Source organism: Muntiacus reevesi, chromosome 17, assembly GCF_963930625.1.
Source record: "Muntiacus reevesi chromosome 17, mMunRee1.1, whole genome shotgun sequence".
Lineage (NCBI taxonomy): Eukaryota > Metazoa > Chordata > Mammalia > Artiodactyla > Cervidae > Muntiacus > Muntiacus reevesi.
In genome coordinates, this window is record NC_089265.1 from 7,264,016 (window position 1) to 7,369,131 (window position 105,116).

At 47.9% G+C, this 105,116-nt stretch overlaps 1 protein-coding gene across 2 annotated transcripts; it reads right to left on the bottom strand.

Annotated features, from left to right (window-relative positions):
* Window positions 1-38,292: 38,292 nt before the first annotated feature.
* BLK (BLK proto-oncogene, Src family tyrosine kinase) lies at window positions 38,293-89,550 on the bottom strand. 2 transcript variants are annotated; one of them, XM_065907977.1, is made up of 13 exons: window positions 89,416-89,550; window positions 56,994-57,102; window positions 54,532-54,586; window positions 53,026-53,119; window positions 52,091-52,189; window positions 51,057-51,160; window positions 46,981-47,127; window positions 46,365-46,517; window positions 44,922-45,101; window positions 43,728-43,804; window positions 41,194-41,344; window positions 39,526-39,657; window positions 38,293-38,855 (listed from the first exon to the last, which is right to left on the bottom strand). In XM_065907977.1, the coding sequence occupies exons 2-13, from the start codon at window positions 57,099-57,101 to the stop codon at window positions 38,650-38,652; spliced, it is 1,506 nt and encodes a 501-aa protein (XP_065764049.1). In that variant the 5' UTR covers window position 57,102; window positions 89,416-89,550; the 3' UTR covers window positions 38,293-38,649. The 2 variants fall into 2 exon arrangements, with proteins under 2 accessions (XP_065764049.1, XP_065764050.1); XM_065907978.1 differs by lacking the exon at window positions 89,416-89,550 and adding an exon at window positions 75,916-75,956.
* Window positions 89,551-105,116: the final 15,566 nt, after the last annotated feature.

A 105,116-nucleotide genomic window follows, 5' to 3' on the forward strand; every position in this document is an offset into this window, starting at 1 on the left:
TAGTTACTTTCAAAGCCCTTGGGTCCTTCAAAAGCCTGAGCCCCTTCTCTTGTGTTTATTGATGTTCAAATTTTTCCTTTTTTCCTTGTGGCAAAATACCCCGTGGCTCAGTGATAGAGAATTTGCCTGTAATGCAGGAGACCTGGGTTTGATCCCTGGGTCGGGAAAATCACCTGGAGGAGGCCATGGCAGCCCGCTCCAGTATTTTCGTTTGGAAAATCCAGTGAACAGAGGAGCCTCACGGGCTACAGTCTGTGGGGTCACAAAGCGTCAGACACGACGGAAGCGACAGAGCACACGAGCAGGCACGCATACATCACATAAAATTGACCACTTTAACCATTTTAAGTGTACAGTTCAGTGGCATTTTGTACATTTGCATTGCTGCAACACCATCGCCACCTTCCATCTCCAGAACTTTCTCATCATCACAAACTGCAACTGTGTCCCCATAAATAATGACTCTCCTGCCTCCGGCCCCCAGCCCCTGGCACTCTCCTCTTTGTCTCTATGAATTTGACAGCTTTAGGTGCCTCATTTAAGTGGGATCGTGTAGTATTTATCCTTTATGTCTAACTTATTTCACTCAGCATAAAGTTCTCAAGGTTGTCATATGTATCAGGATTCACTTCCTTTAAAAAAATTTTTTAAAATTTTTATTTATTTGGCTGCACTGGATCTTCTTGTGGTAGTTCCCCAACCAGGGATCGCACCCAGGCTCCCTGGGTTTGAGAGCCTGGAATCTTAGCCACTGGACTACCAAAGAAGCCCCTTCCTTCCATTTTAAGATTGAATACTATTCCACTTAGGAACTTCCCTGTGGTTCATACAGGCAAGCAGATAAAGAATCTGCTTGCAATGCAGGAGACCCAGGTTTGATCCCTGGGTTGGAAAGATCCTCTGGAGAAGGGAATGGCAACCCACTCCAGTATTCTTGCTTGGAGAATCCCATGGACAGAGGAGCCTGGTGGGTTACAGTCCACAGGCTCGCAAAGAGTCAGACACGACTGAGCAACTAAGCCCACACTATCCCACTGTATGGATAGGACACATTCTTGTTTTTCCGTGCATCTCTTGATGGACACTTAGGTTGCTTACACCTTTTGGCATCTGTGATTAATGCTGCTATGAACATGGTGTAAAATATCTGTTACTAGATCAAATGCTAATTTTATGTTTAATTTTTTGAGGAACCATCATACTGGTTTCCACCATTTCACACTCCACCAGCAATGCATAGGGGTCTTTTTTTAAAAATTAATTTATTTTTTAATTGAAGGTTTAATAATTGGTTTACAGAATTTTGTTGTTTTCTGTCAAACCTCAACATGAATCAGCCATAGGTATACATATATCCCCTCCCTTTTGAACCTCCCATCTCCCTCCCCGTCCCACCCTTCTAGGTTGATGCAGAGCCCCTTTTTGAGTTTCCTGAGACATACAGCAAATTCCCATTGGCTATCTATTTTGTGTATAGTAATATAAATTTCCATCTCACCTTCTCTTCCGCTCTCCCCGTGTCTATAACTCTATTCTCTATGTCTGTTTCTCCATTACTGCCCTGCAGATAAATTCTTGATTTCTCCATAACCCTCACCAGCCACCTCAGGACACAGTTTACTCTTTACAGGTGGGAGTGTACATCTGATTGTTGGGAAATTCTTTTTGTCCCAAATTTGAATCCTCTAGTACCCTTTTTGCTGGCCTGGTGACTCAGTGGTAAATAATTCGCCTGCCAATGCAGAAAACGAGGGTTCAATCCCTGGGTCAGGAAGATCCCTTGGAGGAGGAAATGGCAATCCACTTCAGTGTTCTTGTCTGGGAAATCCTATGAAGAGAGGAGCCTGGCAGGCTACAGTCCATAAGGTTATACAGAGCTGAGCAGGACTTAGAGGGTAAATAGCAATAAGAACCCTTTACACCTGTCCTGGGCTGGCCTTGGTTCTCGGCCAGTCTGACTGCTCCTTCCACCCCTGGGCATCCCTTCGGCAGCCTGGGGCAGCCCCCGCCCAGCGGTCAGTGCACTGACCCGCCCCGTGCCTGCTGGCTCCCGGCCCACCCTGCCAGATGCTGACACGGGGTTCCCGTGCTGACTGCTCCTGGGCCCCGCCTGCCCCTGAGTGGGCACAGACGCCGACAGGACCGGGGGACGCCACTCCTTTTCTAAAGGAGGGTGAGTTATTGGAGGGAACGCTGGCTCCCTGAGGAGTTAAATCATCCCTTGACTCAGACAACAGCCCTTTGCCCCCCTGGAGAGCATCACTCATCCCGGCACCCGCGGGACCAGGCTCTGTGTCAGAGGAAAGTGCCGCTCCCTTTCCCCTCGCCCAGAAGCTCATCCATCATCCCTATTAGAATTTCGGCTCCTCAGATTAGACATGGAACAGCTGGCCGAGCTGGGGCTCCCCAGGGCTCCGGGAGTTTGCTCTGGGAAGCTGGAGTGGATGCCTCAGAGGACAGGGGACCCCGGATGCCAGGACTCATCCCTCCAGGCCAGCAACTCTGCCACGGCTGGACCCTGTGAGACAGGAGGACTTCAGGCTTGGTGTCTCCGAGGACTTGAATGGCCATGGGGAGGGGACCTGGGGAGCCTGAGAGTGGGCTGTGGCCACCATGGTCTGTGTGTGATGGGGCCACCCTGCCCCTGGGCCTGCATTGGTTATGCCCAGGTTCAGTAGCTCTTGGATAAATGTTGTTGCAAAACTCTTCCCTGGCAGGAACTGTAGAAATGTTTTCTCACTTACTTTTCACCAGCTCTTTGATGGAGGTGTTAGTTGCCCATTTCACAGATAAGAAAGCCAAGGATTGTGAGGTTATATGACTTGCTCAAGGCCTCAGAGTCTGTGAGAGCCAGACAGAGGATTTGAATCCAGAGCTGGATGATCCAGCCCTGGCTTCTCTTTCTTGTCACAAATAACCCCACCAGTATTTTTATGTTCCTCAGAAGTAGTGCAATGGTCTAATTCTGGGGGCAGAAAAGTCTCCCCAGGCTGTGCTGACATCGAGTTCGTCTTCAGCCATTCTCCAGGCTGTGCTGTCCAAATATGTTACATTTTATTAGTGTGTGAAGCTATTCCTAAGCTTCTAAGTTCTTCTGCTGACTTTAGAAAATCCTCCTCCCCATCTCCTGGCTGGCTGTTTCTACCATGTCTTCGATCCTGCCGGGGGACTCCCCTGGTGGTACCGTGGTTAAGAATCCACCTTGCAATGCAGGGGACGCTGGTTTGATCCCTGGTCAGGGGAACTCAGATCCCACGTGCCACAGGTGAGCTGAATTTTTGTGCCACACTGCTGAAACCCACGTGCCATGACTGCCGGAGCCTGCGCAGCACCAACAGAGACCCTGCATGCTGCCAGTGAGGTTTACTGAGGTCAAACGGATACATACTTAAAACAAAAGATCCTGCCTGGACTCAAGCTTCAAACTTGAGTGGGATGTGGCAGGGGATTAAAAACTCTGGGAAGACAGACAATGCCACTTCTGAGGGGTGTGTCCTAGAAGTGACCTTAAGGAGGACAAGGAGAGATCTCAATTCTAATAACAGTGATAACTCATCGAACCCCCACTGCATGCTGAGTGCTTTGTGTAGCTTGACCAGTCCTTACAATCATTCTGAAAGATATTTGTGTCCCCACTTTACAGGTGACAAAGTAGAGGCTCAAAGAAACTAACTTGTTGAGCTGTTAAATGCCTCCGAAGTGCACACTTGTTCTGACACATCATGGGTGTTCTTACATGGCCTGGGGATGCCTACATGGATGAAGATTGCCCCTGGCCAAAAGACCCTGATGCTGGGAAAGATTGAAGGCAGGAGAAGAAGGGGACGACAGAGGATGAGATGGTTGGATGGCATCACCGACTCAATGACATGAGTTTGGGTAAACTCTGGGAGTTGGTGATGGACAGGGAGGGCTGGCATGTTGCAGTCCATGGGCTCGCAAAGAGTCAGACACAATTGATCGACTGAACTGAACTGCGTAGCAAGGCTGAATTGCTACACCAGCTGGAGCAGGCAAGTCAGATCAGGGGTGGAGTTTACACTGGGGCTGGAAGATCTTGAACACGGCTATGGCTCCTCCTTGACCACTGATCTCTCGTGCTTCCTTGTGGCTTTGACAACCATCAATCATGTCAACACAACACCTTACATGTTCTGGAAAAGCCACTACTTCGGGAAAATGTGCTCAGAGTGTAGAATCCCTTTTGTTCTTCACAACCAAGAGGGTCAGAGCCACTGTGATTACAGGGGGTCCCTTAAATCTCAGAGTTTCGTTGGAGAGGTGGATCCAGCTGTTCACCCTTGGGACTTGGAGCGGGAAAGACCCTGCTCAGTCCCCTCGCAGAGCTTCCCGTGGAGCTATCCAAGGTCCTGCAAGTGCTTTGCCCCGTGCTGCCTGTGATCAGTTGACCTCCGATCTTTCTGTCTGGGTCCTTGGCCTCTGACCTTACCTGACTTTGGAACCCACCAAACTTTACAGCACCTCGCCCTTTCACTCACTTTCTAGGTCTTGCTGATCTGAGCTCACTGGACCCGGTCCACCATGGCCTTGAGGCCCAGCCTCGAAGCCAGCCCAGGTCTCCCTCTTCACTGCCGCTGTCCTTGCTGATAATCGGCTGAGCCCACTGCCCGGCGCTGTGTGTCACTCTGTCCCTGACCCCCTCCCAGGGCACTCGCTTGCTTGTGTGGTTGTTTGTTGGAATCTGGTCGATTTTCAAGATGCTCAATTTATTACTCAATTTCAGTACTCAGTTTATTGATTTTGTCCTTTCTACTTCCTTGGCCACATAAGCAGACATTTATGAAAAGTATCCTGGCTTTAGAGCAGTGGGGATATTCTTATTTAAGAATAAGAATATTTAATATTCTTAATATTTAAGAATATTTAATATTCTTAATATTTAAGAATATTTAAGCCCATGACTTGAGGAGGCCTGTGTCTCAGTCCTGTAATGTGATTACATCTACTCTATGTATCTCGATATAAGAAATTGATTCTTCAAAGATAATTGACTAGAAAATGAGTTTCCATTGAAAAGCTGCTTTGCTTTCTCATGAGCATCGGAGCTCTGGTGTTCTGGTCTCGGCATTGCTCCTAACCAGGGGTGTGACCTTGGGCAAGTCATTTAAGCCATACATCCCTTCATATCTCCTGTCATTCACTCACTTTCTTGTAAAATACTCATCGTGCATCATGCACTTGGCGAGGTGCTGCAGATGCCGCAAGGAGAAAGATACAGTTTCTATCTTCAGGGAGTTTGCAGTATAATCCAGGAGACCAATATGCACTTGGCTAAAATATAAATAGTGTCAAAAATTATTACAACAATAGAAGCAAAGTGCAGAGGGTACATGGAGGCCAGATCCACCCTTGCTGTCCCATCTGCTAGGAAGGCTTTCACCCAGACGCTCGTGTGACTCACGTCCTCACTTCTGCAGCTCTTGGTCAAGGTCTTATCATCGGAGAGGCTGTCTCTGACCACCCTATTTGAAGCAGGAACCCTGCCCCTGGCCTGGCACCTCCCTGGTCTCTCTTCTGCTATTTTCCCCATAGCACTTATCATCCCTGACAAGGAAGAATCCATCCATCTGTGAAGTGGGGGCTTGCACTCATGATCCCAGTAGTGAGTTGAATGGTGGCCCTAAAACATATGTTATATCTTAACCCCAGAAGTTGTGGATGTGACCTTATTTGGAAAAAGTGTCTTTACAGATGTAATTAAGGATCTTGAGGTCATTCTGGATTTACCTGGGTAGAGTCTAAATTTAATAACAAGTGTCCTTATAAGAGACAGAAAAGAAGACTCAGACAGATGACAAGGCCACTTGAAGACAGGGGCAGAGACTGCAGTGACGTGGACACCAGTAAGGAAGCCAAAGAGGTTGGGAAGGATGCTCCCCTGGAAGCTTTGGAGGGAGCATGGCCCTGCCGACAGCTTGACTTCAGACTTCCGGCCTCCACGACCATGGGAGAATCTAAGTTTCTGCTGCTTTAAGCCACCAGGTTTGTGATCATCTGTTATGGCAGCCACAGAACACAATACCACCTCTGTATTGTCCCTATGGTCATCTTCATGGCAAATAGTCTGATAGTCTGAAACCTAAAGAAGAGTCAGGACTGAGAACATCATTCAACAATGCCAACGTTTTCAGGTTCACCAGCTATCTTCGTGGAAATAGACACAACTTGGGAAGGGGTGCATGAGTCACCCCTTATGCACCATGCCGGGGAAACGTGCAGAGCAAGAGGCTTTCTTTCTCTTGCTGTTCCCAGGGTGAAGAGAGAGACTCATGGTTATCTGGCCCCACTGGAGATATGGTCATCCACCAGTTTCGCCTACAAAATAAAAGAGGGGTCACATTTTAATTACAGCATGGTTTGTAACAGAAAACAATGAGAAGGGGTCCAAACTTCTGTCAGTAAATCATCGTATGAACCTTCCTACATCCTTACTGTAGAAAGTGAAAGTGTTAGTCGCTCAGTCGTGTCTGACTCTTTGCGACCCCGAGGACTGTTGCCCGCCAGGCTCTTCTCCAGGGAAGAATACTGGAGTGGGTTGCCATTCCTTTCTCCAGGGGAATCTTCCCAATCCAGGGATTGAACCCAGGTCTCCTGCATTGTAGGTGGATTCTTTACTGTCTGAGCCATAAGGAAATTCCTTATTGCAGAAACACCCATGTAAAGTCTGTATTCTATCTCTAGTCTATGAGGATGGTATGCGGGCCTATCTAGTATTAGTGTAGTATATTAGAACCTGTGCTGTACCTATTTATTGTTTTTTAACATCTGAAAATGACTTATTGGTTACTAAATTACTGATCAAATGACAGTGTACATTTGATGAATTGGACCTATAGATGGCAGAATGGGACCATTCAGTTCACATTCTTTAAGGAAAAGACTTAGAGGAATTGTCTCTTTCAGCTACTCAAGAACATTCCCTGTTTCCAAATGTACTCACTGTTGTTTAGTTGATAAACAAAGAATCCATGGGATTCTCCAGGCAAGAATACTGGAGTGGGTTGCCATTTCCACCTCCAGGGGATCTTCCCAACCCAGGGATTGAATCCATGTGTCCCAAATTGGCAGGCAGATTCTTTACCACTGAGCCGCCTTGGAAGCGCTAGAGGCCTGTGAAGCCACTGAAAAGGCCTCTGAGGACACAAGCTCATCTGCTGGCCTTGGGGAGGGCCCTGGACTGAGCAGTGTTTCCAGGGGATTTTCATTTCATCTGCTTGTTTCATTCTTTTTACAATGACTTGAGCCATTTTTAAAAGTTCTGTTATTTAAATAGAAAAGAGTAAGAGGGAAGGTGCTCAGCTGAGGGTGTGACTTTGGGGTCACTTGGCCCTGTAGCGGCAGGGGACGGGGAGCGGGTGGGAGGTGGGGGCTGTGGTTCTCTGCCACTCCAGGCTCACAAATGCAGCTTTGACTGCTGCTGCTGCTTTCCGGTTCCCCGTCATCCTGACGGGGCCTGGATGTGAGATCCGTGAACAGACGCAGTCCTAGAACCTAGTGTTCCAGACGGAGAGTGCTGTGCAGGCAGACTCCTGGGACGTGTCCTTTCATGAGGAGCAGCCGGTAACAGACCACCCGGCCCGGACCGTCCCAGCCCACCTCTGAGGCCACCCAGGTTCAGCGTGGAAGCATCCCCAACCAATTGTGGAGTGGCGGGAGTAGACCCAGTGGCCACGGCAGGTGTCTTGGGAGAGAAGGATGCCTCTAGGCTTGTACCACCCTGTTCCCCTTCCCCACCCCCCATCCCCAGGGTCAGGAAAGGAGGCAGCCTTTCACCTCTCAGAGAGGCAGGGGTTAATTCCAAAAGCACAGGACACCTGGGACCAGAAAAGTTCTCCAGGGAAGGAAGAAAGAACCCAGACTGTCATATGGAGGAGAACCCTATAATGGTATGTAAATTAGTTATTATTTTTCAGTGCAAAGGATAAAATAAACTGAGAGGATAACCAGCACAGACATTTTAGGGCTGCTTCAGGGAACAGATGAGTCTCATTTGTAACCAATGCTGTTAAGCCAAATGATACAATGCTGAAAAAAAATACATTCGCCTCCCTGCCTACTTCTGTGCGTTAGTACTTTTCCTGGTAAATGCTGCACCTTCAGAATTAAAAAAGCAATCAGGCCAGCACTGTCACAGTCAGGAAACTTGATGAATAAACATAACATGGCATCTTCGATGGGATCCTGGCACAGAAAAAGGACATTAGGTGAAAACTAAGAAAATCTGAATAACTGTGGGCTTCAGTGAATAATAATAACAACGCACGACTATTAGTTCTTTAATTGTACCAAGTGTATCATATCATGTAAGATGTTAACAAAAGGGGAGATGAGGGAGTATGTGGGAACTGTCTGTACTGTCTTAGCAACCTGTTTGCACATCATTTAGATTCTAAATTTAAATTCTAATTTTAGATATCCTAAAATTTTAATTTTTGTTGTTGTTAAAAATAAATCAGGCCTGACCTGGTTTAATTGGTGTTCATGCCAAATGAAGTTTGCAAGTGATAGTAAGGGTGAGTGGAATTCAAAGTTTAGGGGAGTTATGTAGATTTGTTGAAACTCATCAAGCCATACATTTTAAATTCATCAGTTTTGCTGCATTTTAATTACATTTTAATAAACTGATTTTTTAAAGGGGAAAAAGCCACGAAGTTTAAGGGGTTTACAATGAGTTTATTTGAAGTAAGAGCTGTGAGTGATTTGCCATAGAATTTCTTCCCCACTGTCGCAGTTGACCCTTAATTCAACTGTATGAGATACTGTTATTCCCATTTCACAGAGGGGCAAACCGCGCTCAGAGAGGTTATATGGCTTTTCGACATCACCCCTCCCCACTCCAGCTGGTGCTTTATTTACTCCTGTAATCTGGACAATTTCCCAAACTTGCCTTGTCTCTTCGTGTGTCAGTGTCTTTGCCAGGCGCTCACTCCCTCTTCTTTTCTGCCCGCCAAATTGTCCAGTCTCTTCCATCCTCTGAGAATGTACTCAGACTTCACCTCCTTTGAGAAGCCTTCCTGGATGTTCCCATGCAATTAATCACTCCATACTCAGTGCTCTCTCTGACCTCCCCCCAAATGAATTCTGTCCTCGACTTATCTGACCTCTCATTGGACCGGGAGCAACTTGATGGCTGGGACGGTGCTTTTTTCTCTTTGAATCTACCGTCTGCCCAGGGCCTGGCCAGCCCCGGCTGGGGAATCACTTGCATTAAACTGAAGCTAATATGAAACAGCGTTGATCTGTTCAGACTGCCGTAGCAGCAGAAACGTTTCCTCTCACACTTCTGGAGACAGGGAGTCCAGGAGCAAGCTGTGGGCAGGGTCGGTTCCTCCTAAGGCCTCTCTCCTTGGCGTGCAGATGGCCGTCTTCTCTGTGCATCTGCACGCGGTCCCTCTGTGCATTTGCGGCCTAATCTCCTCTCCTTATAAGGACACTGGTCATAGTGGATTAGGGCCCACCCTAATGACCTCACTTAATTACATTGTTAAAGGCCCCATATCCAAATCCAGTCATATCCTGGGGTTCTGGAGTCAGTACTTCACGATAGGAACTTGGAGGGGACACAGCTCCATCTACAAGGAAACCAGGGCATGTTGTGGGGTTGGAGGTTGGTGGGGAAGCCACCACTACAGTCCACCATTTAAAAGATGCACTTCAGGGACTTCCCTGGGGATCCTGTGGTTAAGAATCCCCTTCCGGTGCAGGGGATGTGGGTTTGATTCCTGGTTAAGGAACTAAGAGCCCACATGCCTTGGGGCCACTAAGACAAGATGCAACTAAATAAATATTTTTTTGAATTAAAAAAAATTTTTTTGGCCATGCCTCTTGGCATGTGGGATCTTGGTTATGGGACCAGGGATCGAACCCGTGCTTCCTACATTGGGGAGCCCAGAGCCTTAACCACTGGACTGCCAGGGAAGGCCCCCCAAAATTAAAAAAAGATGCAGGTGACATGTGGGCAAAGGCCTGAACATTTATAGGTTAGAGTTACTAGGGCATTGCTGATATTACAGGGCAAAGGATGCGGGAAAGACTTGTATTTGGAAAATGACATGAGGTCTTGAGATGAAGAGGCTGTGAAGTCGCTTTATTTTATGTATCTCCACTAATGACTGCTTCAGCCGGAAGAGGATCCCACAAGCCTTTGGTCTGCGCTGTGTTTTCGGGCCTTGACCCCGCTATCACTGTGCTCACAGTCTCCCTCTCACTCCTCTTTCTCTCCCCGTTACTTGTGCCTGTCCAGCCCACACAGCACGTAACATCTTCAAGGCCTTGCGCTCGGGGCAGGGGGAGGACCAGAATGGAATTTCAGACTAAACTTGAACTGGCCAACTACCTTCTCAAGGGCATGGTGACGTCTCAGGCAGCAGCTGCAGCTGTCGAGGACAGCCAGGAAGCCCCAGTGGCTTCTTTCGAAAAGAAGGGGGAGGTCTTGACAGACTGCCCACTCCAGCGAGGGCTCTGTGAGCCCCATCCCAAGGGCCCAGTCATCTAAGACCCTAGGAATGCACAAAGAGAGAGGAAGCTGGCAACATTTCATAACTGCTGGTTTGTGCCATCAACACTGCTACTTTGGGAGTCAGGGTTTGTTTTGTTAGCATCAGTCCTTACAGTGAATATTCAGGGGCTTGATTGCCTTTGGGATTGACTGTTTTGATCTCCTTGCTGTCCAAGGGACTCTCAAGAGTCTTCTCCATCACCATAGTTTGAAAGCATCAGTTCTTCGATGATCAGCCTTCTTTACGGTACAGCTCTCATATCCTTGGTGGCTCTTTACTATTTGGCACGGTACTTGCTGGTCCACAGAGTGGCTTCGCACAGACTCCCGCATTTGATCCACACACATCCAACCGTCCCCATCTTGCAAGAGAGGAAACTGAAGCTCTGCAAAGTGGCGTGACTCACCCAGGGTTGCCCAGCTGGTATGGGGTGGCGCTCACATCAAGGCACAAGCCCCCTGGCTTCTGGGACTGGGCTCTGTGCCTGTGTGAGCTCATTTGAGCCCCTCACCAGCCTCCACTGGAGGGCCAGGGCTCCTCATTTCCCAGGTGGAGATGAGTCCCTGAGGTTACATGAGTCCCGGAGGTCATGGAGCCAGTACCAACTCTGATGACTTCTGATCTCGGGTGCTTTCTTCTCCACCACGCCACCATACCTGGACAGGTGGGACCCAGTAGCTTTGAGGCTGAGTCCTGTCTTCCATGCCGTCTGGCTGCTTAAGACAAATGGTGGCTGGAAGCATGGGGGTGAGAGTGGCAGTGTACCCACTGGCGAGGGGACCCGGTCGTGCCTCCCTGAGTTGGGTGCCACATCTCCCAGTAAGCCACGGACCGTGCTGGCTGCAGCTCTGGCCTGCAAACATAGAGCATCTTGCCTTCCACCAGCACCTCTGGGGGCAAGGCTTGGTGTCATGGAAAAAGAGAGCGTGGACTCAGGAGACAGACCACCCGAGTTCAAATGCTCATGCTGCCATAGCCTTGCATGCATTAATTAATTTCCCTGAGCCTCAGTTATCCCACCTGTATGATGAAGGCTTCCTTGGTGGCTCAGATGGTGAAGAATCCGCCTGCCAATGCAGGAGACCTGGGTTCGATCCCTGGGTAGGGAAGATCCCCTAGAGAAGGAAATGGTAACCCACTCCAGTATTCTTGCCTGGGAAATCCCATGGACAGAGGAGCCTGGAAATCCCATGGGCAGAGCAGCCTGGCAGGCTACAGTCCATGGGGTTGCAAAAGTGTTGGACACGACTTAGCGACTACACAACAGCAAAATGATGAAGGCAGTGATGCCTACTTTGTAAGACTGCTTTGGAGGTGAAAACGAGATAATGTGTGCCCACCGTCCAGCACCGTCCCCGAAGTGTGGCAGACGCTTAGCAAGGGCAGCGAATGTGATGATGACTACCACATGGGGCCCAGCACCCCATGTGCAGTCCTGAGGGCTGTGTAGGTGCTTGGGGCCCAGAACAAACTCTCGGGATGATGTGTGTGTGTGTTTGCACACCTGGCTTCCCTGCTTGCAGCCCATGGGCCCAGGCTGGCAAGCATGAGGGTCACCAGCTGTGAAACCTCAGACAAGCTACTTCAGCTAAGTCTCCTCTGCTTGTCTGCAAGATAGGAATAATAATAGAAGCACTTTCCCAGAAGGGTTGTGAGCATCAAATGAGGCCATGCATATAGAGATTCAACACAAACAAGCTTTGTATATACAGGTATTTGAATATATATATACAGATACATGGGCTTCCCTGGGGGCTTAGCGGTAAAGAATATGCCTGTAATGCCGGAGACCTGGGTTCAAGCCCTGTTCGGGAAGATTCCGTGGAGGAGGGCATGGCACCCACTCCAGTACTCTTGCCTAGAGAATCTCAGGGACGGAGAAGCCTGGCAGGCTGCAGTCCACAGGGTCGCACAGAGTCAGACACAACTGAATCGAATAAGCAGCAGCAGCAGCAGCATACAGATATCCATGTGAAAGATCATTATCATCTTCATTGTTTTGTGTGTCAGCTTAGCCATCTCTGCCTGGACGTCCATGTTGGAAGGACTAGGGGCCTTGTCTCAGTTAGAGGAGAAGGAAAGGGCCATTACTGATCAGTGACCTGTGCTGAAAGTGGATGAGGAGCATAAAATCCACGAGTTTCCTCTCCGGAAGTGGACGATCTCCAAGGTCCTGTTGGAGAAAAGCATGACTCTTTCCTACTTGGAGTGTTGGTTGTCTTCTCCATCCATGAGGGACTTGGGCTGGCTGATCTTGGAATTCCTTATTAGCACCACTGCTCTAGGACCCCAGTGACCCCGGACGTCATCCACAGTGCTCCTCCCCAGAGAGTTGGCTGTAGTGGGGAACAGGAAAGAAGTCAGCTCCTGCTGGTCCCTGACTCTGGGGGTGGGGCGGTGGGGAGGGTTTCAGGGGCAGCTCCACAACTCAGCGGGCGGTGCCTGGTCAATAGCCGGGCTTCCCCCAGCCTGCACGCGCAGCCTTCCTCCCTGGTTCCAGCCTGGTGGGGACGGGCTGGTCCAAGCTCTCTGCTGTGCTCTCTGGCTCGGAGCAGTGCGTCTGGGGAACTCTGTCTACGCCAGGTGGCTGTTGAGTCTGCTGGTGTGGCCATGAAACGCGGCACTCAGAACTGCTCAGACCTAAGGAGCAGATGGACCTTGACCGCCAAAGGGGCCTGCAAACAGCCTTCATCAGCTTCCCAGTGGAAAGAGACGTTGAAAATGAAGCTGGAGGAGAGAACGAACATCTGCCGAGCTTCCTACTCTGTTGGCGCCATGCAGTTTCTCAGGATACAAAGAAGACAACAAGGTGTCCCTTATATAGGAAATAAGACAAGATTAGACAAATTGCTTATTTTTTAGAATTGTTTAAAAAATGTCTGTTTCTTCTAACTTGACTATAAGCTGCAAGACAGTGAGGATATCCTTCATGCTGTTAACCAAAGTATCCCAGCATCTGGAAGTGTCCCTCACCTGTGGCAGACTCTCAGTAAATACTCATTAACTTAGTGGAACAATTGCAATATTGCTGAGTAAGAATGGAAGTGTGAGCAAGGTGCTGGGAGAATGCAGAGAAGGTCAAAGCCAGACGTGACAATTAGACTAGGTTTTGAAGAATGAATAGGAGCTCATCAGGGGGAGACAGATTTTTTTTTTTCTTCAGTCGGATTTCAGGATAAACTTTCTGTTGGTGATACTTATGAGACCCTTAAATAAGCTGTGATAGGAGGTAAAGGTGTGAGCCATAGAGAAAGGATAAATGTCTTGAGGTTTCCACAATGGGGAAGAGAATTGATGGATATTAATGACTTGCCTTGTATGTGCCCAATGCTGTGCCAGGCACTTACTGCATGATATCTTATTCCTTCTAACCCTCCTATGAGATAGGCATTTGATAAATGGAGGTGCAGGCTTAGAGGCTTCCGTAACTTGCTCTGGGTCTGGGAGCTTGAAGGTTGGACTAGACCTAGTGTTTTCCACACCCAAAACTCCTGTTCTTTCATGGGCAGGCTGGCCTTCCTTCATGGCAGGGGACCTGGTCACCTTAACCATAAACTGAATGAATTAAACACCCCTCTAGAAATAGAGCCTTCTGCTAAAGCTCCAGGCTCCAAGGCCAGAGTTTGAAAATAAGCTCTAAGTCTTTCTCTTCCAAAAGAGGAAAAAAACAAAAATCATCTGCGCCTGTAGTTTTTCTGCTTTACTTTCTCCCAGTTCACTCCTGTGCCCTGACTGTCCATCCTCTGGCTTGAGGACACTCAGAAGCTCCAGGAGGAGGCCTGAGCTGTTTCATCCATCAAGACCTTGAAAGGATCAGGGCAGGTTTGGGGAGCAGGACTGTGGGGGAGCCTGGTTGCTCCAGAAGGGAATCACGGCCTGGAGGTCTCTAGCTCCATTCCCTAGAGGGGAGGAGGTGGTGGGGGTGGGAAGGGATGGAGGGGCAGAGGAGAAGGGAAGATAAGCCAGTGGTCATTTGTCTTTTTAATTGGCTCAGATGCTCGGAGGAGAGAGGCGTGATTATCCTGGCTCTGAGCCTGGACAGGGTCCAAGCTCCAGGCTTGGAGCAGGGGGTCCAGGCCACGCAGTATGGGGCTGCAGAGGGGGCCTGTGCTCTGCCCTTCACCCGGGAGGGGCCGCTGGGGAGGGAGGGGGGCTCTGGAGATGGGCCGGGAGGCGGCAAAACATGGTCAGAGGCGGCTTTTGCTCTCCGGCATTTAAGAAATTTTAAAACAGTAATTCAGTGACTGAAATAGACATATTTTAAAGCATCCGTGGCATCTGAAGGCCCCTCCTCATTCATTCCTGTGCTTGTGGATGGAGCCTGGCAACCAACTAGACCCAGAGGTGTCTGTAGGGAGGGAGAGTGGGGGAGGTGTTGGTGTGGAACTTGAACTTCCCTTTAATAAGGACAGAACAGACAGTGCTCAAGCACCAAGGATCGTAAGGCATGCCCTCCTATTTGCTAGCCCATTTATAGTCAGCAGTGAATGAATGTTAGTAGCTCAGTCGTGTCTGACTCTTTGTGACCCCATGGACTGTAGCCTGACAGGCTCCTCTGTCCATGGGATTGCCCAGGCATGAATACTGGAGTGGGTTGCCATTTCCTTCTCCAGGGGATCTTCTTGACGCAGAGATTGAACCTGAATCTCCTACATTGCCTCAGACTTCTTCAGCTGGTGAGCGGCAGCGCCTGGCCCCTGGGAGCCCCATGCCTCACCCTCTAGCCCTGCAGCCCTGCTGGCCTGTCCTCACCTGAGCCCTCCCTCTTCTGGAGTCCTTGGAGTCCTTCCTCCAAGCTCAGCTTGGATAGTGTCTCCTGGGTCATGGCTCACCTGTGGAAACTCTTCCTGACTTCAGTTCCCTTACCCATCAGCTGGTTTCTGCACCCCCCCCCCCACCAAGACCCCAGGCTGCAGGAAGGGGAGGCAGATGCCAGCGCAGGGGAATGTGACCCAGTGGAGAGTCCTGGTGGCACAGAGAGGAAGCAAACGCTGCCACATCCAGGCTCTGGGAGATTGAAGGAGGGGCAGGGGCAGGTGGAAGGACACTGCCCAGTGTCCCTCCCCACCGCGAAGTCTGCTTGCTGCCGTCTCCCCACCCTGAGGCAGCTCCTGGAGGGACTGGCAAGCTGGGAGGGTGCAGGGGACCAGGGGGGCCTCCTGCAGGCCTTGTTCTGCCACCCTGGGTGCTGTGGGAGGGACTCTCCATTTCCTCCCCCCGACCCCAGTCCCACTCTACACCCATTCTACTTTCTGTCTCTGAATTTGATCCTTAGGTATCTCCTGTAAGTGGGATCATACAGAATTTGTCCTCCTGTGACTGGCTTCTTACACTTAGAGGAGAGTGTCCTCAAGGTTCCTGCACTGTGGCCTGTGTCAGCGCTCCCTTCCCTGTGAAGGCCGAACAGTACCCCACGGTGTGGACACGCCACATTTTGTTTCCCTGTCATCAGTCGCTGGACACTTCTGCTGTTTCCACCTTTACAAATCTCTCCACCTGTTGCGACTCAGCTCGGGCGTTACCTTCTCCGCAAACCCAGACTGCACACAGTTGCTGAACGCGTCCAGGGCTGGAGAGTTGTCTGGGGACTTGCACGGTGGAGGCGGCCCTTCCCCCACCTGGTGCCTTGAGCAGGAGGGACAGCAAAGGCTGCTTGCTGCCTACATTGTGTTCCTGACACCAAAAGTCACTTGTTGAAGATGACTGAAGACATCAGACTCACAGGGTGGCCTCTTCTCCCAAGAGGGAGGTGTCTCTCAAGTCCAGGTCAGATAACTCTGCTGGTTGGAAGCTCCTGGAGGATGGGGCAGGGCCTCTTGCCCCGAGGTGGGCCCCAGCTCAGCCCTCAGACCTGAAGGGACTTAGGGTGGTTGAGCTTGAGCTCTGAGAGCTGCTGGGGCTCTAGGTGGGAGGTGTGTAAAACTGCTTTATTCTTTAATGGGAGTCCATAGTTTACTACCACAGACCCTCTTCATCTATTCCTGAACCAGTTAGCCGGGATGAGGGTCCTGGGAGTGACACATCAATGCAGGAGAGAAAGTGAAAGAAGTGTCAAGGAAAGGAAGAGAGTCAAGAACAGAGGCTGAAAGCCTCTGGGAGTGTGAGATGCTTTCTGAAATTTTAGAGAGGGACTGCTCTAGATGGATAAGAATTTTTGCTTGTTCTTTAGTAAAACACTAAATTTACTAAAATTCTAAAAAAAATCACTTTGGATTTAGGACTTCCCTGGTGGTGTAGTGATTAAGACTCTGCCCATTCACTGCAGGGGGAATGAGTGAGAACCCTGGTTGGGAAACTAAGATCCCACAGATCTTGCTGCACGGCCAAAAAAAAAATCAGTATTGATTTATGTTGCACATCACAGACTCCTTCCACATTTGAAGGAAAAGAGAACCACCACGGGGGTGGCGGGGTGCGGAGTTGGGGGGCGGGGGAGGGCACACCGGGGGCAGGGGGCAGGAAGTGATGCACTGCAGCGATTTGCCAGCAGGTGGCGATAATGTGTCTCAGGGAAAGACGCGTTTGTTTCATTTGCCAAAGGTCCTGGATGAGTTAGTGGGTGGCCTAGGGCTAGGTGAGGGGTGTGACTTAGAACCTAATTTTCTTTGCCTTTGGTCAGATGTGAAGTATGATCTACCAGTGGGTTAGACACTACTCCACCCAAGATCTATGGAGTTACACTCATTCTACTCTGCCCCAGAGACAAGGAGTAAGAGCCAGGGTGAGCTTTACAATAATAAAAGATGTCAAAGATTTCTGGTAGTGAGGTCCTCGTCACCAGAGGTATTCAAGCTCAGGCAGGTGATTCTTCCTTAGTAATACTGTCAAAGATCCTCAAACATTAGATGAGTTTGGGTTAGGCAGCCTTTCCACCCCCAGAGAGCCTTTCCTGTTATTTTCCTAAGAGGAAAATGATGAATAAGTTCTTGGCTCATGGAAGGAAGCAGTGTGCCTTATCTACCAGTGACTCGCCTGTCCCTAGGACATATAGGCTCATGTAATAAACATGTCAGTAGGTACAGCAGCCTTATTAGCTAATTAGGGATCAGCGCTGTTGTTAGCTCACTGGAGCAACTTACAGGACCCCCTCAGTGGCTGATGGTTAACAAAAACCCTTCCCACTTCCATGATGGCATCTGCCACCCTACCCACCCCCACCCCTCCCATCTCTGGGCTGGTTGCCAAGTCTGTGCTGCCATTTTGAAACTTCAGGTTAGCTTTCAAGGAACTCCACCTCCAAACACCAGCCCTTAGCATTCATTGGACATAAGATGGTGAGGACGATGTGCATGCATGCTAAGTCGCATCAGTTGCGTCTGACTCTTTGTGACCCAATGGACTGTAGCCCGCCAGGCTCCTCTGTCCATGGGATTCTCTAGGCAACAATACTAGAGTGGCTTGCCATGCCCTCCTCCAGGGGATCTTCTGACCCAGGGATCGAACCCACGTCCCCTGCATTGGCGGGCAGGTTCTTTACCTCTGGCACCACCTGGGAAGCCCCTAATGAGGGCAATAATTACTTCTATTTCTTCTCTGTCTCTCTCAGGAGGTGGAGCCAGGCAGGAGTGACACTGCTGCTCCGTAACCATCTGGAGAGCTGGCCTAAATCCAGTTGAGAACTCCAAGTGTCCTAAAAATACCAGTCCCCACCCCAGTGTCCGATCCCAGCCCCCACATCCAGAAATCCCTGACAGTAACCATATGCCACCAACGAGTCAGTCCAGGCCGCCTTGGCAAATGTCAGCCACAGTTGCTTGTAATCTTTAAGGAGGAAGGGCGGTGCCAGAAGCGACCGGTTTCTTTATCCACATCACCCAGATATAAACAATATCGGGGAGCTGTGACAGGGAGCGCCTCCTCAACCAGTCCCCCTGATCCATCTCTCCTGAGCTGAGTTACCCTCAAGCTCAAGGCCCTAATGGTTCCCGGGATTTCGGCTTATGACTCTTATCTGCTGGAGGCAAAAGCACCTCAGTGAAAGACATTTTTGGTGCCCTGTTCTGGATGGCTCAGTAATCCTCTCATTTATGTACGCAGACAAGGAGATCAAAGCCCCCGGGGATGCATAAAACATGTCAGGGCTGGGAGTCATACATCCATTAAAGCTGACAAATGCTTTGTCCAGCTGACGGGTGGCCAGATAGCCACTCTGGGGGACTAGAGAGCTGCGAGGAGCCAAGCAGAGGAGGGTAGACCTGCGCTGGGCTGAAGGCTGGAGAGGCAGGGCTGAGCACGGAGCCAGAGAGGGTCATGCAGGGTGGCCATGGCACCCAGGCCCCAGCCTCCAGCAGCACCCAGTCTTCCATGAGGACAGTCGATGTTTTCTCAGGACAGTGCAGAAAAGAAGGTTTAAGATGCTCTCCTCATTTGCCGTCATATCCTCCAGTTCTCTGGCTCAGGTAGGCGTGTGCTCTCCAGGATTCACAGAGAAAGTCCTTCTGAGAGTTCCTGCTCGAGTGACATCATCAGTTTCCCTCCACTTTCAGGGGAGTCACTCTGCAGACGGAGCAAAGTGTCCCGGAGGGGACCTGATGCTCTCCTGGCCTGTGGGAGAACATAGGCTGCTGTTTTTCCCCAAATAAGGAGAGGTCTTAGGTCAGAATGTGCTTGGATCTCTGTGTGTGTGTATGAGAGAGACAGGAGGTGGAGAGAGAGCGAGACAGAGGCGCTGAGACCTGGACCAGGACCTCTGGCTGCTGCAGGAAACCACAGTTGGAGGTGCTGAACTACTCTGGTCGCTGCAAACATCATACAAGTCAGTGTGCTTCCAGGGGAGCCTCGTGATAACCGCACAGCCTGGGCTGGCTTCACAGAGGAAGTCTCCCTTTAACGGTGCAGCTGGTGGGGGCTGCCCAGGAACTGCCAGGGAAGCCTTGTCTCTGGTTTTGAGAGATGCTGCGCTCGGAGTGTGAAGACAGCATGGTTGCTAGGGGACGAGCTGGTCCTCACAGCTGCTCTGGCTTTGCTCCTCTGGGTATCTTTGTCCAGTGCTAGGCTCATGGAAGCAGATCGAGAATAAGACGTGCAGTCGGTGAACCTCTCCTTCCTCATGCCAGGATCTGCGATCCCCATTACACCTCCACCTGTCCCCGCAGACCTTGTCTCAACCTCAAGGCTAAGGAAGCGATCCTCCGGGCAGCCTCTACTTACAAATGGCCTCTTTCGGAAATAGTAACACAGGTTCCTATGGAGACAATGCAATAGTTCCAATCCTCCAGGCAAAGCAACAGATTTGATAAAGCAATCATTTTCCTCTCCTAAATGCTAGTTCTTGAGGAGACATAGATTTGGTTTTTAATGTTGGTAATTCTTATCAGTCTTTTATTTATTTATTTTTTCAATTATTTGGCCTCAAAGCACGTGGGATCTTGGTTCCCCAACCAGGGTTCAAGCTCTTGCTCCCTGTACTCACAGCACGGAGTCCTAACCACTGGGCCACCATGGAAGTCTCGGGAGACATAGATTTTTTAAATCAGAGGAAGGTGGAGAAATAGATGGCGATTTATCCACCTGAGGGGACTCCTGAGTACCTATGAGTGCTGTTTTGTAGAGATTGAGGACATTGCTCTTCTTTTTTTAAGTAGAAGATGACAAGTCTTTTAAAAGATATTTATTTATTTATTCTGCTTCATCAGGTCTTTGTTGCTACATGCAGGATCTTTGCTGTGATGCACATAATTCTACTTTAAAAATTGTACTTACTTCAGATCTAATATGTGTTCCTTCCACTCATACCGACCCTTTGCTATCCTTCATTAATTGTGACTGGGATCATTTAAGGTAACTTCTTCAAGCGAAATTCAAGAAAAAGCAAGATGGGATAGGAGAGAAGTTTCCCCTGAGAAAACTGGGTATGAGCTAAGGCAGAGATGCAGGAGTTAAGAGGGGATGTGTGTATATGTGAGCAAGTGTCTGATCTGAAGGGAGCTAAATTTTGGACGGAGTACTACTGCACGTTCTAAAGAGGTGAGGGCGGAGGATATGTGATTCCTTCAAAGAGAAATGGGAGTTGGCCCACCTGCAGATGTCGCTTGGTTTTATTTCCAGCCACTAGAGGGCAGCACTAGCCCAGAACAGTTTGGTTGCTTTGGGCGGAGAGGCTGGTGGGTGAGACCCACCCAGGCAGCTCTCCAGCCAGGACCTGCCTGGTTCTCAGCTTTCCTGAAGCTCCCCCACCTCACAGCTCAGGCCACTCAATTCCCACCCTCATTCCAAGTTCTGACAAAGTCTGACAAGAATCTTGACAAACGTGGTTTTCATCACTAAAGATTTGGCTTTTGTCCTTGGCCCCAAGTTTTCACTTGTACCCCAATTCTCACCATCCCCTTTTACCTCCTAACTGCTACTTATTCTTTAAAAAAAAAAAAAAAAAAAAACAACCTTCCCTGGATCTCTGTACCTCAATCTCCTCTCTTCCTTGCGTCCCCCTGCCTCATACCCAAGAGACAGAATTTCCTAACTACGCAGAGACTGGCATCCGCTGCTGACATCTCTGATAAAGATTCTGCCTTTGCCCACAGTGGTAGGTCCTGCCTGAAGTCTGTCCTGTCCCATGTGCCGGGGCTGTCTCTTCAGCTCTGCCCTTCCTGAACGTCCCCCAGACTTCTGCATTTAAGCCTCTTGACATGCAGTATCAGGAGGAAAGACAGCCACACGTATAGACCCTCCGTGGTGCCGCATGGTTTAGGATGAAGCCCAGCCTTAAGGTGAGAGATGCCTGGCTCTTCTCCTGTCTTCGTCTCCAGCCTCCCCTCTCCCCGTCTCTTTAGGCATACCCTTTGCCCTAGTCATCCCCTTGCTTGCCTGTGCGCTCAGTCTGACTCTTTCTGACCCCAGGGTCTGTGGCCTGCCAGGCTCCTTTGTCCATGGCATTCTTCAGGCAAGAATACTGGACTGGGTTGCCATTTCCTTCTCCAGGGGATCTTCCTGACCCAGGGGTCGAACCTGCTCTCCTGCATTGGCAGACTGATCCTTTACTGCCGAGTCACTGAGGAAGCCTCAGTCATTCCTACGTGGGTTCTTTTTGTTTATGTTTGGAAGTCCCTCATAAGCTTTTCCTTCTTTCTAGAACAACCTTCTACATGAGCCTGGCTAACTCCTCTGCTTGATTTAAGGCTCAGCTCAAGCTGTGTGTCCAAGGGGAAGCCCTCCCTGATGCCTGACTTGGGGTGGGAGTCCTCCCCTGGGCATCTCCATATCCTGTTCTGCCCGCTGTTGTGACTCTGATTCAGTGTTTTGCTGAATGACACAGCCCCTGCAAAGCTGCCTGACGCTGGAGCTCCCCCACAGTGTGTGTCTGGTGGACAGGGGCTGTGACTCACGCTTTCTGTGTTCCTAGTGCCTGGACAACGCAGCCTGTCTTTGTGCATGAACACTGACTGTTCAATGAATCATGAGTCAAGGGTATCTGAATGATATACTTAAGCATTTTCCTAAGTACATTCCAAGAAATACTATTTCCACTGAATGATAGATGTTAGTAGACTAAGGTTTTCGTAGAAAATCAATTTGGAGAAATGCTAGATTAAACAAAGTGAAATAGATGTCTTTTTTGAAGTATTTTCCACAGTTTCAAGTATGTAGTATGTATTACTGTCTTGAGAAGCCTGTGATTTTGTAGGGCTGTCTGGCACATCCTTTGGGAAACTCTGTTACAATTCCCATATCCACTCTCACATGAAGCACAGGAAGAGAGAAGTGTGATTGCTTCTGTGGGAATAAGGCCACCGTGGCCATTCCTTGGCCACACACCGTGACACACACTTTGTTTGTGTGTTTACGTGTCCACTACCTTTGTCATTGTTGTTGTTTAGCCACTACGTTGGGTTCAACACTTTTGCAACCCCGTGGACTGTAGCCTGCCAGCCTCCTCTGTCTATGGGAGTTCCCAGGCAGTAATACTGGAGTGGGTCGCCATTTCTTTCTCCAGGGGATTTTCCCAATCCAGGGATCGAACTCATGTGCGCTGTATTGGCAGGTGGATTCTTTACCACTGAGCCACCAGGGAAGCCCATCCATCACGTTTACTGTCTTCTTACACCAGTAATACTAGTGTTTCATAATCCTTAAGATCTATGGAAAACTGACTGGACTTCACCATTTCATCCCAGGGATACCGGGAAGTAAGGCCATTTCATCATTTCTTAACAACCCAGACATTCTTTTAGTCAGGGACCTTCTTCCTTCTCCTTACCAGATGGAATTCACTTGCCTAATCTGTGGGTTTTGACACAATTTGTGCCCTCTTGCTGCACAATTACTTCCCGGGGTTTCCACGGGGCCGGCAACCGTGAGGCCACTGTTGGCCTCTTAGAAACCCACTCGTCGGGAGAGGTTCAAAGATGGCGGCCCCTCAGCCTGGGCTCCTGAGCGCCGCCTGCCCTTGGCGTCACAGACTCTGAGAATTCCGAGACGGTAAAGGGACCCCCTTGGGGCATATTCTCCATCTCCAGCTCCAGGAAAGGCCTCATTCATCCTCATAACGTTTTGTCTGGGCGAATAGTATTTCAGAGGGGGCCGAGTCTTATTCTTACCCGCGCGCCCGCTCCTTCAGTCCTGCGAGGCACCCTCCCACCTGTCTTCAGGGCCCCCTCACACTTCTCAGGGGAAAAGAATTGGGTGGGTGGGTGTGGGAGGTATAAATCAGGGCAGAAAAGACAGAATAATGTCCCATCAATCACAGAGCATTAAATACATGACCCAGGTGGGATTAGCAGGACCCCTTCCATAGCGGCCTTTAAGAACTTAGACATCGGGACTTCCCTGGCGGTTCCAGTGGTTAAGACTTCACCTACCCATGCAGGGCTTGCAGGTTCAATCCCTGGTGGTGGAGCTAAGATACCACCTGCCTTGAGACCAAAAAAAACTAAAACGCGGTAAAGACTTAAAAACGGTCCACAACAACAACCAAAGAACTTAGACATCGATTGCCTGGAACAGTGATCCCTGGGGTAAAAAGCTTGAAGGAAATGACTCTCAAAGGTCCCTACCACAGAGGGCATCAGAACCAAATCAGTTGACCACTCTCTCTGATGAGGATGGAGAAGGGAAGATCATGGGTGGAGTGGGAGGTAAAAAGGGCAAGAAGGATTTCCACTGTGGCCTTCTCAGTTCATGCCATAATCAGCCCAAAGGACACAGCAGTGAACAGTGGGGCTGACACTCTCCAAGTATCTGCAGAACTGTCCCAAACTCTGAAACAAAGACTTGTTCAACAAACAATTTTTAAGTCTACTCTGTGCCAAGTCAGCTGCCAACTTTATGTTTCCTTTCATTTTCCTATTGTGGCAAAATATCCATAACATTAAATCTTAACCATTGTTGACTATACAGACTTTGACTATACAGACCTTCGTTAGCAAAGTAATGTCTCTGCTTTTCTAGACAACATATTAAAAAGCAGAAACATTACTTTGCCAACAAAGGTCCATACAGTTAAAGCTATGGTTTTTCCAGTAGTCATGTATGGATGTGAGAGTTGGACCATCAAGAAGGCTGAGTGTCAAAGAGCTAATGCTTTTGTGTGGTGCTGGAAAAGACTCTTGAGAGTCCTTTGAACAGCAAGGAGATCAAACCAGCCAATCCTAAAAGAAGTCAACCCTGACTATTCATTGGAAGGGCTGATACTGAAGCTGAAGCTCCAATATTTTGGCCACTTGATGTGAAGAGCTGACTCATTAGAATAGACCCTGATGTTGGGAAAGATTGAAGGCAGGAGGAGAAGGGGACGACAGAGAATGAGATGGTTGGATGGCATCACTAACTCAATGAATATGAATTTGAACAAACTCCAGGAGATGGTGAAGGACAGGGAAGCCTGGCGGGCTGCAGTCCATGGGACGCAAAAAGTTGGACACGACTGAGCAACTAAACAACAACAAACCATTGTTGAGCATGCAGTTCCACCAGTGGCATCAGGTGCCTTCACGGTGGTGTGCAACCACCACCACCACCATCCATCTCCAGAACTTATCTTCCTAAACTCAGACCCTGTACCCATTAAACACTGATTCCAGTGCCTGGAAGCCATCATCCTACTTACTGTCTCTGTGAGCTTGACTACTCTGGTGGAATCGTACAGTGTCTGTTCTTATGTGATTGGCCGGTTTCACTTAGCAGAATGTCCTCATTTCATCCACGTGTCACAATTTCCTTCTTTTTTAACGCTGAATAATATCCTAGTATAAACACCGCATTTTGTTTATCTGTTCATCTGTTGATGAACATCTGGGTGATTTCTACCTTTTGGCTATTGTGAATAACACTGCTATGAACTTGGATGGGGGGCTTCCCTGGTGATTGAGTGGTAAAGCATCCGCCTGCCAATGCAGGAGACTTGGGTTCAATCCCTGGGTGGGGAAGATCCCCTGGAGAAAGAAATGGCAACCCACTTCAGGATTCTTGCCTGGGAAATCCCATGGACAGAGGAGCCCAGCGGGCTGAAGTCCTAGGGGTGGCAAAAGTGACAAACATGATGTAGTGACAAAACAAAACAATGAGAACTTGGACGGGCAGCCAGCTTTCATTTTACTTTAATGGTGTAGGCAAGCATTATTCCTGAGAAGAGAAAGGGGAAGTGGGGACATCCCTTAATTGCATCACTTGAGTTCAGATGTCATGAATCTAAGGTGCTCAACTACAGAAGTGTTTTGTGGCTGTAACCTCGTTCCAACAGGTCCAAGAGGCAGGAAATAGAAGGTTAAGTGTCTAAGGCAGATTTGAACTCATCTGGGGTGGATCTTGCAAGTTCAAGAGGAAGAATTGAGATGGCCTTGGGGCTCTCTGCCTCCTCTCAAGGAGGATTCCTCTTGATTCTTCACAGAATCAAGAACATGAGCTAGTGGGAAGGTGCCAGACTTCCTAAAGAGACCACGCTGTGAGTGGACAGACAGTTGATGAATCGGAAATGTGGGGGTCTCACTGGCTCCAGAATTCTTACACCGAGCAGTTCCCACCCACCCTCTAGCCTGCCTAAGGCAGGTGCTGGAAATTCAGTCCTGATTTTTAGCTGGAAATTTTCCAGTCTCCTTGTTTTCCCCTCCTGGCATGTCTTGCCACCTCTTATTTGCAATTTACTTAAAAAAGCACATACACAGTGAAAGTGAGTTGATTTGAGAATATGCAGAGGAATTGCAGTTTGGAAGCATGAACTATGGAGGCCCATGGGCAAATCTAGAGAATAAGGAAGGGAAACTTAATTTTACAGGGTAAAGGGGAGGGTAGGGAGGGGCTGCAGAAACCACAGAATCTGCAGGAGGAAGCTGATCTAAAGTAGTTTTCTGTTTACTTTAAGGCATGTATGGAGAAAAAGTGAAAAGTAAGTGTAGGTCTTTAAACAGATGCTTATGAACAGTCCTGACCAAGGAGAGGAGATCAAAATTAAAGTGATCAAAATGTTTTCAGATTAGCGAACGAATTTATGGTTGTTAGGGGGAAGGATTGGGGGAAGGGATAGTTAGGGAGTTTGAGATTGACTTGTACACACTGCTGCATTTTAAGTGGATAACCAACAAGGACCTACCATACCGGGAACTCTGCCCAGTGTCTTGTGGCAGCCTGGATGGGAGGGGACTTTGAGGGAGGATGGATACCTGTATATGTGTGGCTGAGTCTCTCCACTGTCCCACCTGAGACTATCACAACACTGTTAATAGGCTATACTCCAGTATAAAATTCTAAGAAATCAAAGTTTTAAGTATCTGAAGATGCCAATGTATTGATCACTCACTAGGCAATTACTTCCTGACTCTCCAACCCTCTCAGGCAGGTGGAGGCTGGGGCAATGGGGCCAAGATCCTGAGTGTGGGGGTGGTGGGGAGAACGAGGCTGTGTGAGAGACCTTGGGAAGCCAGATGGGGTGATGGGGAGGGAAGAGGAGCCAGAGGGACAAGAGCAAACAGAAAGAAGGACAATAATTTAAGATGCTGAGCACTAACTGTATGCCAAGCCCTGTTCTAGGCCAGGGACATAGCAGAAAACAAACTGACTGCTCTCAGGGAGCTTACACTCATTCTTGTGGTTTACAGATGCTCCAGACACCTCCTGGCAATTTCTACCAGTCAAGATGGGTTCCCTCAGGCCTAATGGGTCAGGATCTTCCTCTTCCTTCCTCCCTCCCTCTCCTTCTTTTCTTTCATGTATTAATTAATCAATCAACTGTTTAATTATGGGATTGCTAACTGGTTAGGTCAGGGCAATGCTGTAGACATGGATTCCCCACTTGGTGTCATGGATTTCGAGTGGGAATTGGAGGGAGAGGCCAGAAATGGAAGAGGTACAGCCCTTAGGGGAAGGACGCTTACCAGAGGGCTGCAAGTTGACCCTCTGTGTCACCATTGTGACTCAGATCTGGGTCACCTGGGGCCTGGCTGACACCTGAGTCAGAAGCTGGCAGGACTGTTCAGAGGGAAATCGAGGCCGCCATACCCTGGAGAACTGTTCAGCATTGGTGGTGAAAAGCTTACATGTAGGAGACAAGGCAGTATTTTACAGGGACCAAATGGACCAGCTCCAGTTTTTAGAGTTACAAGAGGTTGGAAGGTGTGCTTGGAGTAGGGATTTAATCCACAAGACTAATGGGGAGGATATTTAGGAAGAATGGTAAGAACAAGAGCAAAAATTTTGGTGTCAGAAGCACCCATGTTGTGATCCAGCCTCAGCTGGTGATTTGTCCTCAGTTTTCTCATCCATAAAATGGACACAAGAATAGGACCCACTTCATAAGGACAGACTTAAGGAATAGAATCAAATTCCAAAGGTGTAGTAAGTACTTGGACATAGGAAGCACTTAATAGACAATAGTCTCCATTACTTTGAGGTTTTGACTATAATTTAGTCATATTCCCCTGATAGGCAGGGGCCGTGACTGACTGTGTGTATCCCTTGAGCTTGGATTGTGCCTGGCGCATGCTGCCCATGGGAAGACTGAAAAGGTAAGTTGGGGCCTCTATACCCTGGGCCTCTATACTCTGGGGACGAATGCGGAGGGCATGGCCCACAGCAGGCAGATCCCACTCAACAGCTACTGCTAAGTCACTTCAGTCGTATCCGACTCTTCGAGACCCCATGGACCGCAGCCTACCAGGCTCCTCCGTCCATGGGATCTCCCAGGCAAGAGTACTGGAGTGGGGTGCCATCGCCTTCTCCGCACTCAACAGCTACTAGTATTGAATTAGGACTTGCAATGCTGGAGCCTGGCTTCAGCCCTGGGTTGCTAGGTCTAGACCCCGAACTGGCTGCCTCCCTGGACCAGAGAAGGGAGGATGTGTGGGGGTCAGGCTAGGTGAGTCTGGCCCCCAGCTAACTTGGGGAAACACTCAGCTACTTGAGCTTCTGAAAGCAGTGCAAATAATTAGAAATTTTCTCCTACCTCACCTGTTTTTTTTTTTTTAAAAAAGAAGACATTTTTAAAGAGATCTTTTTAAATGTCTTTATTGAATTTGTCACATTGTTTCAGCTTTATGTTTTGGTTTTTTGACCCTGAGGCATATAGGATCTTAGCTATCTGATCAGGGCTTGAACCCGCACTCCCTGCTTTAGGAGGCAAAGTCTTAACCACTGGACTGCCAGGGAAGTCCCTTGTATCTTACCTTATGAATGTGGGGTCAGGGGAGCAGATGTCCTTATCACCTGCACATTAAGACCTGGATGCTGTGGTTCAGGAGGTTGAGAGCCTGCTCTAAGCGCGCACACTTGGTGAATGGGGGTCCCACCTGACCCTGCTGACCACAAGCCCTGCAGTCTTTTTAAGGGAATTGTGACTGGGCTTGCTCAGATCGGCAGAGGCCTTTTGGCTTCAGAGCTCTGTAATTCTGTCTTCATTGTTCCTTCACTGACAGATGTCATAGACCAGCCTGCCTCTATCCCAGGGATCTTAGCATCTTAGGAAAGGGCTTTTGGAGAGGGGAGAACTCAAGGTGGGAAGGTGCTGACTGGTCCTGAGTGCTTTTCTGTGTCTAGGCCCTCCGTTGGGCACTGCGCAGTCTAGTGTTCGCAAACATTCCAGGCCAAGCAAGAGGAGGCATTATCCTCCATTTGCGGAAGAGACCAAAGTTCACAGTGGTCCCGTGATTACAAAGACCTACATGGGGATTATCAGGAGTAAGTGAGCCCGAGGGGCAGTTTCAGGAAAGGAGGCCTCAGAGATGGCTTACCCCTTACTCTACCATCTGCACATGGTACCTGCAGCATTGGGTCCCTAGATCAAGTCCTCCTAGGCTCAGGTGATGCTTTCCAGGCTTGTGGAAGGATTCCCGTCCCCCAGGCCTGTGGCTCCCCCAGCAGAGAGAAGGATGCTTCCCAGCTTATCCAGATTTGCTACGGATGCTGTCATGTCCATCTCAGTGTTTACACCAACTTCTCAGAGATTCTCGAGCCTCCAGTTCAGCCCCCAATCAACAGGGAGCGTGGAGAGATCCGGAGGTCTGAGCAGCTGCTGGCCGCAGGCTGACCCCTGTGACCCCAGAGTTATCGCAGGGATTCAGTGCTGCGGTGGGCCCAGGACCACCAACGATGCAGCCAGGACAAGGGCGGGGTGGAGTGAAGAGAAAAGCTAAGGGAGGCTGCCTCAGGCCCCTGGACCAGTTCTGGCTCCTCACGGGGTGTGTAATGAATGCCCGTTGCCTGCAGGGACAGTAATGCAGGTACTGCTAGCATCTCTCAGGCAGTTACAGACACTGCCGCCCTCCCGAGCCCTGGAGGCAGGTACGGGCACTGTCCAGATTCTGTGGCTGGGGAAACCGGCGTATGGAGCAGAGAGGGGTAAATACTATACATGGGGCGCCGGCCGGGATGTTAATCCAGGCGAGTCAGCTCCAGAGCCCCGCCTTACTCCACAGTCCTAGATTGAAGCCCACTGGAATTCCCACCAAGCCTTCACATGAGCCTGGGAGCAGGAATCCTTGTGGGGCTCCAGGAACTCAGAGAGAAGATGGAAGAGAGGGTTGAGGGTTTCTGTGTCAGTGGGTAGACTGCCCACCACCGGTCCCACCCCAACCCCACTCCCAGGGAACGAGGGCATCAGCCCACAGCACATCGGCATTAGGATTCACCAGTCCCAGCGGGGAGGGACTTGTCCAAGACGTGTCTGTCACTTCTCTTGAGTGTGGGAACTATTGGGTCACAGCCATTGTCCCAGCAAGGCTGATCACACTTGCAGTTAAATTCAAGGGATGAATCATAGCCTCCTGAGCCAGACAAAGGTCATTTCCTCCAGCCCCTTGTATTCAGATTTTTTTCCCCCCTCAAATACTCTTAGGATAAACCACCCAAAATTGCTAATATTCAATTATTTTGATCAACAAAAATGGCAGTTTCATATGGTCCAGTCTAATATTGAGAAGATCACACTGACTCAAGAAAATTTGCTGGGAAAACCCAGATTGGAACTCTGATACCTTTCTTGCTCAAGTCTTTTCTCATCCAGCTGCCTGTTCTCGGCACAGTTTATCCAGGGCCAGTTGTGTTGCAAGCAGCTGGGTCTGCTGTCCTGCAAATGTCACCAGCTGAGGAGTAGCGGAGGGGGTCTGGGCTGGAAGTCTAAACCATGGAAATCTGAGCAAGTCACCCACTTCCTTGGGCCTCGGTTTCCTCACCTGTGTCTTCTTACGGTGTTTTCACCATTAGACAGAATGATACGTGCCAAGGACCTAGCTCCAGGCACCCAGTCAGTGCTCATGCTCTATGTGCTGGGTGAATCTGAGTCAGCAAGATCAATGTTCAGCTCAGAAAGAGTCCTCACAGAGATGAAGCCCCACTTGGCCATCGACCACCCCCACCCCAACTCCACTGTGGAAAACTCTCTGCAGGTGCCTCCAGCCATTGGCAGCTGCCACCTGTGTCCCCATCAGGCTCTCTGCATCCACCTCCCCCGTCTACTCTGTCTCTTCTGGCCATCCACCTGGGTGCTGTTTTGCCTGGAGTCTCAGGGGTTCAGAGAGGCCTGCCAGGCGGGGATGTGATCCCATGAAGTGCACCTTCCACCTCACTCAGTCCCTCAAAAAGCCAGGAGACACAGGTCTCAGTTAGCGGGGCTCAAGTGTAATGGCATTCACATGAGTCACCCCCAGTGGAGAGGGTCCCTCTCCCGCTGACAAAGCTAAGGGGAGCCACTGCTAGGGTTCCAGGCACGTGGGGGAGACCCATGGCTGGAGCTGATGAGATCCACTGGGACCCCCTGCATTCCCCGCTGATGCCCATTCAGTGGCCTGCATTCAGATCCTGGTTCTGCCTTGTATTTGTTAGAAACCTTGGTCACTTAATATCTCAAGAGCTTCCTCCCTATTGGGTAGAAAGATTAAGAAGCAAAAAAGCAGACCCACCACCCAGCACAGCAGCAGGCCCATGGAGGGTGTGCAATCCATTCCGGTGACCTTACTGTTGCTATAGAAACAGACGGGAACTTCCCTGGTGGTCCAGTGATTCAGACTCCGCCTCCCAGTGCAGGGGTGCGGGTTTGATCCCTGGTCGGGGAGCTAAGATCCCACATGCCTTGAGACCAAAACATAAAACATAAAACAGAAGCAACCTTGTAACAAATTCAATAAAGACTTAAAAAAAAAAAAAAAGTCTACATCAAAAAAAAAAAGAGAGAGAGAGGGCTCCTGAGGCTTCAAAACTGTCATGGGGATGTCAGAGCTGTGGAGGGAGGAGACGCTGGTGGTGGGAAGTTCGGCTCCCAACCCCCACCCCATTAGGCTGCCGGCCTGCGCCAGGGGAGGGGTTTGGTCCCGATCCACCAGCCCAGGCTGGTTCCTGGACCTCCCGCTGGCCTCCCTTCGGGCAGGGATGATAAGCCTGCTGACGGCGCATTAAAGGTGTGGTGCAGGGCTGGCCTCCCCGAGAGGCAGCCGCTGATAACCTGGTGGGGGGGGCCGCTATCTGGAGAGGAAATGGGCTGAAATGGGGGACGGCAAATGAGGCCCGGCATCAGGAGGCTGATTGGAGCCCCAGGGCGGGACCCAGCCCCGGGGTCACGTCATCCCTTCTCTGCCACCAGGCACAATTGCATCGTGCAATCCATCACTGACGCTGCCTGGCTTTTTTCCTTCAAGTGCATTACTGCATTCTCATTCTAAAAGATTCCAGCCAAGGACAGTCAACTGTGAGCCCCTCCCTTATCTGCCTTTGTCCCCTGAGTCCCCACCCCCAGCCCAGGTCAGGCTGGGCTCTCTGGTCCCTTTGCTGCACATTTACATACATGTAAGAGTGGGTGTGAGAAATACCAAAACTGTGTGTGTAAATTCACGCCATACCTGTCTTTCTGCACCTTCCCCATCCTGAAGCCTTGACATGTCTTGGGCAAGTTTTCACATCATAAGGAAGTGCCCCATTCATTTTAATGACAGAATTCTAGTCCACAAAATACATTTCCTTAATTTACTTATATCTTCCTCTTCTTTGTACCTTTGAGTTGCTTTTTTTTTTTTTTTTTTAATTTTTAAAATATTTATTTGGCTGCCTTGGTCTTAGTTGCAGCATGCGGGTTTCTCTGATTGTGGCCCTCTGGCTTATTATCCTGAGGCCTGTGGGATCTTAGTTCCTTAACCAGGGATTGAATTTTCGTCCCCTGCATTGGAAGCTCAGAGTCTTAACCACTGGACAACTAGTGAAATCCCTCAAGTTGTTTTTGATGTTTGCTGTTGCTATGACAGAATGTGGCCATGAATGGTAACCTTCACATATCTTTGAGAAGGAGGGTGTGTCATAGTGTACCATTGTTTTCTAGAAGTGCAATTACTCCACCGCTGAGTATAATCATCCCAGATTTTGCATGATGCTGCCAACAATGCTCCCCAGAACATTTTTTATCAACACTCTTGTCAACACTAGATGAGGGTAACTAGTTTCCTACATCATCATTAGAAATGAGCAATATTGTCATTTTTGCCATTCTGATGGCAAAAATATTGCGTACCTATTTAATTTTCACTTTTCCACTTATTGCTGTGACCAGGCAACCTGGCTTATGTTATTAGCTGTTTGTAGTCGTCTTTCTGTCCAGTACTCATGTGCACTATTTGTCCACTTGTCTTTTGGTTGTTTAGAAACAGGAAAGTGTTAGTCGCTCAGTCGTGTCCAAGTCTTTATGACTCCGTGGACTGTAGCCCACCAGGCTCCTCTGTCCGTGGAATTTTTCAGGCAAGAACATTGGAGCGACCAGCCATTTCCTTCTCCAGGGAATCTTCCCGACCCAGGGATCGAAACCAGGCCTCCTGCACTGGAGGCAGATTCTTTACCATCCAAGCCACCAGGGAAACCCTAGAAATAGGAAGGACTCAAGTTTTCTTTCCTTTGTTATACAACTACTGCAACAATTTCCCCTTGTCTGACACTCTTAACTCATTTATGTCCTTCCTGAGGCTTTCATGTCCTTTGCAGGATTTTTCAAAAATTATTTATTTGTATTGATTTTTGCTGCCCTGGGTCTTCATTGCTTCGCATGGGCTTTTTCTAGTTGTGGCGAGTAGGGGCTGCTCTTGCTGAGGGCTCAGTAATTGTGGCACATGGGCTTAGTTGCTCCTCAGCATATTGAATCTTCCCAGACCAGGGGTCAAGCCCCTGTTCCCTGCATTGGCAGGCGGATGCTTATCCACTGTGCTACTAGGGGAGTCCCCTTTGCAGGATTAGCAGCAACCCACCCCATCCTTTGATTCTGGAAGTTTAGCCCACCTTTCTTTTGTAGATATCTGGTACTAGTATTAACAGTTACTCTTATTGAATGCCTGCCATGTACCAGGCTTTCCGTGAGGGGCAGGAGAGGTATTGACGATCTCATCTGCTGCAGGCAAGGAAGCACTTAGTGGGTGCACTTAATTGATGAGGCTCAAGGAGTCAGTTGACTTGCAAAGGCCTCCTGGCTGAGCAGGACTCCAGCCCCCAGAGCCACGACCACTGGCTCTTTTCTTCCCAGCCTCAGCCCCTTTCTGATGTTGCTCAAACCATCCTTGCCTGAGCCCCAGTTGGGTGCATCATTTTGACTTTAACATGTTACTATCTCTGGGATGTGGGCAAAGAGCAAAATAGCAACTTGTCCCCGTTCACTCATGGATTTGACAAATCTCCACTGAGGACTTTCTATGCTTCCAGCTCTGTGCCAAGGGCTGGGGAGGCAGTGGGAAAAAGACACAGCCCAGCTCAACAGAAGGGACCGTCTGGCCAAAGCTTTCTGCATTTCGCTTTATCATTTGTTCACTCACTCAATAAGTATCCGTGGGTCATCTGAGATTCAAGAGGCACTGCATATTTTTCTTAATCTCGTGTGTGGAGCATGGGGATGCAGTAGGTCAATTGTTCAAATCTAAGGGTTAGAAATGAGTAAGAAAGAAACAACACAATCAAGAAGCAATGCCGATGGCAAGAAGCTTGTACAGTTCTGTACTTACGTCTCTTCCCCAGGTGCCCTGTGACCCAAGGGGCACTAGTGGTAAAGAACCTGGCTGCCAATGTAGGAGACTTAAGAGACACAGGTTCGGTCCCTGGGTCAGGAAGATTCCCTGGAGGAGGGCATGACAAGCCACTCCAGTATTCTGGCCTGGAGAATCCCATGGACAGAGCAGCCTGGTGGGCTATGGTCCACAGGGTCGCACACAGTTGGACACCAATGAAGCAACTTAGCACACACTGGGTGCCCTGGCCTGGTTAGTTACCGTGCATGCAGGCCAGCCCGCGTGTGCATATGAGCAGCTTCATGTGCACACGCCCCACCCCTCTTGTCCAGTCTCCAGAACAGAGGCCACAGATTCCATTTCTCTCTGGAGAGTGGAGGGCACACAGCCCAGCTCATCCATGAAAGGCCAGGTCCTGGCGGCTCATGGAAAAGGCCATTCAGTTCAGAGCGATGAGCAAAAGGTTAATTTTAACCAAGAGCCCGCAGAGTGACCTTGGCCTAGAAGGAAATGCTCCAGCAGAGGCACCCCCAGAGGGGACCCTCCTCCTTCCAAGAGACATCAGGCCGAGATTAGGGACCCCCCTGCCCTCCTGCCCTCCTTCCTCACAGCGATGCTGTCAGCTCATGGGCAGTTGTCCCCTTCACCTCATCAGTCCTCAGTAATCTGCCTTCAGACCCCTTGGGACTGGCTCCCATCAGCCCTGTCAGCCTCTGCTACCCATGGGAACCTGGTGGCCCAGGGGCCAAACTGATTTGAAATGGAGGCGGAGGGGCTGGGGGTGAGCAGGCTGGGCTCCCACACTGACTCCCTCGTGACTCCAGGAAGATGCTGTCTGGCCTGGGCCCCCCGCAGGGGAGGGAGCGATTGTGTGCTGACCTCCTACCATAGGCACAACCCATACCCGAAGCTTTGTGCACGTTATCTCAGCTTACCCTTGGCTTCCCTGTGAGCTGGTAAGTTTGTGTCCATTTTAAAGACAGTGAAACTGAGGCCAAGAGAGGTTAAGTGACTGGCTGGGGATTTGGCAGCCAGTAAGAGGCAGAGCCAAGAGGTGGAGTGAACACTTCCTGGTTCCTGCAAAGCCTGTCCTTCCACAGCACAATGGACAAGTGGCCCGGGAATGAGGCCACAGGGGTCTGGGCCCAGCCTATGGATGGGTCTGGGGCAGCGCCAGCTCTGCCTCCAGCAAAGCCTAACCTCCTCGTTCTCCCAGGAACTCCCTACTGGAGTGGGCTCTGCACTGAGGCTCACCTGGGCTTGCATCCTCTGCCCGAGCTAGGCAGGTGACCTCACCTCTCACAGACGAGGTTTTCTCATCTACAAAGGGGCCTAGTAACAGAATCGGTTCTGAGGTTGTCATGTGGCATAAACTCGGTGCGTACCTGAAGTAGGAGCGTGGCGCTGGGCAGGTAACAAATGTGTGCAGCACTGCTCCAGCATCCTCGCTTGGACTCACAGCAATGGATGTGAGACGCACACTCCCATGAGTGAGGTGTATTTAAGAGCCCTTTGGGAACAGATTCTTGTCTTCCTCATCGCTGGAGCCCTTCACGGCCAAGGAGGAACTGAAAGGTCAAAAAGTCCCTGCAGGTGTCAGTCAGACCTTTGCACACACCCACCATCCTGCCCAGAAATTTTAATTTTCCCCAGTGTCTGCTGGACACTCCCTGATGGCTATTTTTATGTTCTTGGCTGCTGTCAGGGGGAGCCGTCACCCCATGAATTATCAACAGAATCCCCATCTTATGGGCAAGGACTCTGGCCACCTCACCTCTCTGGGGACCAGAGTTACTGTCTCAAGGATGAGACTTCATGCAGCCCGCGGCCCCACCAGCACCAGATGTTTCTCCTCCTTGCTTTTCCACCAGACCCTCACAAAACCTTCCTGTCATCCTCTCGGAGCAGTTTGCTTAACCTTTTTAAGAGGATAGCCCCACACGGCCACTTAGCCTCCCTGCATGAGTTGGGTCCACCCCAATCCTCGCTTTTCATCTCAGTGCTATTTGCTGGATCCCTCAAGTGCTGGGCGTGAAGCCAGGGTCAGCGTGCCGGCCCCTCCGCCGCAGTGATGTGATGGTGAGTGGCACTGTCAGCCTTGCCGCCTTCCCCCCCTCCCCCGTTCAGGACTAGGAGGAACCCGGCAGCCACTCAGGCGGCCACATGTCTCAGAGGCCTCGTAGAGCCAGGGACCCCTTTGTAAACTGTCAAGTGCTGTGCCCTGGGGGCCCCATTCTCATTAGTAACTTTTTAAAAAAATATTGGATTACTTTCTTTTGCCTGTGCCCCAGGCATGTGGGAGCTTAGTTCCTGGACCAGGGATTGACCCCTCGTCCCCTGCAGTGGAAGCGTGGAGTCTTAACCACTGGACCACTAGGGAGTACTGTGAGTAATGTTTTAAAGGCTCTGGACTCTGTTCCATCAAATGAATAGCTCTTTGGCCATGGTTAAGAAATGAGGTTTTTCCAGGGAGCTAATTAATCTGATTTGGAGAATTCTCAAAAACAAGAAGGGCTTCCCAGGTGGCTCAGTGGTAAAGAACACACCTGCCAATGCAGACGCCTCAGGAGACGTGAGTTCGATCCCTGGGTTGGGAATATCCCCTGGAGGAGAAAATGGCAACCCACTTCAGTATTCTTGTCTGGAAAATCCCTTGGACAGAAGAGTCTGGTGGGCTACAGTCCATGGGGTTGCAAAGAGTCAGATACGACTGACTACATACACACACAAATACAAAGATGTCTGTTTAAAAAAAAAAAAAAAAGCCTGCAATAAACTAGAATCTGCCCTCCAGGAAAGCGGGTGAGTTGGGGTGGGCAGAGGCAGGACTAGGGCTGAGGGCTGGGCCCCAGTCTGTGGACCTGGTGTGACTCTGAGTCCTCATTTAGGCCTCAGTTTCCACTCGGGAGAGGGTGAGAATGGCGTGAGGGTTGGACTCAATGACTGATTTTCAAAACAATTTAACAGTCACACTCTGTTCAAATAACTGAGCATGTGAGCCAGAAGCAAGAGGGGCTTCTGTGCTTGAGGTGGGTGGGCTTTCTCCCAACCGCTCAGCCTACTGTGAGCCTGCTTCTCCAGAGAGCCTAGCATGGAGGCCCAAGGCTTCGAGGGGGCATGGTCTGAGACATCGGGACAGAATCTTCCTGGAAGAATGGTTAAGAGTGGTGAGTCCTCACTCCACTATTTACTAACTGTGTGGCCTTGGGTAGGTTACTTACACTCTCTGTGCCCCAGTTTCCTCATTTCTAAAACAAGGATCATAGGATCTACCTCTCTCTATATACCCAATAAATATTGATTGATTATGAAGCTCTGTTCAGTTCAGACTGTCACAGGATCAGAGTTGTTGGCCAGAGGTTTGGGGGCGGGTGGGAGGGAAGAACAGGTGGAGCCCAGGGAATGCAAGGAAGCTATTCTGTAACATTGCATGACAGCATGGGAGTATACATAGGTCCACACCCACAGAACACACAGCAAAGAGTGAATCCTAAGGTAAAACTGTATGCTAAGTTGCTTCAGATGTGTCCGACTCTTTGCAACCTCATGGACTGTAGCCCACCAGGCTCCACTGTCCAAGAATACTGGAGTGGATTGCCATGCCCTCCTCCAGGGTATCTTCCCAACCCAGGGATCAAACTCATGTCTCTCACATCTCCTGCACTGGCAGAGGGGTTCTTTACCACTGAGCTACCTGAGAAGCCACACAGGTAAACTATGGATTTCAGTTAATAATAATGTGTCAGTATTGGCTCCTCAGTCCTTACAAATGTATAGCCACGATTGCAAGATGTTAACAATAGGGGAAGTTGGGGGTGGGGCAGGATGAGGGGTTAAATAGGAATTCTCTATACTTTTCATTTATTTTTCTGTAAAGAAGTAAAATCTAGCATAAACAAAACAAAAACATGACAAATGGCGAGCTTCAATGAACAGTGCGGAGCCCGGAGCGTTCCTTGGTGTTACCATCCCCGAGTCACCTGTTTTTGCTCCTGCTCCAGGGACCCAGAGCCCAGGGCTTCTTCGCCTCCCTTGCAGGCCCCATTGTTGAGCAAAGCCCCCTTCTCCCCATCACCCAGCTCAGACCTGGAGGCTGAGGATGTCTGAGGTGAGAGCGCCACCTGCTGCTGCTGCTCCAGCTGCCCTAAGAGGCAGCGATGGTGCCCCGGTCTTGGGGCTGGGGTCCTAGATTTCCTCCTGAAACCCAGGGCCGTCTGCGAGTCCCTCGAGGCACCACCCATACAGCCACGAATGGCACGTGCGCGCTGTCCAGGCTCGTCGCCAAGAACGACACGGGAAACGTCAGGTCTCGCGACTTTATTTCCGAGAAGTCCCAGAGTGCCGAGCGCGGTCTGGGTCAGGTGAGAGCCGCGGGACTCGGGTCGCCGGTGGTTTCTTGTTTCCGGTGCCAGCACAGGGAGCCTTCTGTGACGTGGTGACGGACTCTGAGGAGCGTGCCGGGCACTACCCTGAACTCTTCACCGGGGCATCCTCGTGAGGAACATGCGAGGTAGGTTCTCTCGTGGTTCGTCTCCTCTGTGCCAGCGTGAAGGTGAAGGCACGACGAGGCTAAGTCGCCCAGGGATGCACAGCCGGACAGGTGCGGCGCTGCGATTGCATCCTGCTCCATAGGCCAGGCCGCGACCCAGCCGCCTCTAGTGTCCTCGTCTGAGAAACGGGCGTGCGGACATCTCCCCGCCTTCCAGTGCCTCTGAGGCCGAGGCCAGACCGCTCTGCACGCGGGCCTAGGGCTGCAGCTCGTACTGGCCCTCGGTGGCCGTGTGGAAGTCCTCGAGCACTGACTGCAGGAACTCGAAGGTGGGCCGCTCCTCCGGCCGGCTGCGCCAGCACTCCGCGATGATGCCGTTGTACAGCTCAGGTGGGCACGAGTCTGGGCGCGGCATGCGGTAGCCGCGCTCCAGGTTGCGGATGACCTCGGGGTTGCTCATCCCTGGAGGTGGAAGGGACGTGGCTGAGGACCGGCGGGGCAAGCACCGGCGTCTCTGCCCTCTCAGCCCGGTTGGTGCCACCTTCTCGCATCCCTCTATGTACTTTTCATTGCTTCCAGAACAGTGTAGATGATCTCACTACGGGGCAGTTCCTCCTGGATGGGGTGCTACCTGCTTACCTGGGACTGTCAGGCACACAGGTGAGCATCACTCACCAAGCAGGTGCTTGGTGAACAGGCCCCAGCCCCTCCCAGGGGCTGCTAAGGGCCCAAGCCCTTCAGATCGGCCCGGGGGTTGGCTCTCAGGATGGAGGTTTGGGGGCTGTACCCACAGTGTAAGGCCGAGGGAGGGACCACTTGGCCACTCAACTGAGGGCAAACTAATTGGAAGAAACTTGAATTTAGACCCCGACCTTAACTGAATTCCAGATTTGTGGGCTCACTGACCTCTGCTGGATGCATGGGACACAGTCCTGTTTCCAAGAGCAATGCTGAGGGCAGGGAGGGCAGCCCCGCCCCCAGAGCGGCACACCTGGCTTTCAGTTTCAACCATGGGGCTCTATTCTGACATGCAGGTGGGCAGCCCCAGGCCCTAAGGGTGAGACATCTGCCATCATAGCTGTCTCTGGACAGCCCTGAGCTGGGAGGGTCGCTGCAGGACGCAGCCGCCTACCTGGGTAGGGCACACGCCCATAAGTGACAATTTCCATCAGGAGGATTCCAAATGACCACACGTCCGCTTTGATGGTGAACACCCCAAAATGGATGGCCTCTGGGGCAGTCCACTTGATGGGGAACTTGGCCCCTGCAAGAAAAGCCATGAGCAGCTTCGTGAGGCCTTGACTGACTTCCTCCACACCCCCAACTCCTTGCTCTTTCTCCCCCAGCCCCTGCCCTGCCTGGGGATGCCTGGGCCACTATATCAGACAGAAGTGCGTCCAGGGAGTCATTCAGACCCACAGGACACGTGACCAGGAGTGTGAAGACCCTGGGGGTCCACAGCACCAAAGGGCAAATACCACCCCCCTCGCCCGCTTTGTGTCTGCCTGAATTGGCTTCACTGGGTGACCAGCATGTGTTTCCACCTATGACTGAAGAGTTTGTTTCCACCTCCCATTAGCCTTGCTTACCAACAGGAACCCATGACTGGGGCAAATCATTTAAATTGTCCTTGCTTAGTTGGGCTCCCCTGCTGGCTCAGACAGTAAAGAATCTGCCTCCAGTGCAGGAGACCTGGGTTCAATCCCTGGGTCAGGAAGATCCCCTGGAGAAGGGAATAGCTACCCACTCCAGTATTCTTGCCTGGCAAATCCCATGGACAGAGGAGCCTGGTGGGCTACAGTCCATGGGGTTGCAAAGAGTCAGGTGCAACTGACTAACACTTTCACTTTACTGCCTTAGTTAATCCTTTCCTGCAAAAGGGAAGTGGTGACACGTGACTCATGTACCTCCTAGGGTCACAGTGAGGAAGGAGTTCAAATCCTGCAGCCCTGGATGACGTCCACAGCAGGCTGCATGGCCCAGCCCTTGATCACCTGCACCTTCCCTAGCTTTCTCGCCTGAAGTTCCCTCAATGAATGGAACAGATAATCCATTTCCCGTATCAACTGATGAATATGTTCACTAATATCACTCACTTGCTTAATGAAATGTATTTTGAGTGCCTCAAACCTTTGCCTAAGTTTTTACAAAGTAAAGCAAAGCACCTGTAGCAACCCCAATTCAGGTATTAGGTTTTTGCTGCTCATACTTTGGGTTTTCCAGGTGGCATGAGTGGTAAAGAACCCGCCTGCCAATGCAGGAGATGTAAGAGATACATGTTCCATCCCCAGGTTGGGAAGATCCCCTGGAGGAGGAAATGGCAACCCATGCCAGTATTCTTGCCTGGAGAATCCCATGGACAGAGGATCCTGGTGGGCTACAAGTCCATGGGGTCAAAAAGAGCTGGACATGACTGAAGTGACTGAGCAGGCAGGCCATTAGAGTAGTGTTTTCTAAAGTCTGCTCTGTGAACCCTTGGTTCTATGAGAGGTTCACAGAACCTACGTGGAAGAAGTTTTTGGGGTTCCAGTGACTTTGGGAGCCACAACGTGAAACATATGTGCCCTGTTCCTCAGCTGCACGCCTTCTCAGCGCCTTTACTATGTTGCTCTGGGCTGGGAACCTCCGAGAGAGGACTCAGAGAATGGGTGGTACCTCTAACCCTACTCTCTCACACAGTCACTCCTGAGGCACCTGTGCTCTGCAAAGCACGTCAGGGACATGCTGAACTAGCTGGGAGCAAGGTCAGACTTGCACGGCAAGACGTCCGAGCAGGGCTGGGGAGCTGGACGCCGCTCACCCTCCTGGGCGGTGTACTCATTGTCGATGATCCGGGCCAAGCCGAAGTCGCCGATTTTGCAGCACAAGGCCTCAGACACCAGGATGTTGGCCGCTCTCAGGTCCCGGTGGATTGAATTCATCTGCTCGATGTATGCCATTCCTTCTGCAATCTGAGGGAGGGGGCCCCACAGTGAAGGCCAGACCCCCGCAAGGGGAGAAAGGACTTTAGGCCACCCTCTGCATCAGAGCCTGGCATCAGAGACAGGCGGGGTGAAGGTTCCAAGGTGTGACAGGATGGGGGAGATGCCGCGTGGCTGCAAAGTGGGGCACACGGGCTGCGGCTAGAGGGGAGCTTTGCACTTCATGCTCTAGAGCAGGATAAGGAGCACCCAGAAGGCAGAGTGTGCATGGGTGTGCGAATGCTTGTACACAGAGCAAGGCGTTCACGTGATCAGAATGTGTTTTACAAGCTGTTTACCTGGAAGGTTCTGACTTTCTGCTTTCCTAACCTTCAGATTCTTGGCCACATCTACTTATAAACTTATTTATTTGCAGAGTACATCATGAGAAATGCTGGGCTGGATGAAGCACAAGCTGGAATCAAGATTGCCGGGAGAAATATCAATAACCTCAGATATACAGATGACACCACTCTTATGGCAGAAAGTGAAGAAGAACTAAAGAGCCTCTTGATGAAAGTGAAAGAGGAGAGTGAAAAAGTTGGCTTAAAGCTCAACATTCAGAAAACTAAGATCATGGCATCTGGTCCCATCACTTCATGGCAAATAGATGGGGAAACAGTGGAAACAGTGACAGACTTTATTATTTTGAGCTCCAAAATCACTACAGATGGTGACTGCAGCCATGAAATTAAAAGATGCTTGCTCCTTGGAAGAAAAGTTATGATCAGCCTAGACACCACATTAAAAAGCAGAGACATTTCTTTGCCAAGAAAGGTCCATCTAGTCAAAGCAATGGTTTTCCAGTAGTCATGCATGGATGTGAGGGTTGGACTATAAAGAAAGCTGAGTGCCGAAGAATGGATGCTTTTGAACTGAGTGTTGGAGAAGACTCTTGAGATTCCCTTGGACTGCAAGGAGATCCAACCAGTCCATCCTAAAGGAGATCAGTCCTGAATATTCTTTGGAAGGACTGATGCTGAAGCTGAAACTCCAATAATTTGACCACCTGATGGGAAGAACTAACTCATTGGGAAAGACCCTGATGCTGGGAAAGATTGAGGGCAGGAGGAGAAGGGGACGACAGAGGATGAGATGGCTGGATGGCATCACTGTCTCGATGGACATGAATTTGAGTAAACTCCATGAGTTGGTGATGGACAGGGAAGCCTGGCGTGCTGCAGTCCATGGGGTCGCAAAGAGTCGGACATGACTGAGCGACTGAACTGAACTTATAACTCAGGTGACTTTTCATATCATTTGCCTCTAGGGGACCCAAGATTTCCCAGAGGATTGACGGAGACCATTGCCAGCGAGTGAGAAGAGGAAAAGAAAGGGAAAAAAGGGAGTGGTCAGCTTATCACTGAGCTGTGGTTTGAAACCAGTTACCAGGCTGTTTTCCGAGACCACCTCACCATCCTGTTCAACCCAGCCTGTGCGCACCTCAGTGGAAAAAAGGGGGTGGAAAAAAGGCACGGTGACCTCAGTTCCTGCCCTGATACTAATAGCAGATAACGACTTGGAGGGGGGCGGGGGTGGTGTGGGATAGGGGAGGGTGCCTCCCTCCAACAGGATGTGTGTGTGTGTTTCTGCGTCTCACGGGCTGACCACAGACCGGAGCTTTTCTTCTGAGAGTTCCAGTTTTAACAGACACACACCCAGGGCCACCAGATGTGCTTTGCTGCCAGTTAGAGTCCTTAGCTAAAATCCCCCGGGAGGAACGTTTCCCTCCCCGTCATTTTGCTCTTTGCCTCATGATGTCTGAGTCTCCAGAAGGCATGATGGGCACCCTCTGAGGACGGAGGAGGTCACCACAAAGTGCTGACCTTCCATATGACGTGGAATTCGTGGGAACTCTCTGGGTTCCCCATGCCGTCCTTTCTTCCTCTGGTCCTCACCAATAGAACCTTCATGGCTGCCTAGGAGACAGACTACATTTCCCAAGCTCCCTTGCAGCTAGGTGCGGGCAGGTGACAGGTGGCCAGGGGGCTGGGAGAGCAAGTGTAGTGAGTGACTTCCAGCAGTTGGCTCTAAGGGAGGGGTGCGGTTTGCCCCCTTCCTCCCACTTCTTCCTCCTGGCTGAGGAGGACAAGATGCTAAAGCATGAGCAGGTCCCTGGGTGGGCAGATGATCTGTTAAGACCCCAGTGGGTGGAAGAAACCTGGGTCCCTGTGACTCTGAGGGGCATCTCCACTGCCTGCCCCAGACTGCCCGCCTCTGGTGCTGACACATTGAAACTATTGACGACTTGGGCCTTCTGTCTCTCACAGCCCAGCCTAAATCTAATGGACACAGCCTCCAAAGAGTTGATCTCGCTGAGCCACAAGAGAACAGGGCCCAGGGGCCTGGATCACTGCATTTAGCGCTCACGAACCTGGGCCGACATGTCAATCAGCCTTGAGAGGGACAATCGGCTACCTTCATCCGTCTTCAGGAAATCCAGCAGGCAGCCTGAGGAAAGAGAAGTTGCAGCTGAACTTCCACTGGGTGACCCAACCCTGGCCGGGCCGGCCTCTCGGGGTGTGGGCTGCTGCCCATCTGGGCGGGAAGTGGGTGGCACTCTTTCAGGCCTCTTGTGCCCAGAGAACAAACCACCCACGGCTGCAGGTGCCTCTGCTCTACAGAAACTTCCATCTCAGCCCTCACAGCTCCCAAGAGGCGCTGATCTGCTGCCAGCTGCTCAGGGGACATCAGGTCTCAGTCAGGGTCAAGGTCACACAGTCAAGGAACTGCTCATTCCCTGCATGACATTACAAAGCATCTTCTGCCCCCCTCACCCTTTGTTGGCAGACATTCTGCCTCTGAGGATGCAAGAAATCACCAGAATCACGGAGACTCATCTCCTGGAGTTGGTACAGGGGACAGACGCTGCTCCTCTTTGGTATCTAAGAGTGGGGGATTACTCGCCTGAGGGGTGGCTAACAGGTGAGCAAGGGAGCCACATGCCTCCAGCTCAATGTAGGACCCCGTCATGGCACCCTTTAAGGAACAGACAGCATTTTAGGATCCGACAGGAATCAGGGTGCGGTCAGGGTCATAGGAGGGGTGAGAAGAATTCCTCAGGCCCCAGTAGAGAATGACCATTCTCTGGACCTCAGTGGCCGTCTCACCAACCTCTTATCATCTGTGTTGTAAAATGTTCATAGGGTTGTAAAAGGTCTCCTGGACTAGAACTGTCTCTGGACACCCAGCCTACTATTCTTTTGACTTTGCTGCCCTCTGTCCACCCCAGGGGACGCCAAGCAGTCCTGGGCACAGGAGGGTCCCTGCAAAGATGCTGGTTCAGGGTCTCCTGAGTTATGGAAACTCCTCTATAAGGACCACTTAGCTGTCTTGTTCTCATCATCCTTCACTCTGCCCCCACCCATGCATGTGGAACACCCTAGATCTGCAGGATATTGGCTGATTGATCCAGCTCATGCCTCAGTGGTCCCCTGCAGAGGTCCCCCAGCCAGGCAAACTCACAGCAGCAGATCAGCCTATCCTTTTTGGCGACCCCAAGCCTCAACTCCCACCCTCAAGCCTCCCTGCCTCTGTCTGAGGGACCCAGCCTTGGGCAGGGCCCTACCTCTGGCCATGTACTCGGTCACGATGTAGATGGGCTCCTTGGTGACCACAGCGTAGAGACGGACCAGCCTCTCATGCTGGAGAGTTTTCATCAGGTTGGCCTCGCCCAGGAAGGCCTCTGGAGACATGGTTCCCTCCTTCAAGGTCTTGATGGCCACCTTGATGTTGTTTTTATAATAACCTGAGGCCCGGGGACAGAAGATGAAGAGGATTTCAGAGGACTTGGAGGTAGGGGCGGTGAAACCTTAACCAAAACCTATGTAAGCTTCCAGGAGCCATCCCTGTTCTATATAGATGGGGCACTGAGGCCAGAGCCCCACCCCCTGGAAGTGGTCCTGGGTTGGAATTACAGCTCCTGATGGTGACGGATGTGCCCGCTTACCTAGAAGGATTCGAGCCTGTCCCGGCCTCCTCTGCTAGACAGGAACCCTGGGCAGTTACGGATATTACCCAGCCTGGGAAGGGGGCTGTTTCACCTCCTGGTCCCTACAGCCAAGTCTGGGGTGTGTCCCTTTTGTCCGCCTATCCCTACATAATGAGTCTCTCTGACCACTTGATAGCTTCAGTGTGGCAGTAAGCATCACAGCCCGTGGCAGAAACATAGAGGAGGCAGAGGTGGCCGGGGCCTCCGTCCCCCTCTCTGTGCCCTGCGATGTTCATTTCCAGATCCTTACAGCACCTGCACACACCCCTAACCGCCCACCCCCCAACCCCAGTCCATTAGGTCCCTGTCTACACTGAAGTGAAAAGATAAGCCAGGACTCAGACTTGCAAGGAGCCAGGGGAAGCTCCTGCCAGGGGTGCCCCAGCCATCAGTCCTGGATCCCGGAGGAATCAGGGAGGCAGCAGGACCCCACCTGAAATCATGCCACAGAGACACGGACCTTTCCAGGGATAAAATAAAGCATCTTTTATATTCTGATCACACGCTGGTAAGCAGAGGAGCGGCCATTCACTGTAATTGAAGGTGAGGCCACAGGGGCCGGGAAGTTAAGGGACGGGCTATTCTCACAGCTGCATGTGGTGACCTGGTTATCAGGGTCCTGGAGCCCCTGGTTCAGCTCTCCCCATGGTTAACATGCTGTTTCCACCCAGTGAGACAACGCTAAGACGAGCTAGCCAGGCTCCTCTTCCAGGTCACACAGGAGTCAACGGCAAAGGCAGCTTTGGGTAGTGAAGAAGGAAGGCGGGAATGGGCTTGGGTGGGGACAGGGGGAGAGCTGGACTCTACCCCTGCTTCATCACCATATTAGAACAGCCGAGGGCAGGCGACTTCAGTGTTCTGTGCTTGCATTACCCCGTCTGTAAAATGGGTATGTGGCCCCAGTCCCTTCCGCTCCACAAGCCTCTGTGGGAAGTACGACGCCGCGTGCAGGTCCCAAGCCCTCTGTGCTCTAGGACGCAGGGCAGTGGGTGAGCGACTCCCGGAGCACCACATACTCACCCATCCAGACTTCACCAAACTGCCCGGACCCAAGCTTCCTGACCAGCTTGAGAGACTGCCGGGGGATTTCCCACTCATCCTGGGCCCAGGGGTTCTGGGGGGCCAGGCTCACACAGGGCTGGGTCAGCCTCTGGCACAACCCATCCCCTTTCTCTGCATTAGGAAAGAAGAGATGAGCTGGAGGTCACAAGCATAGATCTGTGGAGACCATACAGATCATGAGCGCTGTATCATTCCCAGCTGTGTCCCTGCCCCTCCTTGACAGCCCCACATCCACCCCAAGTTCAATGTGCACAAGGGCACACACACACACACACACACACATTCAACTCTCTGCATTTGTTTTACATAAAATAAGCTTAGCATGCTATCATTGTCCTGCTGTCTCTAAGACTGAAAATACTTGCTATTCTCCATGTGGTCACAGCCAACCTACAGGATCAGGGACATCATTATGTTGACAGTTATCAACACCTTAGGTCCAGCCTTGGGATAATCCTCCACCCCTCCACCAAAACAGCACCAATGATTCATGCGATCTTGAGAACTCAGTGATGGAGAGACATGAGGGCTCCTCTGGTACAGCCCACCCCTCTCTCAGATGCCCCCCTCTTACTAGAATAGTGCTGCACCAGAGCCTGAAGAGTGGGGAAGGTGTTCCGGGGGGAGATGTAATAGCCGCCTTCATCCAGGGAGCGGATCTTATAGTGTTTGATCACCTCTCCCTGCGTGGTCACATCCTTCACAGACAGAGAAAAGGCACCTAGAGAGTTAACAAAGGCACATGCGTGAGAAGTAAGACACAAAGAGGGAAAATCAGGATTAGGATTTGGGCTTCATTTCAAGGCCTTGGAAAAGTGTTGTTAGTCGCCCAGTTGTGTCCGACTCTTTTGAGACTCCATGGATTGTAGCCCTCCAGGCTCCTCTGTTCATGAAATTCTTCAGGCAAGAATACTGGAGTATGTAGCCATTCCCTTCTCCAGGGGATCTTCCTGACCCAGAGATCAAACCCAGGTCTCCTGCATTGCAGGCAAGTTCCCCCAATTCTGCTTTCCATTTTGACCATCATCAGTTACCTTTTTCTTAATCTCACCCTCCACCCTCCTAGAAGCCTTTCCTATCAGCTTATTCTAACTCTGTCCTTGGCATTCCTCCTCAAACCTCCTAAAACTGCTCCAGAACTCTGGAGCAGGCAGAATGCGCTCTCAGCCATCAGGCTGTTCTCCTACTTGGGCACCTGGGACTTGAGGACCCTTTGCCCTGGAATATTGAGAAATACAGTTTTTGGAGGGACTAAGAGATTGACTCACTCATTCATTCCTTCATTCCATTGAAAGACTGACTCTGCCCCACATGCAATAGCAAATTACAACCCAAAGCACTCCTGTCCATGGGGAAGAGCATAATAAGACACAACCCAGGGCTTCTGTTCACATCCATACATACATCTACTATTCTGTTTTCTAGGTTAATGTTTCCTGCAGTCAGAGGTTGCAGATGCCAACGGTAAAGAGCAATTTAGGAGGCAACAATTTCCAGCTGAGAAATTTTTTTTTCTTGAACTTGATATTTCTATAAGGCGCCTCTGTTCAGCTATCTGGGTGCCACATGCTTCCACTTTTACTTGCTAAATGAGAAATTTGAGGCCCCGAAGGGGGATGTCGCATGCCCCAGGGCCCTTGACTGATCAGTGATCAGCTTGGGGGCTCCCGTGACCTTACTAAAGGCGCGCCTATCGCGGGCAGTACCACCCTCCGCCACCAGGTGTCAGACTCGGACACCTCTTGTCCTGGGCGTGGGCGCTTGATTTTTGCCCAGCGCTGTTCGTCTTCCGGCGTCTTTCCTTCCTTATCAGACTATCACCCCGTCTTAAATCCCTTCTCCCCTACCTTGACCATTGCGCCTGTCTCATCGCCCACCTGCAAAAGGATGTGGAGAGGCCGCGCGTCCTGTGACGTGTCCTACTGCTGACACATCCCGCCCCTCGTATCCTACCCCAGCCCAACCTGCACGCTGCAAAGTGTCTTCCCAACTTCGCCCCTGGTGAGTGCAGCAAGCCCAGGTATCACAGGAGAGTGGCGCTAGTGAACACATTCATCCACGCTCCGCCCTAGTGAGGAAAAGAGCTATCTTCTCCACTCCCTCGGCTGTTCCCTGCTTGTGATTCCTCCAGATCAGCCAAGGAGACCCGAGTCTCTTCCTCCAGTGTCACGGGAGCTCTTATTTAGGGCCTCTCTGCCGTGTGGGCTCCTCTCAGGGCCCGTCCCTAATATCTTTCTACAATTTGGCATTCCCTCTTCTTAAAGCGGATCTCAATCCTTCCTGTTGACAACATCTGGATCCCCTGTCCTGCCTCCACCCTGCGGCTGGAATGAGCTGGGACGCGGGGCTGGGCTCCCAGAGACTGAGATTTTCGTAAAGGCCACCTGTCCTTGAACTGGGAAACTAGTCGGTTCTAACATACATACCAATAAAATTAGTCTCGAGAAGCTAAGGGGTGTCCTGGAGACCTCTTAGGTTAGAACTCGCGGCCCGCCTTCTGGGAGCAGTGCTCCTTCCCGCCTGAGGAGGCTTTGGATTTCCTCGGAGCGTGTGCGCATGTGTATAGACGTGCTGTATGCTTGCGCGGGGTCTTCTAGGCCCTGCTCCAACTGGCCAATCCCAGCCTGGACTAACTGTGGGGTGGGGGGCAAGGACAGGAGGAGACACCCCACCTTTAGAGATCCTTTCCTCCTTCACACTGAGGTTGGGGTGGCTTTCCCTCCAGAGGGCCCCTTAGCAACAGGCAGCCATTAAAACATCATTTCCTGGTGAAATGACGTGATGTCTGGCATTTGCTTCAAAGTAATGGGGGTGGGGATGTACATGAAATCAGATTAGCTGGGTTGATTATTGTTGAAGCTGGGTGTTGAGTACAGGGGTTCCATTTACTATTTACTTGTGTGTGTGTTTGAAATATTCTACAGCAAACAAAACATCTAGTCATCTTCACCCTGCTTGGCACGTTCTCCTCCATCCGCCCAGTGTTAGGTCTGTTTGACACATTTTAGAGCTGGTGAAAATGTTCAGAGCCTCTCAGATGATTGGGCCCTGATGCTTGTTCACTGTTGGTCTAGAGTGAGTCACTTCTTCCCTCAGTTTCCCCATCTTTCAAATGGGGATATTGGCCCAGTATCTCAAAGATGGAAGGCTAGAGGCAAACCTACCAGGAAGCATATGCCTCATGGTTCATAGCAGTACCTTTATAACAGCCCCAATTCCACCAGTATGGAGAAAGAACTAATGGAATATTCATATCCTGGATTCTGTTTAGCTGTCAAAGTGAACAGATTATTGCTGTTGCCTCAACCATGCAAATACATCTGTGATGGACGAAATTGTGTCCCCCCATCCCTGCTAATTCCTGTGTTCAAGTCCTATACCCCAGTGATGTGACTATCTTTGGAAATAGGGTCTTTAAAGGGGAGGTTACATCACTGAGGTGGGTCCTGATCCAACGCAACTGGTGTTCTTACAAGAGGGGATGAGGACACAGACAGATGCAGAGGACGGCCACATGGGGACACAGAGAGAAGACGGCCGCCTGCAAGCCGGGGAGAGAGGCCTCGGGGAACCAGCCCTGCTGACATCTCGACCGTCTATCTCTGGCCTCTGGAACTGTGGGAAAGCACAGGTCTGCTATTTAAGCCTCTCAGCTCCTGTACTTTACTACAGAAGGCCTAGCAAACAAATGCAGAATTTTACAATGTCGAGTGAAAGGAATAAGACACAAAAACGAAAATGGCTCGACCCCATTTGTATAATAAAGGTGAAAAACAGACAAAACATGGGTGGTAAAACTATAAAGAAAGGCAAGGAAGGGCTTCCATCAAAGTCAGGATAGTGGTGGCTTCTCTGGGGTGGGAAGGTGAATCAGGGAGGGGTACCAGTGGGGCAGTGAGAGGGGCTCTGGGCATCTGGAATATTCTTGCTCTTGTGGTTACACAGATGTTTACTTATTCTAACTCTATGTTTATAATTGTGCTCTTGTTCATAATTTATGCAATATTTAGATGTGTTTTATATTTGATGGCCAAAGCACTATAAGAAGACAGAAAACTAATGACAGAGAAAGAGAAAACCCAGTGACCGGAGAGTGGTGGCAGAAACATTCCACTCGGTCAGTGGGTTTAAGTCTAGGAGTCCCCCCAGTTCTCATGATCACTACCTGCTTCTTTTGCATCACAGGCTGTGCCCCAAACTTCCGCTGCCCCCCAGGCTCTTGCAAGTGGCTGAGTCACAGCCTCTGACTGAGATGATCTCTGAAGATTCTTTCAGCTCCCAAATCCTTTGATTCCAGATGGGTCATCTCCCTCTTCCGCCCCTGCCAGCTTCAGCGCTCCTGCTGACCCAGGCCATGTGAGACCAGCCCACAGTGGCTGGAGCAGCTCTTCAATGCCCTCTCCGAGCCACCATCCATGTTGGGTGCATTTCTAGCCAGGTCTTGGGAGAGCTATTTGTGTGCAAAGCCTCAAGGTCAAATACTGGATACTCATGGGCTGTCCTGCCTGGCCCGTGTGGCAGAGACACCCAGGTGGAAGCTATCAGATTCTCCTGGCTGGCACCTCCTCTGTCCCCTCATAACTCCCAGAAGGACGGCCATAGGTGGGGGTCCCCGGCTGCATGCGGAGGGCAGCAGGGCCGCAGGCTTACCTTTGTTGGTTTCGCTTTCTCTAATAAGAAAGGCGCCAGCCTTATTGACTGGAGCCAGGAGCTGCCTCTCGGCGTCTCTCCGGCAAATGGATCTAAAGAACCACCTGGAAGGGAAAAGCACAAAGGCAGGCAGAGCTGAGAGCGGCCATGCTCCTGGGGATCTTGTCACCCAAGTCCCTTCCCCCTTGAGAAACACCGTGTTCCTGTTGCCAACTTGACCTGAGCTGAACCCCCGTACATTGCCACATGAAATTCCCTCAGCCCCTCTCTCTGCTCTCGGCAATGGTCTCGGTGTTTCCTTGACGAGAAGTGAGAACCCTATCTGGTGCCCTTTGTTAATTTCGCTCTGGGTAAATGCACCCGATACCTTCCCCTGCAGCCCGCCCTCCTTGCGGTCGGGTCTCTAGTGCTCCCTGAGCGTGGCTGGTTGAGGTGGACCTGCCCTAGCCTCCCTGTGGTCCAAGGACTGGGCGTGCTGGGCAGGGACACCAGGCGAGGCTGCTAACCTGGTCCAGCTCATGAGTTTGACGGACTCTGAGCTCCTTTCGGGGAGGGGCCGTGTCCGAGTCAGTTTGGCGTCCTCCCCCAGCCCTGGGCAGAGCCGGGCCCTGGCTCTGGTTGTTCGGGGCTCTAATGCCTGAGGACGTGGCTGGTGCTGTGTGCTTGTGAGTGATGAGGATACTGTGCCCAGGCTCTCCTGTGAGTCCCCCATCCTGTGAGTCCCCCGAGGTGTGAGCCCTGAGTCCTGCCCCTGGAGGCAGGGGAGGAGGCTGGCTGGTTAGCCAGGAAATGGGCAGCTCTCATCTTATAGATGGGTGGAGTGCGTAGGCTCCCTGGGTCCTTGGCGTCACACGGACGCTTAGACGTTGTCTGGGATTTTAGACAAGGCTTTTCCAGCAACTCCAAGTCCCCACCCCTCTCCTGTGTCCTCCCTGCCAGATTCACACCCTGCTCTGCTTTTTAGCTGCTTCCTGGCTCGGTCCTGCGTGGAACAGAAGCGGCCAGCACACCCGTGGGGCTGTGTGTTCACCTACTTTTCCACTTCCAGGGTCTCTACCCGGGTCACAAAGTTGCTGGGCACGTAGCCTTCTCTTCCTGTGATGAGAGACTTGGCCAACCACCAGTCTCCAGTTCTAGGAAGGAAGGAAAAAGAACGGGTAGTGACTCTCGCGGGCCTCTCCCTCGATAGCTCACAGCCCACAGCAGCATCTCAGGCAGAAACTTCGAGAGGCAGACAGTCGGGTAGAGAGAAGGGACGGGGGCCAGGGGCTCAGTGCCAGGGGTGTCCAGGCCATTTCCAACTTGCAAGCTTCCTTCCAGGGACGAAGGGGACGATGAGGCCTCCAGGGGAGGTTTGTCTACACAGCCTGATTCACCCAAGAGGGGCCCAGTCTTCTAGTGAGCCGCCTCCTCTCGATCAGTGGGACACTTTTAGAGTTTAGGGAGTGAGTTTGCACTGGATGGGAAAGACAGAAACAAGAAGGGCTGCTAAGAAAGGATGAACCAAGAGCTGTTCTGCTCTTGGCTGGAGGCCCTCGCAGAACTTCGAGAACAAAAGCAGCTCCCAGGCTCCACAGGACAAGCATGACGTTTGAGGCAGAGGAGAAACCCTGGATAAATCTGGACACAACTGACTCCAACCCAGAGCTGTGATGGAGCAGTCAGGCAAGCACTGTGGGTGTCAGGAGGGCTGCACGGAGGAGGTGACATTAGAGGTGGGTTTTGAAGGGAGGATAGGATTTTGACCGCAGAGCAGGAGGTAGTGAATAGGAACCACCTCACCAGAAAGACTTATAAAAAGTGCATGGAAGAAAGGTGATTGGGTCAAGTTTAAGAAAGTGCTGGGTGATTGGGCTGGGGGGTGGGGGGCAGGGCCCTGGAGGAGATATTCAGGAGGCAGCTGTGGGGTGTCGGCGGCGGAGAGGGGAGGGGGGCCTGCAGTGACAGGGACGGTGTCCTGGACACTTACTCGCTCAGGATCTGCAACTTCTCCCCCTTCAGCATCTGCAGGTCCCGGTCGTTCATGGCCTTATAGTCATACTGGGCCACCACGAAGTGATTCTCTAAAGGGAACGGGTTAGACATGGCCACTGCTCTGGCCACGAGACCCATGATGGGGGCGGGAGAGTCCCGAGGGTCTAGGGAGATGGGCTTTGTGGACCCAAGCCTGGGACCGGCGTCGGCAGATCCCTCAGCACCTCGGAGGCAGCGAGCCTCCCCTCCCTCCCCAACCCCGCCCGCCCTCCCCGCCTCTGTCCCAAGGGGAGCAGTGGTCTCAGAACACGGCAGATGTAGCTGACCTGAGAATGTGCCCAGGGCTTGGCCACAGTGCTCAGCCTGACAGCACCCAGACAAGCTGGTGGTCCCACAGCAGAGGTGTGGAGGGGGCTCCGGAGCTTGCTTAGCGTTTTTCCAGTGACTACTACTTTTCTGCACAGCTCGGGGGAGCCAAGACCCCTCCAGGAAAAGGTCACCTGGAGACCACTTATCTTCCCTGGGAGTAAATGACTCAGCTTTGTCACCAAAGCCTGGCTATTCACCCCCCCTCTGCCGGGAAGGAGGGGCTGGAATACATGTGCCGAAGGCTGTTGGTTTATTTCCTTCCCCTGAGCTTTCTTCCGGAGGTGCGAAGTCCCCAGCAGGAAGTGAAGGACCCACAACCCCCCACCCCACAATGGTAATTCATCATATCAGCAGGATAAGAAACATGAGGCACCAGGAGAGGCCCCTAACTGGGCTCCAGCTCTTTGGAGTAGACAGGCTCCTGAGTTCCTTCAGGGGAAGGGCCGTGTCTTAATTAGTTTGGCATCCTCCGCAGTCCTGGGGAAGAGCTGGGTTTTGGGTTGATTGCTTGGTGCAGGGGTGTGACTGCATGAAGCCTGAGGACCCCAGGTGCTGGGTGCAGGTGGGTGATGAGGATGCTGGGGTGGAGCATTCCTGGAAGCCCCAGCCCGTGAGCCCCCTGCCCGAGTCTAAGCTTCTGACGCAGGATGGCCGAGGCCATTCATTATGGCATCTCCACAGTCCCTCCCATCAGAGTGAAGTGGAGGCTGGGGGTGGTTAGAAGGTTGGCGGGGGGCCTTTAAAAGTGGGTTGGGAAACAAGATGGTGCTTCCACGTGTGGAACAGAGCAGGGGCTGGGATGCAGAACATTGGTCTTGACCCTTGGAAGCTGGGTGCTAGAATCTTTGAAAGCCTGGGTTTGATGGTGCTGGCTGTATCTGCAGTAACTCTTTTGGTGTTCGTTTATAGTTTGTAAAGTCTTTTACAAAGACTCAGGCTCAGATACTGAAGGAGCTGGTGCTTAGACTTCTGGAGAGATCCCCTTTGACAGGTGAAACCTGGGGCACCTCACTCAGCCTCCCTCCAGACTTCTCTCAAACCCTCTTCTCCAGGCAGCTGCTCCCACCTCAGCCCCTGTTCCAGCTGCATGAAGCCGGGGCCCAGGGGGCGCTCAGCTGCAACCCCTTCTTACCTTGATCTGGGTGCGTGGTGTCGGGAGGTGGGGGAGCCAGGTGGTTAAACACAACCTAGAGCGGAAATGCAGGCGCTCTATATTAGTTCACACCCTGAGGTCTGGGTGGGGCCCTGTGGGGTGAGGCTGCCAGCTGGAGGGTCTGGGGGAGCCCAAGCTGCACAGTTAAACTCTACAAGAGCCGCTGAAACTCCCCAGGTGCCGGCACCACCCCCCACTACCCCCCACCATCTGCCAGACCACACACAGGGTTGGAGGAGAGGTAGGTGGGGATGCCCCAAACTTCATAAGAAGCAGCTGTGGAATTGGGGGCAGGGAACGGGATCACTCAGGTTATAAGCCTGGCTCTGCTTTAAAAGATGAAGTTGCAAAAGAGTATTTGTTCTCAAGGAAACTTACTTAAAAAGCATATTTTGCTAAAACTCAACGCATGTATTCCCAGATATGTACCCTGTAGAGAAAATTTTATACAGGAATGCTCCTAACCTCCCAAAAAATTAAATAAAAGTTGTTGAAGTGTGGAAATCACTCTCTGACCAAAGACAGACAAATAGACAAACTGGTTGGAAAGTCATGCAATGAAATTCTGGACAACTCTAGGAGTTTACCGCTATGGTCCTGCACATTCACGTGGATAAAACCCACATCTGTAACAGAGATCAGAAACCCAGGTCTCCGGGCTTCCCTAGTGGCTCAGTGGTAAAGAATTGGCCTGCCAATGCAGGAGACACGGGTTCGATCCCTGATCTGGGAAGATCCCACATGCTGAGGAGCAACTAAGCTCATGTGCCACAGCTACTGAGCCCACGTGCCCTAGGACCTGTGCTCTGAAATAAGAGCGGTCACCACCGTGAGAGGCTCGTGCACGACAACCAGAGAAGAGCTGAGCAGCAACGAAGACCCAGCACAGCCAACAGTAAACCAATAAATACACATTAAAGAAAAGATCCCACTGCTGTCTCCGTAGCGCAATGGGTTAGGGCGTTCAGCTGTTAACCGTAAAGAAAAGATCCCACGTCTCAGACGAATATGTGCCATCTGATTCAAAGGGCAAAATCAAACTGAAGAGTGTATAGAAATGCACACATATGTGATCACACCGAAAAAGGGAGGCTAAGAAATGATAAACACTCAGGTCAGTGAGAGCCGAGGTGACCAGGATGGACGGGGGCAGCAGACAGTCTCAACCAGTCACTCTCTGCTTCTGAGGATGAGGAGGTGCTGTGCTGGGTGTTCATTTTGTTCTTACTTTCAACTTGATGTATGTGTTACAAAAATTCTTTGTGTACTCTATATTTATTGAACACAATTTTGAAGTAGCATTTTGTAAAACGGCATGTATCGCATGGTTCCCTTGAAAATATAAACACATAAATAGCACACAGGAAAGGGGTCTGGAGGCAAGAGCTCCAAAGTGAAAAATCTCGGCATCATTGGGCAGTGGGACAAATGAGTATTTATAATTTTTTTCCGTAATTAGTATATATTATGTGACTTTTTAAAAAAGTTAAAAACATTTCAAACTCTAACACTTATGAGCAAGTAACAAACTCAATTTAAGTCAGAGTTTGCCCAGTGAATCATTCGTTCATTCAATAAACATTTCGTTATTTGCCAAGCCCTGCACTAAGTTGGGACATAGATGGAGATTTCTCTAGAAAATGGGATTAGCAATCCCCTGTCCCCCAACCACTTCAGGTCACTGTCAGAATAAAGCAATGGCCAGATGGATATGCTGATGGGGGTAGAGAGATCTGGAGTGGGGATCCAGGCATGACTCCCAGCTGCCCCAAATGAAAAGGGGGTAGGTGGCCAGGTGGGAAGAGTCATAATAGTCATCTAAAAGGGCATCTTTGGGGATGGTACTGTCAAATGGTGCTTTGTGAGCAGACCAGAACCACGAAGGGGACAATGATTTCCAGGAGCTTCTGGGCAGGGGTGGGGGCAGCAGATGTTGCTAAATGCTCCACACTCCCCCAATTTCCTTTTTTCAAGTTGACATTTTTTTATTTCCTTTTCTGTTCAGGCTGCCCTTGCCCATTGAAAACTAGCTAAGAATTAACAGGTGGGCCCACCAGACCTGGTCCTGCACTAAAAGCAATATGGTATTGCCTTCTGTACCTGTATATGCACTGCATGTCGTCACAGCCCCATCAGAAAGACATTCTGACTGTACCCATTTTACAGATGCAGACATTGAGGCATAGGTGAGGTAAGTAACCTGCTTCAAAGTACACAGCTAATAAATTTTGACTCAACAACCTGGCTGCTTAATTTTATACTATACCACCACCACGACTTGAGCCAGGGTGGCCGTGGGAGGGGGCCTGTTTGTCAGAGCCCTGAGTTATCTCGAGATGGTGCTGGCCCTGGCTGGAGGCAGGCAGCAGCCCTGGAGCCGCACAGGTGGGCTCTGTGCTCCTGTCCCCAACCCTCTCCAGCTGGGTCCCCAGGTCACTCACCAGAGGCGGCAGTGGCGGGGGCTCTTTGCTCGGGGTGCTGGTCTTCACAGGGCTCCATCCACTCCTGCCCTTCTCCTTGACCTGCCTTTTGCTGCTCACCACTCCCATCCTGTCAGAGAGCACACAGCAGATCAGCGATGTAAGTTTTCAGAACCTCTGTGCACAAGAGAACCCCCAAACCCCTTCCCGTGGCCGATTATAAAGGTAGAGAGGGAGTAACGAGGAACGTGAGGTCAAAGTCAGAACATGGGTTCAGAAGGGGTTTGGGAGGGCTAAGCTTGTCTGCATCTTTTTCCAAGAGCCGGAAGAGGTGGTCCAGAGAGGAGAGATGCCTGGGTTTAGGACTCAGAGATGGTCTGGTCTGAAGAAAGTGCCAGAAACCTGCTGGGGTGGACCCCAGGCCCTGGGGACAGGAGCCTTGCTATCTAGAAAGAGGTGACCAGCGCATCTGGCAGTCTTCACTTGGGAAGATCACATCTCCTCTCTTGGACCATTAGAACATTCTGAGGTTCTTTCCAGCTCAGGTTTTCTGATGAGATGCTGTAATTTACAGCACAATGAGAGCATGGGCACCTAAGGTCAACTTCTCAGTAATATACAGGAAACTTCTCTAGAGGCGAAGGAAATATGATCAAGATTTTTCTTGAATAAAGAGATTTCAGTGACAGATGTGGGAAAGGCCCCAGCATCCCCACCATGTCGCCACCACCCTCACTCCAGGCGCAGCTGTTCGGCGAGAGCTTACTCTTGACCCAGAACTTCACCTATCTCATATCATCCTTCAGTTCTCCAAAATGAGTGCAAGTGGGAGGCCTGCGATGGTAAATAGCTGGCTCCTGGTCAGACAGTTAATCAACACAGAGCCAGTCTGGGAGCCTGGGCTGACCCTAGACCACCACGCTCCAGCTCACAGCCGGCCCACCCCCACCAGGCAGATGCGCACGGAGGAAAGGGCTCCGGTCTGAAGGGTGTGTGGATGACTGCCACTGGATATACACATCGTGTTCTAAGCTGCACCCCTTTCCCCACATCTCAGTGTCTTACAGTTAATGATGACTCATAGGTAATTAGCAGCATTTCCCCCTCTCTCTTAGTGATACATAAACGCTAGCCCTCCGAGCAGCGGTGTCTTAGACTCAAAGAAACACGGTAAAGCGTTTCTTTCAGAGAGTTAAAAGCACACACCTCGTATTATTTCTCTTCAAAACCATCCTGAAAAAAGAAAAGACTATAATAATTGTGAATAATGGATAGAGAACCATTGTAACAAATAACCCACAGTATTTTTTTTAGTATATTTCTCATACAGAACATTTGTAAACTATATTAGTAATATAGTACTAATTTTATTAGTACTATACTAATTACTAATTATTAGTAGTAATAATAATGTAAACGAATTACTAGTTAGTTGTAGTTACTAATAATGTAAACAGCTCTGATACTTCACATGTTTGAAGAATGACCCTCTTTTTTTGCATTTGTGTGCGTGCTCAGTTGCCTCCGTCATGTCTGACTCTTTGTGACCCCATGGACCGTAGCCCGCCAGCCTGCCCAGTCCATGGGATTCTTCAGGCAGGAGTACTAGAGTGGGTTGCCATGCCCTCCTTCAGGGGATTTTCCCGACCCAGGGATTGAACCCAGGTCTCCTGCATTACAGGCGGATTATAGGCCGCTGAGCCACCAGCAAAGCCCCTTTATTGTATTTACTTATATTTAAGTATCTCTTTTGTTAGTTTAGGTCACCTTTAACATCAAATGAAATATAGTGCCAAAGTGACAGTGAACATTTCAGTTCTCAGAGATCTTTAGGTATCCACATTTTGGATAAGGCATAGTGGGTTTGTACTTGTAAGGGCTGCTGAATTTTACTAGGTGCCTATTTAATATCTATTAATATAGTAATTTTTCTTCTTTAATTTGTTGATGTAATGAATTATGTTGATAATTTTTTTTTCTATTGCATTCTATTTATTTCTATTACATTCTGGAGTAAAAGCTATTAGGTTGCAGTGCATTAGTCTTTTTAATACATGGTTAGATCCTATTTGTTAATATTTTATTTTGAATGAAAATCTATATTCCCAAGTGTGATTAGTCTATGAGGAATTAACATTAAGATGATGCTGGCTTCCTAACACACCAGGGAGCTGTTCACCTTTTTTCCTATAATCTTGAGTAATTTAATAATACTGGGGCTATCTGTTCTTTAAAGGCTAAATGGAACTCAGCTGGTAAGTCCTCTGTTCCTGGGATTTTATTTTATTTAAAATTTTTTTAATTAAAAAAAAATTTTTTTTATTAGTTGGAGGCTAATTACTTCACAACATTTCAGTGGATTTTGTCATACATTGACATGAATCAGCCATATGTTCCTGGGATTTTAAATAATAGATCTTTAAATAAATTTCCAATTTCTTCTATAGGAATTTGTCTCTTGCTATTTTTCCTCCTTCTTATACCATTTTGATAATTTATATGATTTATAAGAGATCTTTGGTTTCCTTTACTTTTCAAATTCATTGCAATGAAGGTTTACATCATACTGTTTTGTAATTATTTTCATTTCTTCTCTTTCTTGATTATGGCTTATTTCTTGTTCCCAACAGCCATTAAAAGTACTTTCAATAATAAGTATGATTTTTAATTGGATAAAATTATCTGAATGTTTCTAAGACCAAATAAAGTTTTATACCAGCTTTAAAATTATGAAAAAGGAGAGTATAATCAAAATAACATGAAAGTGGAATAGGAATAGATGTATCACCAGTGAAACATAATAATAAGCATGCAAACAGATTCCAGTACATATAGAAATGGTGGCATTTTAATTCAGTGGAGAGCTGAGGGTTTATTTTAATAAAAGGTATTGAGAAAATATCTGTCTACTTAGAAGAAAGTGCAACTGGACCCCAATCTCACACCACATTCAGGTATACTGAAAAAATATATTTAAAATTTTTTAAAAATTAAAAATTTGGAAGAAAAATTAGGAGTCTAAAACGTATGACCCAGGCTTCCCTGGTGGCTCAGTGGTAAAGAATCCACCTGCAGTGCAGGAGCCACAGGAGATGCAGGTTCGATCCCTGGGTGGGGAAGATCCCCTGGAGAAGGAAAGGGCAACCCAGTCCAGTGTTCTTGCCTGGGAACTCCACTGGACAGAAGATCCTGGAAGGCTACAGTCCATGAGGTTGCAAAGAATTAGATGCGACTTAGTGACTGAACAACAATAAGAATGACAACAACAACATATGACTCAGAGCTGGAGATCACAATGAACCAAGATAGAGTAGCTGGAAACTAAGGATAAAAAGACATATTCATAACAAAAAGGCAAATTCATAAATGTTAGGGGTACTATACAGTAAAGGAAACCATCATGAAGTCAGTAGATGACCAATAGATTGGGGAAAAGATTTGCAAACTGTATGGCAGACAAATGTCTATTTATAATATGCACAGAGCTCATGAAAATTGACAAGAAGTATGGGATTAGCATGTAATCTACGCAATAGAAAAATTAGTAAAAATATAAATAGGCAATCCATCCAACACAAATGTGAATCACTAAATAGGCATGTGAAATGCTAAAATTACTTCCCAATTGGAAAATGCAAATCAGAGTATCAAGGAAACACTATATTACATCAATAAGATTGGGAAATAAATACAAGGAATGGTAATACCAACTGTTGATGATAAAGGGAAAAATGTGTTTCTTACTTTTCTGGTACAAAAGTATTTATTATTGCTAATTCATCTGTTCTTTCTCACTCCATTTCTAGGTTGAAAGCTTTATGAAGGCTTGGATTTTTGTATTATACATTGTTAAATCTAAATGACCAAAACAGTGCCTGGCATGGAATAAGTGCTTAATAAACATTTATTGAACAAATAAAATATTAAATATTACCAAACTTTTAGAAAGCAATCTTTCAAGTTCTATTAAAATGAAAAAAAATACATACCTTTCGATTTACAATCCCTCTTCCAAGACTCTCATGGTACAGTAAGACATCATTATACAGGAATGTATAAGATATACATGCTTTATTGCAGCAATAGTTGGGGCAAGAAAAATCAGAATATAAAAAACTTTGTAGCTGTTTACCAACTGTAAAGCCGGACTTTAAAAGTCTCTAAAATATGATATATCTCTTAAAAAGAATGTGCTAGATCTTTACCAGCGAGGCTAAGAGGAATTTCTACAACATATTGTTGGGTGAGAAAGGCAGGATGCAACGAAGCGGGTGAGGTTTACCCATATTCAGAAAAAACAAAAGAATGAGACAAGAAACCCCTGTATAGGGTTAGGGTTAGGTTTGGGAGGGTAAACACCAAGATGTTTACTTTGGTTATTGGTGGGGAAGGTAGAGACAGAAAAGGAGGTAGAGCACCCCCACCCCCAACCTCCCACAGAAAGAAAAAGCAAATTTTAAAAGATGTGTGTGTGGGAGTGTGTAGGAGTGTTGATGCAAAGTAGGGCTCCAAAAAGATATTTCCTAAAATGTTAATATTGTTTATCTCAAATAATGGGACCTCATGTGACTTTAACTGCTTTCGTATGATTTTATATATTCCTTGAATTTTCTAACAGCAAGCATATCTTATTGGTACAAGTAGTAAAATGAAAAGAGACGTGAATGACTTCCTCAGCACCAGAGAGAGTGTAAGACCTGGACCAGGGTCAGCCCCAGCACTGGGGAACAGCTCCCTGGGTCTCAGGCTTTTCCTCCTCCTTCCAGCCTCCTGGCTCAACAAAGGGTCAGCGGGCAGCAGCTTCTAGAATTTTCCCTACATGGACATCTGGTTCTGCGCCTGCCCAAATGACCAGTCCTGTCTGGCCAACCCTATTGCCACCAGTTTTAAACTTTCTGTGCAAACCTTTCTGTCCACTTAAACAACAGAGCTGAACAGCCACATAACTTGATAGGAAGTATGAACACAATTCCTCAGATCAAATCACCCCTACTTACACGCCCTTGTCCTTCAGCTCCTCAGCAGTGTGTATGCAGATGGTTTTCCATGGGTTTCCTAAACGCATGGGTTCTCTAGGGTCCTGCCGCCCCAGGGGCCCTGACTGGAGCCCGAGGTAATCAGGAGGGCATGTGACGAGCACAGTCCCCCGAGCTTGGGCTGCCGCCCTGCTGTGATGCTTTAGCAGTTTCAGGCTGGGTGGAGCCAGGAAACGCAGGGTCCATGCACAAGGCCTAGGCAGCATGTGCAGGTCCCAGGAGCTTCAGGGGGCTTTGCTGCACTCGGGGGATACTGGCCTCCTTCCAGCAGTGAAGGACGGATGGGAGAAGGGTATGTGTGAGAGCACACACATGTGCACGTGTGTGTGTGTGTGACAGAGCAACCGTGAGTATGCTATGTGTGTGTAAGTAGTGCAGAGAGGGTGGGGGGTAGCAAGAGAAGGGGAAGGTTGGAGGGAGCCTCATGCTTGTTTATCTGGACTAGGTTAGACCCCCGTGCAGACCTTGACCGGAGCAGGGAGATCAACGTGGGCCTCAGGGGAGATGCTTGTAGTCTGAAACACAGCCTCAACCTTAAAACTTTTTATTTACAGTTGCCAGCATTTCACAGGTTGAAAGGATTTGATAGAAGTGATTTATTGGATATTCATGTAGCATCCATAGGGTTTCCCAGGTGGCGCTAATGGTAAAGAGCCCGCCTGCCAATGCAGGAGACATAAGAGACGCAGGTTCCATCCCTGGGTTGGGAAGATCCCCTGGAGAAGGGCATGGCAACCCGCTCCAGTATTCTTGCCTGGAGAATCCCGTGGTCAGAGGCGCCTGGCGGGCTATGATGCATAGGGTGGCAGAGAGTTGGACACAACTAAAGTGACTTCGCACAGCACATAGCATCCATAGGGTGGCTACCATTATTCTCATTTCACTGCTGAGGATGGAGTGGCCAGGTGACTTGCTAAGATCACACTGAGGGTGACAGAGTCAGGCGCTAGAGGAGACCTCCCTGCCCAAAGAGGGTGCATGGGTGCCTTGCCTGGGGCTCTATCACCAGGGCTCACAGTTCGAGTTCTGACACCTCATCTTCACCTCTGTGGGGACTGCATCTGCCTCTGAAGCCCTCCAGCCCAGAGGAGAAGCCCTCCGAGAGCTGATGGAGAGGGGAGGTGTGGGATTCCAGGGAAAGCCTGGCACAGCTGTCTCCCTCCTCCCTGGTCCAGGGGAAGGGGGTGGTCCAAGCAAGCGACCAGTTGGCTGGGTGAACCTGGGCAAATCATCTCATCTTCTAGACTCAGTCTCCTCACCTATAAAATGCAGAAGTATGAAACTATTCCTCATTTTCATATATAAAGACTTTTTGAAAAAACATACTCAAAGATGAATGCCGAAAAAGTCAAACAATACACTTTCTTGTTTGGGCCCGAGGAGGCAGTTTTGTTTCTGCAGAATTAAACCAAGTTTCAATGCACTTTTCTGCTTGCATCACCCTTCATCCTGGTCCTGGCATTGTGGAACACCATTTTTTTTTTTAGTATGTTTTTAAATAAATACTGATAACCTGTCAATTGTCTTGCCTATTTGGAAAAACTTGGTCTATTTTTAGCCTTTCACAGATGTCTTTTAATCATGCACTCACCCACAATTACAGGTGTAATTCCAGTGACTGTTTGTCCATTTGTGTAAAATTAGGGGAAAAGGCACCAAAACATGGAAACAGTTGTGCAAACACTATTACTCAGATGAAAGTGCTAATCTGGACAAGACGGAACCGTTGGCATGCAGGTGGCAGTTCATTCATCAGCTGATGTGCTCAAGTCCAAATTCAACATACGGAAAATGTTTGGGGAATGTTGACCCACAGTGTGCAGCTCCCTAGGTTTCATAAAGGTCAGGGACCCAGGGCCTGAGCATAAGTCATACGGTTGTCATGCAGACCAAACCAGATGAAAGGACCAGAGCAGACAGGGTACTAAGTGAATCGTAACTGAAGGATGACCTGGGTGACAGAGGACAGCTTCACGGTGCTCTGAGCTGGCCTGGGATCCCCTGAAGTTCCGAACCTTTCCTCTTGGGTTGAGGGCCCGGGTGGTCAGAGGGGACAGAGGCCTATGTGAATGGCGGGTTGCCACATGGCCCCAGAAGTGCTGATGGCTCCGAGTCCCTCCACCTGCACTGGCTGCTCCAGAAGCAGGTTATCTGAGAGGCAGGAGGTTGATGTAGTGGGAAAATGTCTTCTATTATACGAAGTCAACCCTGGAATGCACATGGTGGCAAGACAGAAAAATCATTTTGACGCTGGTTTACTTTTTTTACTTTTTAAAAACTGAGGTACACAACGTACAACGTTGCGGCTCTGGTTTATTCTTTTAAAGAGCAAGTACAGGACTTCCCTGGCAGCCCAGTGGGTAAGACTCTGCTTCCAATGCAGAGGATCTGGGTTCGATCCGTAGTTGGGGAACTAAGATCCCGCAGGCCTTGCAACAAAAAGATTTTTTAAATAGCAGGTACTCTCATGTGTTAAGTGGCCTTCCTGTGCCAGATACTGAGCCAGACACCCCACAAACACTCTCGTGTTTGAGAGAGACCACAGTACACCGAAGATAAGAATGCAGAGATCTGAACTCCAGTCTTGCTCCGTTCAACCTCTGTGTCCTTGGGAAAGTTGCTTAACATTGCTGTAATGGTTAGATGAATTATTTCGTGCTACTGGCACATCTTAGAACAGTGCGTGGTCCATAAGGTAAGAGCTCAATAAATACTCGACTATTACTCCACATATACAAATATGTGAGACACCAGCCTCCCATTGGTGAGTTCCTTCCATCCTTATGGAGTATTTGCCAACTTCTAAGCATTCCAAGTCCTGCCCCCTCCATGAATCCTCTAGGGCAATGCCCATTTCCTAGATGAGAAGAATACAATGATGGGCTTATGACTCTGAACTAAAAAGAGGCCAAAGAACTTGAACTGAAGCTTATTTTTTGAGTCTCATGTTCAGGATAACTCAACCTGAATGAAGGTACTTCACCTTGTGCATATCATTCTTTCCACTTGTGATCGTGAAACAGCAAGTGTTTCACGATCACAAGTGTTCTAACAGTGCTGGCTCTTGGAAACTATATTCATATGTTCATTCAGTCACAGCCAACTGCATACTGTGTCAGGCACACCAAGACACAGAGATGAAACAAGGAAGATGTCTGTTCTTGAGGGACGATAAGACGAGAGACGTACAATCAAGTCACAATAAGCGGGATATGCAGATGATGTTCAAAAGAGAGATCTTGTGAGCTGAGCAAGAAGAGATCACTTCCACCTGCGAGAAAACACTAGGTAATCCTTAAAGGATGGTTCAGATATCATTTTTTAGATTGAAACTGTTTTGAACGAAAAAATTCAAAATATAAAACATGAGTATAACGAACACCTCTATACACATCTCCCAGATTCACCAATTATTTTAGATACTATTATTAATACTTATTTTATTTTTTCCTTTTTTTGGCTACACTGCCCAGCATGTGGGATCTTAGTTTCCCAACCAAGAATCAACCACACCCTTTGCCCTGGAAGCACAGAGCACTAACCACTGGACCACCAGGGAAGGCCTAGAAATCATTTTCTTGATGGAAATGCTTTAAGTATTTTAAGACAAATCATTTTACAAAGGATTTGAACTTTAAAGTGAAATGAAACTCATGGCTTGAAACGTGCTGTGCCACCTCCATACTCTGCACGCATCTCTAAGACATGGAGACATCTTTCTCATGTGATCACAAAGCCATTATAACACATAACAAAAGGAGCAGTAATTCTATGGTTTTATCTAACATCCAATCCATGATCGGTTTCCCCCAGTTGTCTCAAAACTGGCCTCCTGATGCCGGTCTGCCCTATTCAGGATTCAGAGGAGCTTCGCACGTTGTGTGGGATGGCTGAGCCTCTTGGGGCACCTTCACTGGAGTGACCTCCCACCCCGCCCACCCTCGTCCCTGCGTGGGCCTGTTGCATGCTATTGACTTGTCAGATCCAGACCAGTGGTCCTGTGGGATGCTCTGCTTTCCGCAGTTTGCTTCCTCATAATGGCTCATAATGTGTTCCTCTATCTCCCTATGTCTCATTGCTGCTGTTGTTGTCAGCCACCCAGTCGTGTCCGACTCTTTGCGACCACATGGACTGTGGCACACCAGGCCTCCCTGTCTCTCACCATCTTCCGAAGTTTGCCCAAGTCCATGTCCATTGAGCCGATGATGCCATCCAGCCATCTCATCCTCTTCTCCATCTGCCCTCGGTCTTTCACAGCATCAGGAACTTTTCCAGTGAGTCAGCTGTTCGCATCAGATGACCAAAATACTGGCGTTTCAGCTTCAGCATCAGTCCTTCCAATGAGTATTCAGGGCTGACTTCCCTTAAGATTGACTGGTTTGATCTCCCTGCTGTCCAAGGGACTCTCAGGAGTCTACTCCAGCACCACAGTTCAAAAGCATCAATTCTTTGGCTCTCTGCCTTGTTTATGGCTCAGCTCTTACAACTGTACATGACCACTGGGAAGACCATAGCCTTGACCATATGGACATTTGTTGGCAGAGTAATATCCTGCTTTTCAACATACTGTCTAGGTTTGTCATACCTTTCCTGCCAAGAAATAAATGTCTTCTGATTTCATGGCTGCAGTCACCATCCATAGTGATTTTAGAGCCCAAGAAGAGAAAATCTGTCACTACTTCCACCTTCTCTCCCTCTATTTGCCATGAGTTAATGGGACTGGATGCCGTGATCTTAATTTTTTTAATATTTAATTTTAAACCAGCTCTTTCACTCTCCTCCTCTACCCTCATCAAGAGACTCTTTCGTTCCTCTTTGTCTTCTGCCAGTAGAGTGATATCATCTACACGTCTGAGGTTGTTGGTGTTTCTCATACGTAGAACTAATTCTGCAGGATTCACTACACCCAGGTTCATCTTTTTCTGATAGGGATGCCTCAAAGGAGTGTCATGTGGAGGCTCATCTGTCAGGAGGCTCAAATATCCAGCTGCACCACTTCAGAGATGCTAAGATAGATCTGGGTTCAGGTGATGCCAGCCTGATCCTTTCATTGAAAAGCTCCTTATCAACATTTTCAGCTAATGGTTCCATGAGAAGCTACTGAATACTGATGCTTTAATTCTAGCACTCCTTTCACACTTGTTAGGTGGGAGTTGAGAGAGTAAAGGATGAGGATGAGAGAACATCAGGAAAAAATGCCATGAATAACTCCACCAGGATTAAGTGGTATCCGCATATGGAGAAATAGTGTTTTCCCAAAGAGATGGAGACAAAAACCTTGTTCAGAAAACAGAGCTTTTCCACTGGCTAGATTGTAGAGCATGTGATGGAATTAGTCAAGAAACCACAGTGAATGCCTTGTGCAATGTTTTCAATACTAGTAGAATATCTGCCCAATGCTACCACAGGACCCACTGCTAGAATTGTAACTCCTGCCTGGGTATATTAGGGCTGCTGGGCGAGCTAGCAGTGGATTTGGACTTGTGTGTGCCCTTGGCCAAAATGACTGCCAACTTAGACTCAGGGATGAGTAGACACACATGTGGCTATTTCAATTTTGTAAACTGAAAATGTTTCCACAGTGGAAATTCACTCCCCACAATGATAAATTTGATGGAAACTGTTTTCAAGTGGTGAAACGTTTAAGGGTGCTGAGCAGAACTTCAGGAAGGAAGACAGCATTTCTGTGAAAATGAGTTAAAATACAGATGCATGCTTACTGTGTCACCTACATTTGATTCTGCTGACATAGCAAAGCTTGAAATTTGTTAGGCAAATTATGTGGGAAAATGGCACCAGGATAATATCTAAATTCTTGTGATAATTACTAGCTCGCGAATAAAATTCTTTTATTTGGAGACACCATATACATTTGTTTAAAAAAACACAGTAGGGATAAGTAAAACATGCTGCCCATATGTCAAAATGAAAACAACTACTGGTATATTTGGTATTGATGGGACTGTGGACTTTAATCTACTTCTGTTTTGTTTCTTTTCTTTTTTGCATTGTTTTTATTACAAAATTAAATCATGAATTCACTACTTCCTAATGGAGTCAGCTATGATTTCTTAGCACAGTAGTTGCTTAACTTGCATGATCACAGCTGGGAGTTTGCGGACTCCTGAGTTCCAGCCCCAGCAGTTAAAGGTCCAGTCTGGGGCCAAGTGTCTGCATTTTTAATTAGCTCCCTGACCATGCTGATGCAGACAAGTTCACCACTTGTCTTCACCACCCACTTCATGAAGACTCTTTCTTTTATTTGGCTGCACTTCCAGAGTATTACTTGCAAAAGGGATTTAAAGATAGTCCTGCAGACCTTCATAGTGAAGTCGCTCAGTCATGTCCGACTTTGCGACCCCATGGACTGTATCCCGCCAGGCTCCTCGGTCCATGGGATTTTCCAGGCAAGAATACTGGAGTGGGTTGCCATTTCCTTCTCCAGGGGATCTTCCTAACCCAAGGATAGAACCTTGGTCTCCCGGATTGCAGGCAGACCTTCATTTGAGTCCCTCATAACTTGACATCCAGAACAGAAAGAGACTCACAGACTTAAGAGAATGAACACGTGTTTTCTGGAGGAAAAGATGAGGGGGAAGGGATAATCAGGGAGTTTGGGATGGACACATACACACTGCTGTATTTAAAATGGGTAACCTACAGGAATCTACTGTAGAGCGCAGGGAGCTCTGCGGGGTGTTATGTGACAGTCTGGATGAGAGAGGAGTTTGCGGGAGGACGGATACATGTGTATGTGTGGCCGAGTCCCTTCACTCTTCACCTGAAACCATGACATTGTTTGTTAATCGGCTACACCCCAACACAAAAGTTCTAAAAATAAATAAAATCAAAAAATAATCTCTCATAAATAATGCTTATAGTGTTCCTGCCACTGATCCTCTTGTCTTGAAAAGAAACATTTTTTGTCCTCCATACACATATTCTTTCCATATTAATATATTTCTATATAGTTTTTGGACATGGGGGAAATAACTTCCCTTTCTACAACAACAGCCAGCATGACTCTGATACTTGCCAATTGGCAAAGCATTTTCACATGTGTATCTCAGGAGCCTCAGAACAAGCCTGTGAGCGGAATCCTCACCTCCATCCTCCGGAGGCTGAAGACAGAGGGGAGAAGCAGAAGAAACCGAACGGGGATTTGAGTCTCGTCTCTGACGTGAAGCCGAGTTCTCTCAAGCTGAGGCTCACAGCTGTGTTCCCAAATGCACATCTGTTCACAGCCTGAATTTCTTTCTCATTATCCATCATCGGTCCTCGACAGCCTCCTCTCCAATGTTTACTAAGCACAACTCAGAAGTGGAATTGGTAAACAGAGAGACTTGTGCAGAGAAGCACCTCCACAGGTTTCAGGGGGTGGTGGAACATTTGGACTGAAAAAGTTGGCTCTATTTTATGCTTGCAAACAGGAATTTGAGAAAGGTAAAGACAACAAAAAAGAAAGAAAAAAAGGTTTTACGCCCCTGACATTTTGGGGGCTAACTGTAATAATGTTACAGTTATTGTAATTATCTGTGATAATCGACAGACATGGATTGACAGGCACAGAGATCTAAAATTAACTTATAAAAACTCTTTGTCGTAGGGTTTGCCCATCAAATGGGAGAGTGAATACTGACACAGAATGCCTGAGTTCCTTCCTGCTCAAAGTCAGACACACTGCCATGGGCTTATCGTCTAGTATTGACACTAGTAGACACACTCCTCCCCATTTTATAGACGAAGAAGCTGAGGCTCGCTGACGTCTAAAGACTTGATTAAGACCATAGAGTGAGTTACAGACTGATACTTAAAAATCAGTCCTATAGCTTCGAAATCTAGCTGATTCTATCTACTCTGTTCCAAAGTATGTGAAGTAATGAAAATAAGACACTGGAGTAATGAAAATGACATCTGTGAAAAACGTGAAACTGATTAGAAAATTCAGTAATAAGTGAACAAGTAAAAGTAGATTATGATAGGATTTTAGAAGGACCAAGATGAGGACCTTGGAAACTGTATACATAGCATTAGAAAAAGAAACTAAAGTGAAGCTTTAAATAAAAAAAGAAATAAAAATGGAAAAAGAACAAGCGCAGTGACCTGTGAGACAGTACTATGTGGTAAAAAAACATGTCACTGGATTATCAGAAAAGGGATAGAAGAGAAAAAAATTTGAAGAAGTGAAAGACGGAAATTCCAAATTTGATGAAAACTATAAACTCAAGGATTCGAGAAAATCACTCAACCTCATGGATGAAGAAAACCACATCAAGTTATAACATGATCAAATTGCTGAAAGCTGGTGATAATGAAAAAATCCTAAAAACTGCTAAAAAAGATACATTGTCTTTTTAGAAAAACACCGTAGGAGAAAATCTTTGTGACTTTGACAGGCAAAAAATCTTTTAGAACATAAAAGCATGAACTATGAAAGGAAAATTTGATATATTCGAGTTTTTCAAAATTAAGAATGTCTGCACTTTAAAAGACACGATTAAGGAAATGAAGAGGTAAACCACAGACTGGGGAAAATATCTGAAAAACATGTATCTGATGTGAGAATATATAAATAACTTTTTCAGCTCAATAAAAGAAGACAAAAATTCAACTTAAATAGTTGAACAAAGAAGATATTATATGATTGGCAAACAAGTACATGAAAAGGCGCTCAGCACTATCAATCATTAGAGAAAATGGTGATTAAAATCACCAAGAGATACCCCTACAAACCCTCCAGAATGGCTACTGCTAAAAGACCAACCAAAGCAAGTGTTGGGCAGGCGTCAGGGAAACTGCAGCTCTCACACAAGGTTGAAAGCCGACAGCAAAGTGAAATGGAACAGACACCTGGGAAACCAGTTTGGGAGCCTCTATTCTATGATCCAAGATTTCATTTCTAGTTATTTATCAAACAGCAGTGGATACATCTAACACAAAAGCTTGTGGGCATACACTCCTAGCAGCTTAACTCATTAGCTCCCACTGGAAACAACACAAAGGTCCATTAACTGATAAATGGGTCTCAGAAATGCAGTTGTGATTGATCACTCTAGCTATACTAGCATGGTGAACTTCCAGAGCACCGTGCCAAGAGAAAGAAACAAAACACAAAAAATATATACTGTCTGATTCCATACACAGCCCTCTCATATCCATGGGGATTTGATTCCAGGAGTCCCCCAGATTTGCCAAAATACCTCCTTGTTCTCAAGGTCACAGTCTGCCCTTCATATTTACAGTTTTTGTATTTACAGATTGAACCAACCACAAGTGAAACTTTCGATAAAGAAGAGAGGGTACAGGTGGGAGGTGGGGAAGGAAGGGCTTCTGCATCTTTCATAGTGGGACTTGATGTAATTAGCCCAGAGATATATTTAAAATCAAAGTGTTGGTCTTCTTTAAAGTTACAAATGTGATGAAAAGGAGATTTAAAAACAAACACTGCTAGCATCCCTTATTCCTGGGATGATAGAGGGAGGGGTGGGGCAAATTTTTATTTTTCAGTTTAGACCCTTTGGAGCTTTCCACATTTTAAAGAAACAATGTTTATGGATAACTTGTATAGTGATAAAATCTAACTCAGCAAATAAATGGGTAGACAAATAAATTAGGAAAAGAATAAAAGACTTAATTGACCAAAAATGCCTGGAATACATTACTGCTAGGTGAAAGAGTTTATTGCAGAATACGTTGTATAAAATAATTGTGGAAAAGAAAAAAGGGGAGTATATAAAATATATTTGCAAATGAAAAAAAATGCCTGAAAGCCCTTTGGCATAAATAAAACTGCCAGCAGGGCTGTTTCTGGAGAGTGAAATTCATGAACAAAAAAGACCTTACATTTTTACTTTACATACTTTGATGCGGTTTGTATTAAACATAGAACGATATGCTTAAGTACGTAATACCATTAAATGGTGGTGGTGGTGGTGGTGGTTTAGTCGCTAAGTCATGTCCGACTCTTGTGACCCCATGGACTGTAGCCCGCCAGGCTCCTCTGTCCACGGGATTCTCCAGGCAAGAATACTGGAGTGGGTTGTCATTTCCTTCTCAAAAATACCATTAAATATTGTTTTTTAAACATGAAGTTTAAAAAATGAATTGGCAATTACCCTAAAAAATATGTGACACGTGCCCCTGAACAACATTCTAAAGGATGAAAGAGGTGACGGAATTCTATCCTTTATGGGTTCAGGCCATGCTTGGAGGAGCTGGCCTCCTCTGATGAATCACATTAATATCCTCTTTCCGCATGTAATTTGCTTGCAGTTATAGGAAATTCAGAAAGTAGAGAGGAAGATAAGATTTACTTACAGCACCATTATTTAGAGATAACCACTGTTAGTTAACATTCTGGTATGCCATTTTCCATTGGCATTTTTTTAAAAACGCAAAACTGGGATCATTATCTACATCCGGTTCGGTGACCTGTTTTTAAGACTGTATCATGGCTACATTTTCCTGTCATCTATCCCCTTTGTTGCATCGCATGCAGGGCTGTGGGGCTTCTTATTGGAAGGTGGTAGCATACTTACTTTACCTATTCCTCTGCTTCCATGCCCAGGCTACTTCCATTTTTTTAGTATCAGCAATAATGCTGCAAAGATGTCCTTTGCTCATATACCCTACTCTTGTTCAAGTCCCCTGTTAATCTTGGTTGAGGTTAAAAATCCTAGAAGTGGGATTGCTGGGCTCAAAAGCATAATATGTTTACGTCTTTTGATATATGTTTTGCCAAATTGTCCTTCAGGCATTTTCACACAACTGGATATATGTGTTTCCCTGTACTTTCTCTACAAAAGGTTATTGTTCTTTTTATACTTACTAAGTTAATTTATTTTAAAAGTTCTCTTTTACTTTTTAATCTAATTTTTTTGTTTCATTGCTGTCGTTCAGTCACTCAGTCGTGTCTGACTCTTCGCAACTCCCTGGACTGAGCAAGTAATATACACATGTTGAAAATCAGAAAATTAAGCTTTATATAAAGAAAACAATTAAAAAGACTCAAAATCTCACCATGTATAAAAAACACTATGAACACTTTGGTGATGAATTTCCAGAGTTTTCATATTTGCATATACCCTTAAGAAAATGGAACCAGACTGTTTATGCAGTATAATAACATGGTTATTTCAGTAAATAGTACAGTGTAAACTATATATACACAAGTATGATTTGGGAACAAATTTTATTAATTGCATACCATCTACAGACAACACTAATTTATTTAATCACTATTGCTCAAATAAGTTATTTTCAACCTTTGATTACTATAAATAAACCTGTAGTAAACATCCTTATAGGATAAGTGTTTAGTTGTTTGTCCAATATTTTTAAAGCTATATTTCTATAAGTGGAATTATGAAGTCAAAGAAGATGCATATTTTTAAGGATCTTGAACTCTGATACTAAATTAATTTCTGCAAAGATGAATTTATATTCTCACAGCAATGAAGAAAGCTCATTTCCCTTGGTCTTTGTCAAGAGCTTTTATCAAGTTGCAAACCTTTGCCAATCCTCTAAGTGAAAAACAACATGACTTTAATTTACTTTTCTATGAATATTTATCATGTATTTATCAACCACTTGTGTTTCTCATGTGATGAATTGGTTGTCCACATTCTCTGCTTATTTTTACATTGAGGTGTTTATAATTTTTCCTAATTACATATAGGAACTCTTTATATCATAGATATGGTTAATTTATACATTAATTTGTCAAATATATTCTATATACTTTTCTTATTTTATCTTTTGCTTCTTAATTTTGTTTACAGTATTCACTGTGCACAAAAGATTATCATCTTTATCTTGTCAGTTTACTAATCTTTCTTACCAATCTTTGCTCTTGGTGTTCCCTCTCAGAAATATCTTCCCCAACCTAAGATTATAGATGTATACACCTACGTATATATTTATTAATTTTCACTATTAGATTTTTCACAATATTTTATATGCATAAAAAACTCAGAAACAAATGTAACAACACTAACATCAAACACGTATTAATATTTTGTCACATTTACTTTGGTTCTCTTTTTCTTCGTCTCTCTTTTTATGTCACCAATATTACTAAAGCTTGATCATAGTTTTCTCCTTTCTTTGTCTCTAAAGTCATCATTATATTGAAGTGACTGGGTGTTATTACCACATATGATTTTGTACATTTATGATATACAAATAAACAGCCACAAGCAATATATACTTTTGTATGTTTTGCCAAAAATGGCCTCATAGTGCAAGTAACGTTTTTGAAATTTGCTTTTTTTACCCAAACTTATTCTTGTAGTTTATTTATTTTGCTATACAGATCCCTAATTCTTCTATTTTTTAAAAATCTTATTCCATTAAGTGAATAAACCACATCTTATTTGTCCCTTTAGTCATTTTTTGCTAAGGAGCAATTGCGTTGTCTCCTCTTTTTCATGGTGACAGACTCCACGGTGAGGAGCCCATGTTTCCCTGCACACGTGTGAGACTGTCTCTGAACAACGTGGCTCCAGGGTGCTGGGAGTACCCACGGGGCTATAGGGTGAGATCCTTCAGTTTGGCTCTGGAGTCCCAAAACTGTCTCCAAGGTACCCAGTTGTCCTCCTCCCAGCAATACCCAAGAATCCTCATTTCCCCACATGCTTGCCAAAACCAGTGTTATGAGACATTGGTTTTTGCTAATCCCATGGGTAATAAATGGAATCTTTTTGTTATTTGTTTTTTCCTGATTACTTTTGAGATGTTTATTGACTTATGTGGGCTTTCCCCTCTGTGGATGGCCCATTCATATCCTTTGACCATTTAGAAAAATTGTAGTTTTCCTTTTTAAAAAAGAACTCATTTATTTTCAGTTATTATTGATTTTCTTTTCTACCATGGAACTACCATGGAAACTATTTGCAAATCGATGAAACTTTGCTATGGTCTGTAACCAAGATATGTTCAAAAGGATTTGAAGCAATGCACATGAAGACAACTGCCAGACTCCTTAGACTGGATAAGAGAAATTTAAAAGGCAAGAGAAGTACTGATCAGCACCATCATGAAAGCAACTTGTCAGGTCTAATTCTCAGTGTTGTTTTTTCCCTCAGTGCTGTGTAAACAAAAGAAAGATATGTCCTAACCAGAAAAAAAAAAAAGAATGCATTTCTAAGAGGTATAAATTTCCAGTTAAAAAATGAATGTCTTTGTGATGCAATCAATGTAAAGCTCATTCCTATAATCAATAGTATTTAGATTGCCTGTTTTTCAGATTTCCCCCTTCTGTTCAGGCCTTCAGAAGGAAGTTAACTTTGCTTCAACACCAAGGAACTATTTCAAGACTCCTGATCCAAACTGTCAACCTGCTTTCTTGTGACAGCCTGGTCTGCCAGCAGCTGTGTGGGAGCAGGCCCACCCGGGGCAGCGTGGCCCCCGACGTGCTCCTGCCTCCCTCACTTCCTGTGAAGAGCCTGTTCTCCCGACAGAGGCCCGTGAGCACAGGTCCTGGGCATGCTGTGGGGAGCAGGGACCAGGGATGCGCTCTGGAGCCTGCGTGCTGGCTGGCAGAGGTGAGCCAAGAGAGACCAGACAGCGAATAAGCAGAGAAAATGGCCAGTCTCTTCTGAGAAAGGTGAGTTTGTGCAGAGAGCAGAGGCGGTGTGATGGATTTGAAACAGACGCACGAGGTTATTCAGTGGAGGAGAGACCTCCTGGGTCTGAGTGACCAGAGGCAGCTCCCTGAGGTTGGAAGGGCAGGGGGATGGCAGGATGGGAGATCCTGGGTTGCAGCGGTGAGAGGAGGGCTCAGCCCGGAGCAGAGTCGGTGGGGAGGGTGGAGGAGGTGAGGGCAGAGAGGGGGGCAGGGGAGGGAGCCGAGCTTCCTTTCAAGAAGCCACATGAACCTCTAGATGGCTTCAGGTGGACCCACTTACCTGATCGAGAGAGCACGGCAGCTGCAGGGGGCCTCTGTGAAAGGTGGTGGACAAGAGAGTGGAGAAAGGGATGTTGGGGGAGATGGGGAGATGCCAAACAAGATGACGATGACCTTTAGCTGTGGGAGGGGCTGTGCGCGGAGGGGAAAGAGCCGCCCCGTGCGCCTCCTGCAGATCAGAACCCCTCACCCACCCCAAACTGGGGATGTCTGTCCTCAGAATTGGAACCCAGTTCCCAGCAGGGATTCAACAGATTAGTCTTCAAAAATTGAATGTGCTAAGTAATCACACATGAAAGTGCGCGTTTGATGTCCGAGGCCAAGTTCTGCCAAGAGTACCTGCTCTCTACAGCCTTGGCTGGAGCCTGGTTCTGAAAGATCGTCTGTGCCTTGTTTAGGATAAAGTGATCCTAGTGCCTGTGTGAAGCCAGAGGGCTGTTCAGTGGGGTGGGGGCGGTGCTGCCAGCTCCTGGGCAACTGGGAGAACTGGGATTCAACCATCAACTGGCTGTAGACACTGTGTCTTCCCACCTGCTCCCTGCATCGGTTTCCCCCCTTGTTAAGTGAGTTTTGAGCGGCCGGCATGCATCCCTCTCACTGTCCTCAGCGTCTAAGGGTGCTCAGCTTCCTCCTCTTGGAGGTTACCCTCCTGAGCCATGGGCCCAGCACTTGGCTGCTCTAGAAGCTGCTACAGGAGCAAGCTACCTCTTTGGCTTCCCAGAAGTCAACTCTCAGCTGAAGGGTGGGGGCCCTGGACTCAGGATGCAATTGTGGGACCTTGGGGAATAGCACCCAATCGTGTAATGGGGCCCAGAACTCTGACCACAGAGCTGGGGCTGCACCAGAATAAGCAGGGTCCCACCACAGTGGGCTCAGCACGTGGAGCGCAGTCTTCCAGAGCTGGGCAGCTGCCGCCTGCCCCACGAGGTGCTGCTCATGCCCAGGAAAAGCTCTCTCTCAAACTTGACCCAGCAAGTAGGCAGGGCACAGAGGAGCCAGGCCGAGGCTGCAACAGCAGGAGGCTCCGGGAAGCCTGGCGGCATCTGAGAGGTTCAAGTGTGCTTGGAGGCTAGGAGGTCGGTGATCCTCACAGGGGAAAAGAGCCAGAGGAAGGGCTGGTAGAGCTCAGAGAGGCAGCTGACTACATCACCGATCACATTGCCACTTGGATTTCTAGTAAACAGCTCAGACTCGAAATGGCCAAAAGGAGCCCCTTGTTTTTTTCCCCAAAACCCGGGGCCTCAGAGCTTTCCCATCTCGCTAAACGGTGACTCTGTCTTGGAGTTTCTCACGCTCTTTCTCCTACATCCCACAAACAAACCATCACCAAGTTCTGTGAGCTCAGCAGGCAGCCAGGACTGGACCACTTCTTCCCCTGTTGCTATTGCAGTCAAAGCCAGGCCCTGGCAGAGGCCTCCCAGCTGTTCTGTTCCTCTTCCTGCCCTCCCACCAGCCTGATGCTGGAAGAGGCAGGTCAGGCCGTGTCTCTTCTCCCCCCGATTACCACCTGACACTACATACATCTCCAAATTTGTGTGGTGTCTGCCGTCCTGCCCGAGAGGAGGCCTTTGTTTTGTCCACGGATGTGACTCAGTGCTTCAGGGAAAGCTCACAGTTACGTCTGGGTGAGCGAACGGACAGCTCCTCTTCTCCCGTGGCATCCATTCTACCATCAACAGAGGCAGTTGATCGTATCGTGAAATTCCATCCCTGCCACAGCCCTCGAAGCTTCAGGGTTATTACATGATATGCCAGGATGAAAGCCTCCTCCTTTTGGTCCACAGCCTTGTTCACTTCCCGTCCTGGCCCAAGACTACAGCACCACCCTTCCCAAGGCAGCAGAAGAGGAGGGATTTTAAGCCACAAGGGACGCATTTCAGTCTCAGCTCTGCCTCTTGTTAGCTGAATGCCCCTCTCCTCCTCTAGGAGCTGCCATGCGGAGCTCACAGCCACTCACGTGAGCAGCGCTTTATAGATGCTACAAGCCAGGCGCTGATGGCAGCCACTATATTGAACACACACTCCACTCTTCCCCTTTCCACAGGCTCCCCTCCAAAACTATCCTAGAAAACGAATGTCTCCCTCTGGGTGAACCTGTGAGGCAGCTGATTGTTCCTTCTTCCCCAGAGACCCCGTGTCCCTCCTGAAGGTCCAGAAGGATGGAGTGTTTCTTCCTGCCACTTCCCTGGAACTGGACTGATTCCCAGACCCCTGTCCAAGCCCTAGTAAGGCTTCTGGTGAGCCTCGAGCTTCCTGAGGTTACAGAGGGTTTATCTAACCCCTGCAAGTCTCAGAAATCAAAGCCACAGCCATCTTCCTTCCTTCCTTCTTTTCTTCTCCCCTTCCATTCCTCCCTCCCTTGGCAGTTTTGGAATAAATTAAGTACTTGTCATTTCCTTTCTCAGGGCTTCCTAGGTGGCTCAGTGGCAAAGAATTTGCCTGCCAATGCAGGAGCCTTAGGAGGCAGGTTTGATCCCTGGATCGAGAAGATCCTCTGGAGGAGGAAATGGCAAGCCACTGCAGTATTCTTGCCTGGGAAATCCCATGGACAGAGGAGCCTGGCAGGCTACACAGACCATGGGGTTTCAAAGAGTCGGACACGACTGAGCAGCTGAGCACACATGCATTTCCTTTCTCTCCCACATCCACGCAGTTTTCTGAGTTTAGTTCTTGGGGAAATGGGAGAAGATGGAGAAGTATCAATGCAAGGCCTCCTAGGGTATCTGTTTGTCAATTAATGAGCATTTTCTGAGTGGGAAAGATGCCTTGGGAGGTGAGAACCACGGAGCAGAAACCACCTCTCTGCTGTGCCTTGGGGGAGGGATGGCTCAACCACACAGGTTATGAGAAGCCTTACTGGGCTGTGTGGTCTGAGGTTGTCCACTGTGGTGTTTATCAGAAACTTTTTTTCTTGGTTAGTGTGATTCTCAGTAAGAACACAGTGTACACCTGCAAGATAGAACATGCCAAGGTGCACACATGCACACACATCCCCCATGCCTTGAAACAAAGGTTCACACAACATTATTTGTCCTTACTCAAGCAATGCATTTGAGTATTTTCTATTCTATTCTATTTCTCAAAAATTTTTTTTAATTAGGTAAATACACATGACATAAAATTTACCATCTTAGTTTTTAAATGTACGGTTCGGTAATGGAACAAATATTCACATTGCTGGGCACCCAACCTCCAGAACTTTCTCATCTTGCAAAATTGAAACTTCATCTCCATTAAAGAAAAACTCCCCATTTCCCCCTCTGCCAGTCCCTGACAACCACTTTTCTACTTTCAGTCTCTAAAATTTGACTACTCTGGGGACCTCATAGAAGTGACACCATACTGTATTTGTCCTTCTGGGACTGACATTTCATTTAGTATAATGCCCTCACAGTTCATCCATGTCATAGCATGCATTAGAATTTCCTTTTTTTTTTAAGGCTGAATAATATTCCATGGCATGTAATGCAACAATTTATTTATCCACTCAACCATGCGGCTATTGCGAATAATGCCACTATGAAAACAAGTACTGTATGCAAATATCTCTTTGAGACTGCTTTCTCTTCCCCTCTCAACTCCTTCTCTGCCTTTATCACGGCCCACAGATCACCTGTCTTCACTTCTGTGCCCTCAGCCTTGTTCCTCTGACTTTGCCATCCCCATCTCCCAAACTGCTGACCCTTCCTTTAAGATTTGGGGGTCTCAGTTCTGGAGCCCATCATACGGTCTCAGCAGCAGCCTGCTTGGGGCCCAATGTGTGGACGTGCCTCAGGACCCAGGCACACTCTGCCTGGGTTCAATCCAGAGCTGGTGGTACAGATGGATGTTCTATTAAACTGTGATAGTATGAAAATATTCTAGCAAGAGTACAACAAATTTTGTGAGGCCTTTGCTTCAGCCTTTCTTGAATAATTAATTCCTGTTTTTGGATAGACAGTCATGCTTTGTTGCCCAGAAAACCTTGAAAGTGAATAATTTAGACTCATCTAGAAGTTGAGGCGAAGGCAGAAAAAGCCAAAAATGTTCTTAGGAAAGCAAGTTACTGAATTATTTTGTGTTAAATAAGATGAAATATATAATGCACTTATAAGAGTGCCTCAACACATAGTAAGGACTCAATAAATGTGAGTTATTACTTTTAAACCATGGCACGATAATATAATTATAAAGTGTTAATTGCTTGGACTGCAGCCCATCAGGCTCCTCTGTCCATGAGATTCTCCAGGCAAGAATACTGGAGTGGGTAGCCATTCCCTTCCCCAGGGGATCTTCCTGACTCAGGGACTGAACCTGGGTCTTCTGCATTGAAGAGAAAACACAAATACAAGAAAATGCCTTCTCACCCACTTCCCCCTAAGACTCCACTCCCATAAACAGTTAACGGTTTAACTTTCTAGGACAATGGTAGAAAGATGCTATTTATATCCAAGCCAGTGTTATTCCATGTACTGGTTATCGTTCACTGGCCAAAACTAGAGGGCCAATAAGGCACACTGATATAACATTCAATGTTGTATTACATATAAGATGCCCAAGATGAAATTATAATTTACTCTTTCCTATTGCATGATTATTTCCCATGTTTCAGGAAGTCTTTCCCCTTTCAAGGCTGCCAGTTTTCAGTAATAACAAGCGGTTAACTTAGCAGAGATTTTCAGAGGAAGCAAGGAGACTTGAGATTAAATTTTGCCCCATCTTTTTGCCTCCAGGCATGAACACTTGAGTTTAAGGAGATTCAGGACAGGATTACTAAGAGAGAAAGGAAATCAAACACATTTAGGAAGCCAAAGTCACCAACAGGTGCCAAGTAGGTTGTTGTTAGTAAACACATCTGAAGAGAAAAGGTCCATTTGTATTCAGTAAATCATAAGCTCAAGTCTCCCACCCATTGAATTGGACTGTTGGGTTCAATCTCTTGGACTTCAAAGTTTCCTTGGCTCTTTAAGCCTTGAGTGATAACATTTCCGTTTGATAAACACAGCTCAACTCTTATGGTTAATGCCTGTAGGAGGAAAGAACAACTAACCAACCACAAATATTTCTGTGTCAGTCTGACTCCCTAGAGAGAAATGCAAGGCTTTAAAAAAAAATCAAAACATTTAGTTTAGTGAAGAACCAAGGATGGCCATGATCATGGCAGAACCTTGAACACATTAGCAATTAGCTTTGGTTAAAGAAGTAAAAAGAGAAGCAACTCTCTTAACCATAAGGCACTTTAGCCTAATGGGTGTGTGTGCATGTGTGTGTGCTGGGTTGCCTCAGCTGTGTCCAACTCTTTGCAGCCCTATGGACCATAGCCTGCCAGGTTCCCTGGTCCATGGGATTCTCCAGGCAAGAATACTGGAGTGGATAGCCATTCCATCCTCCAGAAGATCTTCCTGATCCAGGGATTGAAACTGCATCTCTTATGTCTCCTGCTTTGACAGATGGATTCTTTACTACTGGTGCCATCTGGGAAGCCTCACATTATGGGTACGCACACACAGATCAGGCAGTGAGATAGACTTGGGTTTTAATCCAAGGCTCCTCAGATGGAATAATATTGTCCCCATTCCACATCTGGACTTCTGTATGTAGGCACAGATCTTTAGAATTCTGTCATTTCAACACTGGACTCACCAAAGGGAATGGGAGGGAAGAAGAGAGAAAGAAAGATAGATCAGTTTTTTAAAAAAATATTTTCAGGGACCACAATCTCCTTTGAGAATCTTGTGAAACTACAGACACTTCCGTCACCCCCAAGTACACTTAAGTGCAGACACATCCAATTTTGTGTTCAGTTTCAGGACTCCTCTCCCCTCAAACCCGCACAACAATTCATGGGCCTCTGATTAGGAATCTTGGTTTAAACTATGAGACAAATGAGGCCAAATCCTTGGGTTTTGTTTCCTTCTGAGTCAATTCATCTCACAGAGAGGAAAATCTGTTCTCCTGCCAAAGACCACATCAGGAACCCTGGCCAATGAATATAGCTGTTGACAACAAGGCAGCTAGATGAGAAGACGAGAACTCAGGCTGCCATCACCAGGACTCCAAATGCAAATCCAAGACCACCCCACTCCACCCCAAATAAGCCTTTCGTCTCTCTATATAATTGTTGTTCCTTGGAAGATGGGAAGAATACTCTTTGGCTGTGTGATGTAGTTCGGAAGGACTTTACAAGTTACATGTTATTTTGTTCCAAACCATAGCCCTCTATGACGTTTAAAAAAAAAGGAGACTAAATGTCCAGTGTGAAATAGAGTTAAGATAAGAAAATATTATGCAGCTTCAAACATGATCATTGTGATAATACTTTCTCCATTCGTCCCACTCTCTCCATCCCCCAGTGTCCACAAGCCCAATCTCTACATCTTCATCTCCCTTCCTTCCTTGCAAATAGGTTCGTCAATATCATTTTTCTAGACTCCATACGTATGTGTCAATATGCTATATTTGTTTCTCTCTTCCTGAGTTACTTCACTGTACAACAGGCTGTAGGTTCATCTACCTCACCAGAACAGATTCAGATCCCTACTTTTTACAGCTGAGTAATATTCCACTGTGTATATGTACCAGGTGTAAGGTAGACAGCTGCTGGGAAGTTGCTGTGTAGTGCAGGGAGCCCAGTCTGGCCCTCTGTGACCACCTGGAAGGATGGGAGAGGAGGATGGGAAGGAGGCTAGGGAGGGAGAGAATATATGTAGAATTATGGCTGATTTGCATTGTTGTATGGCAGAAACCAACACAATATTGTAAAAAAAAATTTTTTTAATAGTTAAATAAAAAATAGAAAAAATGATCATTGTGAAGACATGTTCCCATGGGGAAGAAACTTATGTTCAGATGAAAAAAGAAAACAAGGAAAAAACACAGACTCCAAAGGTCTCTGACCCTTATGAGTCCAGGGATAAAAACTGCATCCTACAAACCAAGGCGAGCAAGTCTTGGGTAGGAATAAGAGGTGAAATTACTGATGGCTCATATCTGTTTCCAAAAGGCTTTTTTTTTTTTTTTTTTTTGGTATTATATGATTGTTACAGTAAGAAAGAAAGGAGATACATGAAATATCTGTATGAAATTAGCCTGTTCTCCCAAAGGGTTGTGGCTGATCTCCTGCTTCTAAGTGGCCCTGCCTAGAAGGCGTTCTAAGTGAGCTGGTGGAGAAGACAGACCCCCAGAGAACTCGGTCAGAGCCCCACAGACCCCCACTGAGCACAAAGCCTTGAGCCTGTGGCTGAAAGGGCAGAGGGGGGCACCTCCTCACTCCTGGCAGACCATGCACAGCTTGGGGCCTTGGCCTCTGAGTCTGGACTGAGGGGACACTGGTTCCTGCAAAGAGCACGAGGAATTTCATATCTAAATCCATGTGAGCTTCTGCTGTTTAGATCCCCTCCCACTACCCACACACAGACCCCCTCAGGTGACAGACTCCTCCTCTGAGTCATAGGAGGGTAGCTACTCTCAAAACAGCCACTAAGAGAAAATTTCCAAAGAGCTTCTTGCAGGGCAACCTGCCAGGGATGAGGAGGCAGCATTTTCATCAATCGGGACTTGACCTTCTTGAGGTCATGGTCAGTCAGCATACCAGTCATGAGCACGGAGGCTCCTGAGTAAGAGCAACACGGCAGCCCAACCCTGACCTCAGACTTGGCTCACGTTCCCCAGGCAAGCTCCTAACCGCCTCCCTTTTATCTCCTCAGCCTGTAGCTGGGGTGTCATGAACAGCAAGAGCCACCATCTTGCACACCTGGCATTTCCTTCCCAAAGCGCTCAGCACACGCAGGCCTGCACTCAGGCAGCAGCTCCTTCCCCGAGGCTCTGCTGACCCCAGAGAGAGAGGTGTACATACCTATATGTACAGGTACATCTCAGCCTCCCAGTTCATCCCACCCCCACCGCCACCCCATGTCCACACATCCATTCTCTACATCTGCACCTCTTCCTGCCCTGCCAATAGGGTAAAGAAGTTATGATACAGATACACAATGGAATATTACTCATCCATAAAAAAGGAACAAAATTGGGTCATTTGTAGAGATGTGGATGAACCCAGAGTCTGTCATACAGAGTGAAGTAAGTCAGAGAGAGAAAAACAAAAACCATATGTGAACATACACATGTGGAAACTTCCCTGATATTTTACTGTTGTCTCTGACCCTGAACCTGTTTACCTCAGTTGTATCTGTTGGGTGGAAACAATGTGACCACGTGCTACCTCTCCCTCTTTCTGGCTTCCCAGCTTCATGTTCAGTCAAGATGTTTTGGCAGCTTGAAATCAGCTATGGTAGGAGTGTTTATACCACAGGAATAGGCAAGGGCTACATATTTAAAAACAGAGACATTACATTGCCAACAAAGGTCCATCTAGTCAAAGCTATGGTTTTTCCAGTGGTCATGTATGGGTGTGAGAGTTGGACTATAAAGAAAGTTGAGCGCTGAAGAACTGATGTTTTTGAACTGTGGTGTTGGAGAAGACTCTTGAGAGTCCCTTGGACTGCAAAGAGATCCAACCAGTCAATCCTAAAGGAAACCAGTGAATATTCATTGGAAGGACTGATGCTGAAGTTGAAACTCCAATACTTTGTCCACCTGATATGAAGAGCTAACTCATTTGAAAAGATCCTGATGCTGGGAAAGAGTGAAGGTGGGAGGAGAAGGGGACGACAGAGGATGAGATGGTTGGATGGCATCACTGACTCGATGGACATGAGTTTGAGCAAGCTCTGGGAGTTGGTGAAGGACAGGGAAGCCTGTCATGCTGCAGTCCACAGGGTCGCAATGAATCAGACATGACTGAGTGACTGAACTGAACACATGTGTGGTTGATGCATTCTTGTTGATTTCCCCAACTTAAGACGGTGATGGAGAAAATGTTAATAGTGTTGATTTCGCTTAAAAAGATTTGCAGCTTTGGATAGCACCCCTTCACACGGAGAAAATTTTTCAAGTAATAAAATACTGTTATCCAATTTAGTAAAGAAGTGGGTCACCCCACAGACTATCAAGTGTAGTTCAGACACGTCTTTGTGGTTTCACTCTGATCTTACTTCTTGGAATAAATGAAAATATCAGTGAAGTCCATGTGCATCAATTGCTTGACTTTGGGTCCAAGAGTCTGGCAAAAGTTCACAAGAGCATTCTAGGGAGAATCAGTTGGTTATGTGGTATTTATAAGAATGGGTATTATATATATTAATATTTGTAAATGAGTGTTACTCATCCTTTATACCAGTAAAACTGATGATTAACTTACGTATCTGTGTGTGTGTTTCCCAGAAAATCAGAGGTTAAACATTTGCCAGCACACCCCTGTTCTCAGTCTTAACCTGACATGTCTCCGACAGCTCTGACAGGTGCCAGGGAGTCCGCCAGACAGACAAAGGGACAGACACCACAAAACAGAAATGGCTCCTTTCCATTAGGAAATGGAAACTTCAGCCTTTCCCATAAAGCCACCCAAATAAAATCATAAAATGGTTTATTACTTTTGATCCTATCTTAAAGTGCAATATTTAAAAAAAAAAAGAATTTGCTTTTTAAAAGTCTCATTTACTTTAGAAATGGTAAGACTAAAAACAATCTTACCGTGAAATAATTTTATAGAATTTCTGTAGCAATACAAGGTAGAATAACTGTAAAAATGGACAGTTGAAACATAGGTCATTTGTCTAACTGTAATAAACACAGCTAGATATCTCACCATAAGTTGGCCCTCTTGGTGAAAAAATAAAGAACCAATCTATGTTTTGTACACAGAAAGGAAGATAATTCTTACTTAACACCTTCATTCATGCTTCAAGGTCTTTCTAAAACACTCCCCTGTTTCGGATAGTGTTTGGAGGGAGGGCCTGGTTCCTGTCTTGGAAGAGCCCAGATCCAGAGGGGCAGCAGGCCTGCCAACAAAGCACCCCAGGCATGTGCCAGAGGCCTTGGGGACTCAGGGGTGGATTTGGGCACTGGTAGGCTTCCCAGGTGGTGCCAGTGGTACAGAGCCTGCCTGCCAACGCCGGAGATAGAAGAGACACAGTTTCGGTCCCTGTGTTGGGAAGATCCTCTGGAGGAGGGCATGGCAACCCGCTCCAGTATTCTTGCCTGGAGAATCCCACGGAGAGAGGAGCCTGGTGGGCGACAGTCTGTAGGGTCGCCAAGAGTTGGACATGACTGAGCAACTTGGCATGGCATAGCATGACACGACAGGAGAGAAGACATGGGCACTGATCCTGAGGCCAGGACAGGAGGGGCTTGCCTGGGTGAGAGGGGAGATGCAGCAGGCAGAGCCTCCCACAGTGGGGGCCTGGAGTGCTCCCGCAGGGGGAGCCTGGTGTGCTCCCTCAGGAGGGGCGTGGTGTGCTCCCACAGGGGGGCCTGATGTGCTCCCACAGGGGGGCCTGATGTGCTCCCACAGTGGGGGCATGCTGTGCTCCCACACGAGGGGCGTGCTGTGGTCCTGCAGGGGGGGCCTGGTGTGCTCTTGCAGGAGGGGCATGGTATGCTCCCACAGGAGGGGTGTGGTGTGCTCCCGCAGGGGGGGTGTGCTGTGCTCCCGCAGGGGGGGCGTGCTGTGCTCCAGAAGCAGTGGGGGGCAGGAGACGTGACAGGAAAGGGGCTGCAGGCCTGGGGTAATCACCGCTCTTCAGCGCAGATCTTCATCTCAGTGTTGTGATTTTCATGTAAACGCTCTCTCCCCACAGCTTCATAATTCTTTCCTCTTTCATGTCTGCTTCCGAAGCTTTCTCTAATCTGGTTGAGATATCGCCTTTGAACAAGGGCACACCTGCTCTGCCGGGCCTGTGAAGCGTGTGTGTGTGTGTGTGTGTGTGTACACCTGCTCTGCCGGGCCTGTGAAGCGTGTGTGTGTGTGTGTGTGTGTGTGTGTGTGTGTGTGTGTGAATGTGTATGTGTGTTGAGGGAGGGGGCTTGGGTTTCTCTGCCTCCCTGGTACCTCTCCAAACACTTGATCCTTAAAGCAAGGCTGCTGCCCCTGGTGATCTCGTGTGTGTGTGTGTGTGTGTGTGTGTGTGTGTGTGTGTGTGTGTGTGTGTGTGTGTATGTGTGTGTGTATATGTGTTGAGGGAGGGGGGTTGGGTTTCTCTGTCTCCCTGGTACCTCTCCAAACACTTGATCCTTAAAGCAAGGCTGCTGCCCCGTGATCTCGTCCGGATGCTGCAGATTCTAGGGTCTGTGCAGGGACCAGACCGCCCAGGCGGCACTCAAGCAGGAGCTGGCTCTGAGAGTTCCAGTTTGACTCTGCATTCCTCGGGAGATGCTCTGCTCATGGAAGAGTGTTTGTAGCACAGTTCACTGCTGCCTGGCTGACCACAGATTCTGCAGGGGTGGGTGAGCCCAGGATGGCAGACTCCATCCGGGTCTGGGCCCTCATTGGCCTCCACACTCTGCCTCCTGCTTCCTCACTGGGGAGGGGCCAGGTGTGGGTGGCTGGGCATGTGCTGGAGGCCCAGGAATCTGAACCAGCACAGTGAGCTCTGCTGGGAGACAGAAGTGCGGTCCTTAGGCCTAAATCCTCCTGACACAGAGTGAGGGCTCAGAAATGTGTGTTAAATGAAAAAATAAATGAATGATGAGGAAGACCATGAAGAGAGGGAAATATGGTGCTTTCTGAGAATCAGGTGGGGAGCTGGGAGAGAGGCTAATAGAAAATGCAAGAGGCTTTCCGGGTTCCAGAATGTTCAAAGAGGGGATGGGCCCCCTGGGCCATGGACACCAATTTTCCCAAGCGTGTTCAGATGTTGACTATTTCTGCTCCAAGGCAGGATGAGCATAGATCTTTATTTTTTAGTTTTTATTTTGGAATAATTTTAGGTTTTCAGAAAAATCACAAAGATAGGATAGAGGCTTGCCATGCATCCTGCACCCAGCTTCCCTTAGTGTTGGTGTCTTTCCTAACTATGGTACACTTGCCAGAACCAAGAAAGGCACATCAGTGATAGCTGTTAAACTCCAGACTTTATTTAGAGTTCCCCTATTCTTCACTAATGACCTTGGGGTTGTTGTTGTTCCAGGATCCAATCCAACCCGTATGTGAATTCTGGATTTAGTTGTCATTTCTCCTTACTCTCCTCTGAAGTGACAATTTCCCTATCTTCACTTGTTTGTCATGACCTTGAAAATCTTGAAGTTCAAGTAGTCTGTAGCCCTTCAATTTGGGTTTGTCTGATGTTTTCTCATAACTAGACTAGGATTAGGGGTTTGAGGAAGGAATAGCATGGAGGTGAAGTACTTTTCTCCTTGCAGCCAAAGTTACACAATAAATACAATGTGACTTATTCCTGGAGATGTTAACCTTGACCTTGGGGCCAGGATTCTCCACTGCAGGATTGCCGGTTTTCCTTTTCCATACTCTCTAGTAAGTCCAGTCCTCACTTAAGCTGAGGGGATTCAAACTCCCTTCCAAGAGGGAAGAGCGTTGACATATATCGTGTGGAATTCTTATCTATAATGACAGAAGCACTGTAATAACAGTTCTTTAGTTCCTTGGTCATGTGGCAATTGAGGGTGAGTGAACAACATTGGCCAGTTAGGAAATGACTGGAAAAGTTGTCAAAATCCTAGAATTTTTAAAATCCTCTCAAGATATCAACTATTCTTTCCTTTTCACAGTTGGCCAAAGAGCTCTCTTAGCCAAACAGGCCATCTTCAAACCTATTCCAGGGCTTCGCTAGTGACTCAGTGGTAAAGAATCCACCTGCCAACGCAGAAGACACGGGTTCGATCCCTGGGTTGGGCATATCCCCTGGAGGAGGGCGCGGCAACCCACTCCAGTATTCTTGCCTGGAGAATCCCATGGACAGAGGAGCCTGGTGGGCTACAGTCCACGGGGTCACAAAGAGTTGGACGTGACTTAGCAACCAAACAGCAACAAGCCTATTCCATCACCCTACCTCCAAACGTCTGAAAAATGGAAAATTTGATTTTAAAAAGAAGACCAAAATGAAACGAAAGCAACACCCAATCACTGACCTTGAGTCAGACCCTCCACACATCACTGCAGCCCTGCATCAGCTTGGCACCATGGAACCTTCACCCTCCTTCACAGGGAGGCTCTTGCCTGGAGCACACAGCCCTGGGTGCCCATCCATACCCTCACCCACCCACAGCCTCCTCCTGTCTCTTCCCTGGCACATTCACCAACTCTTCCAGCTTTGAAGGCCTGAGCAGCAGACTCTATCCTAGATGGACTGAACTTTTATCAATCAAAAAATCTCTCCTGGGTGACCGTTTCATATTGAAGTAGGGCAGAAACCACCACAATATTGTCAAGTAATAGTCCTCCAATTAAAAATAAGATGAAAAAAAAATTTTTAAACCCTCTAAAATAGAAATGAACAAACGACGGGGCAATCTATCCACAGCCGGGGCTCAGATCCTAAGAAAATCTTCCCTCTCCCTGTAACACCCATGGCGATGTTCCTGCCCATTCGCCCACCCACGGGTCCCTAAGCACTGCCGGCGCTGTATGAGGAAATGCGAGATCAGGAAGGCGGAAGATGAGTCTTACCTTGGCAGTATTCAGTGGCTGCTCACCATAGCTCTTCAAATCCCGGCGCCTTGTGGGGCAGCGGCCTCCTGGCTACAACCAGCACCTCGGAAACAATCCTGAAGCGGGAGCCCATCCCAGGCGTCTCAGTCACTTCAGCAGCTCGTGGCTTCCTGCCGACGATGGCAAGCACCCTGCGGAGATGGCAGGCCACCCCCCACCCCCGTCTGTGGTCACAGCTGCCTCCACGGGCCCCGCCCCTCCCACCGGCCCTTCGAAAGCGTTCCTGGGCTCTCTGTGCCCAGAAAAGCCCGTGAGCAAGGACCACGAGCCGCTGGTCTCTCTCTGGAGCCGAGCCTCGTTTGTCACTGTGCCCCTCTGCCGTCAGAAAGTTTTCCCAAGGGGCTTTGGTTTAACAACAGGGAGGTGTTTTTCCTGCAGCGAGCCTGAAGAGTTAGTAAACCTCCAAGTTAACCCTGCAAGGTATTTCATGCCGCCTCGCAGGGTTGTCTGCACAGCAAGCAGGAGCTTGGGTTCCGCTGCCCTATGCCATCTGTGTGAGCAAGGTGGCCATCTCCCAGCCATGCTGGTTTTGTCTTGTCTTCCAAATAGTCCTGACGATACCCAGCTCATGGGATACCAAGAGCACAAATGATAGAATGGAGTGACGGCAAAAGTGTGGCTAATTCCCTTGTCTCCAGTAAGGGAATTCCCTTGACTCTAGCCAGTCCTTGACTCTGATCTCAGAGCCTTTTCAACTGTGCTATGTCACTCCACTGGGAAAACTCGGAGGAGCAGAGAATGATGGAGGTGATGGGGAGGGACCGTAACATCTAGAGTGGTGAGCTGCTGTCCTTTACCACACCAGCTGAGGCACTAATGGGACCAAGAAGTTTGCTGAGATGCCCTCTGGAGACTGATTGGTTCAGCTGGACAGAGTGAGCCACTGGCCTCCTACTTTCTGACCTGCGGACCAAAGGGAGTCAATGGGTGATCTCCTCTCCTGCTTTTATGTCTGGGAACCTCGATATGGGGGGAGCAAGGATAGAATTTAGACACATTGGCTTCTACTCCTGCCCTGGGACTACAGTTCAGAATCTCAGCTTCTTCACGGAGTCCCTTCCCTTGGATTTTAGGAATAAGAGAGTAATTCGCTGTGAGTCTCTGGCAGGAAAGTTTTTTGACAGATGTTCATGGCAACCGTAGCAGCAACATAGAAATCTTGGGTTCTAAGCCTCCTTGGAAACAATCTGTTTTATTTCCCCCAAAAGATTTTTTGTGAGACCAGACTGATTAATGTATAAAAAGCCTCTATTACAGTATTTAGCACATGAGAACTCCAAATAACTGGTAGCTGATGTGAATATGCCTAATCCAAGTGCCAAATCTGATCTTTTAGAAAAACTGCTCTGTCTTCTAGCATCCTTGACAGCAAAGGGCCCAGAGCCATGCCCAGAACTGGCTGTGCTCAGTGAATCGTAGGTGTTACTATTTTTGTATTCACTTCCTGACACCTGAGAGTTGGACCTAAACATTTACACTCTAGTTTGAAGACTCCCAAACCACTTAAACTTATGATTTAAAAGTTACTGATTCGATATATAGTAACTACACAGGAGCTCAGCCTGGTGCTCTGAGACACCCTAGAGGAGAGAGATGAAGGCGGTGGGAGGGGTCCCCAGAGGGAGGGGGCATATATGTGTGTACTTAGGCTGATTCATATCGTTGTACGGCAGAAACCAACACAGCACAGTGAGCGATTATCCTCCAATTAAAAATGAAACAAAACTTGGAAGTCAAAAAAATAAAATAAAATCTTAAATACAGAAAAGTTACTGAATTGAGGAGAGATTATTCAGTCCTGTTATTTCAATTCAACTAACACAACAAACTTTTCTGAGTGTTTGCTTTAAGAACACACAAGAGGCTGGGGATACAGATATAAGTAAGCATGCCTGTCTTCTGTGGGAGCCAGTCTAAGGTGTCTGGGAGGGGTCTGGTAGATAGACAACAATGACTGCATGTGGTAAGTGAGGCCATAGGTACCTCAACAAGGCACGTGTTAGAACAGAGGCGGGAGCAGTAACTCCACCGGGGACTATGGAGGGCATTAGCAAGGAGGCGGCTTTGAACATGGTTTGTCACTAAGGATCCTGCAAACTCTGAGGCAGAGCCCGCATTGAGCTTCCTACTTACCAAGGGTCCAGTGACACTGCCTGAATTATGTCTAATTTTTTTTAATCTATGGGGCTTAAATAAGTGAATTGTGAAGAATTTGTACATACTTGAACCCGAGGATACAGAGAATACAGTGGGAAACAGGGAGTTTACCTTTCTAAAGAGAAAATCCATTTCCTCCAATAACTTATCTATTCAAGGTTAGAGTGAGAGGAGATGTGAGAGGTTTGCAGGGAAAGGAGTTCAGGGAAGCTGGCTTTTGTATGATTTGGGGGGAAAAAAAGGTCACCTTTCTGTCCACCCCCAACAGACAGGGATCGGAAAAAAACCCAAAAATGGATTCCAGCAGCCACCCAGAAAAGAAGGAGGAAATGACCTTACACTTGGGTTTCAGTTGTCTAAGCAGAAGTGAAAGTTACTTTCAGCCATTTTCACCCTGAGAGTCATAGCATCCATAAGAAAGGCAGGGGGAGGAGAGGAGGAGCTGGGAGAGAAGATTGGAAGCAGCAAGACACAGGAGGTGAGGCGAGGGGTGTCCTTAGCAGAAACTTTTGTTGGAGAACCTCAGAGAGGGCTTCCGGGGCTGCACTGAGATGAGACTTCAGCTCTGATCCTCCCCCTCTCAGCTCAGTGTTCAACCTCACTGGCTGCCCCATTTATTTTTGCACATTTGAGGTGACATATGCAAAATTCGGAGCTACCCTTCCATGTGTTTGCAATAGCCTTCTGACATCAGAACATTTCTGAAAAAAAAAAAGTTGTGGACAGTAGAATAGTTGAAGGGAAGAAACATTAAAATAATCCAGTCCAAGATTCACTTAGGAATGGTGGTGTGAGAAGTGGGGCAAATTCCCTCTGAAGAAAACAAGCATAAAGCCAGATAAAGTCATCAAAATTCACCATTTAAAGGCACTGGAGCCTGACCAAAGGCAGACAGATTGAGAAGTGTTTAATCTTGGAAAACTGCTCCTGCATCAGAACGGCCGTGAGTCTGTGGTCTTCTTGTTTGGACTTTCTGTGCCTTGTCCACACACCTTAGCTTGGCTGATGAGAAACACGGCTTTTTTTTTTTTTTCTAAACTACTACTTATTTTTTAAAATATAATTTTACCTATTGGCTGCGCCAGGTCTTAGCTGCTGCTCAAGGGGTCTGTGATCTTCCCTGTGGCAGGCGGGATCTTTAGTTATGGCAGGCGAACTCTTGTTGCGGCAGGTGGGATCTAGTTCCCTGACCAGGGATCGAAGCCGGGCCCCCTGCATTGGGAGTGTGTAATCTTAGCCACCGACCACCAGGGAAGTCCCAAGAACCACAGTTATTGTGTGAATGATGAACTTATTTGAGGGCTGTTAGTGAAAACCAGCAGCAAGGTGGAAGTGACAGATGTGATCTGGAGTGAGGAGGTGAAAATCTGCTGCTTATGGGTTAAAGGTCATGGAATCAGTTCAGATCAAAGTGAAAAACTGCAGCTTTACTGGGCTTGAGAGCATAACTTCTGTTCAGAGTAGCCTAAAGATCACCCAGAAATGCAATGGGGGAATTCTGGAAGTAAGAGAGCCACAAAAGGGCTGAGATAATAAACTCCCCACATGTCCCTGACCAACTCCTAAAATATGCACAAGTCAGGGAGACCAGAGAGAGTCCAGAAAAAAGTAAAATCAAGGGAGACCGAAGGACACTCTGCAGATTTGAATTTGTTCCTTCAACCACACACAACTCAGACAGCAGAAGGTAGAAGGTTCACATGTTCAAGGTTTCTGAGCAGAACTTCTATCCAAATAATGACCTGACCATTAAATAGTGCACAAACAGGGGGCACCCTTAGGGAGCCAGACTGAAAAACAAAGTAAAATGCTAAAAGTAAACACTACACAGTGATGTCAATGGCTGCACACCATGGAGGAGACCGACTTTGCAATTCAGATGCAGAAGAGTTAATGAAACAGGAAACAACTTTCAGAAAAATAAACAAAATTCAGGAATAAAATAGAATTCACAGCAATGTCCAGTTTTCAACTAGAAATTACTAGACACACAAAAATAACAGGAAACTGTGATCAGAAAAAAGTCAATATTCTGATGCCACATGGATCCAAATGTCGGATTTAGCTGACAGAGATTTCAGAGCAGCTTTTTTAGTTATGTTCAAGAAACGAAAAGAATATATATTTAAGAATAAAAGGAATTTATGTGGAGAATATATCAACAATAAGAGACTCTCAACAGGAAAATGGAAATTATAGACAAGAATCAAGTGGAATTTCTGGAGTTGAAAACTGCAAAGACTGAAGTTGAAAATTAACTAGATAGGTTCAATAGCAGATTTGAGGTGGCAGGAGAAAGATGTTATGAATTTGAAGATAGAGCAATGAAAGTTAATGAATCAAAAAAAAAAAAAAAAAAAAAAAAGAAAGAAAGAAAGAAAAGCAGAAAGAGTTAAGAAAAATGAACGAGACTTAGAGACCTGACAAAGTATAATGTTCAATTATAAATGTAATAGGAATCCCAAAAAAGAAGAAAGAAGAAAAGACACAGAAAAACTATTTGAAGAAAAAAATAGTTGACAATTATTCAGTGTTAGTGAATGGCATTAGCTTAAAGGGTCAATGCTATGGTCTGAATGTTTGCGTCCCCCTAAATTCGTATGTTGGACTCAGCGTGCCCAACCTAATTACAAAGTGGAACATTTGTGAAGTGATTAGGCCATGAGAGCATGGCCTCATGTAAGTTGGATAGAAGCAAATTCCCTCACTTTTATTTACCTGGAAAACAATAAGAATTAGTGAACTTAAATTATTTTATACAGCGAGAGTTCTCTCTCTTCCACCATGCGAGTATACAGCAAAGAGACGGTCGGTCATCAGTGAAGCAGACGCTCACCAGACCCCAAATCTACTGGCACTATGATCCTGGATTTGCCAGCCTTAAGATTAGTTCAGTTCAGTTCAGTTCAGTCGCTCAGTCGTGTCCGACTCTTTGTGACCCCATGAACCACAGCACGCCAGGCCTCCCTGTCCATCACCAGCTCCCAGAGTTTACCCAAACCCATGTCCATTGAGTCAGTGATGCCATCTAACCATCTCATCCTCTGTCGTCCCCTTCTCCTCCTGCCTTCAATCTTTCCCCAACATCAGGGTCTTTTCAAATGAGTCAGCTCTTTGCATCAGGTGGCCAAAGTATTGGAGTTTCAGCTTCAACATCAGTCCTTCCAATGAATACCCAAGACTCTCTTTTAGGATGGACTGGTTGGATCTCCTTGCAGTCCAAGGGACTCTCAAAAGTCTTCTCCAACACCACAGTTCAAAAGCATCAATTCCTCTGTGCTCAGCTTTCTTTATAGTCCAACTCTCACACCCATACATGACTACTGGAAAAACCATAGCCTTGACTAGATGGACCTTTGTTGACAAAGTAATGTCTCTGCTTTTTAATATGCTGTCTAGGTTTGTCATAACCTTCCTTCCAAGGAGTAAGTGTATTTTAATTTCATGGCTGCAATCACCATCTGCAGTGATTTTGGAGCCCCAAAAAATAAAGTCAGCCACTGTCTCCACTGTTCCCCCATCTCTTTTCCATGAAGTGATGGGACTGGATGCCATGATCTTAGTTTTCTGAACATTGAGCTTTAAGCCAACTTTTTCACTCTCCTCTTTCACTTTATCAAGAGGCTCTTTAATTCTGCTTCACTTTCTGCCATAAGGGTGGTGTCATCTGCATATCTGAGGTTATTGATATTTCTCCCCGCAATCTTGATTTCAGCTTGTGCTTCATCCAGTGCAGCGTTTCTCATGATGTATTCTGCATATAAGTTAAATAAGCAGGGTGACAATATACAGCCTTGATGTACTCCTTTTCGTATTTGGAACCAGTCTGTTGTTCCATGCCTTCAGATTAGTGGAAAATAAATTTCTGTTGCTTATAAACCACTCAGTTCATGATATTTTGTTATAGTAGCCCAAACAGACTAGCACAGTCAGAAAACAGAATGAACCCAACATAATATAAACACAAAGAGAACCACACTGAGACGTCATGGTTATATATAGAAAACCAAAGAAAAGAGATTATCCTGCTAACAGCAAGAGAATAAAATGATCCATCATATTTATGGCAACAGCAACTCAATTAGTGGTTGAATTCTCATCAGAAACAGTGGTGGCTAGAAGGCACTGGAATGGCATATTTGAAGTGCTAAAATAAAAAAAATTAAAAAAAGAAATATCACCTAAGAATTTACTATCCAATAAAAATATCTTTAAAAAGTGAAGGTGAAATAAACACTTTTCCAGATCACTAAAACAGAGAATTTGTTTCTATCTGACTGAAAGAAAATGATGCCAGATGTTAACCAGTTGACAAAAAGAAATGAAAAGCACTGGAAATGGCAAGCATGTAAGTGAATTTAAAAATATATAATAATATATTATCTTTTCTTCTCTTAACTTAGAAAAACACATATGATTGCTCAAGCAGAAATTATAACATCGTACTGTGGGTTTGTAGCACACATAAATATATATGCCAAGAATAGCACAGAGAAGGGCGGAGCGAGAAATGGAGTTACACGTGTGTAAATTTCCTTTTTCTTTCACCAAAAACTACAGTAATTTAAAGTAGATTACGGTCAATTGAAGAGGCATATTGTAGTCACTGATGCTGGGAAAGATTGAAGGTGAAAGGAGAAGAGGCTGACAGAGAAGGAGATGGTTAGATAGCATCACTGACTCAATGGACGTGAATTTGAGAAACTCGGAGAGACAGAGGAGGATAGAGGAGCTTGGCATGCTGCAGTTCATGGGATCGCTAAGAGCTGGATGCCACTTAGCAACCAAAGGGCAGTAACACTGTAATCACTAGAGCAAACATCAAGGAAAGAAATCAAAGAAAAGGTGAAAAGTAAGGAGGAGAAGTGATCTCAGGCAGTTAGCACTAGGAAGCTCACACACATACACACACACACATACACTAATGAAGAACTACAAGCAGATGAAGTAGCATAGCACTGGAAGAGCTCTGAATGAAAGAACTTGCAGCAACTCAGTGAAGCACAAAACCCGAGGATGACTGCATAGAAAAGCATCGGAAGCATCTTCCCGGGATCACCCCACCCCCCAGTCTGGCACAGTTCAGTGCCAGGACGGATGCCCTCAGCAGGACCTTCCCACATGGGGGGAAAAGAGAGCAGAAGACCACGGCAGCCCTTGTCACCACGGAGACACCCAAAGCTTTCACCACCGAGGACTGCTGCAGTATTTGCTGACACTGACCTGACACCGGCAGACCCAGCTGCTTGGGATCCACACTGCTGTGCCTCCCTGGAGAAGAAGCCACTGCTGTGTCCCCCACTCCTTTAAAAGGAGCCATTGCTGTGCTCCTGCCTTGGGAGGAGTCGCCACTGCATCCCCCAGGGCCAGAGCTTCCATGTCCCCACTCCATTCTCCCCCAAACAGTTGCACACATGCCCCAGACCCTCGCTCAGAAGCCACTTTGTATACACTCGACATTGCCACCACCACCACAGCAAGTGTACTTGCCCTGAACCTCAGAGCCTTGGTCACTCCATGGGTGCCTGCATCTTAGACACCAGTATCATTGTCATTACTTTGCCGACAAAGATCCGTCTAGATAAAGCTATGGTTTTTCCAGTGGTCATGTATGGATGTGAGAGATGAACCTAAAAAAAGGCTGAGCACCAAAGAATTGATGCTTTTGAACTGTTGTGTTGGAGAACACTCTTGAGAGTCCCTTGGACCGCAAGAAAATCAAACCAGTCCGTCCTAAAGGAGATCAGTCGTGAGTGTTCATTGGAAGGACTGATGCTGAAGCTGAAACTTCAGTACATTGGCCACCTGATGTGAAGAGCCAGTTCATTAGAAAAGACCCTGATGCTGGGAAAGATTGAGGGTAAGAGAAGAAGGGGATGACAGAGGGCGAGATGTCTGGATGGCATCATTGACTCAGTGGACATACGCTTGAGCAAGGTCTGAGAGCTGGTGAAGGACAGGGAAGCCTGGCATGCTGCAGTCCAACGGGTCACAAACAGTCGGACACGATTGAGCAACTGAACAGCAATCGCTGTCACACCAAGCGTGCTTGCACCCTGGGTCTGGGGGCTACAGGTTCATGTGCCGGGCCTGGCCCTATGATCACTCCACACACGACTACCCCTCACACTCTGGGGTCACCTCAGTAGTGCACATGCCTTCAGCCCAAACCCAGCACCAAGAGGGATCTGACCACAGCATCTTCCTGCAGGCAATAAAGAGAACAGCAGCACCCAAGCAGCCTTCTCCAACAAGGACCCCACAACCCTCACCACTCTATCCACTGAGTATTCATCATGATGGATAAAATAAAGTTTCCCACTGCATCACAAAATTTCAGAGCAACAAAAGAGAATATTCATGCAAAGCTTCCAGAGAAACAGGGGACAGAGGATCAATGACAAAAATAGCTGGGGACTCCTCAAAGTAACCTTGGAAGCCAGAAAATAATAGAACAATATCTTTGAAAGTCTAAGGAAAAGTTATTTCCAACTTGGAAGTCTGTCTTAAGCCAAGGGGAAGAGTAGAATAAAGACATTTTGGGGTATCCAAGCTCTTAAAACATTGGTTCCACATTCCCTTTCTCAGAAAGGGATTCCATGATGTGCGTCATAAAAATGAGAAAAGAAATTAAGGAAGAAAAAGACCTGAAATCTGAGAAAGAAAACAGCCAAGATGAATAATCCCCAAGAAAATAATGAAGAGAACTCTCAAGAAAAAACTGTGAAGCGGGCCTAGGAAACAACCCACACATTTTGAAGTAGGCTGTGGGGCTCTGGGGAGTTTCCTCAAGAAGGTGGTGTTATCACATTGCCCAGTGTTTTCGAGGGTATTCAGAGGAGACTTACACAACTAGGCACAGCTAGTTTAAAGGGTAGAATTAATGCTAAACATATAACTAATTAAGCAAATGAAAAATCGAGTCATTTCTATCCAGGGAAGACTTAAAATTGTGTTTGGGGAAAAAGCATAGTATATTATATGGCTCAGTTGTGAGTAGAATTTATATAATCATACTACAGACCCTGAATACTTATAGCAATTACATTACTCTACTGCAGCGCCGAAAAATTGATGCTTTTGAACTGTGGTGTTGGAAAAGACTCTTGAGAGTCTCTTGGACTGCAAGGACATCCAACCAGTCTATCCTAAAGGAGATCAGTCCTGGGTGTTCATTGGAAGGACTGATGCTGAAGCTGAAACTCCAATACTTTGGCCACCTCATGCAAAGAGTTGACTCATTGGAAAATACCCTGATGTTGGGAGGGATTGGGGGCAGGAGGAGAAGGGGATGACAGAGGATGAGATGGTTGAATGGCATCACCGACTCGATGGACATGGGTTTGAGTAAACTCCGGGAGTTGGTGATGGACAGGGAGGCCTGGCGTGTTGCGATTCATGGGGTCGCAAAGAGTCGGACATGACTGAGCGACTGAACTGAACTGGCTATTGATATGGTGAGATTAGAAGGGCGTGTTGGAGAAACCAAAAAGAGCTAAATTTGCTTCATAATAAGAAATAAAAAGATCATGTCTAAAACTGAAAAAATCAAGAAGCAGTGGTCAAAACATGTCCTTTGTTGACATGGAGGTAAATGTCACATGTATCCACTGAAAATTCCCCAATGTGGATTGTGGGGAGCAGAAAAGAGGAGGCAGTTGGCAGAGGCAAAGGAGACCTTTGTCCATGCCGAGCCTGTCTGAGTCTTCGAACTGTGTACATGTATGACCCAGATAGACACTGAAAACTAGATTTTAAAAAATAGTATTGGGCAGGCGAGAGCCAGATGACCCAGGTTATCGGTGGGTAGGGGAGCTTCTGTATTCACAAGTGGAATGTTGCCCAGAAGCAATGGGAGATTCTGGGAGTATGGCCCTGAAAAAATTCTTGAGGCAGCAAGGAAACGTGATTTTTAGCAGCCATCCAGAAGGTCACCAGATTGGCAGTCTTATCCCTAATCTATGGGAACTCCAATAGGAAAAGCATTTACTTTTCAGAAATAACTCCATTCAAAACTGGACAGGGTCAGGACCTATCATTAAGGTTTTGAAAGTCATAATTCCTGGGTCCTAGACGAGACGCCTGCAGACAAAGGGCTGGAAAGCCCAGAGAATTGGCTTCCAAAGCTCTTTGTGAACCACAGCCTACATCACAAACCAGGACACACGTGTAAATAACTAAGTCCGAAGTTTCACCCCCAATTCCCTATTCTTACCTGTTAGCTAGTCTACTGTGTTCTATTCCTATCCCTTCCCTTTCCTCTGTGCACTTTACTCTTTCTTGTTCTATTTCTTTCTTGTTTCTATTTCTTTCTGCTAGGTTTATTCTTTAGAAAAAGATTCCCAAGAGTTATGTATCCATGCTGGAGACCATAATTGTTTTTATACTTCTTGAGGGTAGCTGGACGGATTTATTTTCTTTTATCTTTAATGTCTTTTATTATTGTGGTAAAAGTCGCATAACATAAAGCATACTATTTTAACCACATTTGACTGTACAGTTCAGTGGCAGGGTGCAGGTTTACAAAGCATGTTTACGAGTGTAACTGTGCTCTGAGTTCTCAACGACAGCCCAGCACGAGAGAACTCCTCATCCACTTCTTACAAGTGAGGATGGCGCCCACCTGGGTCATGCCGCTGAGCAGGGCAGCCCCAGGACTCAGGCCCCTGCCCTGCACTGACTTACTCTGTGACTCCGGGCAAAGGCCCCATGACCCTGAGCGTCACTGCAAATGCCAGGGAATGGACTCAGGGATTTCTGAAATCCTCCTAACGTCTGTGTAATTCTGTGGATGGAGTTAGGTTTTGGCTGAATTATGTTTCTTGAACATTCATATGTAGAAGCCTTAATATCCAGGGCCTCAGAGTGTATCTGGATTTGTTTTTTGTTTTTCCACTTATTTTTATTAGTTTGAGGCTAATTACTTTACAATATTGTAGTGGTTTTTGCCATACATTGACATGAATCAGTCATGGATTTACATGTGTTCCCCATCCCGATCCCCCCTCCCACCTCCCTCTCCACCCGATCCCTCTGGGTCTTCCCAGTGCACCAGCCCCGAGCACTTGTCTCATGCATCCAACCTGGGCTGGTGATCTGTTTCACCCTTGATAGTATACTTGTTTCAATCCTGTTATCTCAGAACATTCCACCCTCGCCTTCTCCCACAGAGTCTAAAAGTCTGTTCTGTACATCTGTGTCTCTTTTTCTGTTTTGCATATAGGGTTAGCATTACCATATTTTTAAATTCCATATATATGCGTTAGTATACTGTATTGGTCTTTGTCTTTCTGGCTTACTTCACTCTGTATAATGGGCTCCAGTTTCATCCATCTCATTAGAACTGATTCAAATGAATTCTTTTTAATGACTGAGTAATATTCCATGGTGTATATGTACCACAGCTTCCTTATCCGTTTGTCTGCTGATGGGCCTCTAGGTTGCTTCCATGTCCTGGCTATTATAAACAGTGCTGCGATGAACATTGGGGTGCACGTGTCTCTTTCAGATCTGGTTTCCTCGGTGTGTATGTCCAGGAGTGGGATTGCTGGGTCTGTGTCTGGATTTGTATAGGGCCTTTACAGAGGTGATCAAGTCAGGGTAAGGCCTTGGGGTGGGTCCCAATCTAATCTGATCCTCATAAGCATCCTCATAAGAGGTGGAAATGCGAACGCACAAAAGAGACACGGGACGTGTACTTGCAGAGAGGAAAGGCTGTGAGGACACAAGGAGAAGGGGCTGTCTGCAAGCCAAGGAGAGAGGCCTCATAAGAAACAACCTTGCTAACATCTTAATCCTGGGCTTCCAGCCTCCAAAATGAAGAGAAAATATGTGTCTATTGTTGAAACCATCACTCTGTTGTGCTTTGTTTTGGCAGCTGAGCAGAACCATGCAGAGTCCTGTGACATTCAGCCATGGATGGCCACAGGCTAAGTGTTATTGAGGTTAAGTTGACCACCACCCTATGAGTCAGTAGACCAAACATTTTGGGGCAGTCTGTGGAAGATTATGGAAGCTGTTTTTAGTTTTGCTTTGGTTTTTGTTTCATTGATTTTTTTCCATCTGCTTCCCCAGATTTCCCTCCCCTCTTCTTCAGGTAAGAGGCATGCTGCCTGCTCACAGGGAAGAGCCTGACAAGGCATAATACCCACCTCTCCAACAATAAAGACTGGCCCGTGGAGAAGTCTGGGATGCCGGCGTAACCAGCAAGAGACCTCCCTGCGATTGCTGTGCGAAGATGGTAATGACAGCTGACTCTGCCCAACCCAGCAGCATTATTGATGGGCTCATTGGTTGTTTAGATTGGGGGCTGGTTTTCAGCAATTCAGAACCCTCTGTGGGCTTAGATCTTAGCATGACAAGTTTTCTAGGGGGGCAGGGGACAACGCTTTTTCCTGAGGGAAATGAAGAAGACAAGAGAGGATGCTGGCTACTGGATTGGAGGATTTCCAGCCTTCAATCTAAACACCTAACAACTCCATCAGTAAGGCCGTTGAGTTTGCCCCTCAGCCATCAAAAGAGAGGAGGAGAATGCCCTACCAGAAAATCAGTTACCCAGTGTCACTGACATACTGTCACTCTTTGCAGCTGCATTCCTACTGGTCAGCTAAGTGGGAACCAGGCTATGGCTACAGGAGATAACAGGTACGGATTTTATGCTGAGAACTGGGAGCAACCCCAGGGCAGAGGAAGTTTGGGACCAGTCCTGGGGTCCTTATGGCGCCATTTCCTGTCTCTGTTTTCCAGGGTTCAGAGAAGGAAAGAGATTTGCTGCCAGCTGGCGAGCAGGAACACCAGGACTGGATCCCAGTGCTACTGACCCGTGGTCTAGTCCTCTCTCTTCCCCAACATGCAGCCTCTTAGCAAGCTCCTCGCAGACCTCCTTCTCACAAGCCCACTAATGACCTGTCTGAGCTGAGAGCAGATGGTCTGGGAGCATTGAATTCTGAAGGCTGAGCTGCCACAAGTCAGACTTTCTTCTTAAAAAGAGGTCAGCAACATCTGCAGCTTGGCAACTCTGTGTACCCCCAGACCCAGACTCCTAAGGGGCCACCCTGGCCTGCCGGAGTCACCCCTGGTGGGACACAGCTGAGTCAGTGCAAGCTCTTTTGGGGCTGAGAGTTGAGACCCTGGATCCTAACCTTCCATCTTTTCCTCCTCATCTGTTGAGGAAAGGTGTAAACTTCTCTACCATCCTTTCCTCTCCTTCTCCTTTTCCTCTTCCTCTCCATCTCTTACACCATCCCATTTTCACCTCTTCCTTCATCCAAACCTGGGCTCACTTCTTTCTACTTTACTGGTTGTCCCCTGCCTTAATTTTTTTCCCACCTTCAATACAGACTTCTTCCCTGATTCTTTTCCTTAATCTCAGATGTGTCCTATTCTTCTCTATCCTAAAAATACTTCCCCTCAACTGCACCTGCCCTTAAGATATCAGCCTGCCTCACCACTGCCAGGTCCAACCTGGACCCTCAGCAGCCAGCCTGCTACCTCCTCACCCTGCTGGGGCTGACCTTGCAAGGGTCACTTAGCAATTTCCCCGACCACACACAGGGCAGGAGCTGAAGCTGAGACTGAACTGGGTGGCTCAGTAGAACCCGGAGCAGGAGCTTGAAGGCCCAGAGGAGGAGGCGAAGGCTCAAGCTGCCTGGGCCTTTTGGACCTCAGGTCTCTTCTCAGGCTCCCAAGAAGGGGGTCGCCACTGTCCTGCCCTCAGTTGCCCCTACTTAGCCCGTTTCCTTCCCACAGACTCGGGTCCTGGCTCAGCCTTCCAGCCTAAAACCTCTCCCAAATAGGACACACAGGAGCTTTCAGCCTACAAGAGGGCTACAGTCAGATAGGCTTAAGTTCTCACTCCCCTGTTCCAGCATCAGGAGGGACCACCCCTCAAGAGGAATGAACTCCAGGCCTGATCTTGGGTGGCCTTTGCCTATAGTGGCTTGAACCAGGGTGTTGGTTCCCGGCCAGAGATTGAGGTCAGGTCCCAGCAGCGAGAGCACCAGATCCTAGCCACTACGCCAGTGGTCAGTGACAAGGCCCTGACTTCTTGGCTTTGCGGAAAAGAACTCCCACAGAGACAGAAAGTAGTGAAACAAGTGAAGTGTTTATTAGGGGTGGAAAGAGTAGAGTATGTGCAGATAGGGGCTTCCCGGGTGGTGCTAGTAGTAAAGAACCTGCCTGCCAACGCGGGAGGTGTAAGAACCGCGGGTTCGATTTCTGGTCGGGAAGATCCCCTGGAGGAGGGCATGGCAACCCACTCCAGTATTCTTGCCTGGAGAATCCCATGGACCGAGGACATGATGGAAGAGACTTAGCACACACGCATGTGTGGATGGACACACAGGCAGGCCCAGAGAGAGAGTCGCTGAGTTGCATCCTTGTGGCAGATTGAATTACTTTTTTGGGGCATTTCTTCAGGTTTCCTTCGGCCAGTCACTTTGATTTGCCTGGTCCTGAACAACAGACTGGTTCCAAAGAGGAAAAGAAATACGTCAAGGCTGTATATTGTCACCCTGCTCATTTAACTTATATGCCGAGTACATCATGAGAAACGCTGGGCTGGAAGAAGCACAAGCTGGAATCAAGATTGCTGGGAGATACATCAATAACCTCAGATATGTAGATGACACCACCTTTATGGCAGAAAGTGAGGAGGAACTAAAGAGCCTCTTGATGAAAGTGAAAGAGGAGAGTGAAAAAGTTGCCTTAAAGCTTAACATTCAGAAAACTAAGATCATGGCATCTGGCCCCATCACTTCATGGGAAATAGATGGGGAAACAGTGGAAACAGTGTAAGACTTTATTTTGGGGGCTCCAAAATCACTGCAGATGGTGATTGCAGCCGTGAAATTAAAAGACGCTTATGCCTTGGAAGGAAAGTTATGACCAACCTGGATAGCATATTAAAAAGCAGAGACGTTACTTTGCCAACAAAGGTCCATCTGGTCAAGGCTATGGTTTTCCAGTGGTCATGTATGGATGTGAGAGTTGGACTGTGAGGAAAGCTGAGTGCCGAAAAATTGATGCTTTTGAACTGTGGTGTTGGAGAAACCTCTTGAGAGTCTCTTGGACTGCAAGGACATCCAACCAGTCTATCCTAAAGGAGATCAGTCCTGGGTGTTCATTGGAAGGACTGATGCTGAAGCTGAAACTCCAATACTTTGGCCACCTGATGCAAAGAGTTGACTCATTGGAGAAGACCCTGATGTTGGGAAGGATTGGGGGCAGGAGGAGAAGGGGGAGACAGAGGATGAGATGGCTGGATGGCATCACCGACTCGATGGACATGAGTTTGAGTAAACTCCGGAAGCTGGTGATGGACAGGGAGGCCTGGCGTGCTGTGGTTCATGGGGTCACAAAGAGTTGGATTCGACTGAGCGACTGAACTGACCTGAACTGAGGCCTTGTTTGGTGAATCTCAGGAAGCTCCTACTTATGCGCGCTCGTCTCTCAGCCAAGATGGATTCTATCAGAGAGGCTCGTGGGTAGCTGATGTCTCCTCC

Excerpts from the sequence above, each read along its gene's own strand:
- BLK (XM_065907977.1), bottom strand. The coding sequence starts at position 57,101 with ATGGGAGTGGTGAGCAGCAAAAGGCAGGTCAAGGAGAAGGGCAGGAGT. Across the intron at positions 46,518-46,980 it reads TCTGGTGCAGCACTATTCTA|AGAAAGGGGATGGGTTGTGC; the intron begins GTAAGAGGGGGG and ends TTCCTAATGCAG. Across the intron at positions 41,345-43,727 it reads TGATTGACATGTCGGCCCAG|ATTGCAGAAGGAATGGCATA; the intron begins GTTCGTGAGCGC and ends CCCCTCCCTCAG.